The 144,179-nt window shown below is 36.4% G+C and overlaps 3 protein-coding genes and 1 pseudogene across 6 annotated transcripts; 1 reads left to right on the forward strand and 3 right to left on the reverse strand.

The window, feature by feature from the left end:
• Window positions 1–19,360: 19,360 nt before the first annotated feature.
• LOC101094100 (cysteine-rich secretory protein 2) lies at window positions 19,361–40,002 on the reverse strand. 3 transcript variants are annotated; one of them, XM_006931795.5, is made up of 10 exons: window positions 39,849–40,002; window positions 38,892–38,992; window positions 37,609–37,645; window positions 35,875–35,945; window positions 29,924–30,040; window positions 28,901–28,988; window positions 25,039–25,184; window positions 24,305–24,402; window positions 21,875–21,963; window positions 19,361–19,897 (listed from the first exon to the last, which is right to left on the reverse strand). In XM_006931795.5, the coding sequence occupies exons 4-10, from the start codon at window positions 35,941–35,943 to the stop codon at window positions 19,770–19,772; spliced, it is 735 nt and encodes a 244-aa protein (XP_006931857.1). In that variant the 5' UTR covers window positions 35,944–35,945; window positions 37,609–37,645; window positions 38,892–38,992; window positions 39,849–40,002; the 3' UTR covers window positions 19,361–19,769. The 3 variants fall into 3 exon arrangements, with proteins under 3 accessions (XP_006931857.1, XP_023109822.1, XP_023109823.2); XM_023254054.2 differs by lacking the exon at window positions 39,849–40,002 and adding an exon at window positions 39,135–39,278; XM_023254055.2 differs by lacking the exons at window positions 35,875–35,945; window positions 37,609–37,645; window positions 38,892–38,992; window positions 39,849–40,002 and adding an exon at window positions 26,008–26,188.
• A 7,253-nt stretch (window positions 40,003–47,255) lies between these two features.
• LOC101081299 (cysteine-rich secretory protein 2-like) lies at window positions 47,256–102,708 on the reverse strand. 2 transcript variants are annotated; one of them, XM_003986225.6, is made up of 9 exons: window positions 102,662–102,708; window positions 75,375–75,411; window positions 65,192–65,262; window positions 59,867–59,983; window positions 58,996–59,083; window positions 53,805–53,950; window positions 53,297–53,394; window positions 51,294–51,382; window positions 47,256–48,893 (listed from the first exon to the last, which is right to left on the reverse strand). In XM_003986225.6, the coding sequence occupies exons 2-9, from the start codon at window positions 75,400–75,402 to the stop codon at window positions 48,766–48,768; spliced, it is 765 nt and encodes a 254-aa protein (XP_003986274.3). In that variant the 5' UTR covers window positions 75,403–75,411; window positions 102,662–102,708; the 3' UTR covers window positions 47,256–48,765. The 2 variants fall into 2 exon arrangements, with proteins under 2 accessions (XP_003986274.3, XP_044913570.1); XM_045057635.1 differs by lacking the exons at window positions 75,375–75,411; window positions 102,662–102,708 and having other exon boundaries at window positions 65,192–65,439.
• Window positions 102,709–112,749: 10,041 nt separating this feature from the next.
• PGK2 (phosphoglycerate kinase 2) lies at window positions 112,750–114,401 on the reverse strand. Its single transcript, XM_003986226.5, has one exon. It carries the CDS (start codon window positions 114,279–114,281, stop codon window positions 113,028–113,030), a length of 1,254 nt encoding a protein of 417 aa, XP_003986275.3. The 5' UTR covers window positions 114,282–114,401; the 3' UTR covers window positions 112,750–113,027.
• Window positions 114,402–125,668: 11,267 nt separating this feature from the next.
• On the forward strand, window positions 125,669–127,854 carry LOC105259848 (annotated as a pseudogene).
• Window positions 127,855–144,179: the final 16,325 nt, after the last annotated feature.

Here is a 144,179-nt window from a genome sequence, read left to right on the forward strand (position 1 = left end):
ATGTTGATGGAATTTTATAAGTATTTTTCTCTCAGTGTCTCTTAATTTCTTGTTGGCTCAGATCTTCAGGTATGATCAGACTAGGGTGAAATAATAATAGCTTCCTGAATTGGGGTGACTTAATTATCAGATTGAAATGATCTTTCAGTTGTCAGATATTCTACTTGTCTTTCAAGTTACGGTTTCTATTCAATAACCTGGGGCATTTCTATCAAGGCATGTAAAAGAAGATACATCTAAGAAATTCCAGGAATATCATGTGTTAACCTGCATAAATGGCTCAGGTGAATTTGAGGATTTACCTGGTCTTTTACAAATGCTCTTGCAAATAATGCCATTTATAATTTTTCTTAGTTATAAGAGAAATCATTGCAGTTTATCCTAATATTTATTATTTTCTTACCAAGTTAGAGAAATGCTTTTGATAATCTATAGGTGTGAAATTATTGATTATTAATTCCCTCTGAGGGATTTGCTACCCCAGAACAAGAGGAAGTGAGATTCCAGTTTGCTTTGTGCAGCTGTGAAGTATGAGCAGTGCCAATCTGAATGTTTTTGTGGCAAGTTTCCCTACCTCCTCTTTCCCCCAGGCAAAGATGGTCTTCCACCTGTGAACTGGGAATCCCATGTCATTCTACATTGGCTTCAGATAATCTATGTGTGCAATTCCTTGTGGTATGAATTGCCCCCATCTCATTAAAAACAAGCACTCAAAGAAATAATCAAAGTGTCATTGTTGCTGTGTCCTCAGTTACTATCACTAATAAAATGGGGCAGAAATAATGGGATATCCTTTATTTCCTTTTGTGCCAGTATCGGTTGAAAAGAGCCTCCTTTGTTAAGGCACCATTTAAGTCATGGACACTGATGGTGCCCAGAGTCTCTTCACCAGCTGGTGCACACGTCTCCCAGCTGTCCTGAATGTTGGTTTATGTCTGCATGGTTAATGGCTCAGCAGCCCTCTTTTCAACACAGCCCTTGCCCTTGCCCTAGGATGTTATGCACTTTCTAACATTTAGGGGAACTTAAGAGCCAGATACCTCTATAAAAAGGCCAGTTCCCTTGTTTCAAGATGGGATTAATTTTGACATGCAATGTATGCCTAGAGTGTGCTTGTAGTACGGTCAGAATGAAGTTAGTCTCCAGTAAAAGCCGATTTCTTGCTTATCTCTCCCCTATCCTGTTTTCCTTACTCTCCTCCTGAGAGCATTCTCCAATAAATCACCTGAATCAGAATTCCTCCCTTTGGCTTCCCTTCTAGGAAACCTGACCCACGATACTTGTTTTCTCCCTCTAGGTTAACATTACCCATTTGATGGATTTTTTAAAAAGCTATAGTCTCATTGAATGTTAGAACTCATTCTAAAATTTAAAAGAGAGAGAGAAAGAGAAATTTGACAATTAAAAAAAATTCCCTTTGAGACCATGAAATTCAGATGTAAGCAATTTATGCAGTGAGTATCTGATTTATTAATATCACTATACATATGAATTTATCAGCTAAGAAAGTTAATACAAGCTGCTTTAGAGTTATCTCAGTTGCCTTTTTGGGCAAAGCAGTGTAAGGATTAGGAAACCAAATTAGATCAGATTGCATCAGTGTACAAAAGAAATTTGTAATAAGAAGAAAACTTTTGCTTTTAAAAATAAACACAAATCAGGCATTTTGCATTGTTTATTCTAGCTACGTCTTGTCATAATCAGACATGGAGTAGAGAAAAATATTGCCTGCCCTAATGGTTTCCTTCTCATTTGAGAAGCGTCTAATGGAAAAAAAAATAATTAAAGGAGTTGAAACAAAGACACTGGAATCAAATTCCAGTTCCAACTTAAAAGGTACACAAAGTCAGGCATGGTACTAAAAATGTCTAATTTCTACTTTTCTGATTACCAAAAGATGCTTGCTTCCCAATTTGATTGTGAGGCTAAAATAAGAAAATACATAAGAAAGTGTCCAATACAGAGTAGTTTTCCAGTGGTTTTGCTCCCCTTTTGAGAAGTCTGGTCAAGCATTTAGTGACTATTATGCACTGCCTTATTTATTCAGGTAAAAAAGGTAATAAATGCCCACTGTTTGTGTTTTTTAGCTAAGTTTAATAAAAATAGGTATTGCTGTGGTAGGATTTGCGGTGACAACATGGGAAAGGCATCTACTTATATAATGATTATACAAATTAATCTGGGCTGCTGCTTCTTGTCCTCTGCTTCCTCTTCTTCTTTTTCCTCCTCTTTTCTTTGCCTCCTCTGCTTCTATCTTTTTGTCTTCTTCCTTTTCATTCATAGTCCAGAATGTCCTGGATGACATGCATAGGAAAGATTAAGGCAAACAGATTTCATTTGTTCTGCAAAATAAACTAACAGCAATATTCATGTTTTCTTAGTGACTTGGGAAAATTTTGTGTTTATGCAGTAAAGAGACAGAAGAAAATAAGTTCAGAAAGTAGTTTGTATTCATGACTTTTTTAATTTAAAAATTAATGAAAGAGAACAAACTGAGGGCTGATGGAGGAAGGTGGGTGGGAGATGAGCTAGATGGGTGATGGGAATTGAGGAGGGCACTTGTGATGAGCACTGGGTGTTGTATGTAAATGATTAATCACTGAATTCTACTCCTGAAACCAATATCGCTCTGTATGTTAACTAAAATTTAAATAAATATAAAAGGTAGAGGGCTTGATATTCTAGAGACACATTACCAAGTGAAATCAATACACTTAATCAAATTACCTACTTACTAGGATTATAACTCAGTCTATTCATCAGGCATTTTAAAGAAAAATAATTCGTATAGAACATTTAATAAGATATGGGTAATGAAATAAAAGTATATTTTCATGTTCCAGGTTATGAATTTTTTAATGGGCAGTCTTTAGTTTTTAGTAGAAATGAGTGTTATAAGAGTTATTCTACAGGTGTAATATTTATATTCAGAAACAATTGAACAATTTTAGTTTGATAACCATCTGTATATACTTATGTCCAAAATATTTCGTGCTAAAAATTTAATTCTGTTCATATATTTTATTTGATTGAACTCAAGAAAACACATTTTCTTTGATGTGTGCTTAATGCAAGCATCAGCAAACACTTTGGTGTAGGTATCCCCATCCAGTTTTGTGTTATACTTGTATTGTTATGACTAAGATTTATGAAGGACATCAGTTTGGTGAACGATTTTTGATGACCTTCTAACATCATGTTTGCCTTCCTTCTTCCCATCAGTACTCATATGTACTGGCGGACTCTCGTGGTTCCAAGAAATATGACCCCACACCTGGTTCCTGACAAGGTAGGGGGCTACATAGAGCTTCAACTAAACTCATTCAGAACACTACTCAAGCCACTTTATTCCACAGTGATTGAAAAAAACATATGACTTAAGCTAGCTCAATTCATATGAACCTCAGGATAAATGTTTACATGCCAGTGTAAAGATATTACTTACTTTTCCCTCATTTGGATGTGTTATCTGGATATGTAGTTGGAATATCTATGATTATGGTTGCCACTGTTATAATCACACTCTTCAGTTCTTTGTTGAGCTGCCTCTAATCAAAATTTTTCCCCTAGGACTCCATGAAAACTTCCTTTTTAAAGGGCATCAATGACTCAATTGTTGGTCCTCTTCTCTTGTTTGATGTATTGGCAGTTTATCTCTCATCCTTCAACCATTATATTTTTCATGTGGCTTCTAGTGAGGTGCAATTAATTCATACCTCAGAGGCCACTCTTCATTTTTTTTTCTCTCAGAACTGTTAATGTTTTAGTATCCTAGGGCTATCTTCAGACATTTTCTCTTTCCTATTTACACTCCCTCCATGATCTCATCAAATCTAATGTCTTTAAATATATATTTTTATATGCTGAGGATTCCCACTTTTATACCCCACTCTGGAGCTCTTCCCTGAACTCCTTATTCAAATTCCCAACTACCTACTCAACATCTCTACTTGGTTACCTAAAGGCATGCACAACTTATCCAAAATTGGACTCCTGATCTTTCCACTGAAATATGATCATCCCGAATCTTCTCCCTCCCATGAAATAACAATTCCCTAATTCTTATTGTTCAGTTCCAAACCTCATACTCTTGATTTTTCTCTCTCTCTCTTACTCCCACATCAGATCCATCAGCAAATTTTGATAACCTTCCATTCAAAGTATATCCAGAATCATACACTTCCTCATCATTGCCCAGAACCCATCTTTATCTCTTGTCCTTAATATTTACTACAGCTTCCTAACTGTCCACATCTAGTCCAACCTCACAGCAGTAGAAAAATTTTGTTAAAACATTGATCGAACTATGCCATTCTTCTGTTGAAACCCTTTGGCAGCTTCTCCAGAATCTCTCTTCCAGCATCTCCCATCTCACTCTGAAAATAAGCAAAGAGGCTTACTAATAGGCCAGGAGGCCCTACATGATTTGCTTCCCACTATTTACTCCTCTGATCCCATTTTCCAGTAGTTTCCACCTTGCTCCCTCAACTCCGAGCCTATTACTATGAATCCTAATATATATTTTTCTAATTTATACTCATAATTACCTGTCTCCCTCTTCTAGAACATAAGGGTAAGGAGTTTTGAATGTTTTTATAAATTTTGAGCACAGGTAACATTGCCTGGCATATAGTAAATACTAAATAAGTATTTGTTGAGTGAATGAAATGATGAGGAGTCCAAAGCAAAGTAAAAAAAAACAGAAAATTTCTTATGACTCTTGGTTTGCTTATTATGTATAGCTTCAGTAGGAAACACCTTTCCTTTGATCAACCAATGCATCTCCCCCTGCCCCCCATTATTTGAAATTTCTAGGTTTTAAATGGAATAGAGGCTGACATACTCATTATAATTTGGCAATTGTAACTGATAATCAGATGTTGTTTAAAATGTGATGTGATTCTTAAAAATAATTTAGAAGAATGGATGGGCCATATGTTCATGGACAGCCTACTTTGCTAATGCCAAGCCATTCTTTATAAGAGCTGTGACTATATGTAATTAGTAATTAGTTGATATTGCCCCATTGCTCCTTGGTCCCCATGGCCTCGTGACTATCATTCCTGGGAAGTTTGAGGTAGCAGAGAGAACACCCAGTCCCATGCCTGCCACATGCTATTACATTCCACTAGTGAAATTTCTTTTTGTCCCTTGACTAGACAGAGAAGCCCCAGCTTCTCACTCACCAACCTACATGGTTGTCTGCCATCAGTCCTGTGCCCTGCCTGCAGTGGTAAGAAGCTGCATCTCATTACCCCTCTTTGAGTTACAGACATTCTTATTCCTTGAAATTTGGCTTAAGGAAACTGGGAGGTGACAATTAAATCTCACTTCTTTATTCATTCCCTGTTGCTGTGTAAAAAGCCATTCACTGAGGAGACAAGTATCTTGCTTTTAGTTCCATGTTTAAAACTACAGATTGATTTTTAATAGGATTGCAACATAACCTGCAGATAAAGCTAAAACAGGGAGGGGAACAGAATTGAGAGGACTGCAGAGAAATGAATCTGGTGACTTAAGGACATTGAAAACTTTGGCTCCAGCAGTGTGCCCACATTTGGTTTTTATTTTTAGTCATACAATTGAGAAAATGCCCTGTACAGTTTATGTCATTTTGGATTGAGTTTTCTTATTTTTCAATGAAAGAATACTAATACATCTATGCAGTTAATTAGGGATATGCATAAAAGTAAATATTTTGAAATCATACACTCTAATGAATAAGAATTGAAATTTATAGACTATCAGGTACATATATTGGATTTAGCAGGTATGCAGTAAATGCAAGTTATGTTCCATATATTGGTGATATTGGTGCCTTAAAGAGGAAAATCAAACATCACATCCTTCCTATCATAGGTGAGCTGGAATAGCCTTGGGATACTACAGCAAGAGGGAACTCTACTTATTCTTACCATGGAATCTTCTAGGGACTTGCAAATAGTTACATTATCCTACTATGGGAAATGAACATGGTTGGGAATAGAGTTTATAGCCAATTTAGAAGGTCATAACCTTTCAACCAAATGCTCTAATTTATAGGAAAGAGCATCTGTTGGAAGATTTTTAAGCAGAAGTTAAAACCATAAGTATGCTCTAGGAAGTATGGTTTGGTAGCAGTGTATATGGTGAATTGGATTTGATAAGTTAGCACACTAAAAATTAATAGCCCAGGGAATGGGGTTTAATGATATTTAAGGATAGTATCATATCCTCAGAACCTCAATTTTTTATCTTGTTGTTTCAAGAGTTTATAAGTCATCATTTTCAGGGACTTTTCCTCTAAGTCATCCTTTACTGAAGGCTCGTATTCAGAATTATACATTAGAAAATAATGCTCCTCATGTAGTCTGAGCAGAATGATAATGATACCCAATGTTTGTATAACGTTTTTTTTTTTACTGTCATGAAATGTTCAGAAATGTTATGTTGTGATATCACAAGACTGAGGTAATTGGGCAAAAAAATTATTGACACTTAGAAAAACTGCAGCTCAGAGAGTTAAGTAATTGTATGATGTGTGAGTTCAGACAATGGGAGCAGGTGTGGGTCATGATTCTCTAGAGATTCTTAGCTTCTCATTTCTCCACATGGCTTCATAGTAGGAAGAATGGGTTAACACCTTCAGTATTCCACCAAAGAAGATTTAAATTAATTTAGTTTCTCAGCTACCTCCTGCTTACCCTGATTCAGTGACCCAAGAGTATACCAGAATCAAAGTCTTTTTGCTTTCTATTATTTTCTTCTTTCCTTCTTTCCTTTCCCTTCCTTCCTTCTTTTTTCCCCTTCTTTTCCCTTCCTTCCTTTCTTTCTTTTTTCTCCATTCCCTTCCCTTCCTCTTTCTTTCTTTGTTGTACAGTGAGTTGGCTTCACCTCATTGCTCACTTTCTTCTTGACTTTCAGCTTATTCTTTATCCTTGCAAGCTGTAGTTCAACCTGAATTTGGCAAGTCAGCACCTTGACTCATAACTCCAAGTTGCCAACAAAAAAGTTGAATCAAATGACCTACAGTAACGGAGTTCTTTATATTTAGAAAATAATATAAAATCTACCTGCATTATTTTAAGGTGATGAAGGAGATCTATACTTTCCATGATGTCAGGATTTCCCAATGCAACTAATCAGCACATGTGAAATGGTAAATCCTCAATATAAATATAAATACAATTTATCTATCTATCTATCTATCTATCTATCTATCTATCTATCTATTTGAATGAAAGACTAGCACTTGCTTGCCAGACATATAACAATGGTGCTGGATACCCAGTAGGTACTATATTATAAGTATAACTTGATATATATCAATGCCTATGGTTGCTTTTTACTTTCAATGTTCTTATTCCATCAAATATACTGTAGTATATTTCTTTACACGAAACATTTAGATACTTTTACTTTTTCCTCCAATTTTACGTGCAGCAAACAACCAATATATCAACTTACAATTTTAAATAATAAACATGGTATTAAAGAGAGTGGAAGAACTTCAGAATCAACTAAACTTTCATGATTCCTTTAAATAAGTTTCTTCCTTGTATTTATTATGTCTCAAAGGGAAGTTGGCTCTTATTCCTTCCTCTTCACAGAAATAGAAGTGATGTTCCATGTTTACCAAAGAGGTGGAGATGTCAACTACTTTTTTCTTTATTTTTTATAAAGGTAGTGTTCTTTTGCATAGAACAGGAAATGCATTAAGGATTTCTTTGGCAATACCTCCTTCTTGAAATATCTATGTCAGTCTCACAAAATACAGTTCACAATTTCCGGGTGAAGTTGATGCTCCTGGTTGCGGGAATGACTAATTAAGGGCCACTGCCTTACAGTGACCTACCCTGTTTAATTATATAGTCTTTCCTTATTAAGTTGCAATTTAATAAATTATAATTACATTCCAATCTTATCTTAAGAGAGTAAATCTAGGTTACCCTCACTGGAGTTTTGGGACTTCCCAAACATTTCAACTGAAATTGTTTTATTTTGGTTTAACTAAGTTCACTTGGTTTAACTAAGAAATAAAATTATATTCATAAATTTCTCAGAGATTGGTCATTTCTGACCCAATGCACAGCCTAATTGCCTGATTGCACAGAAGTTACTGGAAACATTGATTAGTAGCACCCAGTCTAGGTCAGAATCTTGTGCTAAACAAGTAGAGAGAACTAGACTTTGATATTTTCCCTCTAATTAGCATTTTCAACCATTTCCAAATATCCATAATAGTATTTGCAAAGAGTCCCCATGCTTTAATAAGAATTTAATGAAATTCTACTGAACATTTAGATGAACAGTAAGCACACACACATAGTTTTATAAAATGAGATCAATCTTGATTTATATGCATAAACTATCAAAAAGAGAAACATTGAGTTTTGTAAAACATTTTTTAGAGGCAAGTTTGTTTATTACTCTACTTTATATGTGAAACCATGGTTCAAGATGCTAAAATATAAAAGAAAAAAATTTAAATAATAAGAATTTCCAGCAAGTTAGTCTCAAGCTTTCAAGTTTTTTTTGTCTGTCCCTTGCACTTGTCATGTCAGTCACCTTATATTGTTCTTCTTCAGCGTTTTTCAAGGCTAACTTATAGTGATACTATGATTACTTGGAAAAACTTTTCAATATCCCCCAAGCATTAGATGATTTGTTACTCTCTCCTCACAGATTAAATTGTTCTTTTCTTTCCTTCAGATAATTGCATACTGAGCTATTGAGTTTAAAGATTCATCCCTTGATAGAAGAAATAAAAATAAAATAGGAATTAGTAATCTGTCTTTGTGGCATTCATTTACACTATACTCTGTATTATGTTCTTTAATCCTTTCTAATTCTTCTGTTTTTGACAATTTTGGTGGACCTTTACATCTTATTTTCACAAGCTTCAGCATATTCTGGGATTTCGCATATTACTTCACTCACTCCCTAGGAATCTAACGTTGCATCATGACTTTATTTTTTTAATTCTATTAGTTTTAATTTGAAATATAAATATTTTCTAGTTTTTGAAACACATATTTTCTTTTTTAAACTTAAATTCAACTTAGTTAAAGTGGTGTTGTCTTGGCTTCAGGAGTAGAACTCAGTGATTCATCTCTTCATACAACACCCAGTGCTCATTCCAACAAGTGTCCTCCTTAATGCCCATCACCCATTGAGCCCATCCCCCCCCCAGCTCCATCTGTCAAACCTGTTTGTTCTCTGTATTTAAGAGTCTGTTATGGTTTGCCTCCGTCTCTGTTTTTATTTTATTTTTCCTTCCCTCCCCCTATGTTCATCTGTTGAGTTTCTCAAATTCCACATATGAAGTGAAATCATAGGGTATCTGTCTTCTCTGACTGACTTATTTTGCTTTGTATAATATCCTCTAGTTCCATCCATGGTGCTGCAAACAGCAATATTTCATTCTTTTTGATTGATGAATGGTATTCCGTTGTGTGTGTGTGTGTGTGTGTGTGTGTGTGTGTGTGTGTATAACACATTTTCTTTATCCATTCATCAGTTGATGGACTTTGCGTCATGACTTTAAGTATCATCTATGCTGTGATGATTCCCAAATTTTTATTTCCATTCTAGACTGAATCCCAGATTCATGTAATCGATTGTCACTTGACACCTCCACCTGTAATTTGCCGCAAACTCAACACCTGATTTTCTATCCAAACCTCCTGTGCCTCCTTGTCATATCACAACAATCTCTCCTTTCCTTTCCTTTCCTTTCCTTTCCTTTCCTTTCCTTTCCTTTCCTTTCCTCTCCTCTCCTCTCCTCCCCTCCCCTCCCCTCCCCTCTCCTTCTTTTCTGAAACTGTTTATTTTTTAAATTTTTTAAATATTTATTTATTTTTGAAAGAGAGAGAGAGAGAGTGGACACAAGCACATGTGAACTGGGGAGGGGCAGAGAGAGAGAGGGGGACAGAAGATCCTAAGCAGGCTCTGTGTTGACAGCAGAGCCTGATGCGGGGCTCAAATTCACAAATGGTGAGATCAGGACCTAAGCCAAAGTCTGGCGCTTAACTGACTAAGCCACTCAGGCACCCCATCTGTGTCTGTTTAAATTAAGGCACAACTTATATACAATATGGTGCACAGAATATTAAGGATATATAACCAATTTAACTTTTTCATGTGTATTTAGCTATGTAAGCAGCACTCCAGGGTACTCCTTCATGCCCTCATCTATCAGTATGCTTCCAGGTCTAGTCTATCTCTTGTCACCTTTTTCATAATTACAGAACAGGTACTTAAATGAATAGAAATGCAAGTCAGTAGGATTGAGTCACTATGTAATTTTATGAAGTTATAGAAGGTATTCTATGCCTGAATATTATGTAACTACAAGTCTTAAATGTCACATTGTCAAAAAAAACATGTTTATGCGTATAGAACAAGCAGTCTAAGAACTTTATATAAAGAAAAATTTTCTTTTCAAGTAAATACATTTTAACACCCAGTGTAAATTAATTTTAGTAGATCAGGAAACAGCATTGTGCAATACTTAAAAGCATTAGGCTTTCATCAGGCTATTATATTCAGGTGGAGTTCACGGTCTGACCTTGGCTGGCTGTTTATAATCTGGGAAAGGTACTTAACCATCCTATCCCTGTTTACTTTTCTGTGAAATGTAGACAAAGGACTTTTGTGAGGATAAAATGCAAAAATGCATATAAAAATTCAGCATAGCACTTGGAATGTAGTATATTTTCTAATTAACGTTGGTACTCTAAGGGGAAACAAAAGAAATATAGAACTTATTAAGCATTACTGCTCTCTCTCTCTCTCTTTTTTTTAAATGTTTATTTTTGGGTCGCCTGGGTGGCTCAGTCAGTTAAGCGTCCGACTTTGGCTCAGGTCATGATCTCACGGTCTGTGAGTTCGAGCCCCGCGTCGGGCTCTGTGCTGACAGCTCAGAGCCTGGAGCCCGTTTCAGATTCTGTGTCTCCCTCTCTCTCTGCCCCTCCTCTGTTCACGCTCTGTCTCTCTCTGTCTCAAAAATAAATAAACATTAAAAAAATTTTTTTAAATAAAAAAATAAATGTTTATTTTTGAGAGAGAGAGAGAGAGAGAGAGAGAGAGAACTAGTGGGGGAGGGGCAGAGAGAGAGAGGGAGAGAGAGAATCTTAAGCTGACAGCACACAGCCTAACACAGGGCTCAGTCCCATGAACCGTGAGATTATGATCTGACCTGAAATCAAGAGCCAGGTACTTAACCGACTGAGCCACCTGTATCACCAGTATGCCCCCATCACCAGTATGTTTTACGTGTGTGTGTGTGTGTGTGTGTTTTATTTACATCCAAGTTAGTTAGCATATAGTACAATAATGATTTCAGTGATTCATCCCCTATGTATAACACCCAGTGCTCATCCCAAGTATCTTCTTCAATGCCCCTTGCCCATTTTGCCCATCCTCCTGCCCACAACCCTTCCAGCAATCCTTAGTTTGTTCTCTATATTTAAGAGTCTCTTATATGTTGTCCTATTCTTGTCTTTATATTAATTTTGCTTCCCTTCCCTAATGTTCATCTGTTTTGTATCTTAAATTCCACATAGAAGTGAAGTCATATGATATTTGTCTTTCTCTAATTTTGCTTAGCATAATACTCTCTAGTTCCATCCACGTAGTTGAAAATGGCAAGATTTCCTTCTTTTTTATTGCCTAGTGATACTCCATTGTATATATATATACCATATCTTCTTTATCTATTCATCAGTTGATGGACATTTGGATTCTTTCCATACTTTGGTTATCGTCGACAGTGCGGCTATAAACATTGGGGTGCATGTGTCCTTTTGAAACAACACACCTGCATCATTTGGGTAAATACCTAGTAGTGCAATTACTGGGTCATAGGTAGTTCTATTTTTAATTTTTTGAGGAACCTCCATACTGTTTTCCAGACTGGCTGCACCATTTTTAATTCCCACCAACAGTGCATAAGAGTTTCCCTTTCTTCACATCCTCACCAACATCTGTTGTTGCCTGAGTTGTTAATGTTAGCCATTCTGACAGGTGTGAGGTGGTATCTCATTGTAGTTTTGATTTGTGTTTCCCTGATGATGAGTGACATTGAGCATCTTTTCATGTGTCGGTTGGCCATCTGGATGTCTTCTTTGGAGAAGTGTCTATTCATGTCTTTTGCCCATTTCTTCACTGGATTATTTGTTTTTTGGGTGTTGAGTTTGGTAAGTTCTTTAATAGATTTTGGATATTAACCCTTTATCTCATATGTCGTTTGCAAATATCTTCTCCCATTCTGTCAGTTGCCTTTTAGTTTTGCTGATTGTTTCCTTTGCTGTGCATAAACTTTTTTTTTTTAATGAGGTCCCAGTAGTTCATTTTTGCTTTTGTTTCCCTTGCCTCCAGAGACGTGTTGAGTAAGAAGTTGCCGCAGCCAAGATCAGAGGCCTGCTTTCTCCTCGAGGATTTTGATGGCTTCCTGTCTTACATTTAGGTCTTTCATACATTTTGAGTTTATTTTTGTGTATGGTGTAAGAAAGTGCTCCAGGTTCATTCTTCTGTACATCGCTGTCCAGTTTTCCCAACACCATTTGTTTTTATTCCATTGGATATTCTTTATTCCATTGGATATTCTTTCCTGCTTTGTCAAAGATTACTTGGCCATACATTTGTGGGTCCATTTCAGGGTTTTCTATTCTTGATGATTACAGCTTTATAATACATCTTGAAGTCTGAGATTGTGATGCCTCCAGCTTTGGTTTTCTTTTTCAGGTTTGCTTTGGCTATTTGGGGTCTTTCTAATTCCATACAAATTTTAGGATTCTTTGTTCTAACTCTGTGAAGAATGCTGGTGTTATCTCTATAGGGATTGTATTAAATATATGCATTGCTTTGATTAGTATCAACATTTTAACAATATTTCTTCTTCCAATCCATAAACATGGAATCTTTTTCCATTTTTTTGTGTCTTCTTCAATTTCTTTCATAAGCAGTCTATAGTTTTCAGTGTATAGATTTCTCAATTCTGTTAGGTTTATTCCTAGGTATTTTATGGTTTTTGGTGCAATTGTAACTGGGATCGATTCCTTGATTTTTCTTTCTGTTGCTTCACTGTTGGTGTATAGAAATGCAATCAATTTCTGTGCATTGATTTTATATTCTGCTAAGTTGCTGAATTCCTGGGTCAGTTCTAGCAGTTTTTTTTTTTTGGTGGAATATTTTGGGTTTTCCATATAGAGTATCATGTTGTATGCGAGGAGTGAAAGTTTGACTTCCTCCTTCCCAATTTGGATGTCTTTTATTCCTTTGTGTTGTCTGATTGCCGAGGCTAGGACTTCCAATATTATGTTGAATAACTTGGAGAGAGTGGACATCCCTGTCATGTTCCTGACCTTAGGCGGAAAGCTCTCAGTTTTTCCCCGTTGAGGATGATATTACCAGTGGGTCTTTCATATATGGCTTTTATGATCTTTTATGATCTTATTATTTTTATATCCCTACTTTCTTGAGTTTTTTTTTTTCACAAAGAAAAAAAAGTATTTTGTCAAATGCTTTCTCTGCATCTGTTGAGAGGATCATGTGGTTCTGGTCCTTTTATTAATGTGATGTATCACATTGATTGATTTACAGATATTAAACCAGACTTGCATCCCAGGTATAAATCCCATTTGATCATGGTGAATAATTCTTTTAATGTATTGCTGGATCCGGTTGGGAATTATCTTGTTGAGAATTTTTGTATCCATGTTCATCAGGGAAATTGGTCTGTAGTTCTCCTTTTTAGTGGGGTCTTTGTAGAGTTTTGGAATCAAAGTAATGTTGGTCTCATAGAATGAGTTTGGAAGTTTTCCTTCCATTTCTATTTTTTTGGAACAGCTTCAAAAGAAGAGGTATTAACTCCTCTTTAATGTTTGGTAGAATTCCCCTGGAAAGCCATCTGGCCCTAGACTCTTATATTTTTGAGAGGTTTTTGATTACTAGTTCAATTTCTTTACCGGTTATGGGTCTGTTCAAATTTTCTATTTCTTCCTGTTTTGGTTTTGGTAGTTTATATGTTTCTAAATATCTGTCCATTTTTTCCAGATTGTCCTTTTTTTTTCCTATAATTGCTCATAATGTTGTCTTATTATTGCTTGTATTTCTGCAGTGTTGGTTGTGATCTCTCCTCTTTCATTCTTGATTTTATTTATTTGGGTCCTTTTCTTTTTCCTTTTGATCGGACTGGCTAGGGGTTATCAATTTTGTTAATCTTTCAAAGAACCAGTTCCTGATTTCATTGATCTTTTCAAATGTTGCTTTTTTTTTTATAGCATTGATTTCTGCTTTAATATTTATTATTTCCTGCCTTCTTCTGTTTTTGGGTTTTATTTGCTGTTCTTTTTCCAGCTCTCTTAGGTGTAACATTAGGTTGTGTATCTGAGACCTTTCTTCCTTCTTTAGGAAGGCCTGGATTGCTATATACTTTCCTCTTATGACCACCTTTGCTGTATCCCAGAGGTTTTGGGTTGTAGTGTTATCACTTTCATTGGCTTCCATGTACTTTTTAATTTCCTCTTTAACTTCTTGGTTAACCCATTCGTTATTTTAGTAGGATGTTCTTTATTCTCCAAATATTTAATGTCTTTCCAAATTTTTTCTTGTGGTTGATTTCGAGTTTCATAGTGTCATGCTCTGAAAATATGCATGGTATGATCTTGATATTTTTCTGAATATATCTGTTAAGTCCATCCAGTCCAGTGTCATTTAAAGCCATTGGTTCCTTAAAACAGTTTAATTTTTTTTTATTATTTTTAAAAATTTTATGTTAATTCTAGTTAGTTAACAAAGAGTGTTATATTAGTTTCAGGTATGCAGTAGCATGATTCAACACTACCATGTAACACCTAGTGCTAATCACAAGTGCACTCCTTAATCACCATCACCTATTTCACCCATCCCCCCAGCCCCATCCCCAAACCATCAGTGTAATATTTTTGTTTTGTTTTTTAATTATACTCAGTGAGTTCAGTTTTATGCCTTTGGGAAATTTTTCATTTAAATAACTGTACTAAATCAGATAAAATATTTTATATATTTATATATTTTGCATATTTAACCCATTTTCGTACTTCCAATATTCTCATTATATGCCTACATAGTCCATTAATTTCCACAAAATTCATAAGTAAACTTAAAATTTAACACTCATCTTTCACCCTCATTCTCAATTATCTCAGTTTTAGTATCTGGTAGGATGACAATATAGGTAGCTAGAGTCTGCATGGAGTATATGCATCCTGCATAGGAAGTTATGAAGCCTAGTACTGCTTCTTAAGCGTCCAAAGACAAAATGCTATTTTTTATTATTTATTTATTTATTTATTTATTTATCTATTTATTTATTTTTAAGTTTATTTATTTTGAGAGAGAGAGAGAGAGAGAGAGAGAGAGAGAAGGAGAGAGACAGAAGGGGAAGGATAGAGACAGAGATACAGAGAGAGAATCCCAAGAGAATCCCAAGAGAGAGAATCCCACACAAGGCTTAAACACACGAACCAAATCACAAGATCATGACTTGAGCTGAAGTCGAGTCGACGCTTAACCAGCTGAGCCACCCAGGCTCCCCAGAATGATATTTAAATAGGTCTCCTCTTCTCTCTCTCTCTTTTTGTTACATGCTCCTGCTTGTATTCTTTATGACACTTGTAGTGTACAATATATGATTGACTTGTTGGCCTATTCACTGATATAATTTATTTATGGTACAAACAGTTGTTGAGGGCCTATGTGTGAAACACTCTGGTGAGTACTGGAAATACAACTGTGAAAAAACAAGAGAGGCAAGGTCCCACTAGAATGTCAACTTCCTGAAGACAAGGCCTGGAGCCTGGGTTGGCCAGGCTGACAGGGAACCTGGTACCAAGGGTGGTGCTCCAACCTCAGGAGAAGCTGCTGCTTGGATAAGCTGGGAGGCTAAATTCATGGGATCACCCTGGAAGTTTGGTGACATGAGAGCTGCTTAAGGTTGAAGGAGCCTGTCAGGATTCTGGGGCCACAGGAGCTGCCTGGAGCTGTGGAAGCCAACATAATCCAGGGTAGATCAGCAGACGAGGTTCATGAGGGCCTACTGGGATCTTGGACCTAAGTAAGCTGCCTGAAGCATTAGAGATCTACCTGGGGCCTCTAGAGCCAGTAGCACTGGGGTGAGCTGGGGGCTGGATTTGCAAGTCTGCAGGGAGCCTCTGAGGGCTGCAGGAAGTTGTCTGGTGCTGAGGTAGGCCAGCTCTGAGGTCTGTGGTGAAGTCAGGTGCTCACTGCACTCTACTTCCCCATAGTCCACACTGGGTTGCTTAGGTCTGGGGTAGGTGAAGGATCAGGTGAGTGTGAATCTTTTCTTGTTTCTGTGCTTCATCCAATTGCTGTATCCCTCACCTAGAATCCCTGGCTCTTGTGAAGGTATTTTTGTGAATGATGTTTTTGGGTGGGGGATAAGTGCTAGAAATTCCTATGCTGCCATTTGCTGACATCACCCTGCAACCAATTCTGACATTTTTTAAAAATTTTAATTAATTAATTAATTTTATTTATTTTGAGAGAGAGAGAGAGAGAAAAAAAAAACAGGGGAGTAGCATAGAGAGAGAGAGAGAGAGAATCCTAAGCAAGCTTCATGCTCTCAGCCCAGAGCCCAACATGGGGCTTGATCTCACAAACTCATGAGATCATGACCTGAGCCGAGACCAAGAGTCAGATGCTTAACTGACTGAGTCACCCAGGCACCCCAACACTATGACATTTTATTTAAAAAATGTTTTTTAATGTTTATTTATGAGAGAGAGAGAAAAAGAGAGAATGAGTGGGGGAGGGGCACAGAGAGAGGGAGACAGAATCTGAAAGCAAGTTCCAGGCTCTGAGCTGTCACCACAGATCCTGATCAGGGCTTGAACTCATGAGCTCATGACCTGAACCTAAGTCAGACACTTAGCCAACCGAGCCACCCGCGCTCCCCAACACTGTGACATTTTAAATGCTTACCTATATCATTTTAAATGCTTACCTATATCATTAAATTTTTACCAAATATCCTTATGAGAAACATAGAATTATTATAGTCATTTTATAAAAGAGGAACTTTAAGTCTGATCTGCTTTGTCACTATAGTTTGCATTTTCTAGTTTCATATAAATAGAATCACACAGTATGTACACTTCTATGTCTTCTTTCACTCAGACTACTTTGAGACTCATCCGAGTTGTTGGTTAATCCATTTACATGTTAGTGGGCATTTGGATTGTTTCTAACTTTTTGCTATTACAAGTAAACCTGCTATGGATGCTCAAGGACAGGTCTTGAAGAGATCTATGTTTTCTTTTCTCATGGGCACATAGAAATGGAAAGGCTAGAGTGTATGGTAGGTATATAGCTTTTTAAGAACCTGAATACATGTTTTCTAAAGTAATTGCACCATTTTATATCCCCAGGAGGAGTATATGAAGGATCCAGGTCCCCTACAACTTCACCAGCACTTTGTATAGTGAGTGTTTTTCATTTTATTCGGTCTGATACTTGGGTAGTGGTCTCTCATAGTGGTTTTAATTTGCATTTTTTAACGAGTGGTGATGTTGACCATCTTTTCATATTCTTATTTGCCATCTGTACATGTTTTTTGATGAAGTGTTTGTTCACATCTTTGGCCCATTTTTATTGGGTTGCCTGTGTTCATCAGTACTGAGTTTTGAGAGTCATCATATATTCCTGATACAAGTCCTTTCTCAGATGGATGATTTGTAAACAATTTCTCATGGCCTATGACTGGTCCTTTCATTCTCTTATGAGTGTTTTTGAAGAAAATAATTTTTTCATTTTGATGAAGCCCAATTTATCAGTTTTTACTTTTATAGATGACTTTGTATATAAGAAATATTTGCCTAACCAGAAGTCACAAATATTTTCTCTTACATCTTCTAAACATTTTATAATTTCTTTATTTGGGTCTATGATAAATTTTTGTATACAGTGCAAAGTATGGATCAAACTCATTTTTTTAAACATACGGATGTCAATTTTCCCACCACCACTTATTGATAAGACTCTTCTTTCTCCATTGAGTTTCCTCTCTACCACTGCCAAAAATCCACTGTCCCCATACAGCTGACCCTTGAACAACATAGGTTTGAACTGTATGAGTCCATTTATACATGGATTTTTTTGGATAAATACATTTAGGGTACTGCAGAGTAAAGTACTGTACAGAAATTATTTTAATATTTTTTCTAGCTTACTCTATTGTAAGAACACAGTGTACAATACATATAACATACCAAAAATGTGTTAATCAGCTATTTATGTTCTCAGTAAGGCTTCTGTTCAACAGTAAGCTATTAGTAGTTGAGTTTTTGGAGAATCAAGAGTTATACACAGATTTTCGACTGTGTAGAGTATCAGTCCCCCAACCCCTGTGTTTCAAAAGTCAACTGTATATGTAGGTATATTTCCCAGTTGGCGATTATGTGTGTCATTGCTTCTATCCATAAGACAGTTTTACTCCTTCATTTCTAATTAGATGTTTTTTTGGTCTTATCTGATTCACTGGCCAGAATTAGTATAATGCTTAGTGATGAGAGTGACATCTTTGCCTATTTTCTGAACTTAGGGGGAAAAATTCAGTCTTTCACCATTAAATACAGTGTTAGCTATACATTTGTTTATAGCTTTTCTTTATCAAGCTGAGAAACTTCCCTTCTTGTTTTGCTGAGAGTTTCATCAGGATTGGATACTAGGTTTCATAAAATGCTTATTCTTTCTTTTAAAGTTTACTTATTTATTTTGAGAAAGAGAGAGAGAGAGAGAGAGCAGGAGGGAGAGAGAGAATCCTAAGAAGCTCCACTCTAGCAGTGCAGAGCCTGATATGGGGCTGGAACCACAAACTGTGAGATCATGACCTGAGCCAAAACCAAGAGTCAGAGCCTTAACCAACTGAGCCACCCAGGCACCTCAGCCTCCTTAACCGTTTTTAGATTTCTTGTGTGTTTTCTCACCTATAAAATGGGTCTACCTCACCATGTTTTTGTCATCAATATTAAATGAGAATGTATGCAAACTTATAAATGATAAATCTCTCTGAAATATTTTTTTTCTTGGAAGGCTATCTTTGTATATGCTCTCAGATAATGTTTTCTTTTAACTTATCAACTAAACCTGTAGGGAGATCAAAATATCAAAGAATAAGTAAGAACAGAGCTGATTTCCACTTTTGTTAAAATTTTATAGGCAAATATTTTGGAAATTTTGCACTGTATAATCATTTATCTGGGCTGAGTCTAGCTGGGGTGAACTATGAATACTCAAAAATATTGTGCAAGAATCATTTTTTTATTCTAAAACGTGATTACTTTTGTTTAAAGAGGAGGCCATAAGACAAAGGTACATGTCAATCTTTGAATTTAAACTTTATTCAAGTAAAAATTCATGTAGTAGGAATGACAGTGATGTTATAGTTTTTTTTTTTTTTGCATGATGTTTCAAGAAACGTACTTCTCCATTCTGATCCCTTTCAGTGACCAAATGTCTATGATTATACAACTTTCAAAATTCTCAACTTGATTCAATTCATTAAGTTTAAAGTACCAAATTGCTATCAAAGTCCGAAGTTGTCATCATAGACTATGCTGCTTTTGTAAATCACTGTATGAAAGAGATTTCTATAAAGATCTAGGAGAAAAAAATGCATTACTGTGTGGAACCATATTTGTAACTAACATGCCTAAAATCTCCTGCGATATGTATTAACTAAATGATGCAGCCCTCTTCACTTAGTTTTGCAATGCACACTGGGCATCTCAGTAAATTTTGTTTTCACACAGGCAAGTAGCCTTGCACTTTTCCTGAAGCAATTCATGTCCACAGCCGGCTGTTGTCTTCAAGGAATCACAGTTACTAAGGAGATCTTCATACTCGCAACTATTGGCTGTGACAAAAACAAATTATTTACCTCATTATCATATTCCTTAGTAGCAGCAAAACAATCCACACATTCAAAGTGCATGAGATGGGTAGGAGACTGGACAAAACAAGTCAACATCACTTACACAATGATGGGCTTTTCCTTTCTTAAGGGACATATCAGGTGCCTTAGTCAAGCTCACTGATCAATCTAACACTTTTTTATTTTGAATTTGGTCATGTTTCTAAATGAATTGACCTACTTTTCTCCCTTAGCCAAAAGAGTAAAATGAATATAAATAAATCTCTCTACACCTGCAGTCTAATGTAGGGGCCACTAGTCACATGTAGCTATTGAAATTTAAATTATTCTAAACTAAAGTAAAAAATTTAGTCCCTTAATCTTACTAGCCACATTTCAAGTGTTCAAAGGTCACATGTGACTAATGGCTACTTGTAAGACATATGCTGATAGAGAATATTTCCTTCATTTCATACTCTTCAATAGCACTGTTTCAGACTCCAAAGCTTTCTTTCTGGAGAAACAGATATCTATGGGAAGATAAAGATGCAAAACAATGATAATATGCATTCTTTCCTTCTGGTATTTCTTGGATCCTCCCCAAACTCAACAAATTTCAAGCTACTCATCATACTGCTCACAAGGTTGACAATTCTTGGGTATGGTCTCCTTGTACCCCTCCCACAGTCTCAGAGAAATGGCTCTCTGACTACTCAGTAATTTAGGCCGAGACTGGATCAGTCAGAACTTCATCTTTCCTACTTCAGACCAGCATTCAACCAGGACAGGTAACAAACCCTGGCTATTCTATTCCTTGTTTTCCAACCCTGTCCAATTATCTCATTCATTTTGTCAGTAATGCAGTAAAGACATCTTTTTTTTTTTTAACCCATAGTTTTCAACAATTTTCTAGCTGGCTTCCATCCAATTGGCTTCCATCCAATTGTTTCTACATACTATTGTTAGGAAGCTCTTTATAAAACATGGTTCTGGCCCTGTCACTCTTCTGTTTAAAACCTTTCAGTTGAGTGCTTATTGATAACAGGATAAATTCCATGCTTCTTAGCAAATAGCATTCAGAAGAGTTGTTAATATGTAACCCTTTTTTCTTCATTAGTTGATTTATAGCTTTAATACAATCAATATTATGAATTATACCTATATAATTCAGTCATAAGAATGCTAACTAAAGGTGAATGTACTTGAAAGGTACGATGGTCTAAACCCAGCTCACGTTCCCTAAAAATCTCAACAAATGATATTTATTCAACTCTTATTCATAATAATTTTAATCCAAGCATCCCAACTATAAAGAGCTAACAGCTATTTTTGCTTCATTACAACTTTAGAAATCATATATATGATATTTTTTTAAATTCTCTCCTGTTGCAACAATATTTTTGTGGGTCTATGAGTCAGTGCTACATACAGATTTGATTTTGCCATTAAAAATATGCAGTGAACTACTATCAAAACACAGGGAGAGTAATTATTAAGTTAAACACTGTGATTTCAATTATACTACAGGAAAAAGAGGAAATCAGCATGACGAACTCATTAGCACACAAAAATATAATATTTCATTTGCCTGTCTAGATTGAGCTATAATGTGATCTTACACCCATAGATTTACATTTCAAAATAAGACTTTTGGTATAAAGATACTAACTTTGAGGAAATGAACTGTTTACCAGAAATATGTATAGCTAATATTAATGAGCTTTGCATAGTCACAAAAACACATTGATATTAGATCTTTCATTATCTTACATGTGGTAATATTTTCACTGCAAGTAATGTGTAGGTTACTAAATAAACTGTGTAAAATATTTACATAAACACAGTCTGTTAAGTAACATATTTGTCTTTTGCATAAGGATACTATTTAAATTGGTTCCTTTAGGAGATTTCTTAACCCATAAAAATAAAATAAAACATCAACTGTTTCTTATAATAGCAAAGTAATCACTTCAAACTTACTGCATAGTCCATCCTCACAGTTACCAGGGCAACTGGCACAAGGTGTTCCTTGCTGGTAAGGGGTATTCTTTTTACTCACATTGTTACCGCTGGAATTTAAAATACATAATGTCAAATAACTTCACTTTACAGTTTAGTTTATACTCCCCCAAAGCAGTATAAATTACCAAATATGCATGACTATTAAATGCTTTTAGGTATGTTAACAAAACTGAAAAAATATAATTCCCAGTGAGTAATTCAGGTAACATTCAAATTAAGAAAATACTTCACATATTGACCCATGTCCTTGACTATAATTTTTCAATCTGAGCAACTAAATCACACTAATGGGAGTGTAAAGTTTTTAGAGTATATTTCAATGTGGCAACACTTTTTATCTCCCACTAGACATGGTCAAATTTGTTAAGACAGTACACCCAATGTGAGTGCTAGGGAATAGAGCATATCCCCCAAGAGAGACAAAAGAGCCTCTGGGACATAGGGATTATAGTTTGGAAAAGAATATTTAATATTACAATATCATTTTTATTTGAAACATAATAAAATACCAAATTTCATATATATATACACACACACACACACACACAGACACACATATATATACGTTTTACTTTTAGAATGAGAGTAGTAATATTTAAGTAGTTAGTGGTGTGTGTGCTTGTCAGACAGGGAAGGAAAAGAAGGTTTGTGAATTTCTAGAGGAGGTATGTGAAAGATTTTTATGTTTACTAGAAAGGGAACGTTAATTAAAAAAAAGTTTTGAGAAGCATGAATATCCAGAGTGTAATCACATTATAGTGACTAATTCGCTTGTGATCATTACCTATTGGCCATTTAATTCATTTGAAATACAAGGGAGTCCAAATATCAATAGTGTCAAGTGGGACAAAGACACAAGGCCATGCATTTGAATCTCAGGCCCTACACAGGGTATATCTGAATGTGTATGAGCCCCTGGAAAAATGTGAACTAGACACAAACATGTACCGAAAGTGCTCTCACCCCTGCTTTCCCTCATTATTCACTCCAACTCTCACTTCAGATACCTGGCGTCAGACCCTCCTCTCTTATAGCCAGACAGTGAATTTGGATGCATTCTCCTAAGAACTTCTCAATTCTTTCTACTAAACCCTCATAGGTGCTTGCAGGAAGATGGCATTGGAAGTCATACTTCTCAAACGGGAGATCCATATACTTGGGTTATCGACAGTCTCAAAATAAAACCTGAAGGAAGCTTGGTTTTAGGGGTCTCCTGTCCCTGGTGGCAAGGAATTTCAAACATTTAAAGAAATTAAGGCTAACAGATATGCTGAGATTAGATCTTCAGTATATCCACAGAATTTATTCTGGGTAAGTTCAAACATAATCTTTGATGAAAGAACACATTTCCTGCTGCAAGTCAGGACCTTAAAGAATGATTCATTATGGAGATTTTGTGCAAACTTCTGAAAAACAAGGATTAAGGATGTTCTTCTCTCCTGGACTCTGAAATACATTAAAGATATCTTGAAAACACTTTGAGAGCCAATGAATGAGTCATCTGTGATGGTAATAACATAGGCAGCATTTTAGATAAGCAGGGGTGGGAACATTTTAGCAGAAGGAGCTGAAATCACAATCAGCCATTCCCAGTTTCCCAGTCCACTACCATACCTTGCTTAACCATCAGGCTGCCACCTTCCTAGAGTATGAAGTTAGTGAGAACTAATGACATCAAATCTACAGAAATGCGCACTGCCCACGCTTTCCCTCATTATAGCTGTGAGCCTAAGGGAAAGGTCACTGAGAGAAAAGATGTCACATTAAGGAAAGAGAGTTTCAGATTTTACACTTGGAATTTAGAATGTGGTCTCTTCTCTGATAATTGAATGTATCACGACTTAAAAGGCATTTCTAAAGATTTATCCCTTTTGGATAGGCCTAGAGGGTATTATGCTAAGTGAAATAAGTTAGACAGAGAAAGACAGATAGCACATGATTCACTTGTATGTGGATTCTAAAAAACAAATCAGGCAAATAAGCAAAAAGCAGAAACAGACCATAGGTATAAGGGGGTGGGGGATGGGTAAAATGGGTAAAGTGGAATGGGAGGTATGAACTTCCAGTTATGGAATAAATGATGGGGATAGAAGGTACAGCATAGGGACTATAGTCAATTGTATTGTAATAGCATGTAATAGCATGGTGACTGATGATAGCTACACTTGTGAGCATGGCATAAGGTATAGACTTGTCACTATGTTATATACCTAAAACTAATATGACATTGTGGATCAACTATGCATGAATTTTAAAAAATGAAAAAAGAATTCCTTCCTTCCCTTTACTGAAATGTGTTTTATATCCCAGTTTGTTTATTCCGTAAGAATTTCAAAATATTAAACTGCACATAGGATTGTTGTGTTAAACTCTAAAGTATATACTTACGCAGGACAGTATTGGCAAACATAGTAGTATTTTAAACTTTCTTGATTGGGACAATAGGCAATTCCACATCCAACTTGGAAAGAGGAGTACCAGACAAGCTACAAATCCAAAAAGGAATATGGGAGAGTACATTAAAGAAGATAGAAAATATTGAAAAAATAATAATAACAAATGTAAAACTAAAAACATGGTACTATTATAGTTTGTAGCCAAGTACCTTATGGAAATATTTAGTTCAATTATTGAAACAAAGTCACAAATTTTAAAATATTAAATTTTAACATGCATTCACTATTTTATCCAATCCTAATTTAGAAAAAGTATGGAGTATGCTTTCTTACCAAGAGTTTTGCAAACTATGGGGAAGAAAGACAGCTCTAGATGAAGTGCCAGCTGATGCTAGGACTATTCTATCTAGTCAGGCTCTTACCCAAATTAAATATTGGACTTGGTCATAATTTAAAATTTATTTAATTATTTTGAGAGAGAGAGAGAGAGAGAACACACACAAGTGGGGAAGGGGTAGACAGAGGGAAGAGAGAGAATCCCAAGCAGTCTCCACGCTGTCAGCTCAGAGCCCTACATGGGGCTCGATCTCATGAACCTGAACCGAAATCAAGAGTCAGACACTTAACTGACTGAGCCACCTGGCACCCCAGGGCTTGGTCATAATTTAAAGATGCTTTCTATATTAGAGCATTTGTGGCAAAAGTGTTTTCATTTGTTTCTCTTACCTGGGTGTAATGTCCAACAACTGAACTGGAACTCTTAGGTCCTACACCATAGACAAAGTTATTGCGTTCCTCATACCAGTTTTGGATTGCATTTGACCAGGAAGCAGGGTCACTTGACATATAGAGATTCTCACCACATTTTGTACCTAAAGAGAAACATCATTCATGAGGAAGCAATAAAGTATGCAATGGCAAAAGCAACCAACTATATGAACACAAGGATGTTGCCTTTCAAACATAGTGCCTATACTTGCTAACTGTTAATACATAATAAAAGGACTTCTGTCCTTATCAGCTATAAAGTTGAATAGAAGACAGATCTGTCTAGCATGCTAAGGCTGGCCTCAACATGTACAACTTTGAGTAGGTTGAGAAGACCGTATGCTTTAAAAATCCTCTGGATTGCCAAAAATGCATTCTTTTTCATGCTAAATTCACATGTGTAATATCTTCTATGCTCTCAGCTTTGTATTGTAAATTTCCAAAAAGCAGTGACCAACTTTTATTCTTTTCCTCTTCTTGTTCACCCTCACCAGAGATTTTTCATATACTGGACTCTGAGTAAATGATTATGATTATGATTATGATTTTGTGTAAACTTGGATAAAAAGATCTAGAAGTGATTTTAAGAGCACCAGTTAAGAGGCAACTGACATCAGGGGGGAATGGAAGTTTTGAAAGTTTTTGGATCCTCCCTTAATCAATGAATCAGAATGTCATAAGGCCAAATCTTCCTCAGAAGATTTGGTAAGAAAAACCTTGCAGGGTGACATCAGCAAGATGGCAGGATAGGAAGCCCGGATTCTCCTTCCCCTAACAAACACACTGATTCAGCAACAATTCCCAAACAAATTGCCCTTGTGAGAATTCCAAAACTAATGGAAAGTCTTCTATACTCTGGAAAAATATGAGCCCAGACTCACTGAAGCCTGTAGGGAAATTGGGGCACCCTCTTGCTAGAATACCTACCCTCAGCAAGTGCCTGCCATATGATCAGGAAGAAATCCCATGTCTCCCAGCTTCTCCCAGGGGAAGGAAAGAATTGGTTTATGTGTCCAGCCACCCAACCTTTCCCAAAGAAAACTTCCCAGATGGGTGGCTTCTGTTTTGTTAGTCTTGGAGCTCTGGTAGTCAGGCACAGGCTAGCCACCTGGAGGAGAATGGAGATAGTGTCTGGGGCTGGTAGCTATCATATCTCCTCTCCCTGGCTCAGCACAGAGCAAACATATGAAAAATTATAGTTCTCAGTTTCCTCCTTGGGAAACAAAGTCTTGACTGGTGTGTCTAATGCCTGAATTTCTCCAAGGCTGCCCAAAGAACTCACATATGGCTTGGTATTCTTGGAGCTCTGACAGGTTTGGCACAGTCACAGTCTTGCCCCCTGGGGACAATAGAGATGGTGGTTTGGATTGGTAGATGCCATGGCTCCTCCCCCTTTCTCAGAAACAGAGCCTGTTTCTCCCAAAGGTGGGAAAGAGTTGGTCTGGGCATCCAGGGCCACAAATTTTCCAGATGCTGCTCAAAGGACTGACTTCTGACTTGCCTCTCTGAGAATGTTAACAGACCTCACATAACAAGATGTGGGGCTCATGAGAATAAAGATTTGCCATAGCTTCCCTTCTTGTTCAGCATAGAGTGAGGAGATAAAAATCGCAAGCTTCTAGCCTCTTCCTGGATAGGGAAAGAGTTGGCTGGAATGCCCAAAGATCCTTTGTTTTCAGGGGCCTGCCTGAGGAATTGACTATGGATCTTTTCTGACCACAATTTGAATAGACATTCTCCAAAGATATACAAATGACCAACAGGTATATGAAAAGATGCTCAATGTTGCTAATCATCAGAGAAATGCAAATCAAAATAATGAGACATCACCTTATATTGGTAAGGATGTTTATGATGGGTGGAGAAAGGACAATGAGTGAAGAATGTGGAGAAATTGGAATGGTGTACACTTTTGGTGGAAATAAAAATGGTATAGGTGCTATGGAAAAAAGTACAGGGGTTCTTTAAAAAATTAAAACTAGAATTACCAAATGATCCAGTAATACCACTTCTGAGTACTTATCCAAAATAACTGGAATCAGGTTCTTAAAGAGATATTAGCATTCTCATGTTCATTGCAGCACCATTCACAATAGCTAGCCACCATGTGGAAACAACCTAAAATCCATGGACAGATGAATGGATGAACAAAAAGACACATATACATACAATGGATGTCACTCATCCTTACAAAGGAAGGAAATTCTACATTTGGGTGAGACTATATGGATGAATCTTGAAAATGTTAACTGAAATAAGCCAGTCATAGACAGACAACTACTACATGATTCCATTTACAAGAAGTACCTAAAATAGTCAAATTCATAGAATCAAAGAGTAGAATAGTGGTAGCCAGGGATGGGGGAAAGGAGAAATGAGAAGTCACCAATCAATGGGCATAAAGTTTCAAATAAATAAGATGAATAACTTTAGATGAATAAATTCTTCTATGCAACATTTTACCTAGACAACAATATTGTATAGTACATTTAACTATTTGCTAAAGGTGTAGGTCTCATGTTAAGTATTCTTACCATTATAAAATTAAGAGAGAAAGAAGTGTCTTGCTGCCCAGAAATTTTCTCTATCTTTTCTTTTTTTACATTTTTTTTTACATTTTTACTTATTTTTGAGAGACAGAGAGAGACAGAGCACAAGTGGGGGAGGGGCAGAGAGAGAATGAGACACAGAATCCGAAGCAGGCTCCAGGCTCTGAGGTGTCATCACAGAGCCTGACGCGGGGGTCGAACTCACTAACAGTGAGATTATGACCTGAGCCGAAGTCGGATGCTTAACCGACTGAGCCACCCAGGTGCCCCTTCTCTATCTTTTCAAGATCTCAAATAATATTTACATTTTGGTAGCTTGAAATATAAGGTCTACATACTGCTTAAAGCGAGTATAAGATATTCTTGGCTATCACCTTCAATATGGAAAAAATAAACTAAGACTCTAACCATGTAGATTTGCATCATTAAGACCATTTGTTTTCATCTTCTACTGAAAACCATCATTCTCTTCATAATTTTTAACAGATTAGCATCAACAATATAAGCAATAATTATAATGAAAATACAGGTAAAAATTCATTACTTTCAAACTGAGTTGCCTAAATGTATTATGTTTGATAATGTAAATAATTATTTTATGTAAGATTTATGCATAAAAGTATTTTTCTTTCATAGTTTTTATAACCCTTGATAAGATATTGTATAGTTTTTAAGTATAATATATTATCTATGCAAATAAGCCCACAGTCCATACAAAGTAGTTAGCAAAACTTGACAACTTAATCAATATATGCAAAGTATTCATCATGATTTTAAAAGCTTTAAGTATTTTCAGAGTAAAATTCAGGGAAAAAAATAATAATTTAGTATATTTTATAAATATAAAAGAAGAGATATCAAAATGCCAAACACACAATATCACAAAAAGGGCAGTGGATTAGAAATCAATAAGCCTGGCTATACAACTTCAGAATGTGCTCTTAGGTCATTTCTCCCATGTCCCTAATCTTTAAAGTTAGAGAAATGATGACTGTTGACTGTTGACTCATGAGCTGGTTGAGAGGAACAAATGAAGTGTTCCTTCAGAAATTATTTGCATAATGTAAAAAATCAAAAGCACAAAATGGTACTTATAAGGATGTCTCCCTATACAGATACTTTGATTTTAAGAAAAGCAGTATAAGCAACGTTTATTTACTAGATCTTCTTACAAGGTCCCAGAATGTTCCATTCTATTTGATGTTCCATAATATTTTGCAATATTATTTTATTTGTTCACTTATTTAACAGATATTTGCTCATTTACGTACTGGTTTTTCGGTCTTCTGCATTGCTGTGTTCTAAAGTGCACTTGTTTGCCCATTTTTGGGCATTTGCTGCTGTTTCTCTGTTCCATTCCTAAATGTCACAAGAAAAAAATATACTGAGAGATTCAACTCCAAAGATGCATATGCTTTATAACATACTTGGTCAGTTGATTTGCACTACTTTAAACTTCTCTAGGTATATTATCTAATTGTCAGTGGTATCAGAAGACCTGTTTGTTAGGTGTGTGTGTGTGTGTGTGTGTGTGTGTGTGTGTGTGTGTGTGTATCTGCTCCAGTGCCAATTTCTACATGAAAAGAAGTTCATAAATGAAGTGTCTACTGAGAGAAATATCTAATAAAATAATATCTGGCAATTTATGATTGTACAGGAACCACACATAGGATTTTCAGTAATGGGGCTACTCTAAATACCCAACATGTGAAGTCTTGAATTATATTTCCTTAGTAATGAATAGGCCTAGATTGTTCCCAATTTCAGTCATAGCCCATTACATTCAAATGGGAGATATCTAGCTTTTTTGGACTATTCCCTGGAAAGCGGTTGTTATCTACCCTAAATGGCACTGATTTTGAAGGAAAGGGGACTCCTAGGGGGTGCCTGGCTGGCTCAGTTGGTAGAGCATATGACTCTTGATCTTGGAGTCCTGAGTTTGAGCCCCACATGGGCATAGAGATTACTTACAAAAAATAAAATATATGAGGGAAAGGGGACTCCATTATCTTAGACTAAAGTGGATAGTGAACAAAATGGCTTCACATTTGATGTCTAAAGATTTGGCTTCTAATTTTTGCCCTTCCCAACTTAATAAGCCTTATAACGTTGACAAATCATTTAACCGTTACAAAGGAAAATTAATTTCTATTTTGCTCATAGTGCAGTTCAAATTAAATAGCAAAACAGACATAAAACTTTGTAAGTCACAAGGTTCTTAAGAAATGCCAGTACCAGCTCCCTGCTCTTACCACCACTGATTCATACCACTAGGCTTTCTCACTGCTTCTTACCATCTTCAGCATGTTGCTGGCAGGTGGAGAAACGGATTTCCTTAATTCATTATGTTTATTTACAATCTCTTTCTGGATTTGAGTTTGAGTGGTTAACAAAGCAGTAAAGGATGGATCCTAAAGAGAAATAAAATTAAGGTTATCTTTTTAACATTTGTTAAAATTGCGTATGGTGGGGGCTAAGTTAATTTGAAGGAACCAAGATCACTTTAAAGAGCATTCAGTTCAGGCTCATAGTAGTTGTTAAGAATTGCCAATGGACCTGAGCCAAAGCTATGACAAATAGAAAAGAAGTAACTTGAAGCTTCAAGAATGAGAATAAAATTCATGGCATGATAACTTAAAATCTCCTCTGAGGCCACAGACGCCAATTTCTAGTTTCAAGGAACTCTTAATGTGCTTTTTCTCCTTTAATGGTCCTTCCCAATCCTTTGTTATATCTCTGGTCATTTCCTGGTCTTCATTTACAAAATTATTTAAAAGAGAGATATATTTTGCTCTTTTGAATCACTAAATGTTTTCTAATAAGATTCTTTACATATCTTCTGCCCCATATGGTTTTCTTCACCTTCTCTATGCTTTTTATAGACATATAAGTGATAATATTTTATAACCACAAAGGCACACAATAGGAACATTAAGACACATTCATTCATATTCGATCAGGCTGCAGCAGATAGGATAAGGGTGGAGCTCAAGGTTCATCCTGGAGTTTAAAGAAATCTTAAAATCTGTATTACGGAACGCCAAATGAGTTTTGACCCAGTGTCAGGATTCTCTGGTCTGATGAGTTCTAGTCCTAGCATTCTGTGGTCCTTGGATGTCCTCTTATAAGAGAAGGGTTAAAGAAAGGTGGGGAAACAGCAACGACCAGAGCTTCTCACATTCAGAGATTTTCTGATCAAGAGATAGACACTTTATATGGACACATACCCTCTAATCATTGAAAAGGATGATGGATTTTGTTTTTGGGATTATTTAAGCAAAGTAGCTTATTATATCTTATTTTTTTAATTTACATCCAAGTTAGTTAGCATATAGTGCAACAATAATTTCAGGGGTAGATTCCTTAATTCCCCTTACCCATTTAGCCTATCCCCCCTCCCATAACCCCTCCAGTAACCCTCTGTTTGTTCTCCATATTTAAGTCTCTTATGTTTTGTCTCCCTCCCTGTTTTTATATTATTTTTGCTTCCCTTCCCTTGTGTTCATCTGTTCTGTGTCTTAAAGTCCTCATATGAGTGAGGTCATATGATATTTGTCTTTCTATGACCAATTTTGCTTAGCATAATACCTTCAAGTTCTATCCACATAGTTGCAAATGGCAAGATTTCATTCTTTTTGATTGCTGAGTAATACTCCATTGTATATATACACCACATCTTCAAAATAGCTTATTCTAATTGTAAGAGTTGAGTTCAAGAGTAGGGCTCTCACATACCAAGTCTATGAGCATGAATAACAAAGCAAAACAAACACTAAGACCTTTAGAGGTTGTACATTTTAAAACTTTTTTTTTTAATGTTTATTCATTTTTTGATAGAGACAGAGCGCGAGTGGGGAGGGGCAGAGAAAGAGGGAGACACAGAATCCAAAGCAGGCTCCAGGCTCTGAACTGACAGCACAGAGCCCAATGTGGGGCTTGAACTCACAGACCGTGAGATCATGACCTGAGCCGAAGTTGGACACTCAACCGACTGAGCCACCCAGGTGCCCCAAGAGGTTGTACATTTTTTAATGTAAAAAATTGGTATATTTTTACCATACAGTAATGATGAAAATTAAACATGGTGATACATGAAGTTGTGTTAATTTAGGGTTATGGTATTGTTAATTTCTTTTTGAGATCACACTGATATGAATTTTAAAAAGTAAATAAGAAAAGATCTTGTGGGGAGAAGACTATCATTTACTTTTTAAATCATAGACCATGGGTCCATTAGAAAAACAATTCAAGCATAATATGTAATTTTAACTTTTTGGTGGTCACATTTAAAAAAAGTAAAATAAGAAGCAGGTAATATTAATTTCTTTTATATATATTTTTATATCTTATTCACCAAGATAAATGTACTCTAAATATTTGTTTGTTTATTTATTTATTTATTTATTTATTTATTTAGAACATGCAAACAGGGGGAGGGGAGAGAGAGAGAGAGGGAGAGAGAGAATTTGAAGCAAGTTTTGCATTGTCAGCATTGAGCCCAAAGGGGAGCTTTATCTCACAAACTGGGATCATGACCTGAGCTGAAATCAAGCGTCAGATGCTTAACTGACTAAACCACCCAACTGCCCCAATAAGTGTACTCTTTAATCCCCATCACCTATTTTCCTCATTTCCTCACCCACCTCCCCTCTGGTAACCATCTGTTCTGTATAGTTAAGAGTCTGTGTCTTGGTTTCTCTCTCTCTCTCTCTTGCTTGCTCACTCTTTTTTCCTTTGTTCATTTGTTTTGTTTCTTAAATTCCACGTGAGTGCAATCATATGGTATTTGTCTTTCTCTGACTGACTTATTTCACTTAGCATTATACTCCCTAGATCTATCCCTGTTACTGCAAATGGTAAAATTTAATTCTTTTTTTATGGCTGAATATATATATATATATATATATATATATATATATATATATATATATATGCCGCATCTTCTTCCATTCATTTATCCATGGACACTTGGGCTGCTTTCACAGTTTGACTATTGTAAATAATGATATATGCAGGGGTGCATATATATTTTCTAATTAGTGTTTTCATATTCTATGGGTAAATATCCAGTAGTGAAATTACTGAGTCATATGGTAATTCTAATTTTTTGGAAACCTCCATACTGTTTTCCACAGTGTCTGCACCAGTTTGCATTCACACCAACAGTACACAAGGGTTCCTTTTTCTCAAAAACCTCTCCAACACTTGTTTCTTGTGTTTTTTTATTTTAGCCATTCTGACTGGTGTCAGGTGGTATCTCATTGCAGCCTTGATTTGCAAGGTTGATGTTGAACCTTGAGTGATGTTGAACATCTTCTCATGTGTCTGTCGACCATTGGTATGTCTTTTTTATAGACATGTCTGTTCATGTCTTCTGTCCATTTAAACAAATTTTTTTAATGTTTATTTATTTTTTGAGACAGAGAGAAACTGTGTATGAATGAGGGAGGGGCAGAGAGAGAAGGAGATGCAGGATCAGAAGCAGGCTCCAGGCTTTGAGCTGTCAGCACAGAGCCTGATGCAAGGCTTGAACCCACGAACTGAGAGATCATGCCCTGAGCCGAAGTTGGACACTTAACTGACTGCACCACCCAAGCACTCCTCTTCTGTCCATTTTCATTGGATTATTATTAAAAAAATTTTTTTAAACATTTATTCATTTTTGAGTGTGAGAGACACAGAGTGTGAATTGGGGAGGGGTAGTGAGGGAGACACAGAATCTGAAGCAGACTCCAGGCTCTGAGCTGTCAGCACAGAACCTGAGGCGGGACTCAAACTCAAAGACAGTGAGATCAGGACCTGAGCTGAAGTCAGATGCTTAACCAACTGAGTCACCCAGGCGCCCCTGGATTATTTGTTTTTGGCATGTTGAGTTGTATCAGTTCTTTATATATTTTGGATACTAACCCTTTATCAGATATGTCATTTGCAAATGTCTTCTCCCATTCTCTAGGCTGCCTTTTAGTTGTGTTGATTCCTTCACTGTTCAGAAGCTTTTTGTTTTGATGTAGTCCCAATAGTTTATTTTTGCTTTTACTTTCTTTGCCTCAGGAGACAGATCTAGAAAAGTGTCCCTACAGCTGATGTCAGAGGCATTACCTCCTGTGCTCTCTTGTAGTATTTTTATGGTTTCAAGTGTCACATTTGGGTCCCTAATCTATTTTGAGTTTATAATTTTGTGTATGGTGAAAGAAAGTGGTCCAGTTTCATACTTTTTCATGTGACTGTCCAGTTTTCCCAACAACAGTTGTTGAAGAGACTGTCTTTTTCCCATTGTATATTCCTTCCTCCTTTGTTGAAAATTAATTGACCATCAGTTGTGGGTTTATTGCTGGGTTTTCTGTTCTATTCTGTTGATCAATGTGTCTATTGTTATGCCAGTACCATACTGTTTTAATTACTACAGCTTTGTAATGTAACTTAAAGTCTGAAATTGTGATACCTCCAGTTTTACTTTTCTTTTTCAAGATTGCTTGGCTATTTGAGGTCTTTTGTGGTTCCATACAAATTTTAGGGGCATTGTTCTAGCTCTGTGAAAAATGCTGTTGGTATTTTGATAGGGCTTGCACGAAATCTGTGGATTGCTTTGGGTAATATAGACATTTTAATAATATTTGTTCTTCGAACCCATGAGCATGGAATGTCTTTCCATTTGTTAGTGTCCTCTTGAATTTCTTTCATCAGCATTTTATAGTTTTCAGAGTAGGGTCTTTCATGTCTTTGGCTAAGTTTATTCCTAAATATTTTATTGTTTTTGGTGCAACTGTAAATGAGATTGTTTTTTCAATTTCACGTTCTGATGCTTCATTATTAATGTATAGGAATGCAACAGATTTCTGTATATTGATTTTGTATCTTGTGACTTTCCTGAATTGACCTATCAGTTCTAGCAGTTTTTTGGTGGAGTCTTTCAGGTTTTCTATATATAGTATTCTGTCATGTGCAAATAGTGAGAGTTTTACTTCTTCCTTACCAATTTGGATGCCTTTCATTTCTTTACGTTGTCTAATTTCTGTGGTGAGGACTTGCACTACTACGTGGAATAAAAAGTGGTGATAGAGGGCATTCTTATCTTATTCCTGACCTAAGGGGAAAAGCTCTCATTTTTTCACCATTGAGTATGATGTTGCTGTGAGTTTTCACATAAGGCCTTTATTATCTTGTGTTCTCTCCAGACCTACTTTCCAAAGGTTTTTTATCATGAAAGGATGTTGTACTTCGTCAAATATTTTTTTAGAATTATTGAAATTATTGTATATTTTTTATCCTTTCTCTTAATCACATGATGATTCACATTGATTATTTTGCAAATATTGAACCACACTTGCATCCTGGAAATAAATGCTACTTTATTGTGGTGTATGGTTTTTTAATGTATTCACATTATTTTAAATAATAAATTTTATTTGTAATGAGTTGACTAGAAGTCTACAAAAATTGTATGTCTACGTCCTAATCCCCAGATTCTGTCCATGTGACCTTATCTAGATAAGAGTCTTTGTAGATATAATTAAGTTTAGGATCTCAATATTAAATCATCCTGGATTATTCAAGATTGTTATTATTATTCAAGTAGGGTCTAAATCGAACGACAAGTACCCTTATAAGAGACACAGAAAGGAGAAGGGAAGGTAGAGAGTAAGTGATATAGCCACAAGCCTAGTAATCCCAGTGACTGGTGGAAGCCACCTGAAGCTAAAAGAAAAACAGACAACAGATTTCCTTCTCGATCCTCCAGAGGGAGTGTGGCCCTGCCGACATCTAAATTTTAAGCTTCTTGTCTCCAGAACTGTGACAGAATAAATTTCTGTTGTTCTAAGCCACATAGGTTGCATTTATTTCTTACAACAGCCCTTAGACCTAATACATTATTTAATTATCTAAAATATAATTCCATCGAGTATTGAATATCTAAGTTAGTTATTGAATATATTTTCTCCCCCTCCTCCTCCTCCTCCTCCTCCTTCTTTTTCAGTACTACATCTTTAAAATCTAGTGTGTATTTTATACTTACAGTATATCTTGTTTTGGACAAGCCACATTGTGTTCATTAGCCACATATGACTAGTGGCTGCTGTATTGGAGAGCTCAGCCTTAGAATGTCATCTAGATAATTGTGTTAAGGGATCTGAGCTACCAATCAGTACTTTGTGATGTCCACTCTTGCCCCTTCTACTCTCAAAGGACCTAGCCATCCCGAAAGATACCTGGATAGCTTTAAAAAGATTTTACAATTTAACTTTACCTTTGCTTCTGTGGGTAAAGATGGAAGCAGCACAGCAGCCAGAAACAACACTATCGGAAATACAGCCATTGCTGGAAAGTAAATCAAAGAGAGCAAAGTTCTGCATTAAAATATGTAGTACATAGACCTCTGACTATGAGGAAAAAAACAATGTAATGATCTTGGCTATTTTAACGGAACTGTAATTCCCAAATTCATAAGAAATGTAACAAGATTTCATCTGGTGCAAGCAAAATCATAGTGGAATCAACTTTGTCACTGATAGGGACAATAAAAAATAAATTGAAACACTTGTCTGACACTCTTGAAGTATACCTATAAAGGTTAGGAATATATCACCATGTTTCTGCTCAGCTCTATTGCTCCATTAAAATCCATTAAAAATATGGAAAACCAGATTTCTTCAGAGTTAATTGATACTGTATTGATTAATAATCCCAATCTTTGGGGAAAGTTTATTTTCAATGTGCACCATCTCTTGGAGTTCTATAAAAACCAGAACTGTTTGTTCTTTTATTGACATATGACTTTAATCAAGATTCCAAGATTACTATTATACAGAAATAAATGTACACTTTATTAGTGGTTATTTCCCCAGCAGAGGGATTAGAAATTATTTTGATTTTATTCCTTATACTTGTTTATATCTCAAATTTCCCCGTATAAAAAAATAAAATACAAATAATATATTGAAAATCTAGCCTGTCCAAATTTGCTGAACTCATGATTTGGTATAAAAGTTGTTTAATATATTCACTAACTTTTTAAAAGGCATTCAACATTGGGTGGCCCATGTTGTCCTTTCTCAGTATGTCAAAAAAAATTCTTGGTCCTTTAGGCAAAGCAACAAACCCACTAAGCTTAAATAAGCACTCATCTTCTGGCAGTTAGTCATATAAATTACTAACTTTGTAAACTAAGGGAATGCTACATTGATTGGTGTTCTTCATGTGAGATTGGTACTCCCAAATTCTTGAAGAGAAAGAAAACTCTGAACAATTTATCTGTGGTACTTCTCAGGACTTATTGATGGGTAAATAGTAGACAACTGATACCTGTTCCCTGCATTCCCTTTATCCTCAATAATGTGCTCACAAAAAGGAGAGGAATGAACATTTATTGACAGTGCAATGCAAAACTTGATGTCTAATTTCACTATCATACCTTGGTGAGTATGACTATATTTTACAGATGAAGAAATTGAAGATTAGGCTAATTTATCTATGCCAATGGTAAGTTCTTAAGTAACTTCAGAAATTAGCCTTCAACCAAGTAAGGTCAAAGCCAATGCACATTGACAGGAACATTGTTTTCACCTGAGAAAAGCAATCATTTTGTAGCACACTGGAGGCACTCATCCCTATTTTAACAATACCTGTATTAATACATAACAATGCATGTTCATAGCAAAAATTATCAATATGGAAGTATAAAATATATGCAATTTGCCATATTTACATTTCTTCTAGTTAAGATGGTTCCAGAATAATTGTTTCGAAGTCAAACACGAAAATTCTATTATCTATTTTAAGCTGAAGTGTAAAGAATTAATTTGAGTTTCAACTTGATAAAATGAGTAAAGAGCAAAATTAACTTGATTCTCTTAATAAAAATTTATCCATAATGTCTTGAAAATCATAGATAAACGTATTAAATTTATTATTTTTACCACTGGAAAAACAAAGATGACTGACACATAAATGTTCACATTAAAATAAATGAGTTATCACTTACTGTTGGTTCTCAGAGCAGGATGAAGTATTTGCTTTATCTGTAGAAAGAAGGGAGGTGGAGAGGACCTTAGAGCACATACATGTTACATCTATTTACATTTTAGCAAATTCTGGTTGTGCAAGTAAACCTAAATGAACAGATTTCTGAAACAGAATTTTTCACACCCATATATTCAAATTTCATTGCTAGTTGTCTGGCATTGCTCTTGATATTATTTAGTTTCCATACAGCTTTTTTTTTTTTAATTTTTTTTCAACGTTTATTTATTTTTGGGACAGAGAGAGACAGAGCATGAACGGGGGAGGGGCAGAGAGAGAGGGAGACACAGAATCAGAAACAGGCTCCAGGCTCTGAGCCATGTCGGACGCTTAACCGACTGCGCCACCCAGGCGTCCCTCCCTACAGCTTTTAACACGTTAATACAGCATGCCTTCCCTCCCTAACCAGCCCCGCCCCCTCTTCTAGATGCTGCTTTTTTGACCTAGTAGTTTTATAATAACCACTGATGACTGGTTAATCATTGTGAAGATAACCAGGGTCCTACCTTACAGTTGAACTTCTGTGGCTCAGCTTTTAATTCCCAATTAGCAACTTTCTATGGCTTATTAAACATAGTCTTTAGAAACCATCAGTTCTCAGAAATCCTGAGCGTCAAGGTTCTCTGCTGTAAAATGGGGACTATCACATCAACAGCTTTGCTTTGCAAAGGGTGTGGCACAACATACATAAAGCACCTAACATAGTATCTGCAATATAATATTCAGTAAATGGAAATTATTAATATTTTTATGATGATCCTTTACAATGTGTGATAGTTTGCTGAGATTGTAAGATCTTTCCATAAATGCATGTTGTTTGACTCAATTTCTAATTTTAGAAGTGTCATAAGATCTGTTTTTACATCTGGGTATCATAGGAAAAAAAATCAGCATAATCTCATCGGAGATTCAAATGTTCAAGGCCCAGGTCTACTAGGAATCTTGTAATTTAAAAAAAATGTTCTAACATCTGGACTGTTGCATCCTCATCAGCTCATTGATAGATATACACATTAGCTGGGTAATTTTATATAGCTCAATCATTCAATGGGATTATATTAGATGATCCACAATTCCAAAATTCAACAGACTATGATGCCACATATTCCTCCCTACCACTCTCCTGTTCCCTCCCCATCACTTACCCAACCTATAATCATCTTTGTTGCATCAATGAAAGCAATGGCAAAATCCACATTCATACAGAGCTGAAAAGTTGGCTGCCATTTCCCCCTTGCTACTTACTAATGGAAAAGTACTGTCCCCTTTCTTGCAGGTGTTTTAAGACTGGGATGACATGGTTCTACAGTGTCTGTAGGAAGAGCATGATGTTCAGTTTCATAATCCTAGAATAGGGGAAAAAAAGACAATATTTAAAATAAAGATGGAAAGCATAAATAAGTAGTATTAATCATCTCTGTCACAAACCTAAAGCTTAACTGTGTTTAGTATTACTAATATTAGTAATTTTAATTTATTTGATCTTACCCATCAAGAATCCTTCTGAAATCAGATTATATTTTGATATCTTGGTATTTCCTTCAAACAGTAGCAAAGAAGTGGGCTTCTTAAACAAGTTCAATTAACTATTGACTGACTGACTTCCTTGGAATATAATGGTATATTTTCCAGATTCCCAAATCCTTATACACTCTTTGGAAGATAATTTCTATAGGTAGTCACCCGCAGAGTAACCTTTTACTACATGGATTTGGGGTCACACCTACATGTCTTCATGTCTTTTCCTGGAAGCCAGTAGATGACATGTAGTCCAGAAGAGTCAACAGCCATCATTCTAATTGCCTGCAATATATAGTTCCTAATAACAGTGCATTCAAAACAGAAATAAAAAACTGAAGTTCTTAATTTGACCTCATGAAAGGCCTGATTTACAAATGACTTCAGGCTTCAGCTATGAATCAGAGCATTTCATGTAAATGGAATGATTCATCTTTCAAGACAGGTAAAGAGTTCCAACTGGATAAACATCAAGAGGCATGTTGAAAGTGTTCGGTGGATCAGAGATATGCAACAAAACCGAAACTCTGCGTGCATCTGCACTGATCAGCCGATGTGCCCACCAGAGTCCAGAAGAGGCGCGGAGGGCCAGAAGACTTCTCACCCCTCAGATCTTTCTCTCTCGTCTTCACCCCACCTCCCGGGCCCTGATCATTGCCTTTCCCAGACTGCTGCGAGTCTTACCCTGGCTCCAGAGCCCAGATCTTCCTGCAGGGTGGACGGAGCCAGAGAGAGGCTGCTGCTCGCTGCTTGGACAGCGAGAGTAAGATACTCATCCAAGCAGGTGTGAGCGAGGAGCTACGTCACCGGCTTTGTGCCCTCAGCGCAGTCGTCAGCTTACTGAATTCCTACAACCGCCTCCCCTCCAATGGCGCGCGGAAAAAATCTTGCACACCTTCCCTTGAGGAAGGGAAATGTCTGCTCCCACAATTGAACCCTAGGAAGAAGATGGAAATAATACCAGGATTCAAAATGCAAGGGGTGACTGAAAAAGGAGGCGCTCCTTTTCATACAAGAGTTCCTGAATTAACACAGGTCAGCATTTAAAGAGCAGATTGGTAAAGGCCATAGATACCTTAAGTTTTCAGTGCAATACCAGTCTGATACAATAGTGTATTCAGGGTTACATAAAGAGGACCTTTTGCAGGTTTGCTTATAAACAAACCTAGTGTTCAAACTTAGTTTAGTTAAACAAACTTAGTGTTCCTTCCCTTCTTCCCTTCCAAAATGGTTTGTAGTGAAGAAATTCAACAAGAGTAACAGGAACAGGTCTTAGGAAAATGCCCAGAATTCCTGATCCAAGACCGGTGGCTTCAAGTGCAGCAGGCATATCTGGCCTTGGTTGAAGATGTATTTATTGTCTGTCTTCACAGATGGCAGATGAGTAATAGATGCATTTTCTTCAATGCTTAGTTGTTTTCAAAATTTAAAGGAATGAATGAATTCATCACACCAAGAATACATTTGGTCAAAAGATGATAAACCAAGGATCAATGTGCATCACACGTTAGTTCTCTGTACCCCCTGCGAAGAGGCTTGAAATTTCTCATTCCAACCTTTGAGACTATAGCAAACTGCCATGTCTCATAGTGCTGAGTGTCATTTTCCCCTGGCAGTGTTAAAATTCCAAGTGCCCAATGCACAGACGTTATTTTAACTCTCTTGTACTGCTCTTTTAGTTCAAGTACCACTAACTAAAAACTTCAGAATTTAGAAGTCATCCTAGCCTGATTTACTCTTATGGTTACGTTCAATCAAAGTTAACTCCTGACGGTTTGCCCTTCTGAATGTTTACAAAATCCAGCCCCGGATCTGTCTTTCTCACTGTTATATTCATGTTTTCATTGTGTCTTGCTTAGATTATTAATTTAACATTTCAATTACTTATATCCACATAGTTGCTACTCATTTATTTATAAATAGAATTGCTTAGTCCATTTGTTTTTTTATTAGTACAACACAATTCATTGTTATCCTATAACAGTCTATAATTTACTGTGAATATCCTATTTTTCATTCTGGGAGACAGCATACCTATAATTATTACCTGTTCCCATTGATGATGTCAAAATGAGAGCAACTTGAGTGTGGTAGTGATAGATATTGTGAGTAAATATGTATTTGAAAAATGGACTGTATCTCTATAGATTATTGCTATATGTCAAGACTAGCATGATACCAGTTACCTGAGTAATAATTTATAAATATTTGTTGAGAAAATAAATATATTGGCTTGGCCTAGATTCCTAGGGAATTCAGAGAAAAAGGCACACTTTCCTCTAAGACATATAGTACTGTGGGAAAAATACATACACATGGACATTACCAGGTAGTCCGGTTTAGTTCTAAGTAGCTGGAATAGGAAATATCTACAATAATTAGGAATTCTGAGCTGATACAATCTGGATAAAAATTAGATGGTGGAGTGACACTTGAACTTCTTTGAAAAATGTGCATGGCTGGATTAGAAAAAAAAAGTTTAGAACACTTGTTTGGAAGGGCAGAAACAGACAAATCAATGTATCATAAGGTGTATATAAGTCAGAATGATAGGCTGGTGAAAATGTTGGCATAACTTTGTGTAGAAGTCTAACAAGATTCACTTCTTTATATAACGTGGGATGCACTTTCATTGAGTGTTGGGAAATTTTATGATCAAATATTATTTTATAAAAGCTTCAGAATGGAATATTACTCAACCACAAAAAAGGAAAGAAATGTTGCCATTTGCAATGACATGAATCGAGCTAGAGAGTATTATGCTAAGCGAAATAAATCAGAGGAAAAAATACTATATGATTTCACTCATATGTTGAATTTAAGAAAAAAAACACAAATGAGCACCGGGGGAAAAAAAAAGAGAGGCAAACAAAGAAATGGACTCTCAACTACAGGGAATAGACTGATGGTTACCAGAGGGGAGGTAGGTGGGGGCTGGGTTAAAGAGGTGATGGGGATGAAGGAGTGCACTTCTTGTGATGAGCACTGTATAATGAATGTATGGGAGTGTTGAATCATTATATTATACACATGAAGCTAATATTACACTGTGTGTAAACTAAATAAATTTAGGAATTTAGGAATTTAGTGCATTTAGTAAATTAGGAATTTAAATAAAAACTTTTTTAAAAAGGTACCTAATAACGTTGTGCGGGGTGATTCACAGAGTGGAGAAATTGGTGACAGAAAAAATAAGAAGATGGTGACATTTTCCCATATTAATTTTAGAGCAGTAGAAATAGAACAAATGGTTGGGATGTGAAGAGATTAAAAGAGCAGTGTTGATGATGAATTTGGTATGGAGGGCAAATTCAGAACAGAAGAAACCTTGTAGGTTTTGAGGCACTTGAAAGTACAACTCCACTATTGAAAGGAATAGTACAAGTGCTTCTAAATATTCAAGTAAAATAAAAAGTTAACAGTGTGCTGAGCTCAAAGGAGCAGTGTTGAAAGTGCCTGAGAGCTGGGGGTAGCATCTTGCATGAACTTTGCAGAGAAATCCACTGTAATTCTTACCTTATTCCTTTACATGTAATATACTCTTCTCCCCCTCCACCCTGTAAACAAGTGACCTTGCTAAACTTGCTTATTAGTTCTTACAGCTATTTTATAGATTCCTTTGGTTTTCTACAAAAATCATTTTAATTTGCAAATAAGGACAGTTTCTACCTTTCCTTTCTCTTCGTTTTTTTAAAATTATTATTCACTTAATTTATTTTTTCATCTTGGTCAGTGAACTCTTTAATCCCCATCACCTATTTCACCCATTCTTCACACCCACCTTTCCTCAGCTAACCATCAGTTTGTTCTCCATACTTAAGAGTCTATTTCTTGGTCTGTCTCTCTTTTTTTCCCCTTTGCTCATTTGTTTCATTAAATTCCACATATAAATGAAACCATATGTTATTTGTCTCTCTCAGACTGACTTATTTTGCTTAGCATTAAGCTCTCTAGCTCTATCCTTGTTGCTGCAAATGGCAAGATTTCATTCTATTTATGGCTGAATAATATTCTGGTGTGTGTGTGTGTGTGTGTGTGTGTGTGTGTGTGTGTGTGTTTATCACTTCTTTATCCATTCATCTATTAGTGGAAACTTGGGCTGCTTCCATAGTTTGACTATTGTAAATAATGGTGCAAAAATATAGGGGTGCGTATATATTTTCTAATTAGTGTTTTCATATGCTATGGGTAAACACCCAGTAATGAAATTACTGGGTCATATGGTAATTCTAATTTTAATTTTTGGAAACCTCCATATTGTCTTCCACAATGGCTGCACGGGTTTGCATTCCCACAAACAGTGCACAAGGGTTCCTTTTCTTTTTTCCAAAAAAACCTCTTCAACACTTGTTGTTTCTTTTGTTTTCTATTTAAGCCATTCTGACAGTTGTGAAGTGATATCTCACTGTAGTTTTGATTTGCATTTCCTTAATGATGAGTGATGTTGAACATCTTTTCACGTGTCTGTTGACCATTGGTATGTCTTCTTTGGAGAAATGTCTGTTCATGTCTTCTGTCCATTTTTAATTGGATTATTTGTTTTTGGTGTGTTGAGTTATAATCAATTCTTTATACATTTTGGATACTAGCCCTTTATCAGATGTGTCATTTGCAAATGTCTTCTCCCATTCTGTTTGCTGCCTTTTAGTTGTTGTTTCCTTCATTGTTCAGAAGCTTTTTGTTTTGATGTAGTCCCAATACTTTATTTTTGCATTTACTTCCTTTGCCTCAGGAGACAGATCTAGAAAAGTGTCCCTATAGCTCATGTCAGAGCTCCTGTGCTCTCTTGTAGTATTTTTATGGTTTCAGGTGTCACATTTGGGTCTTTAATCCATTCTGACTTTATAATTTTGTGTATGGTGAAAGAAAGTGGTCCAGTTTCATTCTTTTCATGTGGCTGTCCAGTTTTCCCAATAACTGTTGTTGAAGAGACTTTTTCCCATTGTATATTCATTCCTCCTTTGTTGAAGATTAATTGACCATCAGTTGTGGGTTTATTGCTGGGTTTTCTGTTCTATTCTGCTGATCAATGTGTCTATTTTTATGCCAGTACCATACTGTTTTAATTACTACAGCTTTGTAATGTAACTTAAAGTCTGAAATTGTGATACCTCCAGTTTTGCTTTTCTTTTTCAAGATTGCTTCATTATTTGAGGTCTTTTGTGGTTCCATACAAATTTTAGGGGCCTTGTTCTAGCTCTGTGAAAAATGTTGGTATTTTGATAGGGCTTGCATGAAATCTGTGGATTGCTTTGGGTAACATAGACATTTTAATAATATTTGTTCTTCAAACCCATGAGCATGGAATGTCTTTCCATTTATTGGTGTCTTCTTGAATTCCTTTCATCAGTGTTTTATGGTTTTCAGAGTACAGATCTTTCATGTTTTTAGTTTAGGTTATTCCTAAATATTTTATTGTTTTTGGTGCAACTGTAAATGAGGTTGTTTTCTTAATTTCATTTTCTGGTGCTTCATTGTTAGTATATAGGAATGCAACAGATTTTTGTATATTGGTTTTGTATCCAGCGAATTTCTTGAATTGACCTATCAGTTCTAGTAGTTTTCTGGTGGAGTCTTTGTTTTTTTAAATATATTGTATTCTGTCATGTGCAAATAGTGAGAGTTTTACTTCTTCCTTACCAATTTGGATGCCTTTCATTTCTTTATGTTGTCTAATTTCTTTGGCTAGGACTTGCATTACTATGTTGAATAAAAGGATTGAGAATGGACATCCTTGTCTTGTTCCTGACCTAAGGGGAAAAGCTCTGAGTTTTTCCCGAAGGCCTTTATTATGTTGAGGTATATTCCCTCTAGACCTACTTAGGAGAGGCTTTTTATAATGAATGGATGTTGTACTTTGTCAAATGCCTTTTCTGCATCCATGGAAATGATACTTGCCCTCACTGCTGCAGGAACTGAGGTCCAACAAAACACAAGGGTTGGGAGATGTGGTGTTGACAGAGTTTGTGGTGGTCTTCTGGGAGGGGAAGGGGGCACACAATGCTAGGAATGAGACAAGCATGACTGGGAAGGGTGGATCCACTGATACAGGGGGTGGGCAAGCTTGGTGCAAGCAAGTTAGGTAAGAGTGTTGGTGCTTATTTCCCACAGGTGGCCATTGTTTTTGCTGGGGGGCAGGAGAAGGAAATGGCACTTGCCAGGTCCTTTGTTCCTAAAGGGGTCTTCCCATGATTTATCTCTCTCCAGACGGCACTCTGAGATGAACAAATCAGTCTCCCTCCCATCTGCCACCAGCGTTTTTTAAACTGCTGGTTCTGTGCTGTATCTGAATGGGCTGTTTGTTGTGCTCTTTCAGGGCAAGGATTCACCTTCCTCTTGTCCTCTGGGCTCTCCTAGAGACAGAGCCCACTGATTTTTAAAACTGTATGCTTTAAGTCTTGATCCTGGCTGTAAGAATTCACAAAATTCAGCCCCCTTTCAAAGGCAAATGTTACAGGGATTTGTCTTCACTGTTTGTGGGCTCCCCAGTATGAAAGTCCGTTTTTTGCCTTTCTTCATGCCACTGGTTCTCTCCCCACTGTGGATGGCCATGGTCCATTTCACTCCCAAACCGTGTCTTCACCCTTGTTAACTTTTTTGATGTGGCGTCCCCCCGACTTTTAGTTGTGAGGTTTGTTCTGCAGTCTCTGGATCATTTTCTGGGTTATTTACACTGATGTGAATGTTATCTAGTTGTATCTGTGGGACAAGGTGAGCTTAGGGTCCTTCTACTCTGCCATCTTCCCCCAAGGTTACATGTAGGTAGTCCAGGGAGAGCAAGATCGGAACCTAGGTCTCTGGACACCTACCCAGTGCCCTTTTCCACTCTGTATGCTTTTATTTTCTTCTTTATTTTACTGCATTGGCAGTTCACTTACAATGTGAACAAAGTGGTGCAAACTGACAGCTTTGCTTTATTACTGTAAGGGAATTCCAGATTAAAAAATACTTTAATATTGTTTTCACCTATAATATAAAGAAATAATTCAGTCGTTCACTACTACATATAAAGCTAGCTGGAGGATTTTGTAAAATATTTCTTATTAAGATGAGGAAGATACCTTCTATTCCCAGTTTTCTGAATATTGTTTTCATTAAATGTGTTGAATTTTGTCAAGTGTATTTTTTGCATCTTTTTATACATTTTTGCATATCTAAATATATGATACCTTTATTTTAAAATGGTATATGACATTAATTGATTTATGAATGTTTAAATAACAGTTTATTGCTTCAATAACTTCATTTTCTCATGGTGTATAATCCTTTTTAAATGTTGTATCTATGTTCATGAGAAATAATAGTATGTAGTTTTCTATTCTTTTGTGATATCTTTGTCTGCCTTTGGCATAAGGTAATGCTAGCCTGAGCTGGGGAATAGTTCTCCTGTTTTCTGTCATGACATAAACAAAAATAATCCTGAAATTGCACAATATGCACTGTATACATGGTATATCTATAATCTAGTGCAGTTTAAGTTAATCTCTCTTCTAGTCAATAGTATCTTAACTGGGTTTTTGCTCCCACTCTTATTCTCTTACAGTCTGTACCTCATCATCTCACTCTCTTCTTCAGTATACTCTCATGGCTTGCTATCTCGCTTACAACAATATCCTAATTCTTTATGTGCCCTAGGGCATACCATGGGACTAAGTTTCTGCCCAATTCTCTGACCTGCTTTCAAAATGACCTTTATCTTGCTCATTCCACTTCAGTCATTCTAGTCTTCTTGCCTTTCCTCAAATATGCTAACTTTATTCCTACCTTAACAACTTTATACTCACTATTCTGTTTTTGTTTCGATCAAATTATCTTATCCGTTGTTCTCTCACTTCTGTTATGATTCTAATCCATCCTCAGAAAGGATGTACCTGACTCTCCTATTAACATTTTCCTAGTCTGTCCTCTTTATTCTCTATTCTGTTGCCCATTTTAGTTCATAGCACTTACCACCTCCAATATCTTAAGTATTTATTTGCAAATAATTTCCTTCCTCTTTCCTGTATGAAAGTCTGAACTCCATGAAGTTTGGAACTTGGTCTCTCTTGTTAATCACCCTATTTCAAAGTACCTAAGTAAATACCAGAGACATTTTTCAATAAATATTTATTGAATACAGGAATGAATTATTATACATTGCAATGATTATTGTAAAAGAAATACAAGGAGCTATGAGAGAAAAATGGGAGGAGTTCTTCAGATTAAACTCTAAGGAATCTCTTGGGTAAGGTGGCATTTAATGTGAAGGAGTTATTCTAGCAAATACTAGAAGGATGACTCTTTCAGACAGAGCTATAGCAAATAAAAATGCCCTTAGGTATGGAAAATCCTGCGGAGCTTGAAAGAATTTGATAAGATCATTGTACTTAGAGCCTAAGAAATAAAGGAGAGAGGAATGAAGTGAGGTTAAAAGGGAAAGTATAAAAAAAATTCAACTTCTTGCAGATCAGTTTAAGAGTGTTATCCTAAGTACTCAAGAAGTCAATGGAAAGATTTTGAAAGTAGAATAAGAAGACTTTCACTGTAGATATTAAGGAATGTGCTGCAAATATAGCATTCAAGGGGCGCCTGAGTGGCTCAGTCAGTTGAGCATCAGACTTTGGCTCAGGTCACGATCTCATGGTTCTTGAGTTTGATCCCTGAGTTGGGCTTTGTGCTAACAGCTCAGAGCTTGCAGCCTGCTTTGGATTCTGTGTCTTCCTCTCTCCCTACCTCTTTCCTGCTCATTCTCTATTTCTCTCAAAAATAAATAAGTGTTAAAAAAATTTAAATAACATTCAGGAACTGCATTGATGATCTTGAACCTCTCCCTAATTTCCCTTTACCCCATGACTATTCCTGTCCTTGAAATAGTGAATCTTGACACTGGATAAGGATATGAGTCTAATTTGACAGTCCAATCATTGGTATTATCTGGAAGGTCCATGAAAAAAATAAAATCAAACATTTAGCAATGGAGTAGAGACACTGGGGGAGGGGTATCTGAGAAAGAATAACCGGATAATCAAGAGGAGAATTTTCCAAGCATTATGGAGCCACGAAAAGTGTTTTTTTTTTTAATGCACTTTTTATTTTGGAGTATTTTTAGATTTATAGACATTTTGCTAAGATAGTGCAGAGAATTCCTATATACTCTTCACCCAGTTTCAGTTTCCCCTCATGTTATCATCTTGTATAACCCTAGTACATTTGTCAAGAATAAGAGACATTACTATCAAAAACAATTCAGACCCTATTCAGATTTCACCACTTTTTCCATTAATGACCTTTTTGTGTTCCAGAATCTGATCTGAGAGACCACGTTCCATTTAGTTCTCATGTTTTCTTAGTCTCCTCTTGTCTGTAATGGTTTCTCAGAATTTCCTTATCGCTCATAATTTTTACATGAGCAACAGATAATATAATCATAGATTATGTAACTTTTTAATCCTTTGATGAAAGAAATTTCTGTAAAATAAAAAGTAGATCCAAGAGAAAAAGACTCCTTATTACTTGGAATCAAGTTTGTAGCCAACATGCTGACAATATCTTTGCTAATGTCACATCTAAGTAGATAGTGTGGCCCTTCTCTACTTAGCCCCCCTCAGTCTGTATTGGGTGTTTAATAAATTTTATCTTTACAATAGCAGGAAGCCTTGCAACTGTCCTTGGGAAGACTATGGGTACAGGATAGTGTTTTCTTCAAATCATTACAGTTTTGATATTTATCTTCATACTTGCAACCATTGGCTGAAATAAAAACAAAGAAATTAGTTCATTATAATTTTCCTCTATAGCAGCAACACAAACAATACATTCAATGCAAGTGGGGAGAACACAATTGAAAAAACAAGTTGGCATCATTACACTATGATGTCAAGGGACACATTAATCCACCACTCCTTTTAAAATTTGAGCTTTTTGAAATGTTTCTAAGATGAATTGACCTACTTTTCTTCCTCAGAAAACAAAATAAAATAAATGTAAATGAGTCTCTAAAATTGCACTGTCCAGAATTGTAGCCTTTAGCCATGAGGTTGTTTAAATTTAAACTTAAATTAATTAAAATTAAATAAAATTAAGAAAATACATTTTCAGGTTATCAGTGACACATGTTACATTCCCAGTGCTCCATGACCAATCTGACTAGTGGCTACTTTACAGGACAGTGCAAAGATTGAACATTTCCATCATTGCAAAAAGTTATATTAGACACTGTTGCTCCATTAGATGCTAGCGCCACTAGTTTTTCTTTCAAGAATAATAAACCATTATGAGAAGATGTGGATATAAAAATGGGAGGGAATTTTACACAATTATCTGACATTTCCACTTTGAAGTCCCTCAGTGGCCACAAACTCAATTAATTCTCAAACTAAATTCATCACTTTACCTGCAAACTTGGCATTCCTTTGGAGTCCCCTCCCCAACTCCCAACTAACTCCCCCAGTATCAGAGAAATGAAACTTAACTACTAAATAATTCAAACCAGATACTGGGAATCAATATGAACTCATGGCTCTCTACTTTTTATCAGCACTCAACAAATGCAAGTAACAAACAGTAGCCATTCTACTTCTTTCTTGTCATTCATTACTGTCCATTTCTCTTCATTCATTTTGTCCTAATGCAGTAAAAACATCCATTTGGCTTTTGAACCCATGTTTTCAACAGTCTCCAAGCTGGCTTGAATCCACTTGTTTTTCCATACTACTGCCAGATCTTGATAAAACACAATTCTGACTTCATCACTCTTCTGTTTAAAAATCTTTCAGGGGCGCCTGGGTGGCACAGTCGGTTAAGCGTCCAACTTCAGCCAGGTCATGATCTTGCAGTCTGGGAGTTCGAGCCCCACATCAGGCTCTGGGCTGATGGCTCAGAGCCTGGAGCCTGTTTCCGATTCTGTGTCTCCCTCTCTCTCTGCCCCTCCCCTGTTCATGCTCTGTCTCTCTCTGTCCCAAAAATAAATAAACATTGAAAAAAAAAATCTTTCAATTGGTTGCTCATTACTAACAGGATAAATTCCAAACCCATTAACAAATAGTATTCATCAGACGTGTAAGTATTTTATTTAATTGATGTATAGCTTTGATATCATCAATATTCTGAATTGGAGCTATACAATTGAGAATGTATACAGTTTAGTATACTGAGAATGCTACAGTTTAGTCTGATGAATGCATCTGAAAGGTAAAAATCTCAGGTAATGGGTCCATTATACTATTCATAATAATTTAATGACATATCCCAACCAAACAAAAATACCAACTCTTAGTATTTATATTCATAACAACACTGAAAATGAGATATATGACACTAAATGTAGTCCTTTTTGCTAAAATATTTTTTAGACTTCTGTGAGTTAATATTGCTATACAAGGATTTGATTGACATTTTAAAAGTATATAAAAATTACTAACAACACAAGTGCAAATGGTTATTAAATTAAACTTGATTATTCTAACTATACTATGGGAAAAATGAATTTAGTATAATGAACTCATTGGTGTATAAGAAATGTTTGGTGTCTGGACTGAACCATATCTGTGATCTCATACCTTTATGTTTGTACATATTTTCTCTTTTTAAAACGCAATAATGAAATTTTGCTACAATTGCATTAATTTTGACAGGAAAATATTCAATTACAATGAATATTTTCACAGAAACATTTTTATATATGCCAATAGGTAATGAGTCCAACATAAGCACAAATATACATGGATGGTAGATATTTCTTTAGGTTATATATGGTTACAGGGTTCTAGTTACAAATAAATATAGATACTGGCTTGTGTACATTTTTTGATTAAACACCCTCTGTTGAATATTTTTTGTATTTTGCATGAGGGAATTGCTTAAGTTGGTTTACAATCAGAAGATTTTCTAATTCTTTTTTTCATGTTTATTTATTTATTTTGATGGAGAGACAGAGAGAGAAAGAGAAAGAGAGAGAGAGAGAAACCTGAGCAGGATCCACGCTGTCAGCCTGGCATGGGGCTTGACCTGAGATCATGACCTGAGCCAAAATCAAGAGTCAGATGCTTAACTGACAGAGCCATTCAGATGCCTGAAATTTCCTAATTATTAAAAAACAAAAGTCAGTCCATATTATTAGATGTACTAACAAGTTAATGACTTCAAACTTACTGCATAGTCCATTGTCACAGTCATAAGGGCAGCTGGCACAAGGCTTTCCTTCTAGGTAGGGTGTATTTATCTTGTTAACATGATTACCACTGAAATTTGAAATACAGAGTGTCAAACATTTTTCATTTTTCAGTTTAGTTTATGCTACTAGGGTGGCACCTATCACCACAAACACCTGAGTATTTATTCAGTGTTTTTAATCATGTCAAATAACTGAAAAACTAAAATTCCCAAAATGTACTCAGATACCAATGTAAAGTAAGAAAAAAACTCACACATTCACTTACTTCCTTGACCATAATCTCCCAGCCTGAGACACTGAAATGGGATAAATGGGGTCTAAAATTTTTGGAGTATATTTCAACATGGCAACATTCTTTCTCACCCAGAAGATGTGGTCAATTGCTAAAGCAATGTACCCCAAGGTGCTGGCTGGTGATAAAACATATTTCTTAGAGAGACAGCAAGTTCCTGGGAAAGAAAGGGTTGCCATAGGCAAAATGCTTAAAGTTACATGTAATTTTACATTTAAAAAAGAAAATATGATAATTTTTAAATATGAACTAGAGAAGGTAAAGCCCAGGATGCTTTTGGCCTCTAGATGGGGGTGATGATTTTCAAGTGATTTTTGGTGTGTTGTATTTGGGAGTAGGGGTGACAGGAAGATTTTTGAATGTCTAGAGGTTTTGTGTGTAAGATTTTAATACTTAAAAAAGAGGGAATGTTAGAAAAATGGTTTTATTAACACTAATCGCTAAGGTATATTGGTCTTACAGTAACTAGTCTACCCCTCATTGGTGAATATTATTTGATTGGCCGTTATTATCTGAAAATACAAGACAGTCAAAATCTCGATTGCTCCAAGTAGGCCGACAACACAAGGCCATGCATCTAAATCTCAGCCCCTGCACAGAATATACCCGAATGTGTGTAAGCCCCTGGAAAAATGTGAAATAGACACAAATATGTTCTGGAAGTTCTCTCACCCCTGCTTTCCCTCATTATTCACTCCAACTCTCATTTCAGATACCTGGCATCAGATCCTCCTTTCTTAGAGCCAGACAGTGACTTTAGATGCATTCTCCTAGGAACTTTTCAATTCTTTCTACTAAACCCTCATAGGTCCTTGCAGGAAAATGACATTGGGAGTCATACTTCTCAAACAGGAGATCCATATACTTGGGTTATCGACAGTCTCAAAATAAAGCCTGAAGATAGCTTGGTTTTAGGGGTCCCCTGTCCCCGATGGCAAGGAATTTCAAACATTTAAAGAAATTAAGGTTAACAGATATGTTGAGATTAGATCTTCAGTATATCCACAGAATTTATTCTGGGTAAGTTCAAACATAATCTTTGATGAAAGAACACATTTCCTGCTGCAAGTCAGGACCTTAAAGGATGGTTCATTATGGAGATTTTGTGCAAACTTCTGAAAAACAAGGGTTAAGTATGTTCTTCTCTCCCGGACTCTGAAATACATTAAAGATCTCTTGAAAAAACCTTTGAGAGCCAATGAATGAATCATCTGTGATGGTAATAGCATAGGTAGCATTTTAGATAAGCAGGGGTGGGAACATTTTAGCTGAAAGAGCTGAAATCACAATCAGCCATTCCCAGTTTCCCAGTCCATCCCTTGCTTAACCATCAAGCTGCCACCTTCCTAGAGTATGAAGTTAGTGAGAACCAATGACATCAAATCCACAGAAATGCACACTACCCATGCTCATTGATTAGCTGTGAGCCCAAGGGAAAGGTCACTGAGAGAAAAGATGTCACTCTATAATTGGGGGAAATAGAGTTTCAGATTTTACACTTGGAACTGAAAACCTGGTGTCTTCTCTGATAAATTGAATGTATCTCAACTTAAAAGGCATTTCCAAAGACACAATTCCTTCTTTTTATTGAAATATTCTTTGTATTGTAGTTTGTTCAATATATGAAAATTTCAAAATATTAAATTGCAGATGGGATTATTGGCATTCAGCTCTAAAGCGTATACTTACGCAGGACAATATTGGCAAACATAGTAATATTTCAGAATATCTTGATTGGGACAATAGGCAACTCCACATCCAACGTGGTAAGAGGAGTACCAGACAACCTACAAATCCAGAAGGGAACATAGGAGAGAGTACATGAAAGAGGGAAAATATTGAAAAACAAATAGTACCAATTGTAAAACTGAAAAAAAAAGTTACCATTATGGTATTGCCTTGTGGAAATATTTAGTTCAATTATTGAAGCAAATCACACATTTTAAAATACTGAATTTTCATATACATTCCTCAATTTATGCATCTATAATGTTGGGAAAATACAGGGTGTGCTTCCCTATGAAGAGTTCTGCCAGCCAAGGAATAAATGACAGCTTTAGATGAAGTACTGGCCAACACCAAGGCTACTAGGTCTACTCACATTCTCACGCAAATTGAACACAGGTTGGTCATAATTTGGAGAAGCTTTCTATATTAGAACATTTGTGGCAGAAGTATTTTAATTTGTTTTCCTTACCTGGGTATAATGTCCAACAACTGCACCAGCAGTCTTTGCTCCCTTACCATAGATAAAATTGTCCTCCTCATCATACCAGTTTTGGATTGGGGCTGACCATGACTTAGGGTGAGATGACATATAGAGATTCTCACCACAGTTTGTACCTAAGGAGAACCAGATCACAATGAAGCAATAAAGCATGCCATGGCAAAAGAAATTAACTAAATGAACACAAAGATGTTGCCTTTCAAACAGTGCCTATGCTTGCCAACTCTTAACACGTAATAAAACAGCTTCTGTCCTTACCAACTATTAAGCTGAATAGAAGACAAATCTGTCTACCACATTGAGGCTGACCCGAACATGCAGAATTTTGAATAGGTTGAGAAGATCTTATGCTTTAAAAACCCTTCTCCTTTTGGGGTGTCAGAGATGCATTCTTTTCCATGCAAAATTCTTCACATGTGTAATGTTTCCTGTAGTCTCAGCTTTGTATTGTAAGCATGCAAAGGGTAATGACCAACTTTTATTCTTTTTTTTTCTTCTTCATGCCTACTTTTGCCAGATACTTTTCATATATTGGACCCTGAGTAAATGTTTATGGTATGATTTTTGTGTGAACTTGGAAAAAATGTTCTACAGGCAGTCTTTAAGAGTCCCAATTAAGAGGCAACTGACATCAGGGGAGATGGCAGTTTTCAAAGTTTTTGGATCCTCCCTTAATCAATAAATCAGAATGTCATCAGACCAAATCTTCCTCAGAGAAGTAGGTAAGAAGAGCCTTGCAGAGGGTCACATCAGCAAGATGGTGGAGTAGGAAGCCCTGGATTCTCCTTCCCCCGACAAACACACTGATTCAGCAACAATTCCCAAACAAATTGCCCTTGTGAGAAATCCAAAACTAATTGCAAGGCTTCTATACCCTGGGAGAATATGAACCCAGACAAACTGAAGCCTGTAGGGAAATTAGGACACCTTCTTGCTAGAATGCCTACCCTCAGCACAGTTTCTGCCATATGATCAGGAAGAGATCCCGTATCTCCCAGCTTCTCCCAGGGGAAGGAAAGAGTTGGTTCATTTGTCCAGCCCCCCAACCTTTCCTTAAGGAAAACTCCCAGATGGTTGGCTTCTGTCTTGCTAGTCTTGGAGCTCTGATTGTCAGACACAGGCTAGCCATCTGGGGGAAAATGGAGATGGTGGTTGGGACTGGTAGATATCACATCTCCTCCCCATGGCTTAGCACAGAGCAAGCAAATGAAAAATCTTAGCTCTTAGCTTCTTTTTCCTGAGGAAGCAAAGAGTTGATTGGTGTGTCCAATGCTATTTCCCCAGGGCTTCCCAAAAAGCTGACATCTCTCTTGCCAGTCTTGGAGCTCTGATGGCTTTGGCACAGTGTTGCCCCCCTGGAGGGAGAACACAGATGGTGTTTTGTATTGGTAGATGCCATGGCTCCTCTCTTCAGCTCAGAAAAGAGCAAGCGAACAAATATCACAGCTACCTGGTTCTCCTTGGGGGGTAGGGGTGGGGGAAGAGTTGGTCTGGGTATCCAATGCCACAAACTTTCCAGAGGCTGCCCCAAAGCCTGGCTTCTGACTTGTGTCTCTGAGAATGCGAACTAGACCTAGCATAATCTAGTTACCCGGGGCAAATGAGAACAGATAGAGGTTTGGGCTGGCAGTAGCCCTGGACTCTCTTGGTTCAGCACAGAGTGAGCAGATAAAAAACCCTAGCTCCTAGCCTTTCCATGAGAAAGCAAGAATTGGATGGGATGACTAAATCTCCATCTTTTATGGGGGCTGCCTGAGGAACTGACTAAAGATCTTTTGTGAACACAGTCAACTTGAGCAGACATTTCTCCAAGGAATATGTACAACCAGCCAACAGGTATATAAATGACTTTGGGTAACATAGATATTTTAACAACATTAATTCTTCTCAATGGGCAAAAAAACCCGCTCTCTTCAAGAAGTGATGATGAGAAAATTGGACAGCCACATGGAGAAGAGTAACTTTGGACACCTAAATTACACCACACACAAAAATTACCTCAAAATGGATTAAAGACTTAAACATATGACCTGAAATAGTAAAACTCCTAGAAGAAAATATAGGGAAAAAGCTCTTTGACATTGATCTTAGCAATGAATTCCTAAATGTGACACTAAAAATATAAGCAACAAAAGCTAAAATAAATAAGTAGAACTGCACAAAACGAAAAAGCTCTGCAAAATAAAAGAAACAATCAACAAAGTGAAAAAGCAACCTGTGGAAACAGTGAAAACATTTGCATAGCATATAACTGATAAGGAGTTAACTTTCAAAGTATATAAAGAATTCATATAACCCAATAGCAAAAATTAACCCAATTTAAAAATGGGCAGAAGATTTGTTTTTGTTTTGTTTTGTTTTCTGTATATTTTTTATCATTTTTCATTTAGCATTTTATTTATTTTATTTTATTTTATTTTAATTAATTAATTAATTTATTTTTCCAATATAGTTAACATATAGTGTCATATTAGTTTCAGGTGTATAATATACTGATTCAACAAGTCCATACATAACCCTGTGCTCATCAAGACAAGTGCCGTCCTTAATCCCTATCCCCTGTTTCACCCATTCCCCATCTCCACCCCACGGTAACCATTAGTTTTTTCTCTATAGTTAAGAATCATTTTCTTAGTTTGTCTCTCTCTCTCTCTTTTTTCCTTTTCTCTTTTTACTTGTTTGTTTTGTTTCTTAAATTCCACATATGAGTGAAATCCTATAGTATTTGTCTCTTTGGGACTGATTTTGCTTAGCATTATACTCTTTAGCCCCATCCATGTTGTTGCAAATGGCAAAACTTTTTTATGGCTGAATTTTATATATATATATATTTTTTTTTTCTTTTCTTTGCACATTCATCTATCAATGGACACTTGGGCTGCTTCCATAATTTGACTACTGTAAATAATGCTGCTATAAACATACGGATGTATGTATCCCTTTGAATTAGCGGTTTTGTAGTTTTTAGGTAAACAGCCAGTAGTGCAATTACTGGATTACAAAGTAGTTTTATTTTTAACTTTCAAGGAACTTTCATACTGTTTTCCACAGTGGCTGCACTACTTTGCATTCCCAACAGTGCACAGGGTTTACTTTTTCCCACATCCTCTCCAACACTTGTTGTTTCTTGTGTTTTTTATTTTAGCTATTCTGACGGGTGTGAGGTGATGTCTTGCATTTCTCTGATGATGAGTGATGTTGAGCATCTTTTCATGTGTCTGTTGGCCATCTGTATGTCTTCTTTGGAAAAGTGTCTCTTCATGTTTTCTGTCCATTTTTTGAGCAGAAGACATGAACAGACTTTTCTCCAAAGAAGGCATACAGATGACTAACATGTGTGTGAAAAGGTGTTCAACATTACTAATCATCACAAAAATGTAAATCAAAATCATGAGATATCACCTTACATCTCTGTCAGGATGTCTATTATCAAAAAAACAAAAGACAGCAAGTAATGGTAGGGATGTAGAGAAAGTGGAATCATAAACACTGCTGGTGAGAATGAAAAATAGTGTGGTTGCTGTGGAAAACAATATGAAGGTTCCTCAAAAAATTGAATGTAGAACTACAAAATGATCCAGCAACACCACTTCTTGAGTATTAAAGAATTGAAATCAGGATCTTGAAGAGATATTAGCACACTCATGTTCATTGCAACACTATTTACAATAGCCAATATTTGGAAACAATCTAAATGTCCATGGGCAAAGGAATGGATGACAAGATGAGATATATACATACAATGGAATATCATTCATCTTTAAAAAAGGAAGACGTTTTGCAACATGTGATAACATGGGTGAAACTTGAGGACATTATGCTAAGTGAAATATGCAGTCACAGATAGACAACTACAAGCATGAATACATTTATATGAAGTATCTAAAAGAGTCAAATTCATAGAATCAAAGAGTGCAATGGTAGTGGCTGGGGATGAGGGAAAAGAGAAATGGGAACTTACTAATCAATAAATTTCCGGTAAGCAAAGTGAATAAATTCTAGCTATCTGCTGTACAACATTGTACCTGAAGTCAACAGCATTGTATAGTACACTTAAAAATTTGTCAAGAATGTAGGTCTCATGTTAAGTGTTCTTAAGCACTGTTGCTGTAATAAAATTAATTTAGAAAAAGAATGAAATGCCTTGAAGCCCAGAAACATTTTCCTATCATTTCAGGCCTCACTTAATATTTACATTTTGGTGGATTAAAATATAATGTTTACATGCTGCTTAAAGAGAGTATAAAATATTCTTGGGAATTTTCTTTAATATGGAAGGAAAGAAACTAAGAATCTAACAGAACTTGATGTTAAGACCATTTGTTTTAAGCTTCTACTGAATGTAGTTACCTAATTTCATTATAATTTTGGCATCAGCAATATAAATAACAGTAGTTCTACTGAAGTTACAAGTAATTATTCACTACTTTCCAATTGGGTTTGCCTGTCATGCTTAATAATGTAAATAAATATTTTATGAACAGTTTATGCACAGAAGTTTTCTCCAATAGTTTTTCTAATTCTTGAAAGTTATATGTATTTTTGCATATAACATTATTCTATGCATTACAGGTACACAGTCTATATAAAGTTCTTGACTATCAAAAACTAAAAACTGAATCAACATACACAAAATATTAATCATGATTTTAAAAGTTTAGGTATGTTTACAGCAAAATTCAGGAAAAATTCAACATAATCCAGTATATTTTATGAATACAAAATGAGGAGATATCAAAACACCAAACAGCTACACAATATCACAACAAAGGGCAGTGGATCAGAGATCAATAAGCCTGCCCAAAGCATGAAACTCTCCAGTAAGGACACTTCAGATTGTGTCTTGGGGAAGTCATTCCTCCCCTGTCCTTATCTTATAATTTCTAAAATTGGAGAAATGATGATTCATGACCTGTTTATTCATGAGCTGGTTCAGAGTGATAAATGAAGTATTGCTTCAGAAATGCTTGGCATAATGCAATCAACAAGCCCAAAATAGTATCTATAATGATCCCTCCCTATACAGATACTTTGATTTTAAAAAGAGCAGCATTTATTCACTAAGTCTTCTTTCAGCATCCCTGAATGTCCCATTCTATTTGATTTTTCTAATATTATTTTATTATTCATTTATTCCACAGATATTTGCTCATTTACATACTGGTTTTTCGGTCTTCTGCATTGCTGTGTTCTAAAGTGCACTTGTTTGCCCATTTTTGGGCATTTGCTGCTGCTTCTTTGCTCCATTCCTAAATGTCACAAGAAAAAAAATGCACTTAAAGATTCAACTCCAATAGAGCATATGCTTTATAGTCTGATTGGTAGACTGATTTGCACTATTTTAAAAGCTTCTATAGATATATTATGTAATTGTCTTTGGTATGAAGGATCTTTTTGTTAGTTGTGTGTGTTTGTTTATGGGCCCCAGTGCCAATTTCCACGTGAAAAGAAGTTTATAAATGATGTGTCTAGTGAGAGAAATACTTAATACAATAACACTGACAATTTATGATAGGAGAGGAAACACACCTAAGATTTTTAGTAATAGTGCTACTCTAAATACTCATCAAATATATTGAAGTATTTAAATTATACTTCAATAGTAATAAACTGGCCTAGATTATTCCCAATTCCACTTACAGCCCATTGCATTCAAATGGGAGAGATCTAGCTTTTATGGATTATGCCTTGGAAACTGGACTGTTATTTACTCTTAATGGCACTGATTTTGAAGGAAAGGGGACTCCTTTATTTTAGACTAGGGAAGACAGTGAACAAAAAGTGTAATGGCTTCACATTTGATGTCTGAAGATTTGGCTTCTAATTTTGCCTTCCCAACCTAATAACCCTTGACAAATTATTTAACCATATAAAGGAAAATTAATTTCTGTCCTGTCCATAACACAGCTCAAATGAAATAGCAAAATAGAAGCAAAATTATGTAAGCACAAGGTACTTAAGAGATGTCAGTTACCAGCTCCCTGCTCTTATCGTGACTTTTCACATCACTAGCCTTTATCACTGCCTCTTACCATCTTTAGCATGTTGCTGGCAGGTGGAGAGACTGATCTCCTTAGTTCATTGTGTTTATCTACAATCTCTTTTTGGACTTGTGTTCGAGTAGTTGACAAAGCAGCAAAGGATGGATCCTAAAGAGAAATAAAATTATGGTTACCATTTTAACATTTGTTAAAATTGGTCCCTCAGCCCTTGGACAGCTTTAAGGTGCCCAGCTGCGGAAGGCTTTTCCTGGAGTTCACCTCCCTGTTTGACTGCCAGAAAGCCATGCAGGGCCTGAAGGGTCGCAAGTTTGCCAACAGAGTGGGTGTCACAAAATACTGTGACCCCGACTCCTACCACCTCCCCCCCTCCCCAGGACTTCTGGTAGAAGTGGAGGGGGAGTGTGGGGGCAGGGCTGTCTGGGGGCTGCTCCCCACCCTCCTCCCCTTTCCCCTTCTGAAGAAGTTGGGCAGAGGAGTGAAGCGAATGACAGCTAGCAGCAACTTAAGTGGCAGCAATTAGGGTGGGGGTGAGGTGTGGGTGGGGAGGGGAATAGGGAAGTCTGCACACAGGCCCACACAGACACATGCATTCACAGACTTAGAGGGAAGGGGTTAGGATGGGGAGGGGGTTCACAGCAGGGCGGTAGGACCCCCATAGCCCCTCCTCATAACAGCCTCTCCTCCCTTTTACTCTCTTTCTCCCTTTCCCCACTGTAGAAACATAGTGTGTTTATGATTTATGGCCAAACTATTTTGATAAACTTTTTTTTAATGTTTATTTATTTTTGAGAGAGAGAGAGAGAGAGAGAGAGAGAGAGAGCATGAGCAGGGGAGGGGCAGAGAGAGAGGGAGACACAGAATCTGATGCAGGATCCAGGCTCCAAGCTGTCAGCACAGAACCCTACGCTGGGCTTGAACCCACCAACTGTGAGATCATGACTTGAACCAAAGTTGGACACTCTAGGCACCCCACATAGCCAAACTATTTTGATTTTTTTTGTCCAACCCCCAGTGCCCTGCCTTCTCCCTAACTAGGTCCACAGCCCCCATTCTCTTGGCCTCTGGTTCTCTCCCCGGTGCCTACCCTCCTCCATTTCTTATGTAGTTGATTCTGTCCTTAGTCTCCCTGACCGGTGGCCCCAGCCCAGTGGCCTCCTCCCTTTCCTCTATGTGGCGATTTCATATTTCCTAAGATGAATTTGCTTGTTAAACATTTTGTTGTATTTTACTTTTAAAAAATTGCATTTAAGAGTAAATATTAATTCCAGGGAACAATGATCACTTTAGAAGCATTCAGTTCAGGCCAATAGTAGTTGCTAAGCATTGCCAATGAACCTGAGCCAAAACTGTGACAAATAAGAAAAAGCAGTTTAAAGCTTTGAGAATAGTAATGGAGTTCGGAGCATGACAAATTAGAATATTCTCTGAGGGCACAGATGTCAATTTCTAGTTTCAAGGGAACTCTTAATGTGCTGCTTCTATCCATATGAGTGATAATATTTTATAACCATAAAGGTACACAATGGAAATATTAAGACACCTTGATTCACATTTGATCAGGCTGCAGCAGGTGGGATGAGAGTGGAGCTCAAGATTCATCCTAGACTTTAAGGAAATTTTGACCTGACATGTCCTGTATTCAGAGAAATAATGTATTTAGAATGTATTTGGAGAAAGAATGTTCAGATTCAAAGTTTATTCAATATTCTAGTAAGGGGCGACTGGGTGGCTCAGTTGGTTAAGCCACCAACTGTTGATTTCAGCTCAGCTCATGATCTCATGGGTTGTGGTTTCAAGCCCTACATCTTTGGGCTCAGCAATGACAATGCAGAGCCTTCTTAAGATTTTCTTTCTCTCTCCCTTTCCACCCCTCCCCTGCTTAAGCTCTTGCACCTGGTCTCTCTCTCCCTCTCTCTCTCAAAATAAATGAACTTAAAAATTTTTTAAAGTTTAAAATTTTAAAGTTAAAAAAATTTTAAAGTACTTAAAATACTCTAGTAAAATCATTCTTCCTGTTATGATATGTATTATGATCTACTTTATTATGATCTGATTATGGGGTCACTCAAAAGATAATTTTGCAACATCAAAAAATTTCCAAGGCCATTTAGAGGGAGCAAAGTCATCTAATTAATGGGCCATTGCTGATTCTGTTCCTTTTTAGTAACAGAATAAAGTATTATATCAGCTGCTGAAATTTTTGGTATATTTTATCATTGTACGTGTGTATGTGTGTGTGGGGTTGTGTCTAGCTTAGGGTAGGTGAGTTGTTTCCACAGGCTAAGATAATTGATGACTTAAATTAATACATGAGTGTTTTGTTGTATGAATATGAGCAAGAGTTTGAAGTCAAAGTCTAAACAGACAGGGCCCTTTGTTGATTTTACCTGACACACTGGGGTAAGTTATTCTCTCCTACCCCAATAATGAGTTCCCTCAAAGCCCTCCAAATAATGTAAGTTTAGGTTTAGCCATGTTTATCGCCACTATTTATTTATGCATCCATTTCCCCTGCTTGCTTGTATGTTCCTAAGGCAGGAACCAATAGTGAATGCCATTGTACCCACAGATGTGGCACATTCGCAGCTACTAACTCCTAAGCTAGAAAGGATGTGCATGTGAAATATTAACAGTGACCAACCTCTGCTTTACACTAAAGCATAAAATAACATCCTTGGATATTTCCTATTGACCCTCAAAAACCTGCTTAAGAGAATTTCATTTCAAAATACCTTGGATATTTCCTATTGACCCTCAAAAACCTGCTTAAGAGAATTTCATTTCAAAATACATAAAAATTTGGCCCCTGTGAAAGAAGTCATTATTTCCTCCTTCATATCCTATATTGCTTTGTATAGATATAAATCCTACTGAAGACGTGTCTTTGTCGTTGTTGTTTTTAAATGAGTTTCAAGAGAGCTTTTATTAGGTAACAGGAAATATGAAGAGTGTTGAACATAAAATAGATCTAACATGGTATCTATCTATTGATCCTTAAAAAGTTTATTTTGATAGACTATATGACATAACTAATAAAATAATTACATATATTTCAGTTACATTGTAACTAAAATGATAGGTGGATTCTGCTAGATATACAAAAAAACAAAGGGTGAATTCGTGATTGAGGCTAGGAAAACTTTGTAAAAGATGGTCTGGATTGGGGTTATAAAGGATGATTAGTGTTTTCTAGCATTCTTGAGAAGGGGCAGAAAGTATGTAGAGAATCTGATTAGCTAACGGTTAGTGGTGCAAAAGAGCAAAATATCTCTCCTTTATATAATTTCAAAAATGAAGACCAGGAGATGGACCAGAGAGATAACGGAGGAGCAGTAAGGACCATGAAAAAATCTTTAAGAAAGAGACTGGGGAGAAAGCAAACTTTTTGACTGAAGACAGAGGTGATGAGCAAATTATCTTCAGACTGAAAATTAATTGTGGTAATATAATGACTGTATTTCTGAATGCCATGTGAGTTTTGACCTAGTGTCTGAACTCTTTGATCTGAGGATCCCTAGCTGTTCTCGTATGCTCAGAGTTAACAAAGAATGCACAAACAGACAGCAGTGACAGACTTTTTCTGATCAGAAGATATACACATTGTATAAGCACCTACTGCTAAGTACTTAAGAGAATGATTCATCCTGTTCTTAGGATTCTTAAAGGGCAGCAGTGTATTAGAAATAATTAGAGCAGCTTAGGGGTGCCTGGGTGGCTCAGTCAGTTGAGCATCTGACTTTGGCTCAGGTCATGATCTCGTGGTTTGTAGGCTCGAGCCTGCATTGGGCTCTGTGCTGACAGCTCAGAGCCTGGAGCCTTCTTCAGATTCTGTGTCTCCCTCTCTCTGCCTCTTGGCTGCTCATACTCTGTCTTTCTCTCTCTTAAATAAATAAACATTTGACAATAAATTATATTAAAAAAAAAGGAAGATGAAAAAAAATTTTAAAGGAATAATTAGAGCATCTTATTCTTTACGTACTAATTGTAAGACCATGAAAAAAAAATCCAAATACTTAATATCACTTGTAAAGTTTCTTTTTTTATTTTATTTTATTTTTTTTTTAAATTTTTTTTTCAACGTTTATTTATTTTTGGGACAGAGAGAGACAGAGCATGAACGGGGGAGGAGCAGAGAGAGAGGGAGACACAGAATCGGAAACAGGCTCCAGGCTCTGAGCCATCAGCCCAGAGCCTGACGCGGGGCTCGAACTCACGGACCGCGAGATCGTGACCTGGCTGAAGTCGGACGCTTAACCGACTGCGCCACCCAGGCGCCCCATAAAGTTTCTTTTTTTAAATTTAAAAATAGGTATAATTATTATCATACAGTAACTATGAAAATAAATGTGATGAAGTATGTGAAGAAGTTTTGCTAATCTGAGATTATATAATATATAAATATATTGTTAATTTTCTGTGAAAATCACATTGTAATGAATTAAATAAAAGGAAATCAAAAAAGATATTTGGACAGCTTTTAAACCTGTGGATCATTGCTGTCAATAGAAATATAATTACAGTATCAAACTTATACAAAAAAATTTTTTTTGTTTGTTTATGTTGAGAGAGAGAGTGAGCAGAGGAGGGGCAGAGAGAGAGGGAGAGAAAAAATCCCAAGCAGGCTCTGCTCTGTCAGCTCAGAGACCAACGCAGGGCTTGAACTCATGAACTGTGGTGAGATCATGACCTGAGCTGAAACCAAGAGTTGGATGCTTAACTGGTTGAGCCACCCAGGCACACCCAAAAAAATTTTTTAAGAGAGAGAGAGAAAGAGAGAGGGAGAGGGCCAGAGGGAGAGAGAAAGAGAGAAAGTCTTAAGTGGCTTCATGCCCATGATGGAGCCCGATGCAGGGCTTGATTTCATGACTATGAGATCATGACCTGAGCTGAAACGCAGTCAACCACTTAACTGACTGACCCACCCAGGTGCCCTGTATCAAACGTAATTTTAATTTCTGGGCGGCCACTTTGAAAAGGAAAAAAATAAACAGATCAAATAACATATTTATTTAACAGATTCAAAATATTATGCTTTCATCATGCAATCAATTTTAAAATTATTAATGAAATACTTTGACTTTTTTTTTTTACTAAGTATTGAATTCTCCATGTGTTTATGCAGATCTCAGTCCCGATCATCTGTATTTCTAGTGTTCAATACCCTCACGTGGCTAGAGGCTACAGCTCGTCATCACAGCCTTAAAATTAACTGTGTTAAGTACTCGAGCAACGGATGAGTACTTTGTGATGTACCAGACACTGTAGTACTTTTCAGTTTTGCAAACTGATCTAATAGCTTGCTATTCCTCAGAGCTGCTTCAATCGTTCTGAAAATATTTTTAACCTTGACCGTACCTGTCCATTTGCAGGAAAGAATGGAAGCAACACAAGAGCCAGGAACAGCAACTCCAGGAGTAAGGCCATGGCTGGGGGAGGAAAAAAAGAAAAAAAAAAAAACAAAAACACAAAGGGAACAAAGACCTGCATTAGAATGTTTAGTGCATGAACTTCAGAGGAATATAGGAAAACAAAACAAAACAAAACAATGTAATGATCCCAGTTATTCCACGTTCATTAATAATATAACAAGAGAAGATTTGTTACAAGATGCCAATAGAATGATAATGGATTCACCCAGAAGCAACCCTTCATAGGATGTAAAGAACAAAAGGAGGTACTCAGTTGAAGCCTTTGAAGTACACCTATAAATGTGAAGTGCATCTACATACTACCCTATTTTACCCTAGTTCCACAGTCTTGTCTATGTAGCTCTTCCCTTCGGATTCTAGGAATGGCTTTTTCACATTGCCTACTGAGGAGAAGTATTAGCTCCCAACTGTTAGCAATACTGGGATGCCACTGGAATAGTCCTTGCTGGTTTCCTTAAATCCTTCTTAATCCTTCATAAATATACCCTCATTAAGATCTCTTCAAATTACTAGTTATCATGTGCCATTTCTTTCCTGCCATGAATCTGGCTCATGTATTTGACATTACTAGAACCCTAGGTAAATCCACTGAGAAGGAAGTGCTTATTCTTTAATACTTTAAACTACACCAATGTAGCCAGTGTCCTCATTCATTCCCATTCAAACCTTTCAGTATTACAATGCCTCAAATTCTAAAAAAGGCAACATTCTCCTTCCGTATCTAAAAACAGAAGGTAGGGGCGCCTGGGTGGCGCAGTCGGTTAAGCGTCCAACTTCAGCCAGGTCACGATCTCGCGGTCCGTGAGTTTGAGCCCCGCGTCGGGCTCTGGGCTGATGGCTCAGAGCCTGGAGCCTGTTTCCGATTCTGTGTCTCCCTCTCTCTCTGCTCCTCCCCCGTTCATGCTCTGTCTCTCTCTCTGTCCCAAAAATAAATAAATGTTGAAAAAAATTTTTTTAAAAATAAATAAATAAATAAAAACAGAAGGTAGATTTCTCACTTTTAAGATTAAATTACAATCTGTACTGATGCCCTTAATAGGTTCACATCCTTTGCCTCACTAATTTAACTTCTTGGAATCCTGAAGAAATAATAATGTATACTGGAAAAACTTTAGGCATACATTTTTATTACATTAATATTTATAAGGATAAAAACCTTACAATACACTAGATGCTCAATAGCAGGGAGATAAAATGCCCAAATAAATTAGAATACATTCTCTTGTTGGAGTATATTAGACATAACAGTTATGTCTCTGATGGTGTTATAACAAAAACAATGCTTATGCTTCAAAGTTAAAAAAATGGTATATGGGAAATTCTTAGCTTCTGTTATGGATGAATGTTTGTGCCCTCCCAAAATTCATATGTAGAAGCCATTGTGGCTATATTTGTATTTGGGTTTCTAAGAAAGTAGTTAAGATTAAATGAGGTGATAAGAATGAACCCTGATCCAATGAGGTTAGCGTACATATAGGGAGAGATACTAGAGTCCTCTCCCCACCCCCCCTTCCTCTCTCTCATCTTCACACATACAAGAAGATTCTATGTGAGAACATAGTGAGAAGGTGGCTGTCTGCAAGTCAAGAAGAGAAGTCTCACCAGAAATTGACTATACTGTCACCTTGGTCTCAGACTTTGAACCTCCATAACTGTGAGAAAACAAATTTCTGAAGCCACCCAGTCTGTGGTATTTTGTTATGGCAGCCCAAGAAGTCTCACACACATTCCCATATTTGGTATTTGAGGGTTAGGTTATTTCTGAGTGAGTTTGAAGGTCTATAAAATATGGTAATTTGAAATCTTCTGGAGCTACAGATTTGCATTCAGGTGCCCATGTGTGAGCAAGACACTGAGAGATCTGGTTACCTCTGACTCCCATCCAGCATCCATATCTCAATGAGCCTTGCTTTGCTCATGAACCTATGACAAAAAGCATGTCACAGGTATTTTGGAGTAGTTTTAAGGTAAGAGAAGTAATTTTATTGCATGGTCATATTGACAATCTTGATATTAGGGAGATTTGGGAATGCTTACATTATTACTCTCCTGAAGTAACAGAAATAGGATCTCATCCCCTTCTCCCACAAAATAATTATCAAAGAACAAATGAGATTAAACAGAAATACAAGAGAATTAGTTTATCTTCACGTGGTGAGACATTCTTTTTTGCATTTTCTATAATAAGTCTGTGTTACTGTAATTACTGTAATTAGAAAAAGAAGATTATTAACTCTTTGGAAAGTGTGTCTGACTTTGTCAAGCCTATTAGTTGTTTTTCTTTTGCAACCTGGTGTAGCTAACAGTTTAGGCATTATGACAATCATGTAAGAGAACAGAGGCGCAGAAGTGTAAGTGAACTCCCAACAGCACCATTGCCAGTTGGAGTGTAGCTGGGACAGAACCCAAGATTTCTTTTAGCCTCAATATCTATTTCCCACTAAACTGTATTATACTTTTTGGAGGCCTGGGGTTCCTGGTAAGAATGAAAGCATTTAATGAATCTTCTGCCTTGACAAAAAATATTCATGCATTACTATAAAGCTTTTCCTAGCTGTTAAATAGCTGGTAGATTACTAAACACATTTGAAAAGATTAGAAAAAAAATACACAATATTAACAAGTTAATCCTCTACTATTGTCCCTCAAATATGAAATAAAACTCCTAAAACTTAAAGAGCTCAAGTAATTTTCTTAGGATATGCATCTATCAATTTTCTTAGGATATGCATCTCGTGTTGAAAATACGCCTCATTATGATAAGCTTTAGGTAACTTTGTTAAAATAATGGAGAAGTTTGTTGGCATTTTAATGAAGTATTTTTTTATTTAATGAAGTATTTATTTAATAATATTTTTTAAATAATTAGAACAGGAAGGGAGAGAATTAGAATGAAAATCACAAAATTAGCAGCATATTCCTACAAGAGAGTTCTAGGAGGGATACAAATTATGCAGGTGTTCCTACAGATTTTTGGAAATGTAAACTCTTCTATCCCATTAAAATATCACTTACAGAAGTAAGAAAAAGTTGATTTTGTTTATACTGTAATTATTAGGTGGAACAGAGGAAGAGGTAGGAGAATAAAATGAAAATTTGAAGACAGAAAAGAAAGATTATGGAAAGAAAAATTAACTTAAATTCTGTATAAAGCAAATACATAAACTTAGTGTCCAAAAAAACATTGTTCATTTCTCGGAGATACCTGGTCCTTATTGAACAAACCTGAACACCTAAAGTTGGCACCTGGTATTGCGATAATGGAAAGGGTGCACTATAGATGTTAAGAAGTCTGGGGTTTATTGTCATTAATCCTGTTGTAACTAGTTATATGAAATTGAAAATCTTTTTCAAGTTGGACTATAGTGACATAGGATCACTTCATATGGTTCTTGTTAATAGGGAGATAAGTAATGTTAGAGTAAAGGATGCTTGTGCCCTCAGGTGGAGGTGTACCCCGCAGAAATCTCTCAGCTTGTTGGCACTTCAGTTGATTGGCTGAAGCCTCCGATTAGACTACACCACAGTTTGACCTCTATCTTGAAGCAATCTTGCTTCCCTTCCCTCCCTTCATAGGGAATTGATCCCAAATGTATTTTTTGACCTCCTGTGTCTCAGATTTTGTTACCATTACCTGGGGAACCCAACCTGGTAGGCATATTATTCATTAGATAATATTTTTCTCATAACTCTCCTTATGAGGGGTTCCTTGTTTATACCTCATTATCCTTTGATCATATGCCCTTTATGTCTTTGGTCATGTTAATTCTTAACCTGAATTTTAACCATATCCTTCAAGAATGTGAACATTTCTAAGTTCTTCTTTCCAAAGAAACTCACAGGCTAACTCCAAAAACACCGATCTTGTCTCTGGATGGGAACATTTAAAGCCCACCCAGTCAGTCGGGGCGCCTGGGTGGCACAGTCGGTTAAGCGTCCAACTTCAGCCAGGTCACGATCTCGCGGTCCGTGAGTTCGAGCCCCGCGTTGGGCTCTGGGCTGATGGCTCAGAGCCTGGAGCCTGTTTCCGATTCTGTGTCTCCCTCTCTCTCTGCCCCTCCCCCGTTCATGCTCTGTCTCTCTCTGTCCCAAAAATAAATAAACGTTGAAAAAAAAATTTAAAAAAAAGCCCACCCAGTCAATTTGTATTTTATTCAGTTTTTCTGATTTATATTAATATTCTATTTTCTCTCAATGTCTTTACATTTGACTCCCCCTCCCCCCCCATATCTACATTGTGAGTAGCTATGGCAAAAGATGGTTCACTCTGTATTTGGTCAGAGAGGGAGCTGCAGAAGCTTACAAAGTCTCCAGGGGACTCACTCTTACACTAGTGTCCTTGGGCCATGCACATCCCTTTGTCATGGCCTCAGGTGGGCCTCCTAGAAAATTTGAAAGCAAAAGAGGAAAATAGACCCTCCCTTTTTTTTCAAGTCAATGGCAATCAGTTATTCCACATTCTATCCATGATAGCATGCTAGATATTGTTGAGCATGGTCAAGGAAAAAGGACAGGATTCTTGCCAGCCCTGTCTTAGCATGTTGTTAGGGGAGCCCATAATTCTAATGCCCGCAGTGTGAGCTGGTTGGACTTTCCCATGTGTGCAAAAGTGAAAGGTAAAGTTTTATTGTCTTTTGCCTAGACCCATTTTGGGACTTTTGGAGAAGGAAAGGGAAGAATCTAGCATAGAGCAAGGCTCTGGAAATAAATATTTCAGATGTTTTGTATTCAGATATTCAGATATATTGTAAGACCAATGCATTTAGCTCCACCTCACCTCTTGCCCCCAGGGGCCTCCCTAAATAGCAGGTGCAGATAGGATACGTTTTATTTGCATTTCCATTTGGTAGAGTCATACAGAAAACATTAGAAAGAATTAGGAGGGGTGCCTAGGTGGCTCAGTCAGTTAAGCCTCTGACTTTGGCTCAGGTCATGATTTCACTATCTGTGAGTTTCAGCCATGCTTTGGGCTCTATGCTATCAGTTTAAAGCCTGGAACCTGCTTCAAGAATCTGTGTCTCCCTCTCTCCCTGCCCCTCCCCTGCTCACACTCTGTCTCTCTCTTTCTCTCAAAAGTAAGCAAAGATTTTTAAAAAATTTAGGGAAGTAATAGAGTCTTCTTGTTATTCACTTGCATACAGACAATTTTTAAATGTGCGTCATGATATATCTCCTTGACTATTTCCTTGGGAACAAACTTTAGATTCTTTCTAAATTGTTGCCCTCAAAAGAGTTATTTTGCTACATGCAAGTCACCAAGTCTCTCTTCTTATACAGTTTTCTGCTCTGCCATTCATAATTTTCCGTTTCAAGAGATCAGTAATTTCTCAAGAGTGTGACTAGGGAAAAGTCAAAGGGATTCAAAGATTTACAAATCCAAGTGTTGATGATTTACTGCTAACTATATGCAGTGGAGCAAATTGTGTTTCTAAAGCATAAATTTATATACACAATTAAATTATAGCATATAGCTTCTTCTTTACATTGGTGTTAGGAGCACCCCTAAGTTTGAAATACTCACTTGAAAAAAATAAGTTGTTTTCTCTAATGACATGATATCACTGCTTACTAATTAATGAAAAACATAAACTTACAAAAATTATATAGCCATACCTTGCCTTAAAAGTCCATTTTATGGAAATAAGGATTTTCAAATTAGACACTAGGGAGAATTTGTTTAGTTCCTAAGAGAAGAATTCATAAAAGGGTTGATTTAACAAGCAAGCTTTTCAGGGTGCCTGCGTGGCTCAGTAGATTGAGCGTCTGACTCTTGATTTTGGCTCAGGTCATGTGGGATTGAGCCCTGTATCAGGCTTCTTGCTGAGCATGGAGCCTGGAGCCTGCTTAGGATTCTCTCTCTCTCTCTCTCTCTCTCTCTTTCTCTCTCTCTCTCTCTAGCCCTCTCTTTCTATGCACCTCTCCCCCACTGGCATTCTATTTCTCCCTAAAATTATGTATAGGGTCAATTGGGTGGCTCAGTAGATTAAGTGTCTGACTTCAACTCAGGTCACAGTCTCACGGTTTGTGAGTTGGAGCCCTGCATTGGGCTCTGAGCTGACAGTGCGGAGCCTGCTTGGGATTCTGTCTCCTTCTTTCTCTGTCCCTCCCCCATTTACACATGCACTCTCTCTCTCTCTCAAGACAATTAAAAAAATTTTTTAAAATAAAATAAAATTATGTATGTATGTATGAATGAATGAATGAATGAATGAATAAAGTAAGCATTTAGGCTTCTATTCTAGTTAGGCTGTAAAAATAGGCAGGCTTCGTATTATCACCCTGACATGAACTCTGGAGGAATGATGGAAGAAACTATATAGTGAGAAAATCTGGTGCCATTTGAGACAACATGGATGCATCTAGACAGTACTATACTAAGTGAAATAAGTCAGACTGAGGGAGACAGTCTACTCATAAATGGAATTTAAAAGAAGAAGATGAAGAAGAAGAAACAAACAGCAAAATGAGAACTATAAATGTAGAGAACAAACTGATGGTTGCCAAAGGGAAGGGATGCAGAGGGGGCAAAATGGGTGAAGGGGAGAGGGAAATACAGGTCTCTTGTTACAAAATGAGTAAGTCATGGGAATAAAAAGCAAAGCATAAGGAATATAGTCAGTGATACTGTAAGAGTGATGTAATGGGACACATGGTAGCTTATACTTGAGGTAAACATAATATAATATATAATCTTGTCAAATCATTAAGTTGTACATCTGAGACTAATATAACATTGTGTATCAACTATACTCAAATAAAAACAAATTTCAAAGAAATCCATGATCAAGTAAGTTTTATATCAGGACTGTAAGAATAATTCAAAATTATAAAAAGAATAATTCAAAATTAGAAAATATATTGGTCAAATTCATCACATTCATGGACTAAATAAAAATCATGTGGCAAAATATGTTATTAAATTCAACCCCTAGTTATAGTTAAAAATAAGAACAAATAAGACGAGAGATTATTAATTTGGTGATGGAAATATTGCTAAATATCTCTAGCAAATATTGTAGTTATTGGAGAAACTCTAGGTGCATTCATTTAATATTGAGAACAACAACAACAAAAAAAGAATGACTAATGTCATTGGTATTGTTCAACATCATATTAGAGAGGTCCTTATCAAAGTCATAAGAAAAAAAGTACATATTTGTAAGTCTTGAAAGGAAGAGGTAATATTAGTATTATGTTTAAATGATATGGCCAATTATCTGGAGAATGCACCATAATGAAAAGTTTGTAAGATGTAATAGTCAACCTATAAAAAATACCATTGCCACGGAGGGGAAGGAAAAAACAAAACAAAACAAAACAAAACAAAACAAAACAAAAAACAAAAAAACAGGTTAGAGTGGGAGAGAGCCAAAGCATAAGAGACTCTTAAAAACTGAGAACAAACTGAGGGTTGATGGGGGGTGGGAGGGAGGAGAGGGTGGGTGATGGGTATTGAGGAGGGCACCTTTTGGGATGAGCACTGGGTGTTGTATGGAAACCAATTTGTCAATAAATTTCATATAAAAAAAAATACCATTGCCATAAACTAGCAACACTCAACTAGAAAATAAGATTAAAAAGAAACATACAACTCATAGCACGAAAAATAGGGGCTCCTGGGTGGCTCAGTCTGTTAAGTGTCCAGCTTTGATTTAGGTCATGGTCTCACAGTTCAATGAGATAGAGTCCCACATGGGGCTCTTCACTGACAGTGTGGAGCTGGCTTGGAATTCTCTCTCTCACTCTCTATCTGCCCCTCCCCTGCTCGTGTTCTCTCTCACCTCAAAATAAATAAATAAACTTAAAAAAAATAGTACAAAAAATATAAAGCTTATTTACCATATAACCAAGAATTAGAAAAAAAAAATGTTTGGAGACTACTTTTAAACTCTAGTAAAGGACACAAAAGAAGATATGCATAAGTTAAGAGATTTTCATTCTATTATGGTATGTGTTAATATAATAAAGTTAATATCCTAATTAAATTAATATGAAAATTCTTTGTAATCCTAGTAAAAATTCTAATTGGCCTATGAATAACTGAATATACTTTTTAATAAGAAGAATTAATTTGGTAATCTTTTCATATTGGTTATTAAAATAGGCTCCAAACTTGTTTTGACAAAATTTGGATGTTGTATTAGGAAGAGAAAAATGGGCCAATGAAAGTGAATAGAAAATTTAAGAGACAGACAAAACAAAGTAGCATAGAAAAGCATTAGAGGAAGAACAGATTATCTAGCATGTGACTTTGGGGAAATTACCTTGCTATATGGGGAAAATTTTAAAGAAGCAAAAAACCCCAGATCCTTATTAATCATTACCTATGAAAGAAATACAGAGGGATTAAATTTATAAATGGATGAAATGTTTTACATGCATGTTTTCAAGACCATATCCCTTTGCCTTAAGTGAACTATATGATCATGCCATTATATGGTAATCTGTGTTTTGTGTGAAGCACTGTGTCGCTCTTTATGGGCCCGTTAAAACTCCTAACACTCTAGATAGTAGATTACATGACTCAGTACCCTAGTTTACAGATCTTCGGTCCCAGGATCAGAGATTTAATAATGAAATGCCATATGCTTGCATGCAAAAGAAGCGGAGGGTAAGTGCAGACAGTTTGGCCTCAAAGCCCCAGCTCCTGAAAGGAGGGGATGAAAACGTTTCAAACATTTAGACCAGAAAAAATGCCATTAAAAGCATCAACACACATATGTATAATGTGTGCTTTGTGGGTACAGACACATCTGCATTCACAGCACAGGAAAGTATTTGATGCAATCTTTTTGAACTTTAGATGTCACATTTAATCTTCATTCTGGTCACTTTCTTTATCTCAGCCACTTGTCTGCACTACAGAAAGCAGCCTATGATACTGTACAAAGTTTGCCAAACTTCTAGACATCATCATCTAGGAAATCTGCAAAGATACCTAAATAACAGTAGCCGCCTTGACAGTTCCCAAAAGCAAGTTTTTTTTTTTCCTTTCCACATTTTTTCCTTTCCCTTACTTGAATTTACTAAACAGCATCACTGGAATTATTAGCACTATCTGATTTAGACATTACTTTAGAGGTCTGACACCCTTCCTCCTAATTTGCCTCTTCCTCTTACAAGTCTGAGGTCTATTCAGGGGTTCCAAATGACCTCACGATGCATCATTATAGAGTAGTTCCTGCATTTGCAACTTGTCATCAGTTTAATTTCCTTTGATGCTCCTCCAGAAGGTGAGTCACACAGAAGCAGGTGTAGATTTTGGTTTTAATTGACAAAAGACGCAACACCGGATCTTCTCTGGCAACAGTATAAATCCTTCCTAAACTCCCTGGATGGCAGTTTAGCCATAGAGGAGAACATTAATAAAATATTTTTGCAAATAAAATCTTAGCTCTGCAGGGTAAATAACTCCTTGAATGTTGTGATTAGGTACCATTTCTTATTTGCCAGAAAAAGTTCTTTGTTGAAACTGCTTTCTTATATAAAATATACACAGCAGATACTATATTTGCTTATGTAGATTAACTTTTGACCAGAAAACTTATAAGTCTTTTGTTTTCTTTTTGATTTGAGGGAATTTCATGAGGGAAATTGTATGTTATGCTGATAATCATTCAGGATATTTTTTTTATCTCTATGTCAGTGCTATAATTTTGTTTTGATAGATTTAAAATTATTAGCAATAGCTTCTGATCCTTACTTTAATATAGTCTGTATCAATGACATAGCTATATATGTGAATATGAGTGAAATTATTAATATGGAAGTATGTGACACATATCTCTTCATTCATTTTTCCTTGAAAGGAAGTTCTGGTATAATTGTTTCCAAAAGTCATAAACGTGGAAATTATATTACCTATTTTAGAATGAAAAGTAAAATTTAATTTAAATATTAAATTTGCTAAAAGTGCTTTTGGAATAATAGAGCTACATAGTATTTTCTCAGCTTAAGAAAGAGTATAAAAATTAAGCCCATTACTCTCAATAAAAGTGATTAAGTTTTGAAAAATCATAGATTCTTTTACAATATATGATTTGCCACTGAAAAAGCATCAATGTATTTGCATCATAAAATGTTCACCTTAAAATAAATACATTACTTACTGCTGATTCTCAGAGCTGGCTGAAACATCTGCTTTATCTGTAGGAAGAAGGAAGGTGGAGAAAAAGAGGTTAGAGCAGTATATATACATTACACTTATTTCCTGTTTTGGGCCAATTACGGTTGCGCAAGTGAATCTAAGTCAACAGTTCTGAAACAGGATTTGTCATACCAATAGTTTCAAATTTCACTGCTGATTGTTTAACAGAAGTTTTGGCAATATCTTGTCATTCTCCACATGGCTTTTTTTTTTTTTTTTTGAATGGCTTTTCTTCAGCTCAGGTGATGTCCTTAGATGTCTCCTTTGGTGAGCATTTATTCTCAGTGCCTGTTTAGTTCCTAGAAGTGAATTCTCTGTAGACCTTGGGTGGAGGTTATTTAATGTTTCCATACGTCCAGAGGTAGGCAGGTTGAAGAGCTTATGCACAGCTTTTTCTTCTATGGAGCTGGGAAATGCAAAAACATTTGCAAAAGCAAATGCCTTTCTTCCAGATATTTCCCAGGATGCTGGATGAGTCCATAAGCTGACACATTTGCTTACTGGGAGCTGTGATGTGTCCAGTACTGTGGGAAATGCTTACACAAACTGAATGTAGATACATGTTCTTATGCATGCATTTCTGCAAGTAAACCTAACATTGCTCAGTGGAAGGGCCAGGAGGTCATTCTTTAGTTTATTGGCAGGACTTGATTTGTACAGGATATCTAAAGTTAATATTGGATTTACTGTAATTATTTTTAGAGTGTTTAATTTGTTTATTGGATATATATCAGAACTTGGTCTATTCTCTAATGGAAAGAATGACCTAGAAAACTTGATTTAGGGAATGCAGGAAGGGATGGAGGGGGTGCCTCACACAGCTTCATTTTACTGTCTTCTAAAGCGAATTTATGCCCGTCAGGCCTGGCCCTGGAACATGAAGCTAGGTCAACATTAAACCAATTTGTCACATGTATTGTAGTTTTCTGACTTGAAAAATTTTAAGGCAGAAAGATTTTATCTCCTTTGTCTGAAAAGTTTTAGTCCTTTAACATGGATAATGAAATGCATTCTAATTCTAATTGGATAAACTTGCTGCTTTTAAAAAATGAGTTTAGTTGTAACTGTGTGTTGTATGTAGATGTTGTGCGGGTGTCCCCATTTCTCTGCATGTCCTCAGGAGGGTTTGGCTCCAAAACATTTTTTAAACCTCGTTCTCGATTTCCTGATTTTCCAGTTCTGCATTTCTTCTTAGCAAATAATATTAGAAGTCCTGACAAAGTACGTGGTGATGTGAGGGGCCCACTCAGAAGGAATATCAGACAGTGTATCTTTTTTATTTTAATTTTTTTAAGCTTATTTATTTTGATCAAGCGGGGGATAGGGAGACGGAGAATCCCAAGCAGGCTCCAGGCTGTCAGCAGTGAGCCCGACGTGGGGCTCGAACTTACAAATCGTGAGTTCATGACCTGAGCTGAAAACCAAGAGTCAGAAGCTTAGCTGACTGAGCCACCCACGCACCCCAGCCAATGTATCTCAAGCAATGGCTCAGATCCTGTACTCTGGCTCAGATGGCCAAAGCTAAGGCAGGGCTTCAGGACCAGGTGTGTATACCAGTGTTCCTCAGTGTCCAGGCCATACCTGCCCAGTGGTGCAGCCCCATCCAGGCATATGGTTTTGAGAAAATTCTCCTTTTCTGCTACATTCCTGATGGGGAGGTGGTGGTTTCAGGTATTATGTGCAGCTCACTGGACAAATGGAGACGTTTGCTATGTGGGTCCAGTCTTGTTCACTGTCAAGACTGACAAAGTAATTTGAGATAAACTGTCAGCTCTGATGTTTGCTACACTTTGTTGCTTGTTATAACCTCAATGCTAGAGTAAGTTGTAGGTCTTTAAATTCAGGGAAAACAAGGTCAAGAGTTACTGGAATGTTAAAACAAGAGATTGGTGCAGGGTGACACATGGTAAAAGCATGTCATTGACCATGTTTCCTTCTCTTCCAGGCTTGGTACATTGTGACCTGTGCCTTGGGAATCTATCATCTAAATCTTTTCACAATCTCCCTTTCTCCAAAAGTGGATCCTTTCTTAATGGAAGATTCAAGTAGAGAATCTGTCCACTTGGCTCTGTTAGTTTGGGGAGGGTTATACTTTTGTATAATTCACAGGATTGCCCTTTTCTTCTCTAGAAACATTTAAAATCCAAACTTTTGAAACTGTCCTCTTCATGTTTAAAATGTAGCTAGAATTTTGGCGATAGTCATAAATTTGTGTGTGGAATGACTCATTAAGCCCTCTTCACAACCACATAAGGTGAGCGCTCCTGTTACCCCATTTTGCAGATGAGAAACAAGGCACACAGAGTTATGGGACTTATCCAAGGTCACATGGCAGGGCATGTGGGCCCAGGGATGGCTTTCTTTTGTAACAGCCACCTGTCTCTGAGTTCTGTCTACACTTCTCTGTTAGGTCCCCTTCCCACAGTGGTTTCAATGGGCAACTCCCTGTGACTAATGGACTCCAATGGGATCCTGACTGCTGACAGGAGGGCCCTGTAGAGGGTGGCATTCTCTCATTTCCCTGGATGATGGATTGAAAAATTCTTTGCTCACATTGTTCCTGGCCATAGTTGGGCCAGGTAAGAGGGCCCAGGTTCACACCTGACTGACCAGCCTGGAGGGGGAAGGGGAAAGGCACACAAAAAATGGGGAGTCAATCATCCCAGCCAGCACATCTGTTCCCACTGTTAAACCCAGAGTAAATCCTGGTGGTGACAGAAAAGACACACTTCCTGTGTACAAGATGTCTTCTCAAGATTGTTCAAATTGTGCATGTGGATATCAAAATAAAATTGCTATTTCAGATTTAGCAATTGTATATTTATTCTTTGGAGCTATTTTGCTGTTATAATTTATCCACATGTTTGACAGTCAATACTTTCACAATTCATTTTTTTAAATGGTTATTTATTTTTGAGAGAGAGAGTGGGCAGCAAGAGAGGGAGAGAGAGAATCCCAGGCTGGATCCTTGCTGTCAGCACAGAGTCTGACACGGGGCTCGATCCATCCCATGAAACAAGAGATCATGACCTGAGCCAAAACAAGAGTCAGACGCTTAACTGACTGAGCCACCCAGGTGCCCAATACTTGGATAAATCTTAACCAAATTATTCTGTTTGCAACTTGAGGCTTTTCAAGATTACTTATGTAATAGTAAAGCTAAGCTTAGTTTTGTGAACTATAGAGAGTTAGAATATTCAATAGTGATATTTATAAATGGAAGTAAATAGCATATAACATAATGACAAAAGACCCCATAACTCATTAGTATTTTTAAGTTCCAAGTTCTTATGGTATTAACTTTTATTTTCTGGTTGTATAAAATTCATTATAACAGTGATCTACATTACATACTAAATTATCATCATTTGATTCTGTTCATCTGTGGAAGGCTTTATTTAATTGTCCCAGGCTTATTTCCATATCTCAAAAATGAAGAGAGTTAGACTAATAATTTCAGGTTCTCTCTACCTCCAAAATGTAATGATTCCAAATGCTGAATTTTTATAAATGAGGGAGTATAAACTAATAAATCACATACATAGCACTGGCAGGAATTTCTGGGTGCTCATGTTAGCATGTAGATTGCACAATGTGGTAATTCAGTATTTTCTGTTCACTTTCATGTCTGTACTGGCTTTATGAGTTATGTGGTAAACATATACTAGAACTGAATAGTGCCTGCTCAACAGATATAATATTTAATTGCAATTAATTAATAAGTCAAATAATTAGATATTACTCTAAACTTTTTTTTTTATAAAAAAAGAGCTTAGAAATCAAGGTAGATTGTACTGTAAATTTAAAAAAAAAAACCCTGTTAAACACTCATCTGCCGTGTGTCCAGTTAATCCCTTAAATGTATTTTACTTTATGTGTATGTGAGGTGAGAGTTCTCAATAAGCTGAATCAGCCACTTGGACAAAGTCACCTTGGAATGGTCCTCTGTGCAACCATTTTCTATGGGAGAATGTGTTTCATGGGCAAGACCATATCCAGAAGCACCCAGAGCCCATTCTCGTCTCTACTTAATGGTATAGAATATTGTTAAGAGCTTGAGATTTATGATCTGATGGACAGAGGTTACATTTCTATGCCAATGTATATTGAGACATTGTTTTTCTGCCTGTAAGTTTTCACTATCAATAAGTTTTCCCATTGCAAAATGGGAATAGTATTATTATTTTATTTGGTTGTGATAAAATGAGATTACATGTGTAAGAATTTCTAAAGTGTTAGTTTCCTCCCATTTTATGTGTTTTTTTTTTCCCTCTGTGTCTGGAGAAACCTGTCCCTAATACTTTAAGCTGTGGGATTGTATTTGAATTTTTTGAAAGGTGGTTTGATTTACCAAGGTACAGGTAGTTATGTGAGAAATTACCATAGTAATTGTATAGAAAATGGCATAAAAAGGAAAATATTTTTGACTCATAATTAACACTTAATAGATGTCCTCCAACTTTATATTCATTGTTATGACTATATAATCATAAATGCCCCATGATATATAAGGTTTTTTCTTGTCAAATATTAGCATCCCTATTATTAAGTTAAACAAATGTAAAAACATATTGTGACTTTGGGTCACAAAATACCATAAACATATTGGATTGACAAATTGACCGTAATCTTCTAAAATGGTTGTTTGCAACCACGCTTGTTCCCTCACCTGCCGTGATTAGTTTGTCTTTTTCTGTATTTACATCCACCATTGTCATTGTTGGCCCTTTAGGATGCATCCCTCCCAACTTTATCAGTGAGTATCTTTCATCTTTTTCTCATTTGCATATCCAAACTTTATGTTAAAAGGGCAAGTCATTTGCTCCTATGTCTATATTTTAACTCCATTCCAACTGTTTTTTTTTTTCTTTGAGTTTTTAAATAAAATAACTCATGCGGCAAGAAAAGGAGAGGGTCAGGGGTTGGGACCACCATATTTTTGGTTTGTGCATTCCAACACTTTTAGTGGAACTTGTAATTGAGTATCTCAGTGACCATTGCTATTAAACACTGCATCTTGTTTAGAGAATGTTGCATTTATTACTTCTCTTTTTTATTAAAAATTTTTAAGATTTATGTATTTATTTTGAGAAAGAGAGCCCAAGAAAGGGAGGGGCAGAGAGAGAGAGCGAGAATCCCAAGCAGGCTGCACATAGTCAGTACAGAACCAGACATGGGCCTTGATCTCACAGATCATGAGATTATCACCTGAGCCAAAATCAGGAGTCAGATGCTCAACCCACTGAGTAACCGGGTACCCCACATTTATTCTTAAAATTAGTGTTCTCTTCTTGGGTTTACCTAGTATACTCTAACCAGATTGGCTACAACATAAAATAAATAAAACAGCAATGTCAAATAAGTCCCTCCTTCCCTGACCAGCTCTCCTCTTATCTTAGACATAGTAACAACTGTATGCTTGCTGCCTGTTGTCATTTCTGTGCTGATCACTCAAAACTAACTAGTTACTGCAAAGATGAATAGGATCTCTGCCTTGAAGCTGATCTCTCATGGCCCAGCTTTCTATGACTTTCACTTCCCAGTTACCAACTGCCTATAGCTTACTGGCTGAAAGCATAATCTTTGCAAACTGTCAGGTTTAGGAAATCCTCTCCAAGCCTCAGCTTTTCTCTTCTGTAAAATGTATATCTTCATCTAATAGGTTTGCTTTGATGACTAAAAATTGTATAGTAAACATAAAACTTTTAAGATGATATCTGATATGTGATAACAAATACAATAAAGTTTTTTTAAATTTTATTTTTTATTTTTTAAAATTTACATCCAAATTAGTTGGCATATAGTGAAACAATGATTTCAAGAGTATATTCCTTAATGCCCCTTACCAATTTAGTCCATCCCCCCTACCACAACCCCTCCCATAACCCTCAGTTTGTTCTCCATATTTATGAGTCTCTTCTGTTTTGTCCCCCTCCCTGTTTTTATATTATTTTTGTTTCCCTTCCCTTATGTTCATCTGTTTTATCTCTTAAATTCTTCATATGAATGAAGTCATATGATTTTTGTCTTTCTGACTGACTAATTTCACTTAGCATCTTACCCTCCAGTTCCATCCACGTAGTTGCAAATGGCAAGATTTCATTCTTTTTGATTGATGAGTAATACTCCATTGTATATATATACTACATCTTCTTTATCCATTCATCCATCGATGGACATTTGGGTTCTTTCCATACTTTGGCTATTGTTGATAGTGCTGCTATAAACATGGGGGTGCATGTGTCCCTTCAAAACAGCACACCTGTATCCCTTGGATAAATACCTAGTAGTGCAATTTGTGGGTTATAGGGTAATTCTATTTTTAGTCTTTTGAGTAACCTCCATACTGTTTTCCAGAGTGGCTGCACCAGCTTGCATCCCCAAAATATTATAAACTTTTTTATTGTCTTTTCCCAAGCCTGCTATTTGTTGAACACATAAAATATTTCCATAAGTGCATTTTTGTTTGGTTGAATGCAGTGGTTTTCATAAGATCAGTTTCTTGTTTTAGATGTCATGGGAAAGGATCAGTATAATTTAAACAGAAGTTCAAGTGTTAAAGGCCCAATTCTATTAAAGAATATCAGGGTGACCTTAGGAAAATGAATGACCATCTCTGTGTCCTTGCCAAGAAATTGAGGGTCATAGACTTAGGTGCATTTTAAAATTAACATTATCTCATAAATAAAGACATGTTGCAAATAGCAGCTAATCGTCTATAGTGACTCTTTCCTTTGTCTTAGAAGATGTTGAGGAAGACAAATAAACAAACTGAATACCAAAAAAAAGGTCTTACTGGTGTACAGAATGAGTAAGAGAGTGAGGAAGGAAAGGAAAACAGCTTGTTCATCTTCTACCCTCTTCACTAGCATATATGGGCTTCCCATTGCTGAGGCATACTTCTTTTAATAAATATTCATAGGTCATAGTAATCAAATAATTTATAAAGACTTTTGTGATTGTCCTAATTTCATAGTAAACTTTTTGGATAGTGAGATTTCAGAAGTGCTCAGAAAAACTTAATGGGCCTCTGTGTATCTAATATATTAACTTATTGATGCTTGACATTCCTTTTGTTTGAAATTCCCTTAAGAAAGAGTACAACTGTCCGTCATCCTATTGGGGACAGACTAGTGGAGCATGGATGTCAAAGATGTATTGAGGGATGACTGAATCAAATTTTTGGATTTAAATCCATGCTTATTTTTTGATTTTGACTGGTTAAGTCACTTACCCATGAATAGTATTCCTCATTTCACAGGTTATCACACTAAGAAAAAAGATGTGTGAAAGTAGGTATTTGATAAAATTATGATTTCAAATCAGAAAAGATAGGTGCCACTGAGCAGTGTTACCTAGTAAGAAACGATTCCATAGGAATAAAAATTACAGATAATTAATTTTTTCTCTAAAAGTAGAATGGCAAACCCTATGGGGAGAGTGATCTTTTGTCTGCAGGTGAGTCTTTTTATTTATATTAAAATGGGTGGAATCCTAACATGACAGTGTTTGACCTTTCAGCTACTTCTGCCTGAAAGGCTCCACATTTATCCTCTACTTAGCCTTATCAGATGCAGTTAAATCCAAGTCATTCTAAGTGGAATGCTAAGTTAGGATAGAGAGCTTTAGACTGCAATAAGTAATAGCTCTCAGGAGCCTCTTGAACTTTATTTAAAACTCTGAGACTGCCTCAGTGCCAATAGAGGCTCTTCTGTGATTTCAGTCGCTGACAGTCTATGTTCTGCTTTTTCCCTGTCTGGGTCCTTTGACTCTGATGCATATCACTTCATTACATCTCCTGAGGAAGAGTGGTCATATTCAGAATGTTCTCAGGTGACCAGACACCTTGTGTTATTTCCACTGGTCCCAGTCCATTTAGTCAGCACAGGTAGTGCTTATTCATGCAGAATAATGAACAATCATAGCCATGTGGATTTCTATAACAATTACATGAAAATAACTTCAAATATTTCCCCAAGGAGAATTTTGTTTTCTAGCCAATTTCTGTAAGTCAAAAAAAAAAAATGCATGTAGAATTGCCTACAGTTCCCAAGTTCTCCATTAAATCTCTTCATCTCTTAGAGCTTTCCCCACCCCATCTTGTCATTCTTTCTAGTGTCCTTATTTATCTTCTCAAGCTATAAGAAGAGAATGATTACAATGTTCTTGAGGTTTTCTATGTGGCATTATATGGTTGGTAAGTTCATAGTAGTTTTCACTAGGGACACTCAGGGCTATTTATTCAATTCTAGGTTATTTTGCTCAATATACACACATATACTTGAGCAATAAAAGCAATATATGAGGGACACCTGGGTGGCTTAGTTGGGAAAGTGTCCGACTCTTGATTTGGGCCAAGGTCATGATCTCACAGTTTGTGAGGTGGAGCTCTGGTTCATGGGGTCAAGCCCCATGTTGGCTCTGGGCTGACAGCCTGGAACCTGCTTAGGATTCTCTCTCTCTCACTCTCTCTTTCTACCCCTACCCCACGTGTGCATGCTCTCTCTTTCTCTCTTTCAAAGTAAATAAATAAACTTTAAGAAAGAAGCAATATATGATTTAGTGAGCACCTATTGTATGTATAATTTGTTCTGTCTTCTGTGGAGAGAAAGAGAAGAGATAGTAGACAATTCATTTGGACATGTTCATATAGTATTCCTAATGATATAATCAAAATTAACAAAGGTACTTGATTAAAAAGAAAGCTTATAGATTTCTGTATTGTTTTATGTTTTGTCTTGCTTTATTTCATCCTGAACATACAGAATCAGAATTACTGAAAGTGGAGCTCAGATTTCAGCATTTTGATAGGCTTCCTAGGTGATTCTTACATTTGGGAAACTCTTCTAATAGCCATACATGTGTGGGGTCACTTGAAAAGTTTTCTAAAGCTGGCTAAAATGACCACCTAATTTATGATCCTCTGAAGCTGAAAGAGGACACTATTTAAAATTATTGTTAAGGCTAGTCTATGTATATCAGGGACTTCCTAGACCAAGAAGTATTATTGTTCTAGGAAGAGCTGAATACTAAGGCACATGTTTTGAATATAAAATCCAGGACAGACTAAAAGTCTTGAAATGTATCCTAGACTGTCGTCTCCATATTATCCCTACTCATATCCAATTAGAACAGCAGAGTATCAGTTCAAGTTATTGCTTCTACCAGCTCATCTGTTACATTTGCAGCACCATTGTTCTAGATGGAGCCCTCATCATTTATCGTCTAGATTTTAACTGCTCTTGTTCTCCATGTTTTTGTTATTCCATTATTTCTCCCCAGCTGATGCCAGAGTAATGATGCATAAATTATCATTGTATTATCATGCTTGAAGTTTGTTAATGTTTCTATATGATTTAAACTATAATAATAAATAGAATAAGCAATAAAATACATACCATAATAATATTGATTTGAACAAGGAAATACACAGTGGTAAAAAGAATATTTAGCCAGAGCAAACCAGTGCCTAAAAATACCAGGTAGCAGCAGCACCTGGGTGGCTCAGTCAGTTGAGCATCCAACTTTGGCTCAGGTGGTAATCTCACCTATCCCCAGTTCGAGCCCCACTTTGGACTCTGTGCTGAGAGCTCAGAGCCTGGAGCCTGCTTCGGATTCTGTGTCTCCCTCGCTCTCTCTGCTCCTTTCTCACTCATGCTCTTTCTCTCGCAAAAATAAATAAACATTTAAAAAATTTAAAAAAACACCAGGTATCAAACTGCCACTGCTCTTACCCTCTCAAGTGCTTCTTGCCTTGATGCAGAACCACCTCAGCCTCTGCCTTCACAGCCCACAGGGACATTCCCGCAATCTGGTGACAAACAAGGCTAGGGCTAGCATGGCAGTGTCCTCCAGGACCCAGCTCCCCTGCTATGTCTTGAAAGAGCTCTAATAGGTAAGCATTTGTGTGTTCCACTTAGAATAGTTTCCTTTCCATGGTGTGCACTTCTTCACGATTTGGCTCCTCCATACCATGTGCTCCATGGTCTCTCCTTCTGCTTTACTGATCTGAAAAACCACATCTCCTCCCATGTCTTCACACTTGTGCACCTGCTTTCCTTACTTTCCTTCGTCCTGAAATCTCACTTATTGTTTGTATTTCAACTTAATATATATTATTAGGGTGCCTGGGTGGCTCAGACTGTTATGCATCTGACTTTGGCTCAGGTCATGGTCTCATGGTTCATGAGTTTGAGCCCCACATTGGGTGAGCTCATGGATCCCTGTTTGGGATTCTCTCTCTCTCTCTCTCTCTCTCTCTCTCTCTCTCTCTGTCCCTCATGGGATTCTCTCTCTCCCTTTCTCTCTGACCGTCACTCACTCATGTACTCCTTCTAAAAAAATAATAAATAAAATAAGATTAATATATATATACACATATATATTTAAATATAATTTATTGTCAAGTTAACTAACACACAGTGTAAACAGTGTGCTCTTGGTTTTGGGGGTAGATTCCCATGATTCATCATATTTTTTTCATGATGGTTTTCCTTAGGTCCTGAAGGTATATTTGAATATGTTTCTTATGCTCATATTTTATTTTGTACATACCTCTTGTACAATAACTCAGTAATTTTTAAATGTGGCCTTTTATGTACATGTTCATTTCACTTCTAAACAGTAATATTCTTGACCCTTGGATTTTTGTATATATTTATCACCAGTTCTTAGCACTTTTCCTGCATGGAGTATATGTCAACATATATTGACATGTAACAAATAAAGAATAAGGATAAAGTGCTCATTTGAAGGGATACATACATTTTTTAAAGTTAAGATTAGTCGGTCAGGTGTTCATGAACGCGATACATTTGGAGCTCAACTTTGAAGGAGTAAGGGACACGGTGGCTTGGAGATAGATGAGGGTGATTCACATTCCCAATAAGGCAAAAAAAAAAAAAAGCAAAGGCACAGGAAGAGAAATGAGGGCATAGGTGAGTGGAGAATGGTAACACTTGGTTAGTAAATGAATAATAGAGAAGGAAGAGAATTCTCCCAACACATTGAAACACAGTTTGAGGAGTTAAGAGCCACACTACTGGAACCAGTAAATCTAAAGCTTTCTCTCCTCACAATAGACTTGGCGTTTGTAACAATTGGAAGTTTGTTCTTCTCTGCGGCTTGTTTCCAACTGCATACAATGTCATCATCTGTGTTCCAGAAGGATGCAAATCCGTGTTAGGCATTAACTAATCTTTCTGTGCATGTACTTTCCCTGAGCTCATTATATTCTCTCAAAGGTCAACTAGTGGCTGCTTGGGCCTGCTGGTTCATTGTTCCCTAAGCAAGTGGCTCTTTGTCCAACGTTAATCACCCCCTAAATTAAGGTCCAAGGAATAAAGAAATCCATTTAGTGATTTATGTGGGTTTGCTACACCTGGCACCAGTTCCTTGCTCTTTGGCATGCGACCTTTTTATTTTACTTTCAATAATGCAATGGTGTTCAAAGATCATCTATGACTCCATAGACTCCAATTCTTATGACTGCATGTGAAACCGTATTTCTTGCCTCTCATTCAGGAAAACACCTTATCTGCCTTTTTTTTTAACTTTTTAAAATTTTATTTTATTTTATTTTTTGAGAGAGAGCGAGTGCAAGGGGGAAAGAACAGAGGAAGAGGGAGAGAGAGAATCTCAAGCAGGCTCCACCCCTAGTGTAGAGCCCTATCTGGGGTGGGAGGAGGAGCTCCATCTCATAACTGTAAGATCATGACCAGAGTCAGACACTTTACCGACTGAGCCACCCAGGTGCCCCTGCCTCATCTGCCTTTAATATGAGGCTTATAGATTAATTGCAGCTGCCTGTATTATTATTTCTACTTTTTTCAGGTTGTTGGTTATCTCCCGAATACTCACAGAGTGAAAGCAATCCAGCCTTGATTAGGCTAAATTCTAGCTAAAATTTTATTATTTCTATCAAGTTACACAAGATTATAATGACCAAGTTCATTTCATTTTAATCCTAAGCACAAACAAAAGTTTTTATGACCTTGGGATCCCTGTCTTGGAATAGGAAACAATTTATAATTACAGGTTTATTCATATGAATAATTAGTGCTACTCCCTTTGTGTGGTGTCAGATTACACTATTTATTCAAGTGATACTGTCCTAGGCAAATTCCCATTTTACAAGGGGTAGGGGAAATTCTCTTCTGCCTACTGGACAAGATTTTAGATATAATTACCACATGCTGTTCTCCAGTTTTCTAAATTTCCCTTTGTCTTGAGTTGGGTTTCCATCACTTCGTGATTCTTTATCCATGTGATTTTACTGCTTCAGGGATAACTGCCTCCATCTCCACCCTCAGCCTAGGAAAACATTTGAGTAGGATACTACTTTCATATGCATGGTTCTCAAGATTAGTTCTGAGCCAACTTTTAATTCACCCAATGCTCCTTTTCATTTCATTGCCTAATCTGTTTTGCTTTGTTTTGCTTTTAGACTTTTCCTCCATTAACCCCAAACTCAGAAGTGTTCTCTTCTACTAATACATTGTGCTTCCCATGGAAATCACATTCCCTCTCCCTGATGATGCTCCAGCCACATGGCCCTGCCAACACTTCTGGATGAAAGCTCATTTCCACTCTAGAAACCTTATGCCTTCTGGAATCTTTGCCTGGGTGGCTCTAGCCTGAACCTATCCCCTCATAGATTCATGACTAGCTTTCTCATCTTTCAGATGTTAGCCCAAATATTAGTTTTTTAAAAAGGCCTTTCCTGATTCCCCTAGAGTGTTCTGCACATACAGGCTCAATACAAATTAGTTAGATAAGTGACTGGACAAATCTGATATTATAAATGACATATCTGAGAAAATGAAAAGACGCTCAAAGTACCAGAAATGTATGAATGAGATGAGAAGGCCAGAAATAGATATTGATTTTCCACATTTGTGTAGCACTTTGAAGCTCACAAAGCACCTCACATACATCATTTGAATTTCTGAACAGCTGTGATGGAGAAGTGTTGTTCTCTCCATTTCGAAAGAATGGTACTTGGAAAAGTTAAATAAAATCTCAAGATCATAGAGTAATCAGTAGGAAAAGTTGGAAATGAAACTATATTCTCATCTCCAAATTTAATGATCTGTCTTCCATGACATGTTGGAGTCCCCTGACTTAAACTGTGAGATTTGTAGGTGAAATATCAGCAACATTAGGTGAATGGCAATTACCACAAGTTGAACACTTCCACAGATATTCAAATACCTTCCTACAGCAGAAAACCCTGTGTTCAGCCCTTTGTGCAGCTCTGGCATTGCCTCTACTTGGTTGAATCACCAAGTGCTAACTCTATGCTTTAGTTTTCTTTGTAAAACCGGGGTTAATTATGTATACATTTCATGAATGGTGGTGAGAATTCAATTAGTTTATATATGTAAAGCTTTATCAGAACATTGCTTAAGGCATGAAAGCTGCCGATGTGGTTACTGTCATCTTTGTTATTAGCATAATTTTACATGTTTAGTAAACACTTTTTTTCCTCTGGAGAAAACACTAAAAGCACAAAATATGTGACTATTTTATCTGTAGTTAATTTTTCAGGACTTCCATCATTGATTGCATGAAAGGAGGGTTCTTCTTTAATTATGTGTATATATATATATGTATATATATATATATATATATTTTTTTTTTCTGAGACAGAGAGAGACAGACCATGAGTGGGTGAGGGGCAGAGAGAGAGGGGGGACATAGAATCCAAAGCAGGCTCCAGGCTCTGAGCTGTCAGCACAGAGCCTGACGTGGGGCTCGAACCCACAGACCGTGAGATCATGACCTGAGCTGAAGCCGGACGCTCAACCGACTGAGCCACCCAGGCACCCCATAATTATTTTTAATATTCAATTATTTTTCATCTTTAGACCTTTGGGTGAATGTGACTTGATCTTTGGCACTTTTTTTTTAAGTTTATTTATTTATTTTGAGAGAGAGAGAGAGAGACTGAGCAGGGGCAGAGAGAGAGGGAGAGAGAGAATCCCACACAGACTCCACATCTTTAGTGCAGAGCCCAATGTGGGGCTCCAACTCACGAAAGGCAAGATCATGACCTGAGCCAAAATCAAGAGTCAGACGCCCCCCAGGTGCCTCTATCCTTGGCACCTTTCTTCTGAGTTTCCAGTCAGTCCTAAACAGGAATTACTGGAATGGATTTATCTAACTGATTCTGGGTTTGTTTTGCAACTCTAAGTTACAAAAGAATAAGGTTCTTACTGAAATATATCAGAACTTAAGTAAAACCATAATATTTCAGTGAAAGGACATTAACCATCATGTGAGTTATAACCCAGTCCCCTTAGCATGAATAAACACACAGTTCTTCCTGTCCTTTTACAGTGAACACAGTCAAGAAGTTTTCTGCACTTGGAACTATTTGATGCAGTGTGGGTTTTGTAACTCTTCCTAATTTGTTTTACTACAATTATGTTTGATTTTCTCTCTTCACATTGCTTCAAAGTATATCTCCCTCATGGATTTCACTAATTTGCAATTACATTTGGAATAAAAAGGTTCCCAACCAGGAGAATAGAGTGTACTGGAAGACATCAGTGCTGTACCCAGTAGAGAGAACTCTTGGCCCATTTCTATGACTTGGCTCTATTTGCAAGGTAATTGCTAGAATTCCCAGTATGAAGCAAAAAGCAGTGATTATATTTTCCTTAGAGACTTTACACTCAGAAACCTCTTCCTCATGCTCTGGCCTTCCCTGTTGCAGAAATAAGAAGGAAAGCCTTCCTATGGAAATTTCAGTAACGTATAGTATGATACATTGGTTCTTAGCCCTATTGGACTCAATGCTCTCTTTTTGTTTGTTTGTTTCTTTGTTGTACATTACATCTCCATTACTTATTTATAACTAGAAATGTATACCCTGTGTTCCCAGAGCTTCCCTTTTATCACAATGTTTTTTTTTTTAAACAATTTTTTTTAAATATTTATTTTTGAGAGAGATAGAGACAGAATGCAGGTGGGTTAGGGGCAGAGAGAGGGAGACACAGAATCTGAAGTAGGCTCCAGGCTCTGCACTGTCAGCACAGAACCCGACATGGGGCATGAATATCACAATGTTTTTTAACATCTATTTTACTGTTCTAAAAAAACTTAGGGAATAATATATCCAGAGCTTCCTCTAGTGTATGTGAAGCCCTGAGAAAATTCTTTTTGTGGGACCCTTTTCTTCATTAACCATTTATCATACCTAAAGTTAGCATGTAAATACCATTCTATTGGCCCAATACCATTTGATCCTGTAAAAAAAAATACTCCACTAACCAAAGAGAGCAATCTACTTACCAGACAGCCCACCTGGAACTAAAGACTTGCCAGGGAGCCTGAGGCACCCTATAGGTTCAATTGTGTTGCTTTTGGGGGCATCTAGATCCCATGTATGGGGATTAGGGTCGGGGATCAGTCTACATGGAGTAACAGGGACTGGGGCCCATACTTCTGGGATACTTAGATATTTTCAAGGATGTTACTCCAAAGCACATGAGCACCTTTGAGGCCCAGTTTGACACATCCATGGGGCAGGAACCCTGCCAGCCCATGTCTAAGAATAGGATCAAACATAAATTATGCCTACACACAATTTTTTGAAAGGTTGTTATTAATAATGCCCATGCATAATGTAATAAGAAAATAAAATTAAAGTCATTCATAATAAATTACATACATTTCAATACAAAAATTTTGGTGCCAGACTATGCCAGAACTCTTCTAGTTCATGAAATTGTCAGATGATCTCAGCCTCTTTTAATGAATACATTTGTAGTTCAAAGAATAAGAACGTCATAAGCCATTCTGTACAAGAAGCACAGGAAATGAAAGAACAGATGTATAGATGGAAACCAGAAAAAATAGGGTTAGGATAATTAGGAACCAGATATATCTGTACTGATCAAAGAAAGAGGTAAATAACCTTGATGAATTTGGAATTACATGGCAAGACAAAAAGCTGGGAAACTGAAGAAATTAAAAAAGTAAGAATTTCTTTTATAAGTGAATTCAGCATTATTTATTAATATGCTGTTAAAATAACTCTGTGCTATGATATGAATGTCAGGGGGCTACTGGGCTTTGAAGCAAAAGTTCTAAGGCTCCTTCCAGGGTCTAGAATGGAATAGAGTCTGCAGTGTCATTTAGGAAGAGTACTCAAGACAGACTAGTACCTGTGTGGGCCCCAGTACCCATTCTCTGCTTTAGGGTGCAGTCCAACCCAAGTCCAGTGGAATTGATAAAGAATCACAGTATTTTTTTCTCTTATCTTGAAATCCCAGCACATACCCAGGCACACTCTGTCTCTAGTGTTTATGTGGTGCTTGGGTGGCTCATTTGGTTAAGTATCCAACTCTTGATATTGGCTCAGGTGGTGATCTCAGGGTCCTGAGATTGAGCCCTGCCTGAGCTCTGCACTAAGCGTGGAGCCTACTTGGGATACACTCTCTCCCTCTCTCTCTTCTTCCTCTGCTCATGCGCTCTCTCTTTCTCTCAAAATAAATAAATAAAATAAATAAACTTTAAAAAATAATCTTGGACACCGTATTCTTGAAGAGATGTTGGGGACTACAGGACACTTTAAAAAAATAGTAATTCAGGAGGCTACAGAGAATTTGCGTGACACATTGCTCGAGATGGTATCCAAATAAGATGGAGTATGACCTCTGACTCTAGCAAGACTGCCTGTGTTGTATTAAAAAGTTGACAGGAGCTAATCATTTTAAAATAGAAGTAGTGTGGGGCAAAGATAGAAATATCTCCCAGTTTTCTTGTTCCGTTTGGCCCTGTGTTGATAGTAGAATCAGACATTTAGTCGAGGAATGCTTAATTCACAGTCTACTAAATCATTTCATATTTTGCTTGTAAACCCTAAGCTTTCCTTAAAACTGTTTAATTAATGGGGCACCTGGGTGGCTCAATAGGTTAAATGTCCGACTTCAGCTCAGGTCATGATCTCATGGCTCATGAGTTCGAGCCTTGTGTCGAGCTTTGCGCTGACAGCTCAGAAACTAGAACCTGCTTTGGATTCTAAGTCTCCCTCTCTCTGCCCCTCCCCTCCCTCAGTCTCTCTCTTTCTCAAAAATAAATAAACATTAAAAAAAGTTAAAAAAAACTGTTTAATTAGTAGCATGTCATTAGTATACAGTATTCATTGCACATTTAAAAAAATATTCATTATTTTTGAAATCAGAAAAAAAGGTGTTATTTGCATGATTTACTTTTATCCAAATGAAAATATCTTAAGAACCAGTGGTAGAACACAAAAGAAAAATTAAGATATTTTTGCCTTCAGGATGTGATTTTCTTCATGATATTAATTATTCTGCTTTTAGGTAAGTGTAATTTCTAATTATTGAAAATTCTGTGAGGAAATAAATGAAATAAAGGCTCTTTATAAAGATCTAGACAAATAATTGCCTGATTTGATTCTCTATATAAGGAAAATATTTCCTAGTCTCATTTTTTTTTTTTGTTGAGAATGTCCTTCAGCCTGGAAGCATTGTGAGTCTTTGAATCATAATCATTAATTATTGACAACATATGATATTCTTGCAAAAAATACACTTTTATATCTTCTTCTGGCATTTCTCATGTGTTTAGTGACTCTGGATGAATTTTTCAGGTATTTTGGGACTTTCCAAGTTTGATATGTCCTGTAAATAACTACTGGCATTTATTTTCTAGATTATCTTGTTTCTGTCTCAATAGAAACAAGAAAGGTACAAACACCTATAAATTTAAGTAAGCTACATTTCTACAGACAGAAATATTGGTTCAAATTATGGAATTAACATTAAACTATCTAGTGCATTGCAGCGTTGGTTATATAATGCAAATAATACAGAAAGAAGGAAAGGAGGTATAAACGGTATTTTCAGTTTCACATAAACCTTGTTTTCAGATGCAATACTGTGGTCCTATAAAAGAATCATTCATTGTACCAGTATTTACACAGTGTGGTTGATGCAGAAAGGAACACAGTGTTTTTTCAGTTAGTTCCACTAAGATCATGCTGCTGAAAAACAGGCTATCTCTATACCTAAGAGATGAAATGAAATAAAACCAACATTAATGACTTTAAACATATGTCATTATACATACCGTCATTATAGCATAATGAATACTGACTTTATACATACTGTCAATGTAGTATAATGAATATGCATGTATCAAGAGTTTAGAATATAAACTAAGAAGCAATTGCTTATATTATTATAAGCTACTGCAAGAATAGCTTCGGAACACCACCTGGTGCCTCCAGGATGTTCACAACTCAAATATTGACACAATAGAAGTAAATGCTCTATTTTCCTTGTTAGTCATATCATTCAGGTTTCCCAGGTATTTGTTATGTTGTTCCCACTGACATCTTTGTTCTTTCTGTAGTATCTCATTATATTTAATGAAGTTCGATTCACCTTCTCAGTTTGACCTCTCTCCCTGAGTGGGATAATGTGTAAGCATGGATTTTTGTTCGTAATATCTTCTTCAAAATAAAACCTCTAGATCACATCCTTTCTTTTTTTTTTTTTTTTCTGTCTTGTTGGCAAGATTTTCTGCTAAGTCTCACCTTCAGCTTTGAAATTCTTAGTCCTCTTAACCCTGTAATCAAGCCTGTATTAGTTCTAGTGTTCTAGTGAGTCCTAGTGAGATTTCTAGGAAATCTCAATCATCATAAAGTTCTCAAAACCACAGGACACATTCCGAGGGAACAGCTAGTTATTTACTTTGGGTATTTTAGCACTCCAAAAAAATTAAGAAGCAACAGTTTATGTCAGTTTTTAGGGAATAATTCTAATTTGTCAGGAGACCTTTGCCTTTTCCTCTAAGAAGGCTTATGCTTTTTCTCTGATTTAGGCTTTTAGGCTAGTTCTACTCACAGTAGTTCTACTCACAGCACTTTCTCCCATCCTTTGCTTTATTATAAGCATAATTTGAGGAGCACAATGTTCTCTTTAGTTAGTTCCACTTGGAACCGTTCTATGGATTGTCAGTCTCCTCACTAAACACTAAGTCTAAGACTACTCTGTTTGCTAAATAGTTTTTTCTCTGCTGTTCCATAATCATTTATGCATCTAAATCCTTAAAGCTCAGCAAGTGGTTTGTTAACATTCATTGATACCTATGTGGATATAATCACATGTGAGAAATAGACATAGATCAGTTTGGACCATTTACAATGGTGTTTTCCCAACTGCAGTAAATGTAACAGGGCTACAAGAACAGTTTAGAGAGAAATGTAGGCCCAGGTGGTTTTATGAGAATCCTTCAAAGCCATGTGTGGGCTCTTTCATAAAAACAATTTTACTGAGAAATGTGTCTATAGTTTCTTGCTAATTTTGTGCTGACTGAACCTTTGTGCTGATTTTCTATTTACCATTGTGTGCTTCCCCTTACAAAAGCAAAGCATCCCTTGCACATCTTGAATGGTGAGTTGCCTCAAGATGTAGAACCTCTAAGGACTCAGTAAAAGGGCAATCTGAATTCTAGGTATCAGGGAAATCCTTCTTTAATTAAGGCACCAAAATCCTGGGTTACTGTTTACATCTGTCCTTGCAATATGCATATTCAGTTAACAGTGAGCCATGGGATTAGAAGCAGATATTTAGGCTGAGTTGCAGTGTCCTGAATTCTGAGATATTGTGGAATGGAGGCAATGATAAAGATAGCAATTTTGAAACCAACTTTGGTGACTTCTATCCTTCTTCTATCCTCTTTGCTATTGCCAATGCTGTTTCAGGTGAGTCCTCTAAGAACGATGAACATTTTGGTAAAAAATATTGAAGTCTAGATGAAAACAATACAGCAAGCCTCCTACTTTTATCTACTCATCTACATAGTAATCTTAGAATTAGATACAGAACACTTATTTTAAAAAGCCTGCTGTGAATTATTGATTTGCAATGAATTTGTCCCTTGTCCATTTTTACCACTTTTCGGTGGAAGAGCTTTGTGGGCTCTCATTCATTGGTGCCTCGATTGAATGTTTGACATGATTTCAACACAGAGAAAGTGGAAAGTTCTATATTTATATCTTTGATTAAAAGAACAATGTGGAGATAAAGTTTTATAATTTCTTGAATGTTTACACTCAAGTGTTAATACTATCAAATTGTAAAAAAAAATATATATATATATATACACTTTTCTGAAGTATAATTGATACTCAATGTTACATTAGTTTCAGGTAATTCTATATTAAAAACCCTGCACACAGGTTCCTTGCTCACACTTATGTTAGGCCATGTTAAAAATATTGTTAACCTAAAGGAGCCTGGTCTGTGAAATTTTTTTAACAAAAACACATTTTTCACAGACAGTGGAAGCCTCCATTCTCAAAAAATTGTAAATGTAACAGCAATCTCAAAAAGTAACTTTTTTTCCTGGGACAAAAAACCAAAACTGTTCTTTCAATGGAACCGTACAAAAAAAAGATCAATTATTATCAAAACTAATAGCAACATATTGGAAAAACCAAGATATATATATATATGAATATGGCTTTTTTTATGTTGTATTTTTTACTTAAGTATAGTCGACATACAATGTAACATTAGTTTCAAGAATATAGCTTCTTAATTTTTTTCTCTCAATGTTTCTGAAATGCTTCCTGAATCATTGTTTTAGCCTGCCTGAATTAAAAAAAAGATCCCATGGGATGGTGATCCCTAATGGCTTATGCTTAGAGTATAAAGAGTCTCCAATACTCAACCCTGAACAAGATGTTCATTCTTTCTCTGCTTAAAGTTTTTTTTTTTTAATTCATAAAATGGGATAACTTTACCTTGTAGTACAGTTCTAAGGATTAAATGACTTACCATTGGCAAAGTGCTTAGTCCAGGGTTAAAGTAAGCTCTCAATAAGTTAAATTTATTACTAACCCAGGTGAAAAGGAAGAGCAGTTACAATGTCATTTAATTAGCTTATTCACTTAATAAGAACTTGCTGAGCTTCTACAGCGTGTCAGATAAGGTTTTATGTGTTGCAGATGCCCAAACGAATAAGGTGTAGTCCCTTCTTCAAAAATTTATATGGAATCCATGCAAACCCAGGTAAGAATAGAGAATGTACTGCAAGATACAACATAAGCAGCTCTCCACTAGACAAGAGTAGTCCTTGCTCTTCCCTTCGCTATAAAATAATGGAAGGTGTACTATACTTTCAGGTATCATATAAAAGACAAAAACAAAACAAAAGACTGCATGTCAAAACTTCAGTGTGATATATTGGCCCATTTCATCACTAGGGAACAGGATGTGTTAAACCCTTTACATTCCGAGCAGGTGTTAAATACTTCAGATACCAAGGAGAGTATACTTCAGTGTATATCAGAACACAGCCAACCCAAACTTTGACAAGGATATTCCAAGACTACAGGTGAGCAAAGGGCTTGGCACATTTTATGGGACTGGACTGAATTTATTTAATATATACAGTTTCCTTGAAATACTTCTTTCCAATGGAACTTGATCTTATGAAAATGTTCTTAATCTTAGAAGTGGTAGTGTAGGTAAAGCATCCTCCTACTGTTAATAATATAAGTGTTTACATAATTAGAACTTTTGTCAAACACTGGCAAGCACTTTAGAAAGACTGTCTCATGTAGTCTTCACACACACACACACACACACACACACACACACACCTGATATATCCTAATATAATTTCCATTTTATAGACAAGTAATTAAGGATGCATGTGTCTTCCCTCTGTTAAAGTTTGCAGAACATTTATTATCAACTTCCAGCGACTTTCAATAATAACTTCCCACTAGTTGTATAGAAATTCAATTTTCTATTGAATTTTCTATCGAAAATTTTCAATTTCAAACAAGAGGTTTGCACAAAGAAGAAAACACCCCAAAGGTGAGTCATTCATCAGATTATGTGGATTGGGGTGGTTGGGGTAAGACTTCTTGCAGGGGTAATATCTAGGTCTATCCAGTTAAGTCCACTTTCTTCTCAATTGTAGATAAATTTTCTATTTTTTTAATATTTATTTTTGAGAGACAGAGCAAGGCAGAGCATGAGTGGGGAAGCAGCAGGGGCGGGGATGGGGGGCGGGACACAGAATCAGAAGGAGGCTCTAGGCTCTGAGCTATCAGCACAATGCCCGACATGGGGCTCAAACTCACAGACTGCAAGATCATGTCCTGAGCCAAAGTCGGCCTCCCAACCGACTGAGCCACCCAGGCACCCCTGTAGATAAATTTTCTTAATTGAAAAAGCTATCAATGCACCAATTAAAAGTTCTCGGACACTGTAGTTCGGGGGAAATTTGCTTTCATATATAGGGAGAAAGAGTCAAATTGCAAAAGGAATCTATAGTGAGATGGCCAAAGTTATGGTCTTCTTGTTTTTTTATTTTTCTTTTTTCTTTTTTTTTTATTTGTATTCCTCTCAATTTAGACCCCTATGTCATTTGTCTATTAGCTCCTGGCCATTTCCCCCTATTTGGCAAGAGATTTAGATTAAAATGGTAGCCAATAGTCTCAAGTGTACTTGTTTCAGAGTGTTTCAGAGACATAGAATTTGGGAAGTGGAAATAACTTCAGATTATATATAGTTTACATATCAATTTTCAAATTAAAAAGCCTACAAAAGTGAAATTCTCTGCCTCACTTAAAGCCACATAGTGACATGGTTATCATTAGAACATAGAACAATTCCTGTTTCCTTAAAAAGTGATCTTTGTTCTATACCAGTGGCTTTCAAATTTTAACTGAAATAGAAACATTGAAGAACTTATTAAAACACATACTGCTGGATTCCAACCCCAGCATTTGTGATTCAGTAGGTCTTTGGATGCCCAGTAATCTTCATTTCTAACAAGTTTCTGGGTGGTGCTGCTGCTGGGCTGGGAAGCACACATTGAGAACCTCGTTCTAACAGCATGCATCTTGAGGCCTCTAGTCAGTTTCATGTAAGTAATGTTAATCCTAAACTTCTGAGAACTTACTACTAGGTATTTCTTACTACAAATCTATATTGCCTTTTTTTCTCCCAATGAGACATATCATCTTTCTATAGTGTACCTAAAGGCTTTATTTGATAATGGCTCAGTCTAAGAACTGAAGATTTTCTGATCAATTGATTATCTAATTATAGACCAGTTAATGTCTGCATGCTTCTTAAAATATAGAATATTTTTTTTATCACACTACCCTCATTTTCTTTATTGATCAAAATTATTCTCCATCATCTCATGCTTACTTCCCCATAACTATCTAACTGGTTGATAGTGTCTGCAAATTATTTTGTCACAGTTCCTCAACCACTGCTAGGTCTTGCTGTCTCCAGCTTCCTTTCCCCACTCTCTTTTACTACCTTAGTTCAGGCGGCCATACCAAAAGTATTCCATCAAACCTGCGGTGGTTACACTTTTGCTTTTCTCTTGCTTCAGGTACAAACTGACAAAAATAATCCTTCTAAAGAAATCAGTGTCTAAATAATTTCAGAGTTTTAGGAATATAGTAAGAAAAAGTTAAATACCTTGAGCAAATATAACTTCCATTTTTAAAAAAATGGTTTAGCATCATTAGGTAATATTTGCTTTTCTAAAAATGCAATTTCATAATCAACAGCTGTAAATAACACATTAAACTTATACCAATTGCTTTCTATTAAAGGAATTATGTATGTTTTTAGAGAGAAAAAAAAACACACCTAACATTTAGACAAAATTTAACCAGGATTTTTGACAGAAATGTTCTGTTACCTTTCCAAATTTTTTCTTGTGGTTGATTTTGAGTTTCATAGCATTGTGGTCTGAAAATATACACGGTATGATCTCGATTGTTTTGTACTTGTTGAGGCCTGATTTGTGTCCCAGTATGTGGTCTATTCTGGAGAATGTTCCATGTGCACTGGAGAAGAATGTATATTCCACTGCTTTAGGATGAAATGTTCTGAATATATCTGTTAAGTCCATCTGGTCCAGTGTGCCATTCAAAGCCATTGTTTCCTTGTTGATTTTTTTATTAGATGATCTGTCCATTGTTGTGAGTGGGGTGTTGAAGTCCCCTTACTATTATGGTATTACTATCAATGAGTTTCTTTATATTTGTGATTAATTGATTTACATATTTGGGTGATCTTACATTTGGCACATAAATGTTTACGATTGTTAGGTCATCTTGGTGGATAGACCCCTTAACTATGATGTAAAGCCCTTCTTCATCTCTTGATACAGTCTTTATTTTAAAGTCTAGATTATCTGATATAAGTATGGCTACTCTGGCTTCTTTTTGTTGACCAATAGCATAATAGATGGTTCTCCATCCCCTTACTTCCAATCTGAAGGTGTCTTTAGGTCTAAAGTGGGTCTCTTGTAAACAGCATATAGATGGATCTTGTTTTCTTTTTTTTTTCAACTTTTTTTTTTTATTTTATTTTTTTGGGACAGAGAGAGACAGAGCATGAACGGGGGAGGGGCAGACAGAGAGGGAGACACAGAATCGGAAACAGGCTCCAGGCTCCGAGCCATCAGCCCAGAGCCTGATGTGGGGTTCGAACTCACAGACCGCGAGATCGTGACCTGGCTGAAGTCGGACGCTTAACCGACTGCGCCACCCAGGCGCCCCAGGGATCTTGTTTTCTTACCCATTCCATTACCCTATGTCTTTTGATTGGAGCATTGAGTCCATTGATGTTTAGAGTGAGTACTGAAAGATATGAATTTATTGCCATTATGTTGCTTGTAGAGTTGGAGTTTCTGGTGGTGTTCTCTGGTCCTTTCTAATCTTTGTTGCTTTTGGTCTTTTTTTCTTTGTGTGTGTGTGTGTGTGTGTGTGTGTGTGTGTGTATGTGTGTGTGTGTGTTTTCATCTTTTCCCCTCAGAGAGTCCCCCTTAAATTTCTTGCAAAATTTCTTTGTCTGGGAAACTGTTTATCTCTCCTTCTATGACAGCCTTGCTGGATAAAGAATTCTTGGCTGCATATTTTTCTGATTCAGCACACTGAATATATCCTGCCACTCCTTTCTGGCCTGCCAAGTTTCTGTGGATAGGTCTGCTGCAAACCTGATCTGTCTTCCCTGGTAGGTTACGGACTGTTTTCCCCTTGCTGCTTTCATGATTCTCTCCCTGTCTGAGTATTTGGTGAATTTGACTATGATATGCTTTGTTGATGGTTGGTTTTTGTTGAATCTAATGGGAGTCCTCTGTGCTTCCTGGATTTTGATGTTTGTGTCTTTCCCCAGTTTAGGAAAGCTTTCCCCTGTGATTTGCTCACATAACCCTTCTACCCCTATTTCTCTCTCTTCCTCTTCTGAGACCCCTAAGATTCTGATGTTCCTTTTTAATGAGTCACTGATTTCTCTAATTCGTAAATTGTGCTCTTTTGCCTTAATCTCCCTCTTTTTTTCTGCTTCATTATTCTCCAGAAGTTTGTCCTATACATCGTTGATTCTCTACTCTGCCTCATTCATCCATGCTGCTATGGCAGCCATTCGAAGTTGCAGCTCAGTTACAGCACTTTTTATTTCATCCTGACTAGCTTTTATTTCTTTTATCTTTGCAGAAAGGGATTTTAATCTATTTTTGACTCTAGCTAATATTCTTATTATAGTGATTCTAAATTCTGGTTCAGACATCTTGTTTGTATCTCTGTTTTTTAAGTCCCTGGCTGTCATTTCTTCCTGCTCTTTCTTTTGGGGTGAATTACTTCGTTTCATCATTTTTAAGGGAGAAAAGGAATTAATGAGGTAAAAATTAAACTTAAAAATATATTAAAATTAAAAAATTAAAAACAAACACATACACACACACAAAATCGAATAAATGATGCTAGATCCTACCTGTGTTTTGGTCTGGGTGTTGAAAGGGGCTTGATACATTAGATAAAAAAGGGGCAGGAAAAAAAAAGGAAATCATTTGAAAATTTGAAAAAATAAATACACTGAAGTTGACTAAAATGAAATGATAGAAGTAAAATAGATTTTGAAAAAATTTACACAAAAGTAAAAAAATATAGTAGAAAAAGTTAAATAAAAATATTTTTAATAAAAATTGAAAATAAAAATGAATTTTTTCTCTTTTTGTATTTAAGAAAAGGAACAGAAATGAAAAAGAGAAAAAAGAAAAAAGAAGAAAGAAGAAAGAAAGAAAATTGAATAGATGTACTGGCAAATAAACTGAAATATGACTGAAATTACTTCATTTTCCCCTATAGGTCAAACTATGAAGCATTTTATAGTTCATAAACTAAGCAGGCAGAGAGACTTCTGTTCCTGAAGAGCAAGGTTGGCCCAGTTGGGTGGGGCTTAGTGTAATGGCTCCGTTCTCCACTAGATGGCTCTGCTTAGCTTTCTGGAGTGGATTGTTGTGGCACTTGTAAGTGTGTATGCGCATGCGTGGGAATGGTGATAATGGTGTTACCCAGCTACCCAGTCTCTAGTATCAGAACTCTGTTCTCCCTGATCAGCAATGGCGCACCCGTCCTGTGTCTTCAGCTTCCGTCCACTTCCCGCTTTTGCACAGTCTGTGACCAAGCCCCAGGCAGCACCTCCCTCCTGAGTTTTGTCTCAGATGTGGCTGTTTTTCCTGACCCCTTACTTCTGAGGGACCGTGGCTTTGACCCATTCTGCCCCTCTGCAGGAGGGTCTCACGGAACAATGGCCGGGTGCCGGCCGCACTCAGGAATGTTTGCAGGACCGTGCTGCTACCGGTGCCCAGAAACTGCAACCGGGTGCCAGCTGGTTCCAGAAAAAGTTTGTGGGGATAGTGTAGCAGCAACGTTTCAGGGATTATGAAAAAAATCACAACACACGTCTGGCACCAGGCTTCACCCTTAACAACCTTGTTCCAGCACCAGCAAATGTGGTTGTTGTCCGGGTCTACTGGGGCCTTGCCTTTAGGAGACCCACACAGCCTCTACCAGGTGTCCTCCCAGCAGGGGAACCGCGTCTCCCCATTTGGCCTGAAGACCCCCAGACTGCACTCTGCTGCTGGGATTTGCCCTTCTCACCAGAGCACCACCAGGAATTGTGCTGCATAGTTTCAGACTCTGCAGTCCCCCTGTTTACAGTCTTAATGGAATCTAAACCTTCTCCTTTCTCCTTTCTCCCTTTTTATTTCAGTCCCTGAGGCTGTTTCCACTTTTCAACTTTCTCTCCAGCTGCTTTTTGGGGGTGTTTTTCCCATACTCTCCCCTCCACCCCATCTCTGTCCTCTCTCCGCATGCAAAAGTGGCTTCCTGCCCCCCCCCCACGGTTTCTCTCTCCCCCCAGTTCACCTCTCCATGCTGCGTACCTGCTGAGTTCTGTGGTTCAGGTTGTGCAGATTGTTGTGTTAATCCTCAGATCAGTTTTCTAGGCAGGATGATTCAGTGTTGGTCTGGCTGTATTTCATGGACACGAGACACACAAAAAAACTTCCATGCTGTTCCTCCACCTTGGCTCCTCCCCTGACAGAAATATTCTAAATCAACCACCTGTTCTGCTGACCTCTGGACAGATCGGTAAAATACATGAAAAATAAAGAATTGTCATGAGATTTTATAGTAACCCATCTTGGGAACATTGAAGGGCATCATGTTCTTTTTAATTGCTTTTTTCTTCTTTTATTGGTAAAGATAGCTAAGAACAACATGAGCACATTTTAGAGCAGGGTTGGAGCCAATATGGAAGCCAAAACTGATCTTTTTTTTTTCTTCAGCATTTAAACACACACATAATCAGAGGTCATATTAGGGTAGAGATTTGTTTTGAAATAAGATTTGTTTTGGCGGGGTGGGAGATTGTGTCTTCTGAAGCATTCTGTGAGGTTTGAATCTACAATCCATCTTCAGGAAGGTCTCTGTATGATTCTGAAGAATTAGAGAAACCTGCAAGCATCCAGAGAGAGACATTGAAGACTCAGCTTCTTAATCTCCTTAACTCTGGGCTCAGAGCCGTCTTCAGCATGCTTGGCTACCTGATTTTTGAGGGACAGTGGGTTCAGTACAAAATTGAAATGTTAGGCAACATGTCCAAAAGTATTAGGAATTACAGATGGTCAGGGTCCCTGGGTGGCTCAGTAGGTTAAGTGTCCAGTGCTTGATTTTGGCTCAGGTTTGTGACTTTGAGCCCGAAGTCATTCTCTGTGCTGCCAGTGCAGAGCCTAATGGGATTCTCTCTCTCTCTCTCTCTCTCTCTCTCTCTCTCTCTCAACATAAGTAAATAAGGTTTAAAAAAATTACAAAATGGTAGAACATTAAAGCAAAAATGGAGTTCTTCTGAGACTGGAGCCCTGTGTGGCTGACTGCACGGGTCATACATCTGTGACATTGAGCCCGGCTTCAGGTTTCCTTCTGGGTTGAAAGCTCAGTTTATCTGCATTGAAAAAAAATCTGGAGATTCAGAGCAGAAACTGAAAGAGTAAAGGGTTTGTGTGGAGCATGCACCTATAACTTTTGGCAAACCAAATATGTTAAATGATGTGTATAGTGTATATAGTATGAAAGGTATGAGAAGTACCTCAGTGATAGAAGTTTTTCTTTATTAGAAAATTCACATGGAGAACAATGAAGTAGCAAAGTGTGATTCTATTAAAATTGAATAAGGTCTTTTGGAAACCTCTTGCCCACATTATCCGATAAAGAATAGGGTCACAAGTCATCAGCACATTATTTGTCAACTCAAATAATACACTTCATCTATGTTATGTAGTACTTATCATAATGAAATAAAAGCATTTGCTTATTTTTTTCTTTCATTCATAGGTCTGTGAAATATTAGAGGAATTGACTATCTTATTATAACATTAAGAACTGGTACTGAATACTTGAATGTGTGAGTAAATTAACCTACCTTCAGAACAAGATTATTATTTATAGGACACATTTAATGTGCACAGTTTCAATCTTTAGGAGAAAAACTGTCTTTCTTTTAATTTGTTATTCCACATGTAATGTATTCATATAAATAATGAGACCAGTGACGTCTACTCCTAATAGACAATGTGTTTGTTTTTGTCCCTTGAATTCAGGCTTGGTTTCCTCTTGCATGACAGACGGCTTCCATAATGTGGCTCAGCCTCTCATTCCATCTGAGTCACAGGTGCGATTATCTAAGCACTCCTGAAGCTGCCCATGGCCCCACACAACTCATCAGAACTTCATGTATGACCCTTGAAGGAAACAGTGGAAATTAAAATTAAAAAAAATTTTTTTTCCAAGTGTATCCATGTAGGGGTGCCTGGGTGGCTCAGTCAGTAGAGTGTCGGACTTTAGCTCAAGTCATGATCTCAGGGTTCCTGGGTTCAAGCCCCACGTCAGGCTCTGTGCCTGGAGCCTGCTTTGGATTCTGTATCTGCCTCTCTCTCTGCTCCTTCTCCACTCAGGCTCTCTCTGTCTCTCAAAAATAAACATTAAAAAAAAGTGTGTCCATGTAGGGATTTAAATTTTTTAAATGTTTATTTACATTTGAGAGACAGGGACAGAGCATGAGTGGGGGAGGGGCAGAGAAAGAGGGAGACACAGGATCTGAAGCAGGCTGCAGGCTCTGAGCTGTCAGCACTGAGCCAGACATGGGGGGGGAGGGGCAGGGAGGGGAGCGTGTGTGTGGGGGGGTGCTTCGATCTCATGAAGCACGAGATCATGACCTGAGCCAAAGTTGGACATTTAACTGACTGAGCCACTCAGGCACCCCTCCATGTAGTGATTTAAAATTACACTATAGCCTTTGGGAAATCTTATTGCCTATAATACAAGAAGCCAATGAAAGGGTTTAGATTGCTGTTCTATTTGGCTTTGCAAACATACCTGTGACGCTAGGCTTTTATGTAATTGATTTTGTAAGCAATGGCTAAATCCACTGTTTCTCACGCTATGCCCAAATCTGCTTTTGTAAAAACCCAGAAGAACACTTGAAAACTATTGTCATAAATTCAAACTTCTTGCGAAAAATTGGTGAAAGTCTATCACAGTTGTTTGCCAATACTCTGTTAACCCTGGTGTACCCATACCTTTTTCAGGTTCATTTTAAGCATATTTTTGTTATTCTAAGACAAAATAATGAATTAATTTATCAAAACTAAAAACAAACAAAACAAACAAACCAAGAACAACAGCAACCAAGAAGCAAAACGAAAATGAAAACAAACTGAGTGGTTTAGATTCCTACTAAAAAAAAAAAAATGGCCTATGGTTTTAATTACAGATTCAGTATGAACATTTGGACATATAGTGATTTATTTCCACATGAGAAAACTCATATAGCCCTTGCCATTAAGGAAAATACCTGTGATATATCAAATTTAATATGCAAAGCCAGCCTTGCATTGTAGAAATAAAAAAGGTTCCAAAGCTAAGTTATATGTTGGACTGAGGGATAGCTATCTGCTGACTAAAACAATCCCATACACAAAATTTTTAGTGGATGAGTTTTGCTTGAAGAATGGATAATTTCAGCCAACTTAAAACCTATTATTTCATTGCCCTAATTATGATGGATTCCATAACATAATATCTATAAAATATGTTAAGAAATCAAGAACATGTTTGAGTCTGAAACAAAAATAAAAACAAAACCAAATCTTCAGTTTGCTGTCCAACACGGAAGAACCTTACAAAGTCGTCAGTGTGTGCTAATATAAGTAAGGCTGAATGATCTGAAAAATAAGCTCTTCTTAGATCTGTCAGAGCTGTTAAGCCACAGGACCAACTGCTGACTCCAAAACTGCAGAGAAGACAGACACATAGATACAGATAATCACAATTTACCAGAGAGGAAATCCATTAGCAAAGAACTCCACAGAAACCAGCACCATGATAGGAAAATTAGGACTGTAACTGAGGAATTGACAGAGGCTCAGTGTAGATAAGCCTGAGAGATGAAGACTTCATCTCAGCCCCAAGCTTCTTGGTCCCCCACACTCACTTTTGTGTTTTAACTGCAGAAAGTCTGTCAAGTCCTCGCAGTAAAGATCAGAGAAAAATCCCCTCAGGCTTCTGAGGTGGGAAGAAACTAGCCATTTCAAAATATGACAGAGCATTCTGATCTACTTAACAAAACCTGCCTTCAAGAGAAACTGTTTTACCAGAGTGTAATTTGCTGGGGACTTTTCAGAGCCTAGCAGACTTGGGGAAAGGAAAATACCCAACTTATCTTGTTCTAGCCTTCCACATAGGGTAAGTTGCATACCAACTCCAGCCCCCTCTAGCTTCCCTGTACCACCAAAGGGGGTGAAAACAAAACAACAGTTGCTAAAAGACTGACGCTGAATCATAGGACTATAAAATAATTCCTCTATGCCCACACCTTACCAGTGTATTATTGAAGGTCTATTTACCACAGTTCCTTTTACTTAGTACATCCTGTCTGTCTTTCCACACAAAAATCTGCACATAGATGCTTATAACAGTTTTGTTCATAATTACCAAAACTGAGATGCAATTAGGATGTGCTTCAGCAGGTAATGGAGAAATAAACTGTGATACATCCTAAAGAGAAAGGAGCTATCAAGCCATGAAAAGATATGGAGGAAACTTAAATGCATACCATAAGTGAAAGAAGCCAACACATCATGATTCTACCTGTATGACCTTCTGGAAAAGGCAAAACTATGGAGATAGAGGGGGCATCTGGGTGGCTCATTAAGTTGAGTATTGGACTCTTGATTTCAGCTCAGGTCATGATCCCCAGGTCGTGGGATTGAACCCTGTGTTGGGCTCCACACTGAGTGTGGAGACTTCTTGGGATTCTCTCTCTCTCTCTCTCTCTCTCTCTCTCTCTCTCTCTCTCTCCCTCTACCCCTCTCCCCTGCTCGTGCCCATGCTCTCTCTCAAATAAAAAAAAATTAAAAATTAAAAAAAAACCCTGTGGAGATAGTAAAAAGGTCAACTGTTCCAGAAGTTAAGGTCACAGAGGGATGAATAGTCAGAGCACAGAGAATTTTTAGGGCAGTGAAACTATTCAGTATGATATACTATAATGATGGATACATATCATAACACATTTTTCAAAAACCTTGGAATGTACAACACCAACAATGAACCCTAATGTAAAATATAAAGTTTGGAAATGATAATGTGCCAATATAGGTTCACTGATTGCAACAAATGTACCAGGCAGTTGCTAAACATTGATAATGGGGGTTGTATATGTGTATGGAGACAGGGGAACATGGACACTCTGTACTTCCTGTTCCAATTTCCTATGAACCTAAAACTGCTCTAAAAAATATGCCCTCCCAAGAAAGCAAGTGACTCTGACCAAGAAAAAAAAAATCTTACCAAAATTAGAAAAGAAAGGATGACAAATTTAAAAGCTGGATCTTTAAAAGATTATTAGTGTAAAACTCTGAAAATAAATGATTCAGCTTTCACTTCTGATTAAGGTGGAATAGCAGGGAGTATATACACCATCTCATCTGAATGAGTGAAAAACAGGCAAAATCTATGAAACAACACTCAAGGGAGAAGAAACAAAGAAGGTAAGCCCACAGTTGCACTGTTTACTGTCAGGCCACGAAGTAAGGAAAGGAATCTTGGAGTCTCTAAGGGAAGGATAAACCAATTAAAATATTTTCTTTTATATATAAACTCAAATGCTTTTCTAATTTGTCATTTTCCAAATATTTCACTCTTAATTTTTATCAGACATCCCCACCTTTCTTGGTTTATTATTAACATTCATTGAATTAGGAAACCCAAGCTTTGCTACGATCACTAGGAATGTCTAATAACTAACTAAAATATGAAACACTTAAAAACGAAGTTAATGGAGGCATAAAGCCATGAAATATAGCACCTAATTTTTAAAACAAAGTTTCTTCACAGCTTTATTAACTAACATTGCTTGAAATAAGCTATTTAAAATACAGTATTTTTAAATAAAAAATGCACAGAAAATGGGGCACGTGGGTGGCTCAGTCAGTTGAGTGTCTGACTCTTGATTTTGGCTCAGGTCATGATGTCACAGTCGTGGGATCAAGCCCTGCATTGGGCTCCTGACTGAGTGTGGAGCCTGCTTAAGATTTTTTTTCTCTCTCTCTCTGCCTCTCTCTCTCTCTGTCTCTCTCTCTCTCCCCCTTTCTCTTTTCTGCTTGCATTTTTTTCTGTCAAAAAAAAAATGCACAGAAAATAAGTAAATGGTAACCTCCAAGTGCATGTGTTAAATAATTCAAATTGCAACCTTGGAGGAAACAAGTAAGTCCCACACTTTTGGTTTGAACCCAAAACCCAGGGCAGTCCCACCATCCTGTGGTTAATACCTTAATTTTCAGTTTCTTTTTAAAATTGGTTTTGGGCACTTGGGTGGCTCAGTCGGTTGAGCATCTGGCTTCAGCTCAGGTCATGATCTCCCGGTTCCTGAGTTTGAGCCCTGCATTGGGATCTGTGCTGACAGCTCAGAGCCTGGAGCCTGTTTCAGATTCTGTGTCTCCCTCTCTCTCTCTGCCTCTCCTGACTCACACTCTGTCTCTAAAAAATAAATAAACATTAAAAATAATTTTTAAAAATTGGTTTTAAAAAGTAAAAAACTATTTTTAATGTATATAATTATTAAATGTAAGTATAAAATTGAGTTAAAGAAGTGATGGGGATTAAGGAGTGCACTTTTTGTGATAAGCAACAGTGACGTACAGAAATGTTGAATCACTATATTGTACACCTGAAACTAATATTACACTGTAGGTTAACTATCTGGAATTTGAATAAAAGCTTAAAAAAATAAAGATAAAAATAAAATGAAATAAATAAAATTTCAATTACAACTGTATACTATATATTATTCATAAATATACATGTCATACATGTATGTATGTGATGTGTAAGTATGTGTATATATATTCACACACACACACACAAATATTTCTTACTTTCTAGGTCTGCTTGAATTCTGTTTTATTCCCCCCAATCTTCTAATTCAAGGCACTGATTCTTTCCCTTGCAGTTTTAATTCTTTTATGTAATGGTTCTAACACCATTTAATATTTTGTATTAGCAATACTTAAATTTGTCACCTCCTTTACTTTTTGCCAGCTTATTTTCAGTCTCATAGTGCCTTCTTAACTCATTTTACTTCCCTCATAATTTTTTTCCATTAAGTATGCTTATTCTCTAAATGTACAGAAACATGATCTTTAAGATCTTTCAGTGTCTTCTAAAGTTTTAATAAGTCTTTCCATTTGATGTTGTTTTAAATTCACCTTTAATTCTTTTTTTTTTTAGTAATAGTTTCAACTGAGCCCATGATCACTCAGTCAAAGAATGCACTGCCCTTATTCCCTGTGAGCCAGATATGATCACATTGCTAAGTTCAGGCCAAAAGAACTTCTTGTTCTCTTTCTCAAAGACATGGTGCTTACTCTGGATTCCTCTTTCTCTATCCTGTTGGCTGGAAAATGTCAACAATTGAATTGATCTTTCTGCTCCTAGAGATGAAAGCCAGGTGCAGGGGTTAACAGAGCCATTTTCCTAGCCTGAATCTTTGGATCAGCTCAAGAGGTGCCTACTTACCCATAATCACCCTGGGGAATGTCACATGAGAAAGAAAGAAATCTCTGTGTTGACATTTTGGGCTAGATTGTTCTTTTTTGTGAAGGCTGTGTTTGTTTGTAGGTTGTTTAGTAGCATCCTTGGCCACAGCAACAAGATGCCTATAGTTCCTCTTCTCATCCCAGTTGTGACTAACAAAAATGTTTCCATTCTTTGGCTAATATCCTCTACAAGGAAAAATTGTCTCTGGGTGAGAATCACTAGTGCAGAGACTAATGTAGAAATTGTTACCTGTAGGTGGGGTGCTGCCTTAAAAAAAAAAAAACCTCATACAACATAATATTCACGTAGAGGTCAGGTGGAAGGAAGAGAGTAAAATGGCATGGAAGGCTGGGAGGTGCTGATCATGTTTCTGCTGTGGCATTTGGTAAAACTGTAGTAGGCACAACATGTTCCTGTAGAGCTTAAAGCTACAGAGAAAGTGTTTAGAAGAAGGCAGAATATCAGTACATTTGGTTATTACATGCTGTCTTAAGCAAAATACTGCAACCCCCAAAATGAGCATATCCAGGAAGTATTGGACAATCTCTTTGTTGCCTGCAACCCAAATTGGCTAATACACCAGGAAAGTAAGTTCTCTCAGAGTTGGAAAAGCTAACAGTCTCACTCCCACAAACAACACAAGAAAGACTGTCAGTTTTACTCAAAGGTCTCCCATTTGGAGTTTTCAGCCAAAAATAATGAGGAGGCCACAGGCAAATATCAGGTGATAGGTGTTGCCTTCCCACTGCCTACTTTTTTGGAGGGCCACAAGTTAACTAATCTTAAAATGAAGAAAAAGGAAGTGAGCCCAGCAAAGCAACCAATTAATTAAAAGCAAGAGTCAGGAGAATAAGAAACATAACTAGAAGATATTTTTGGGTGAGCTTCTTTCACACAGAGATCTTGATTCTTAAGTTGAAAAGTCACTAACCTGGCCTTCAAAGGTTTTCAACTGTGTGATATGAAGAAATCCTTGATTTCTTAAAACCACAGCATCAAACAGGAAGCTACGAGAACCATGTGGTGGCCTATGTGGCCCAACTCTCCAACATCAGCTTTAGAAGATGGCATGGAAGATTAGGAAACAAGGAAAATTTCCCAGGTGATCAAACTTGGGGCCAAAAAAGGGACAATGGATAAGAAACTTCCTCCCAGAGAAGAAAACCAGTCTGACCACGGAAGTTCTTTTACTGCCAGGCCGTGGGAGCTTTTGAAATTCTGAGCCAGCACTATTTATTTCCCAATCGTAATGAACCAATGAGTTTTTTAGGTGAGGGTTTTTAATTGCACTTTCTTATTTCTTCACCACCATTGTATATTGAGTGTGTATGAGTGCTGGAGGTGAGAGAGAAATAAATGACTGCACTTTTCTGTTCATCAGACTGTTGGGCTCCCCACAGGATATCAAAAAGATTGTGTATCACCCAGAGATACTCAGTTTTGAGTGGGATGCAGTAACTGGACATTTTATTATATTTCTTGGAGAAAGGATATTTTCTTTATGTAGGAAGAAGGATACATGGATACTCATACATGGATACTGGGGTGGCCAGAGTGAAAGTCTATCAGGAGCCTTTACTTTTCCCTTGGTATTTATTGCCTCTCCACTTCCTTTTAGTAATAGAATCTGTTGATCTTTAGTTGAGTACAAGCTATACAGCTACAGAGAATTCATTCCCAGGCCTCTCTTGTAAAACAGACCCCATCATGCAACTAATAACCAGCAGAACACAAAATGGCCAATAAAAGAAAAATTCTTGAATTTTGGGGGACATGTGTCTAAAAGAAACACATTGCCTTTCACTAACTTCTCCTTTGGACTGGATATCAAGCAGTAAAAATGCAGACTGACACCTCACACAGAAATGTAACTTACTTATTGAGATAAGAGATTTGTTTCACTAGATTGGTTCCCTAGATGACCTCATGGAGAAGAGTCCACCTTTTTGCCCTGGACTTTTATGAGAGAAAATAATATGGTATAACCTTATTTCAACTGCTATAATTTTGGGTTTTTGTTTTACTTGTTTTTAAATCTATATCTTAACTCCTGTATTTTCTCTGGGATTATCATGGCATTATGAATATTGTCCTCAGGAATATGCTGAAGTTTTGGGCATATTAACATTAAAAGTTTAATTATTTAATTAATTTTAGTTTATTTTAATTAAGTTAATTTATAGAATTGACCTGGTGCTATGGGCCGTAGGCTATTACAACTGGGATAAGTTACTCTGCATTTTTACTCTAAACTTAACAGTATTGCCTTGTGACAGCTCTTTGTATATAGAGTTAGGCAAAATATTTTCCAATAAGTATTTTAATTTCTTTTACATTTCTGAGTATTTTCTTGTTCTATTTTCTAACAGGGAAGACTTTTTATATCCTTATTTTTCTCATGACTATAAATATATTTATCTCAAAAATCTAGTTTTAAGATTTAGCAATTCTATATATTATGCATTTATTAAAACAATTCTGCTTTACATATTAAGCAATTATTTAAAATGTGGATTGAATTTGTAGATCCCATATGAGAGTACACAGACATATATATGTACTATAGTGAATCCACACATACAGACATAATTCCTTTCTTGGGTTTCATTTCTTTCCCTTTTTTAACTTCTTGAATTCAATAAATATCTTTTATTTCTCTTCTTTCTTATTTAGTAAAAAATTTCCTTTTAGCTGAGCTTTGTTACCCATGAATTCTTAAACACAATTATTTTTCTTGATTTATTTTTCTTTTATTGTTTAAAAGTTTGTTAGCTTCTACCCCATCCTTCAACAGTTTGGGTTTTCTCTTGTTTTCCATGTTTCAAGTAGTGAAACAGTAACAAAGCTGTAGTAAAATTAAAAAAGAGAGAGAGAGAGATTAAGTTTATTCAACTCACTTTAATATGCAATGCAAGATTATGTCCTTCCTGTGTATCACAATGGTAAAGTTCAAATGAGATCTTGAAGAGAGCAGGCAAATGCATGGCCAAACTGGGTTGCATTGCTGTACTAATGTTAAGAGTTCCTGATAGCCAATATCTTAGTCATTGCATAGGTCTTGATCTGGGGCTAACTAACAAAAGTCAAGTTGAAATGTAAAGCACTAAGTTGAATTAAAGCCTATGGACAGGAAATAGTAGACAGGAATATCGTCAACTATAGGTTGCTGAGGGCTTCCACGCCAGGAAGGACTTTACCTTCCAGAAGTTCCAGACTAGCACCTCCTCCAGTGCTCACGTGGCTCATTTTATCTTCAGTGTTCCATTTGGCACAGCAAGTAGCAGTGTCTCCACCTCCTATAATGGTGATACAGCCCCTGGAAGTGGCCTTCACAATTTCATCCATGAGGGCTTTTGTTCCATTAGCAAAGGCATCCCATTCAAATACCCCTACAGGTCCATTCCACACAATTACCTTAGCGTGGGCCACAACTTGAGCATACTTCTTGTTGGTCTCAGGACCACAGTCCAAACCCATCCAGCCAGCAGGTATGCCTGATTTTACAGTGGCTTGGCCAACCTTAGCATTCTCCTCAAACTTGTCAGCAGTGACAAAGTCAGTAGGAAAGGTAATGTTCACACCATTCTTACTAGCTTTAGCCATGATATCTTTGACAATCTTGGCCCCCTCTTCATCAAAGAGGGACGCACCAATCTCCATGTTGTTGAGTACCTTAAGGAAGGTATAAGCCATTCCACCACCTATTATCATCTCATTGACCTTGTCCAGCATATTTTTGATCAGTTGGATTTTGTCTGCCACTTTGGCTCCACCAAGTATAGCCAGAAAGGGTCTCTCTGGGTTTTCTAAGGCTCTGGCAAAGTACTCTAGCTCCTTTTTCATCAGGAATCCAGATGCCTTCTGGGGAAGATTCACTCCCACCATCGAACTGTGGGCCCGGTGAGCAGTGCCAAAAGCATCATTGACATATACATCCCCTAGTTTGGAGAGTGATGCTCGAAAGGCTTCTATTTTACCTGGTTCAGCTATAAGCTTATTTCCAGAAGGATCTTGGCCTTTTCCTTCTTCCTCCACATGAAAGCGCAGGTTCTCTAGTAGGATGACTGAACCAGCAGCCGGGTTGGCACAGGCTTTCTCCACTTCTGGGCCCACACAGTCCTTTAGAAACAGAACATCCTTGCCCAGCAAGGATTTGAGCTCAGCAGCAACTGGCTCTAAGGAGTATTTATCAGGCATGGGAACACCATCAGGTCGACCTAAATGACTCATAAGAACTACTGACCTCGCTCCATTATCTAGGCAGTACTTGATGCTTGGGATGGAAGCTTTGATTCTCTGGTTGTTTGTAATCTCATTCTTCTTCATGGGAACATTGAAGTCTACTCTCATGATGACTCGCTTCCCTTTAACATCCAGTTTGTCCAAAGTTAACTTCTTAGAAAGAGACATCTTGATAATACAAAGACAGAAGCTGACACCTGGATCCCAACGCTGAAAAACCACTTTACTGCTCTCGGGAGGCTGGATGGGTGATGCTTTCCAACGGCTTTCCTCTTGGCCCGCCCCTTCCTTTTCATCACTAAGTCCCCCACAGGACAGGCGTGATTGAACTAGGGAAAGGGAAACTTGGCTCTGCAATTGGTTAACGGTCCTGTCAATCTTGATTTGGAATGTGTTGCCGTAAAGCGTCAAACTGCCGGTGCTGAACACGAACCCCGAGTAGTGACTGGTACCCGGTTTGCAGTGAGAGCTGGGGAAGTGAAGACACCTTGGAATAAGAGTAGTCCTGCTAAGGCTCTTGCAGGTTCTTTTTCCACATCTCTTTTGAGTCTTGCTCTTACTTTTAGAAACAAAACAACAACGAAAAAACCCTCGACCATGTCAAATCTTAATTATATTGAGATATAAAAACTGCAGTACCAAATAAAGAGATGGGTTGAAATGATGGGTCTATAAATCCTTATTTATTCGAGACAACATATTATGCTTCTGTTTTTCCTTGATACATATTTCCGTTAACAGTCTAGCTTGTTGTTAGCCATTGGCTTTAGGTATATTCTAGGGTAAGCGGGAATGATTTGTTTTTATTACTTTGCTTATTCTGTTCTCAAACAACTGTGAGAGAATGCTTGGTGGCTTCTTTAGGATAATCCCATGAGACAAAGAAGGTAACAGTTAAACACTGCAGTTGATAGTGACTTTTCTTTCAGACGACAAAGTTATGATAAGCCCTCTTTTTTTTGGCTTTTTGATTAATTACCTGTATGAATCAGAAATTGAGCTGAAAAGAGGAATGATTTTCATGAGGATGAAAATGTCTATATGAGTTGAAAATGAGTAAGAGATTTAATTTGGGGGGAAAGAATATATGGCTGATTGGCTTAATAATAAAAACTGGCTTTGTAATTAGTTGATATGGCAGTTTCCATAAGTTGAATGTAGCATATATTATTGACAAAAATATGTTTGAGGCATAATCCAGTAGGATGACTATAATTTAAAATAAGGCAGACAAAAACAAGTGTTGACAGGGATTTGGAGATATTGGAATCCTCACATATTGCTGGTAAGAATACAAAATGCTGCAGCCACTTTAGGAAAAAGGTCTGACACTTCCTCAAAATGTTAAACATGGAGTTACCATAAAACCCAGCAATTACACTCCTAGGTATATACTACAATGATAAAATTATACTCTTACAATGGCTAAAATTCCAAACTATGACAATAATACATGCTGTCAAAGATGCATAGCAATAGAAACTCATTTATTGCCAAGAAGAATGAGGTATGCTACAGCATTGTTTTGGAAAACAATTTGGCAGTTTCTTATAAACATATACTTACAATGTAAGCCATCAATTCTTCTCCTAGGTATTTGTTCAAGTACACAGAAAACCTATACTGTTTCAAACTTGTGTATGCAAATGTTTAGATCAACTTCATTCATAATTGCCAAAAACTGAGTGCTTTTCAATTGGTGACATCTATAAAACTGTAGATATATCCATGCAATGTAATATTCTCAAATAAAAGGAATATGCTATTTACTTACACAAAATCCTGAATACAAGTTGAATGTATTTTACTAACTAAAGAAGCCAGACATAAAAGTATGTAGACATCATAAAATTCCACTCACATGACATTTGAAAAAAGATGAAACAAAGGGGTAGAAAGCATATCAGTAGTTGTCAGTCCTTAAAGGAAGATGGAGGAGGTTAACTATTATTAGTTGAGATTTTTAGTAAGATAAAACTTTTCTATATAGCACTACAGTATTGAGTACAAGTCAAAATCCATAGAATTATATATTATAGAGACTGAACTTTAGTGAATGTAAATAAAATAAAATGGACCAGGATGTTGAGAAATCTCAGGTTGGAATGCAGACTGACAAATAAGCCAAACTATTACAAAATATGACAAATACCATTAAAAATGTTGGGGATAAAAAAGATCATTTAAGTAACTTTGGAAGAAAGGTTTCTAACTGATAAAGCTGAAGACAAAAAGAACCATACACAAATGTAATCTTCCACTGATAAATTTGTTTATCTTTTTTACTCTTGGAATCTCTGATTTTCACTTCTGTTGCATGTCTCTTCTACTTTTAGCCAGAAAAAAATTCAGTGGGCTAGAACTCATTGATTAAGTTGGGCTTGCATGGATAATCCAAGACAAATGCCTTATATTAAATTCCATAACTAAACTCATAGCTACTGTTACTGTAACTATGGTTTATAACTCTATACACTTTGTTTTCTACATCATATAAGATACTAGTGCACTTTAAAAAGTTAATAGTTTATGTCTTGTGATAACTGAAAGTAGTAGAGACAGAGCTATAAAATGGCAATGTTTTTGTATGTTATTGATGTTACGCTGGTACAAATTTAAATTAGACTGTTATAACTTCAGTTGCTAACTACCAACAAAAATAGTTATAGAATATACACAAAAGTAAATGAAAACCAAATTTCACTACAAAAGTTAAATAAAGACAAAAGAAAAAAAAACAATCAGTAATGCAGGAAATAAGGGGCAAACAAGTTATAAGGCATATAGAAAGCAGCCAAATGACAGAAGTAGTCCCTCTTTATCAGTACTTACTTAACTTGAAATGGGTTTAACTCTCTAATTAAAAGACAGAGATTGGCAGAATGAATTTAAAAATATGATCCAAGGGCACCTGGGTAGCTCAGTTGATTAAGTGACTGACCGACTTTGGCTCAGATCATGATCCCGCAGTTTATGAATTTGAGCCCCACTTTGGTCCCTGTGCTGACAGCTTGGAACCTGGAGCCTACTTTGGTTTCTGTGTCTCCCTCTCTCTCTGTCCCTCATTGCTCACACTTTTGTCTGTCCTCTTTCAAAAATGGATAAACATTAAAAAATTTTAAATATGATCCAACTGTATGCAGTCTACAAAAGACTCAGCTTAGATCCAAAGGCAAAATTGTTCGAAAGTGGAAGGATGGAAAAAGATATTCCATGCAAATAGTAACCAAAAAAGAACAGGAGTAGCTACACTAAAATTAGGGGAAAAATGACTTTAAATGCAAAAGGATTAAAACAACAAAGAAAGACAATATATATTAATAAAAGGGTCTTAATACAGGGGCACCTGGGTGGCTCAGTCAGTTAAGCTCCAACTCTTAGTTTTGGCTCAGGTCATGATCTCATGGTTCATGAGTTCAAGCCCTGCATGCATTGGGCTCCAAACTGACAGCACAGAGCCTGCTTGGGATTTTCACTCTCTCTCTTTGCCCCTCTCCCATTCACATGCATGTGCATACATGTGCCCTCTCTTTCTCTGTCAAAATAAATAAAAAAAACTTTTTAAAAAGGCTTAATACAGCAAGAAGATCTAAAAATCATCAGCATTTGCACATTGAACAGACCATCAAAATATAGGAAGCTAAAACTGGTATCATTAAAGGGAGACATAGACAGTTCCCCAGCAACAGCTAGAGATTTCAATAACCCATTCTCAATAATGAATAGAACAACCAGATAGAAGATAAGTAAGGAAAGAGAAAACAATCCAATAAACCAATTATATCTAAAAGACATACATAGAACATCCTACTCAACAAGAATGTACACATTCTTCTCAAGTGCAGTAGGACATTTTCCAGGATAGACCACATATTAAGCCACAAATTAAGTCTGAATAGATTTAAAAAGTATATATAAAGTTCTTCTGTGGTCATAACTAGATGAAGTTAGAAATCAATAACAAAAGAAAAACTGGGAAACTCATAAATTTGTGGACATTAACACACTTTTGAACAACCAATTAAAAAAAATCACAGAGAAATTAGAAATTGCTTAGAGAAGAATGAAAATAAAAACAATATAATTAAATGTATGGAACACACAAAAAATGCAATTCTAAAGTGGAATTTTCTTGCTATAATGCTTAAGTTAAATAATAAGATTTCAAATTAACAACCTAAGATTACAACTTAAGAAACTAGAAAAAAAAACAAACTGATATGTTGCAGAAGAAAAGAAATAATAAAGATTAGGACAGAGGTAAATGAAGTTGAGAATAGAAAAACAATAGAAAAAAATCGATAAAATAAAAACTGGGGGAGCATTTGGGTGGCTAGTCAGTTAAGTGTCTGACTTGATTTGGGCTCAGGTCATGATCTCACGGTTCATGGGCTAAAGCCCTATGTCAGGCATTGTGCTGACAGTGTGCTGCCTGCTTGGGACTCTCTCTCTCTCCCTCTCTCTCTTCCCTTTCCCCCCAAAATAAATGAATAAACTTAAAAAAAATGGACTAAGAAAAAAAATCCAAATTACTAAAATCCGAAATGAAAGTAGAGACATTACTATTGATTTTACAGAAAGAACAATGATTATAAGGAAGTACTATAAACAATTTCCTATCAACAAATCAGATATGCTATGTTAAATGGACAAATTCCTAGAAACACATATGCTGCCAAGACAGAATCATGAAGAAATAAAAGATCTGAATAGATTTATAACTAGTAAGTTGCTAGAATCAATAATCAAAAATTTCTTTACAAAGAAAAGCCCTAGACCTGATGGCTTCACAGATGAATTCTATCAAACATTTACAAGCAACTAAACACCAATTCTTCTTTAAGTTTTTAAGAAAAATGAAGAGGAGGAAGAACATCCTAGCTCATTCTGTGGTATCAGAATTACTCTGATATCAAAACCAGACATAGGCAACTTAAGAAAAAAACAACAACAAAAAAACCCCTGATGATCAACATCTCTTATGAACATTGAAGCAAGACTCCTCAACCAACTACTGGCAAACAGAATTAAGCAGCATATTAAAAGAACTATACAGCATGGCCAAGTGGGATTTATTCCTGGAATGCAAGAATGGTTCAATATATGAATATTAATCAATGTAATACACCACATTAGCAGAATCAAGGAAAAGAAAACACATCATCTCAGTTAATGCAGAAAAAACATTTGACAAAATCCATAACCTTTTTATGATAAAAACAGTCAACAAACTAGGAACAGAAGGAAAACTACCTGACATAATAAAAGCAATATGTGAAAAATCCATGGCAAACCTCATACTCCATAATGAAAGACTGATTGCTTTTTCTCTATTATCAGGAACATCTCTCTATTATCAAGAACATCTCTTCATTATCAGGAATATTTTCTCTTTTCTCAGGAACATCTCTCTATTATCAGTAATAAGGCAAAGATTATTATAGCACTGGAAGTTCCAGCTAGAGAATTTAGGCAATAAAAAGAAATAAAAGTTATCTAAATAGGAAAGGACAAAGAATAATGCTCTCTGTTTACAGATGGTGTCATTTTTTTTAAATGTTTATATTTTGATGGGGGGGGGGAGTTGGGGGAGGGCAGAGAGAGAGAGTGAGACACAGAATCTGAAGCAGGTTCCAGGCTCTGAGCTGTCAGCACAGAGCCCAACGTGGGGCTTGAACTCACGAGCCATGAGATCATGATCTGAGGCAAAGCCAGGATGCTCAACTGACTGAGCCACCCAGGTGCCCCCAGATGGTGTCATTTTGTATGTAGAAAACACTACTCCACCAAAAAATCTATTAGAACGAACAAATGAATTCAGAAAAAGTAGCAGGATACAGAGTCAACACTTAAAAATCTGTTGCACTTTTATACATTAATAATAAACAATCTGAAAAAGAAATTGCAAAACAACTGCATTTATAATAACAAGAATAAAATACTTGAGAATTAACCAAGGAGGTAAAAGATTTGTACAATAAAAACTATCAGGGGCACCTAGGTGGCTCAGTCAGTTGAGCGTCTGACTTTGGCTCAGGTCATGATCTCATGGTTCTTGAGTTCAAGTCCTGAATCAGGCTTGCTGCTGTCAGCACAGAGCCCACTTCAGATCTCCTGTCCCCCCCTCTCTCTGCCCTTCCCCACTTTCACACACTCTCTCTCTCAAAAATAGATAAACCTTTAAAAAACATCGCTGAAAGAAATTTAAAAAGACATAAATAGGGGCACCTGGGTGGCTTAGTCAGTTGGGCATCTGACTTCGGCTCAGGTCATGATCTCCGGTTCATGGGTTTGAGCCCCGCGTTGGGCTCTGTGCTGACAGCTTGGAGCTTGGAGCCTGCTTTGGATTCTGTGTCTCCCTCTCTCTCTGTCCCTCCCCTGCTAACTCTCTCTCTCTCTCTCAAAAATGAATAAACATTAAAAAAAATTTTAAGAAACATAAATAATGTAAATGGAAACATATCATGTGTTCTTAGATTACAAATCTTAGTATCATTAAAATGTCAATGCTACCCAAAGTTATCTACATATTCAAAGCCATCCCTATCACGTTCTCAATGATGTTTTTGTAAAAATAGAAAAAAAAACTATCCTTAAATTCATATGGGATTGAAAGAGACTCCAGACAACCAGAACAATTTTGGAAAAGAATGATGCTGCAGGAATTGGACTTCCTTTCAAATTTACCACAAAGCTATCGTTGCCTAAACACTGTGGAATTGGCATAAAAACACACATACTGGTCAATGGACTAGAATAAAGAGCCCAGAAATAAATCCTCACATATATGGTCAAATCATTTTTAACAAGAGTATCAAGACCATTAAATGTGGAAAATACAGTCTTTTCAACAAATGGTACTGGGAAAATTGAATATTCACCAGTAGGAGAATCAAGTTATACACTTATCTAATACCATAAACAAAAAAAATACCTCAAAACAAGTCAAAGATCTAAATGTAAAATTTTAAACCATAAAACAGGAAAAAATAGGGCAAAAGCATCATGATATTACATTGGCAATAATTCCTTGGATAGGACACTGAAGTCATAGGCAACAAAAGAAAAAAAATAAAGTAGACTTCATGAAAATTAAAGGAGTTTTGCATCAAAAAACACTATCACACAGTAACATAGTAAAGAGGCAACCCACCAAATAGATAGTATTCGCAAATTGTGTATCCAATAAGAGGTAAGTATCCAGAATATACATAGAACTCCTAAAACTCAACAACAGAAAAACAACTTTATAAAAATAGTCAAACGACTTAAATAGCCACTTTGTTAATAAGCACCTAAAAAGGTGCTTAGTCAAACGACTTAAATAGCCACTTTGTTAATAAGCACCTAAAAAGGTGCTCAATATCATTAATCATTAGGAAAATGTAAGTCAAAACTAAAGTGAGATAGCACCTGAGCCCATGAAGAGGGCTACTCCTTAGGGAGAGAAGAAAAAATAAAAGAAAAGAGAAAAGAAAGAAAAGAAAGAAAGAGAGGGAGTGAGGGAGGAAGGAAAGAAGGAAGGAAGGAAGGGAGAAAAGAAGAGAAGGGGATGGAGGGAGAAAGGAAGGGACAGAGGTAGGAAAGAAAGAGAGAGAGGCTGGGAAGGGGAAGTGTTGGCAACAATGTAGAGTCAGTGGAAGTTTTACACACTGTTGGTGGGAATATAAAAGACACACCTGCTGTGGAAAATAGTATGATGGTTCCTCTAAACATTAAACATATAATTACTATATGATCTAGTAATTCCTCTTCTGGGTACTTATCCAAGATAATTGAAAATGGCATCTCAAAGAGATATTTGTACATCTATTTTCATAGTAGCATTATTCACAATAGCTAAAATATAGGGGCGCCTGGGTGGCTCAGTCGGTTAAGCGTCTGTCTTCGACTCAGGTCACGATCTTGTGGTCCCTGAGTTCAAGCCCCGCGTCTGGGCTCTGGGCTGATGGCTCGGAACCTGGAGCCTGCTTCTGATTCTGTGTCTCCCTCTCTCTCTGCCCCTCCCCCGTTCATGCTCTGTCTCTCTCTGTCTCAAAAATGAATAAACGTTAAAAAAAATTAAAAAAATAAAATATAGAAGCAACCTAAATGTCCATTGACAGATAAGTGGATTAATAAAATGTGTTATATACATATAATGGAATAAAAAGGAAGGAAATTCTTGCACAAGCTACAACATAGATGAAACTTGAGGACTTTCTGCCAAGTGAAAAAGTGAGTCATAGAAAGACAAATATTTTATAGTTTCACTCATATGAGGTGCTTACTGTAGTCAGAATCAGAAAGACAGAGGGTAGAATGGTGGTTGCCAAAGACTGAAAGAAGGGAGGAATGGAGAGTTATTGTTTACTGAGTACAGAGTTTCAGTTTTACAAGACAAAAGAGTTCTGGAGATGGATGGTGGTGGAGGTCATACAACAATGATGGATGTATTTTAATATCATTTGAACTGTACACTTAAAAATTATTCAGATGGTAAATTTTACATTATATGTATTTTGCCATAAAATTTTGGAAAAAATAGAAACATTCTAAATCAAACTCACCATCAAGAAAGTGAATAGGCAAGCATATACTGGGAGAAACACACTCATAAAACATGAATGTAATGACAGTGGTATCCAAGATACATAAAATACATTTAAAATTTAAAAATAAAAGACAAACATCCCAACTTTAAAAACAGGCAAAAATTTGAAAAGACATTTCCCAAACAAGATGTGTGTGTGTGTGTGTGTGTATGTGTGTGTGTGTGTGCGCGTGCGTGTATGTGTGTGTGTAATATATGTATCTGGTCAGGACATGAGAAAGTGCTTAATTTCAATAACCATCAAGAAAATGAAAATTAAAACCACAATAAGAAACTATTACATACAATAATGGTAAAATCAAAAAAATTATTAGCATCAAACATTGGTGAGATTGTGGAGAAACTGATTCTCACATTCTTAGTGGAATACAACCATTTTGAATGAAGATCTGGCAGTTATTTATAAAAATCCTACATCAATCCTGTGACCCATCAGTTATAATTTTAGATATTTATCCAAGATAACTGAAAATATATGATGACAAAAAGGGGTGTATGGGAATGTTCATAGCAGCTTTGTTCATAGTAGCCAAAAAATGTGAAATATTCCAGGTATAGTAATAAGTTGGAATGATGCTTACAGAAATAATATTTATAAACTCCGTTAATACAATAATATGACTTTAACTCAAAAAGCATTGTGGTGTTAAAAGAATTCTTCTGTAAATGAATGCATATTGCATGATTTCACTTATATGAAATAAAAGAGAAAAATTATAATGAACAAAAAATTAGAAGAGTGACTACTTCTGGGGTAGAAGTAGGGGGACTTAGTGGAGACATTAGGAAATTTCTGGAATGATAATACATTTCTATATGTTAATAATTGTTTGAGTTACACATATATGTTTGTAAAAATCCTCAAAAATCTGCAAAATACTTTGAAATTCATCAAAAGTAACTTGAAGTAATGCATGGGTAGAAGGATGGCTAAGTGGATGGATACATGATAAAACATGTAGTAAAATGTCAATGATAAAATCTAGGTGGTGTGTATACAGGCATTTTCTGTGAAATTCTTCAATTTTATTGTTTATTTGAAAAATTACAAAATTCAAAAAACAAAACAACTTCTTAATGTTGTTTATTTTGGTTACTAGTAATTCTCCTGAAGTCATTAAATATTTATATTTGCATGGTGAAGAACAAGACCATAAAAAGAGTATTGTCAAAAAAAAATTAAGTTGAAATTGCTTGGAATACATTTTAGAATTTACAGTAGTATTTGTATGTGCAGCTATGTAATTTTCTATAACTACACTTAAATCCCAAGGACAAATATGGAAGACTTGCATAGTTGAATATAGTTGTTTGTATTTTTATGAGAAAGACATATAGTTTGTGCTCTTTAAATGTAAGTTTCAGAAGCAAGAAGCGGATCCAGTCTATTTACTTAGGCCTAATGAATTTACAACTGGAACTCAAAGAAAAATTGCACTGGAAAAGTATGGAACAGAAAGCTTGACTCCTATTTCTGGAGTGGTTGAAAGAGAGGGAAGCAGTGCAGGGTGAAGACTGAACTATCATTGTCTTAGGTCGATTTGCTTTTAAGGAAAATAAAATATTGTAAATATAAATAGCTGCTATAAATAAATGGAAATTTTGAGTCAGAAAGTACAGAGTTCATTGTATTTAATATTTAGACACATTTTATTTTTTTAGCATTTAACTATTTCTAAACCAGTATGGTTCTGGCATTGATAGCATTTCATGGTTGTTTTCTTTTTGTTTTGTTTTCTTTTTAGTGACTTGTAAAACAGTCCATCTTAGATGAGGTTTAGCGAGCCATTGATATCCATTCCAAGATTATCATGCTTCACTAACCTACACTTTGAAACACTTGAATTTTCCATGTTTATTTGTGGAAGATGTTAACAGTGCGTAGCAAGGAGTTTGTATTTTTAGAGACAAAGTTAATAGTTGTTTTTACAGGAGAAAAGTCTAGCCAGAGTGTGTAGGAGGCTCACAGGGGATGCCTTCACTTTTGTTCCTTCATTCTCACACAGTTTTTCTTTTTCCCATTCCCAAATTAACTTTCTAAACTTCCCTCCATAATGAAACATGACCTTCTCTGTCAAAACCACTTCACCAGTGCAGGATTTATTTTTGGGAATTTTTTATAATTATGCGACCTGCATTTGTTGGTATGCATTCATTTGGAAAATTACATGAAAGTGTCAATTTTCGCATGAGTCATCTGTGTAACAGGAATAACTCCTACTGTGAAAGGCTGCCTGGATCAATAAAATAACTGATAAACGTCAGTCATTAAAGTGATAAATAGGTTCTGATTGTTCAGAGTAGTAATAGATATTAGTTGTAACTCTTAGATATTGAAGACCAAAAGATGAAATATGCTGTCCTGTATTGGCATCTTTCTGTAAGGACAACTTGCGGTGTATGTTGCATTGAGCTAAATCACAAGGGCTTTTTGTCTCTCCTGTTTTCTTTCATGTAATGAGATCAAGCCCTGAGGATATTTTCTCCCAAAATTAAAAATCCTGATGGCATATATCACCCCACTTATAGGTCAATCTGAAATGTCTTCTAAACAAAATCCAGTTTTCATGTGTGTTTACAAACCTTTACATCTTCCTGCTTTTCTTGGGCAGGTTTTCTCTATTTCTCTATTTTCTCTATTTCTCTTGGGCAAATATCCTCTATTTTTCTAGCAAGTCCTTAAATTGCTGCTAGCATGACTGCTTTTCCCCATAGTGCTGATTGAACTCTAGGGCGAAGAGATCTCATTACCGATTATTAACTTTTGGAGATATTAAAAAATCCTATAAAAATTGATGCATATTATGGGTGTAATCCATTAATATCTCTAGTAGAAACTTTTGAAAAATGTGGAGGAGTTTAGCTTAACTTTACCTTTCTGTTGACCTTAGAATATACATTCCAGATTTGGAATTCTTGTGGTGGCGGGCAAAGAATGGCCTGCATGGTCCACCATGAAGTAATGGAAGTGCCCTTTGTGGAAGACTGGGGCTTGGTGCAGACTTGGGAGAAGGTGTCTATGGAGAAGTTCAACTTGCTGTGAAGAGAAGAATTAAAGGAGTAGTTGCAGTCAGGATTGTAGACATGAAGCATGTCATAGACTGTCTAGAAAATGTTAAGAAAACGATCTGTATCAATAGCGTGTTAAATTATGAGAGTGTAGTGAAATTCTATTGTCACAGGAGAGAAGGCAACGTTCAGTATCTATTATTGGAGTACTGTAGTGGTGGAGAACTTTTTGACAGCATAGAGCCAAACATCGGCATGCCTGAAGAAGATGCTCAGAAGTTCATCCATGAAATCATGGCAGGGTGGTTTATTTGCATGGTATTGGGATAACTCACAGGGATATTAAGCCAGAAAATATCCTTTTGGATGAAAGGGATTACCTTAAAATCTCTGACTTTGGCTTGGCAACAGTGTTTTGGCACAATGATCATGAGTGTTTATTGAACAAGATGTGTTTACCTTACATTGCTCCAGAACTTCTAAAGAGAAAAGGATTTCATGCAGAACTCATTGATGTTTGGTCCTATGGAATAGTACTTATGGCAATGTTGCCATGGGACCAGGCCAGTGATGATTGTCAGGAATAGTCTGATTGGAAAGAAAGAAAAATACATACCTCAACTCTTGGAAAAAAATTGATTCTGTTTATCCAGCTTGGCTGCATAAAGTCCTAGTTGAGAATCCATCAGTAAGAATTACTACCCCAGATATCAAAAAAGATAGATGGTACAACAAACCACTCAAGAAATGGGTAAAAAGGCCTTGAGTCACTTCAGATGGTGTACATAAGTCTCCTAGTGAATTTTCTAAACACATTCAATCCAGTTTGGACTCTCTGTGGTAAGCAGTGCTTCTAGTGAAGAAAATATGAAGTACTCTAGCTCCCAGCAAGAATCATGGACGGGTCTTTTCTTATGGAACACTGACCCTTCATAATATTGATAAACTGGTACAAGAGATCAGTTTTTCCCCATCCCCATGTTCTGATCGTATGCTTCTAAATAGTTACTTGGCACCCCAGGATCCCCCCAGACCCCTTGGAATCACTTGGTTAAAAGAATGACATGATTTTTTACCAAACTGGATGTAGCCAAACCTTATCAATACCTGAAAGAAACTTGTGAGAAGTTAGACTATCAGTAGAAAAAGAGTTGTATGAGTCAGGTTACTGTATCAACTGATAGGAGAAACAATAAACTGATTTTCAAAGTGAATTTGGTACAAATGGTTGAGAAGTTCTTGGTTGACTTTCAGCTTTCTAAGGGTGATGGATTAGCATTTAAGAGACACTTCCTGAAGAGTAAAGGGAAGCTGAATGATGTTGTGAGCAGCCAGAAGGCCTGGTTTCCTGCCACATGAGAGATCCATTGGATTCCTGGTGAATATAGTGCTGCTGTATTGACATTATTCTTCCTAGAGAAAATTATCTTGTTCTGAAAACTGCAAACAGTAGTCTCTGAAGAGTTGTCTTCCTTCTAGCCAAACATTTTCCAATTCGTTTTGTATGTTCTTCATATAAACAATACCTATATCTTCATTGTAAGTAAAGCTTTTGGGGAGCGATGGATAGAATTCATTAGATGTTTCTTCATTTTGTGTTTGGTATCTGAAGACCCATGTGATGGAAACCAAGCTCTGGGGAATACATGAGCTTACCAGCTTTTATACCGATGTAATGAAAAAAATATCAACCATAATTTTGGTTTCATACAGAAAATGCATGTTTCCTCCATGTTGATTTAATTATATGGGTAGATTAGTAAGAAAAGCAATTTTTATTTTGGAAAGTAGATATATCAGTCTATTATGTGAAGCCAACTTCAAAAAATTTGTATCTTCAAGATTTTTACTTGTTTTTGCAAGGGCCTGACACAGTATATAAATAAACCTGTTTTGAATTATAACTGCTAATTAAAATTGCAAGTAAGTACATTTTTTCCATTATAGTTAATAATATATAAAATACCGATTGATCTTTCAAGTAGAAGTTGAGCATAAAACTCTAGTGCTTAACTGTACTTAACTACCTTTACTCTAAAATTACTATTGCACATTTTAAATTTTATTCTATATTATTTTCTACGTTCACAGCCATATTTTAATTCTTTATTACACAAATAAATTCTATTTCAAAAATGAATAGCTAACTCTGTGGACTTACTGGTGACCAAGCTTCTAGGTGGTAGGGAATAAAAGAGGGAGAAGTAAGAAACCATGATAGAAAAGGATCTGATTCCTAGTTCGTTTGCTATCAGATTTACTAAGACTTTGTTCTTCTGATAAAATTTATTTTTTTAATGTATTAGGTTGAGGCCTGTATTCCTTTTTCTTTGTAATTTATAAAATTAATCATCTTGGTCTGAAGCTAAGAACATACGAAATTTTATGGTTAGAGTTTATCACTTAGTGTATACTGGTAAATTGTATTACTGCAGTATACCCATAGGAGAAATAAATTTGTACCAATACAGGCTCCTAAGAATTGAGTCAATAAATTCTCAAAAACTAACTTTTGGTCCCTGTCCTCCAACCTGTTCCTCCCTAGTTTCTTCCATCCCAGTAAACTTTACATTCAGTTCTCCAGTTCCTTGAGCCAAAACCCCAAGAATCCTCTTTGACATTCCCACCTCAAGGTCTTTTTTTTTTTTTCTGTTCCGTCCCCTAGAGTCCTTTACTCCCAAAATTTGTGTGGCTTGTGCTTCACTTGGAGTCTTTGCTTAAGTGTCACATGCTATGTAAAGTCTTTCCTTGATTTATCTAAAATGTTACCCCACTTCTATCACTCTTGCCTTTATTTTTCATAACACTTATTAGCTGACATTATAAGATATTTTTATTTACCTAGTAAAGTCTGTTTCCCCCATTGCAATATGTAATAGATAAGCTCCTTGAGTTCAGGGATCCTACCTGTCCTGTTCAGTTCTATGTCCCCAGCACTTAGAATGGGGCCTGATGTATTACAGCATGCAATGAAGAGTTGTTTAATGAAGAAATATACACTCAGTTGATCTTATCCATCCGCAGAAAATACCAGGAAGCTGAACACTTCTCTCCATTTTGATTGTTACCACTCTAGTTTAAGCTTCTTCATCTCCTCCCTAGATTTCTTACTAAAAACTAATGTCTTCCCACCTCTACTTTTGCTGTTTCTCAACTCAACCCTCTCTCCCTCAAAGTTGTTTCTTGACATAGGTCCTAAGTTTTTTGTTTGTTTGTTTGTTTTTAAGATAAATTGTACTGTGACATTCCCTTGCTTAAAAACCTCCAGTAGCTTCCCATTGTATCAAAAATGAACTCTAAATTCTTTTCTTGGACTGACCTGGCTCTGCAAGATGTACCTTCTGTCCTCTTTGCTCACGGTACTACAGATAGAGTAGCCTTCTACTTCTACTTCTATTCATTGAATGTACGAAGGCTCATTCCCCTTTCAGGGCTTTGATGTTTATAACTGCCACTGTCTGGAACCCCTTCCATTAGTTTGCATGGCTTATTTAGCATTCAAAACTCAGCCCCAATGTTTCTACTATCCCCAATCACTGTCCAGTTGTTTCTTTTCCTTCATGGAACTGATTAGAATCTGAAATTATTTGTCTGTCTCCCCCACTAAAACGTAAGCTTAGACTTTGCCATTTCTATTCATTTTTGTGTATATTTTAAATTTTTTTATTTTCATTCATTTTTTAATATTTTATTTATTTTTGAGAGCAAGAGAGACAGAGCACGAGCGGGGGAGGGGCAGAGAGAGAGGGAGACACAGAATCTGAAACAAGCTCCAGGCTCTGAGCTGTCATCACAGAGCCCAATGGGAAGCTTGCACTCACAGACCAGAAGATCATGACCTGAGCCTAAATCGGATGCTTCACTGACTGAGCCACCCAGGTGCCCTTGTGTATCTTTTAAAAACAAAATTCCCTGCTCCTTCCCCCTCCCTGCCCCTTCATATATCTTGTACTGGAATGTAATAGGTACTAAATAAATATTTGTTGAATAAATGAATGAATTAAATATCAGATGAAGAAAATTTTACAAAATATCATAAGGGGAAGGTGAATAGATGGATAGTTAACAAACTTTCTCCGTTATTGGAATTTGTATAGAATGGTGGGGAAAGTTCCAGTCAGACTTGGGCAGATTAGCTCTCACATTAATAATTATGTGCACATTGACACCTGCCTCTGTAAAGAGACTGTTAATAACTACATTGTAGGGTTGTTTTTAATCTTAAATGAGTTAAGGTGTGTGAAGAGTATAGTATACTGTGTTGCACAAAAGAAATTCACTAAACATAAGCTGCCAGAATTTTTCTGCAGGGTTCATTATGTTATTGGGAGAAGATATTTACTCCCATTATTAAAAGTAATATTTGCTTTTAAATGAAATTTTGTAAAGTGTAAAAATGGGGGAAAGGAATTATTATTCAAAGATAACAGCTAAAATTTTTATGGCAAGATCAACATATGCTGTGTGTGTGTGTGTGTGTGTGTGTGTGTGTGTGTGTAGTGTGGAATGTGGTTGGTGTGATTATTGAGATAAATATAAATATATAAAACATGCACAGTTTAACAAGCAGATGTAAAGTTAACAACTGTTCAACCAAACTCAATTGAAGAAAGTTCATTTCTGGACCCTCACAAGCCTTCCCTTGTACCCCTTCCCAGTCATAACCTATCCCCTTCACTCAGAAGTAACCATAAAATTTACTTTCATAACAATCCTCTCCTTGGTTTTCTTTAGTTTTCTCAGCTATTTATGGGTATTTAAATGATACAGTTTAGTTTTGCCTGTTTTGGAAATTCATATAAATTAAGTTATGCTGTATATAATTTTTATGTGTTGCTTTTCTTTATATTCATGCAATTACAGTATAGGATGCTATTTTGTGAACATACCACTAATTATGTATTCACTCTACTGCTAATGGATGTTTGGATTATTTACAATTTGATGCTATTATTAATACTCTTGCTAAGAACATTATGTATATGTCCATGAATTTCTCTAGGTCCTTTAGTCTAAGGTACATACCTATGAATGAAATGGCTGGGTTTTAAGGTATGCCAATCTTCAACTTTAGTAGAATAATGGTAAACTGTTTTCTAAAATGATTGTACCAGTTTATGCTGCTATATGAAAAGAGAATGAAATTGCTGTAAAAAAAACAGTTTTGAATGATCTGTTAAAGTATAAAAATTTTCATAGCAGCAAAATATGTGTTTCTAGCATTTCAGACTTTCACCTACATTTGATACTATGTCTAATTTTGCCAGGTTATTGATGTGTAATATCTGTTTGGTGTTAATTTGCTTGTTCCTAAGTTTAAATGAGGGTGAGAATCTTAAGATATATATATAGATATATATATGATATATGATATATGTAATATTTATATATTATACAAATATATAAATATGATTTATATAAATATATAAATATATATAATATGTGTGTTATATTCATATAACATATAACATATAACATATAACATATAACATATAACATATAACATATAATATATAATATATAATATATAGGGGTACCTGGGTGATTCGGTTGGTTAAGCATTCGACTCATGATTTCGGCTCAGGTCATGATCACATGGTTCTTGCTTGAGAGGGAGCCCCGTGTCAGGCTCTGTGCTGGCAGCATTGAGCCTCCTTGGGATTCTTTCTCCCTCTCATTCTGTCCCTCCCCCTCCATCTCTCTATCTCTCAAAATAAATAAATAAACATTAAAAAATATATCTATATATCTACCTCTATCTATCTATCTATCTATCTATCTATCTATCTATCTATATATCTATCTATTCCACTATGTTATGCAGAGTTTTTGGTGCTGACCTGACCAATAACCTAGTCATGCAAATTACTTTAGTCACTAATTTTTATGAATTAAAAATAAAGCAATCCCCCTTTAAATAATATTTTAAAAACATTTATGAATTAGTAAATTTCCTTTTGATACTAGCAGCAAACTATTATTTTTGCACTCTAAAAAAGGTCCAAGAGCACTTAGGATCACTCTAAAAGGTTAAGTAGGGGCTGTGCAATACAATGTAGCTTTGTATAGAGTGCAGAATTAGTTTGAAGTAATTCACATGATTACATCATGCACAGATTAGCCAATACATAGATTTTAAAGGATATTCTTACTGTTTTGTATATTATCCTATTGTTCCTCCATCTATTCATCTATCTTCTAACATAATTCTATTACATAAATATTAGGTAAAGTTTACTATTTCGCATTTTGTTTTTATAATCTAATTTTTAATAGAACATACAAAGGACATACACAAATATGCCCCAAATTAAATGGCCAAGTTGTCCAAATATAAAACAGATAATTTTTTTAGAACTCACACACACTGAATTCCTACAGATCTCTGTTTTTGCTTTTGTTTTAATCATCAATAGAGGAAAGCACTTAATAAGACAAATTCTTGATGTGAGGGCTAAGATAGCAACTTTAATTACAATGAGATTAATAAGACATTATAAATAAAGATATTGTAAATACTAAATAAATAAGATAAATCATCACCAGGTTAAAATAATTCTAAAAAAGGATTGATGTGTTACTTAGATTTTGTTTCATTTTCCCTGAACAGTCCAAACTGTAGATGCTGTTATCCTATGTAACAAAAAAATTGTATTCTGAAACTTATATTTTTAAAAAATGTTGCAAAAAGGAACACATCAATTAAAATTTTAATAAAATACATTAAAAGCTAGAGAGTTTAAATTCACAATAACAAGTTATTTTTAACTTATTAATAACATAGGGGTTGTTTTTCTAAAGCTATTTCAAAAACTTAAAATAATTAGCTTTAAGCATATTTTTTATTCTAAAATAAAATAATAAGTTATTTCATCATAACCAAAAAAAAATTTCAAACTACCTGCTTCTTTGCCTTAAAATACACACATTCAGAAGATTCAACTTACTAGATAAATTTTATTAGTGCAAAGCTCGAAATTTTAAAATTTATTTTTATTTTTTTAATTTACAACCAAATTAGTTAGCATATAGTGCAACAGTGATTTCAGGAGTATATTCCTTAATGCCCCTTACCCATTTAGCCCATCCGCCCTCCCACAACCCCTCCAGTAACCCTCTGTTTGTTCTCCATATTTAACAGTGTCTTCTGTTTTGTCCCCCTCCCTGTTTTGATATTATTTTTGCTTCCTTTCCCTTATGTTCATCTGTTCTGTGTCTTAAAGTCCTCATATGAGTGAAGTCATATAATGTTTGTCTTTCTGAGTGACTAATTTTGCTTAGCATCCATGTAGTTGCAAATGGAAAGATTTCATTTTTTTGATTGCCAAGTAATACTTCATTGTATATATATACACCACATCTTCTTTATCCATTCATCCATCGATGGATATTTGGGCTCTTTACATACTTTGGTTACTGTTGATAGTGCTGCTATAAATATTGGGATGCACATGTCCCTTCAAAACAGCATACCTGTATCCCTTGGATAAATACCTAGTAGTGCAATTGCTGGGTCGTAAGGTAGTTTTATTTTTAATGTTTTGAGGAACCTCCAGACTGTTTTCGAGAGTGGCTGCACCAGCTTGCATTCCCACCAACAATGCAAAAGAGATCCTCTTTCTCCGCATCCTCACCAACATCTGTTGTTGCCTGAGTTTTGATGTTGAGCATTTTTTCATGTGTCCATTGGCTATCTGGATGTCTTCTTTGGAGAAATGTCTACTCATGTCTTTTGCCCATTTCATTGGATTATTTGTTTTTTGGGTGTTGAGTTTGATAAGTTCTTTATAGATTTTGGATATCTGATATGTTGTTTGAAAATATCTTCTCCCATTCTATCCACTGCCTTTTAGTTTTGTTGATTGTTTCTTTCACTGTGCAGAAGCTTTTAATTTTGATGAGGTCCCAATAGTTCATTTTTGCTTTTGTTTCCCTTGCTTCCAGAAATGTGTTGAGTAAGAAGTTGCTGCGGCCAAGATCAAAAAGGTTTTTTCCTGCTTTTCCTCGAGGATTTTGATGGCTTCTTGTCTTACATTTAGGTCCTTCATCCATTTTGAGTTTATTTTTGTGTGTGGTGTAAGAAAGTGGTTGAGGTTCATTCTTCTGCATGTCACTGTCCAGTTTCCCAGCAGCACTTGCTGAAGAGACTGTCTTTATTCCAATTGGATATTCTTTCCTGCTTTGTCAAAGATTAGTTGGCCATACATTTGTGGGTCCATTTCTGGGTTCTCTATTCTGTTCCATTGATCTGAGTGTCTGTTTTTGTGCCAGTACATTACTGTCTTGATGATTACAGCTTTATAAAATAGCTTGAAGTCTGGGATTGTGATGCCTCCTGCTTTGTTTTTCTTTTTCAAGATTGCTTTGGCTATTTGGGGTCTTTTCGGGTTCCATGCAAATTTTAGGATTATTTGTCCTAGTTCTGTGAAGAATGCTGGTGTCATTTTGATAGGGATTGAATTAAATATGTAGATTGCTTTGGGTAGTATTGACATTGAAATGATATTTGTTCTTCCTACCCAGGAGTATGGAATCTTTTTCCATTTCTTTGTGTCTTCTTCAATTTCTTTCATAAGCTTTCTATAATTTTCAGTGTAGTTTTTTCACCTCTTTGGTTAGATTTATTCCTAGGTATTTTATGGTTTTGGTGCAATTGTAAATGGGATTGATTCCTTGATTTCTCCTGTTGCTTCATTGTTGGTGTATAAGAATGCAACCGATTTCTGTGCATTGATATTATATCCTGCAACTTTGCTGACTTCATGAATCAGTTCTAGCAGTTTTTTGGTGGAATATTTTGGGTTTTCCATATAGAGTATCATGTCATCTGCAAAGAGTCAAAGTCTGACCTCCTCCTGGCTGATTTGGATGCCTTTTATTTCTTTGTGTTGTCTGATTGCAGAGGCTAAGACTTCCAATACTATGTTGAATAACAGTGGTGAGAGTGGACATCCCTGTCTTGTTCCTGACCTTAAGGGGAAAGCTCTCAGTTTTTCCCCATTGAGGATGACATTAGCATTTGGTCTTTCATATATGGCTTTTATGATCTCGAGGTATGGTCCTTCCATCCCTACTTTCTTGAGGGCTTTTATCAAGAAGGGATGCTGTATTTTGTCAAATGCTTTCTCTGCATCTACTGAGAGGATCATATGGTTCTTGTCCTTTCTTTCATTGATGTGATGAATCACATTGATTGTTTTGCAGATATTGAACCAGCCCTGCATCCCAGGTATAAATCCAACTTGGTTGTGGTGAATAATTTTTTAAGGTATTGTTGGATCTGGTTGGCTAATATCTTGTTGAGGATTTTTGCATCCATGTTCATCAAGAAAATTGGTCTATAGTTCTCCTTTTTAGTGGGGTCTCTGTCTGGTTTTGGAATCAAGTTAATGATGGCTTCATAGAAAGAGTATGGAAGTTTTCCTTCCATTTCTATTTTTGGGAAACCTTCAAGAGAATAGGTGTTAACTCTTCATTGAGTGTTTGGTAGAATTCCTCAGGAAAGTCATCTGGCCTTGGACTCCTGTTTTGTTTTGTTTTGTTTTTTTTGTTTTGTTTTGTGGGGGGGGGGAGATTTTTGATTACAAATTCGATTTCTTTACTGGTTATGGGTCTGTTCAAATTTTCTATTTCTTTCTGTTTCAGTTTTGGTAGTGTGTATGTTTCTAGGAATTTGTCCATTTCTTCCAGATTTCCCATTTTATTGGTGTATAATTGTTCATAATATTCTTCTTCTTATTATTGTTATTTCTGCTGTGTTGGTTGTGATCTCTCTTTCATTCTTGATTTTATTTGGGTCCTTTCCTTTTCTTTTTGATCAAACTGGCTACTGGTTTATCAATTTTGTTAATTATTTCAAAGAACCAGCATCTGGTTTCATTAGTCTGTTCTCCTGTTTTTTGTTTTGTTTTGTTTTGTTTTGTTTTGTTTTGTTTTTTTGGTTTTAATAGCATTAATTTCTGCTCTAATCTTTATTATTTCCTGTCTCCTACTGGTTTTGGGTGTTATTTGCTGTTCTTTTTCCAGTTTTTTAAGGCATAAGGTTAGGTTGTGTATTTGAGGTCTTTCTTCCTTCTTTAGGAAGGCCTGGATTGCTATATACTTTCCTCTTATGACCACATTTCATGAATTCCAGAGGTTTTGGGCTGTGGTGTTATCATTTTAATTGGCTTCCATGAACTTTTTAATTTCCTCTTTAACTTCTTGGTTAGCTCATTCATTCTTTAGTGCGATGTTCTTTAGTCTCCAAGTATGTGTTACCTTTCCAAATTTTTTCTTGTGGTTGATTTCGAGTTTCATAGTGTTGTGGTCTGAAAATATGCACAGTATGATCTCGATCTTTTTGTACTTGCTGAGGGCTGATTTGTGTTCCAGTATGTGGTGTTCTGGAGAACGTTCCATGTGCACTGGAGAAGAATTTATATTCTGCTCTTCAGGATGAAATGTTCTGAATATATCTGTTAAGTCCATCTGGTTCAGTGTGCCATTCAAAGCCATTGTTTCCTTGTTGATTTTTTTTATTAGATGATCTGTCCATTGCTGTGAGTGGGGTGTTGCAGTCCCCTACTATTATGGTATTACTATCAATGAGTTTCTTTATATTCGTGATTAATTGATTTACATATTTGGGTGATCTCACATTTGGCACATAAATGGTTACAATTTTTAGGTCTTCTTGGTGGATAGACCCCTTAATTATGGTTTAAGGCCCTTCTTCATCTCTTGATACAGTCTTTATTTTAAAGTCTAGATTATCTGATATAAGTATGGCTACTCTGGCTTTCTTTTGTTGATCATTAGCATGATAGCTGGTTCTCCATCCCCTTACTTCCAATCTGAAGGTGTCTTTAGGTCTAAAGTGGGTCTCTTGTAAACAGCATATAGGTGGTTCTTGTTTTCTTATCCATTCCATTACCCTATGTCTTTTGATTGGAGCATTGTGTCCATTGATGTTTAGAGTGAGTATTGAAAGATATGAATTTATTGCCATTATGTTGCTTGTAGAGTTGGAGTTTCTGGTGGTTTTTCTCTGGTCCTTTCTAGCCTTTGTTGCTTTTGGTCTTTTTTTATTTGTGTGTGTGTGTGTGTGTGTGTGTATGTGTGCGTGCATTTTCATTTTTTCTCCCCTCAGAGAGTCCCCCTTAAAATTTCTTGCAGGTCTGGTTTAGTGGTCACAAACTCCTTTAGTTTTTATTTGTCTGGGAAACTTTTTATCTCTCCTTCTATTTTGAAGGACAGCTTTGCTGGATAAAGAATTCTTGGCTGCATATTTTTCTGATTCAGTACAGTGAATGTATCCTGCCATTCCTTTCTGGCCTGCCAAGTTTCCATGGATAGATCTGCTGCAAACCTGATCTGTCTTCCCTGGTAGGTTAGGGACTGTTTTTCCCTTGCTGCTTTCATTATTCTCTCCTTGCCTGAGTATTTTGTGAATTTGACTATGATATGCTTTGTTGATGGCTGGTTTTTGTTAAATCAAATGGGAGTCCTCTGTGCTTCATAGATTTTGATGTCTGTGTCTTTCCCTGGGTTAGAAAAGTTTTCCACTATGATTTGCTCACACAACACTTCTACCCCAATTTCTCTCTCTTCCTCTTCTGGGACCCCTAAGATTCTGATGTTGTTCCTTTTAAATGAGTTACTGATTTCTCTAATTCTTAAATCGTGCTCTTTGCCTTCATCTCCCTCTTTTTTTCTGCTTCATTTTTCTGCATAAATTTGTCCTTTATATCACTGATTCTGTGTTCTGCCTCATCCATCCTTGCCTCTGTGACCTTCATTTGAAATTGCAGTTCAGTCACAGCATTTTTTATTTCATCCTGACTAGATTTTACTTCTTTTATCTCCACAGAAAGGGATTCTAATCTATTTTTGACTTCAGCTATTATTCTTATTATTGTCATTCTAAATTCTGGTTCAGAATTCTTGCTAGTATCTGTGTTGGTTAAGTCCCTGGCTGTCTTTTCTTCCTGCTCTTCTATTTGGGGTGAATCCTTCATTTCATCATTTTGAAGGGAGAAAAAAATTAATGTGGTAAAAAAATGAAAATTAAAAAATATTAAAATTAAAAAAATTATAAATTAAAAAATTAGAAACAAACACATATGCAAAAAATAGAATAAATGATGCTAGATCCTGTGTGTTTTGATCTGGGTGTTGAAAATTGCTTAATAGATTAGAGAAAAAAGGGAAATTAAAAACAAGGAAATCGATTGAAAATTTGAAAAAAATGAATACACTGAAGTAGACTAAAATGAAATGATGGAAGTAAAATAGAATTTGAAAAAATTTACACAACAGTAAAAATAGAAAAAAATTAGAAAAAATTTTACAACAGTAAAAATAGAAAAAAATAGAAAAAAGGTAGAAAAAAATTAAACAAAAATATTTTTAATAATAATTAAAAATAAAAATGAATTTTTTCTCTTTTTGTATTCAGAAAAAGAAAAGGAGAGACAAGAAAAATGGGGAAAAAACAGAAAGAAAATTGAATAGATGGACTGGTGAACAGACTGAAATATGACTGAAATTACTTCATTTTCCCCCAGAAGTCAAACTATGAAGAATTTTATAGTCCGTAAACTAAGCAGGCGGAAAGACTTGTGTTCCTGAAGTGCGAGGTTGGCCCAGTTCGGCATGGCTTAGTGTAATAACTCCATTATCCACTAGGTGGCGCTGCTTAGCTTACTGGGGTGGACGATTGTGGTGCTTGTAGGTGTGTATGCGCATGCGCGGGAGCTGTGACAATGGAGTCGCCCAGCTCTCCATTGGAGCGCTCCATGGAGTCGCCCAGCTCTCGCCCAGTTCTCCATTTTTGGAACTCTGTTCTCCCCAGTCAGCAATTGCACATCCATCCTTTGTCTTCGGCTTCCATCCACTTCCCGTTTTTGCACAGTCCGTGACCAAGCCCCAGGCAGCACCTCCCTCCTGAGTTTTGTCTCAGATGCAGCTGTTTTTCCTGACCCCTTACTTCTGAGGGACCGTGGCTTCGACCCATTCTGCCCCTCTGCAGGAGGGTCTCACGGAACAATGGCCGGGTGCCCGCAGCACTCAGGAATGTTTGCAGGACCTTGCTGCTACCGGTACCCAGAGACTACAGCCGGGTGCCAGCCCGCTCCAGAAAAAGTTCGCGAGATAGTGTAGCAGCAGCATTTCAGGGATTATGAAAAAATCACAACACACGTCTAGCACCAGGCTTCACCCTTAATGACCTTGTTCCAGCACCAGCAAATGTGGTTGTTCTCTCGGGTCCACTGGAGCCTTGCCTTTGGGGGACCCATAAAGCCTCTACCAGGTGTCCTCCCAGCAGGGGACCGCCTCTCCCCGTGTGGCCTGAAGAACCCTGGACTCCACTCTGCTCCTGGGGATTCGCCCTTCCCACCAGAGCACCACCAGGTATTGTGTTGTGGAGTTTCAGACTCTGCACTCCCCTGTTTACAGTCTTAATGGAATTTAAACTCTCTCCTTTCTCCTTTCTCCTTTTTAGTTCAGTCCCTGCAGCTGTTTCCACTTTTCCACTTTCTCTCTAGCTGCTTTCCGGCAGAAGCTTTTCCCATATTCTCCCCCCGCCCCCTTCCACGTTTCCGTCCTAACTCCACACACAAAAGCGGCTCCCTGCCCTCCGTGGCTTCTGTCTCCCCCAGCTCACTTCTCAGCAATGTGTACCTGCTGAATTCTGTGGTTCAGGTTGTGCAGACTGTTGTGTTAATCCTCAGATCAGCTTTCTAAGTGTGCAGGAAGGTTTAGTGTTGGTCTGGCTGTCTCAAAATTTTTAATAGAAAATGAAAACATGTGGTATTTCTTGAGCAATCATCTACTGAATTTTCATCAAAGCTTTTTATCTCTTAAGACCACTGATTTATCATAGTTGTGATGAATCTGTAGTGATTTGCATAATATAAAACATATTTAGCAATTAAAAAAATTACATCTAGTTGATTGATTTTTAATGTAATAAAAATGTTTGCCTTGTAATATTTCTTGGGGCTTCATCCATTATAACATGTTGAAGATACTGACATAGAGAAGAGATACAGGTGAGGAACGAGACTACGGTAGTCTGCATAAGCTCTAGCCAAAGGAGAGACAAATAATGAGAATGTATTTTTGTATCTCCAGCACGAATTAGAGAAATTGGGAGTTATTAGAATACTGCAGGGGACAAGGAGAACTGATTTTGAAATCCTATCATAATAGAAATAGTTTTGAAGAATATATACATTCAAAATGTGACCACACATCACTAATCTCTGTACAAGATGGAAATGTGTGCAGTTGATTTTCATTCTGTGTCCCTTCCTGGTCTTGGGATGCCAGTAGTGATTAGATAGATTTCCTTTAGCATCTATAAAACCTACAGGAGTCCTATAAGAGTTGAAGATTTTTGAATTCCTGCTTTTCTTGGGGAGAGGTGGTGAAGAATTAGCCTTCTGGAATTCCAAAGCCCAGAGAGAGAGAGAGAGACTAGGCTTCTGTAGAGGATTTTTGTTGCACTATTCACCTTTCCCTTGTGTCCTGTTGACATCAAACCAGTGAGTACAATCAGGATGGACTTAATTGGAATAGTAGTTGGAAGGAGTACATCTTGTGAATTCTATCTAATAGGATAAGTGCTGGACAGTCTTGAAATTTTGGTTTCACAGCTCAGCAAAATAAAGGTTCAAGGAAAAAAGAAAAAAAGAAAGAAAGAAAGAAAGAAAGAAAGAAAGAAAGAAAGAAAGAGACAAAAAAGAAAAAAAAATAAATGTGCACAAGAAGCATGAAACCAGTACCTTAAAGGTTACTTTTAAATATCTCTCCTCCCCCCACATTTTTAAGTGTGTCAGTTGTAGAGTAATGTAAGGCCAATGTTTGTCAAGGTGAAGTGTGGAGCCAAGGACAATTATGTTTAGGTGTGGCAGTTTCTCTCAACTGATAATCTGGGAAAGAAGAATGTATTGAAGTATATGAACTATAATATTTCCTAGAGTATAGATAACATCCATGGTATAAATAGGAACAAGGAACAGGGAATCATCCACTGCAGTATAGGAGACTCTCTTAATTGATATTTTCTTCCAGTTTCAACACACACACATACACACACACACACACACACACACACACACAAGTGAACTTAGTGCCTGAGATTTGGCTCACCCACAGACATTAGTAACCAAGGCAGCAAAAGCATTTATAAGGGGAAAATTTCAATATATCTGAGGAGTTTCCACATTATGAGAGAAAGGCAACAAATAGTACAATGTATCTACGGAGGCAAATGAATGGGAATTCAACACAAGATTAAAATAAATGAGAAACTAACCTTAGGGAAATAAAAAGAGTGGAAATATGAAGGATGATGAAGCAGGTAGGAAGCATTACCACTGGAACATATTAGACAAAAAAAATTGAAATACAAAACTCAAGGGGATGGGCTGTTTAATAAAATAGAAATACATATAACTAAAGAATGAATTAGTGATCAGATCATTTGTAGAAGAATACTGACATAATGCACTAGAAAAGAAGAAGAAGAAGAAGAGGAGTGAGGACAAAGCCAAGGGGTGTGGAAAATTAACAGTGGTGACAGTATCCATCACAGAGAAGTCACAAAGGGAGAGAAAATGTATGAAGGTGATAAAACATTTGAAAAAAAAATCCTATGATAGAATAAGGACATAAGATCTCAGGTTAAAAGAAGACATAACATGATATGCAGAATAGCCAACACTGGAAACAAACATCCTAGAAATAATATACTGAATTTTAATATTTAAAATTTAATTAAAATTTAATTTTAATATGCTGAATTCACACCAAGAAAATATTTTTTTTAAGTTTCTAGAATGGTAAAAGATGATGAAATACAAGGGAAAAGATTCTTATTGAGATCCCATTTATCAAAATAAACAAAAAAAATGATTTTTTACAAAAACTTTTATTTCTAGCTAACATATAATGTAAATAGAAGAGTTAAAGGTATTTCAAGTCATTAAAAAATATCAGAATGTTAATCTCAGTGTGGCTATTTTTTTTAAAAAAGAAAAAAAAACAGCTCTGGGAAAGTTTATTCTGCCAGGGAGCAATTTAAGTCTAAAACAAAGCAATGAATCTGGGAAGCTAAGTATGACTTAAAATCTTAGTAAAACTCATTTTCTAAATAAGTAATGATCACAGTGTTATATCTTTCTAATTGAAAAAAATTGTGTTTGTTCCTTACCAGTAATCTTATGGAAGCTGTAGGCTAGGTATTGGGCAAGGGAGCTTTTATAACAGTTTGTTTGTAGTTTATTTTTTAATTTATTTCTTATTGAAAAAAATTTTATTGAAAGATAGAAGATACACAATATTATATTAGTTTTAGGTATATAACATAGTGATTTGACAACTGTATACATTATGCTATGCTGACCACAGGTGTAGCTACCCTCTGTCTACAATACCAGTCACTATATATATTCTCTATGCTGTACTTTTCAATCCCATGACTTATTCATTCCATAACTGGAAGCCTGTGCCTCCCAGGTCTCTTCATCTATTTTACTCATTCCCCATCCCAACCCATCTGGCAACCATCAGTTTGTTCACTGTATTTATGGCTCTATTTCTGCTTTTCATCTGTTTGTTTATTTGTTTTGTTTTTTAAATTCTACATATAGGTGAAATCATGTGATATTTATCTATCTCTGTCTTTCTTCACTTAACAAAACACATTCTAGGTCCATCCATATTGTCATAAATGGCAAGATCTCATCTTTTTTATGGCTGAGTAATACTTCGTTGTATGTATGTACCACATCTTCTTTAAACATTCATCTATCCACACTTAGGTTGCTTCTGAATCTTGGCTATTGTAAATAATGCTGCAATAAACATAGAGGTACATATATGTTTTCAAATTAGTGTTTTTGTTTCCCTTGGGTAAATATGCAGTAGTGGAATTACTAGATTGTATGGTATTTCTATTTTCAATTTTTTGAGGAAACTTCACACTGTTTTCCACAGTGGTTGCACCAATTTATATTCCCACTGACACTGCAGCAAGGGTTCCTTTTTTCTATATACTTTCCAACACTTGTTGTTTCTTGTCTTTCGGATTTTAGCCATTCTTACAGGTGTAAGGTGATATCTCATTGTCGTTTCAATTTGTAATCCCATGATGATTAATGATAATGGTCACAGTTTTTAGAGTTTTTATTGCTATAAATGATAAATTGATTTCTATATTATTTGTATTTATTGCCTATATAAAAAGACACTGTTTATGGGAATAGGTTGATATTACATTGGGCTTCCTTGCTAAACTTCTTTAGTTTAAATAGAAACTCAAAGGAAAAAAAAATATACACGTGACTTAGGGGATCATTTAATCTCAGCATAATAAAATCAGGTTTTTTTACTTTTATCTTTTTACTTACACGTATCTTAATTATATTGTTTTGACATGGTCTTCCAGAAATATTTTGAACACTTGAAGTGATATCAGGCATATTAAATACATTATGCTTTTCTTACAATTTAATTTCTCTGAAACCAGGATGCTCCTGGAATTGAAGACATTCAGCAGTATTGTTTTTCCTTTTGTTGACCTATATAATAAATATGTATTATAAAATTGATGACATCTTCTATTAGATTAGACATATGACAACACTACCATTCACTCCTAAGTGACCAATCTTGATCACCCAATACATTGAAAAACTTGATCTCTCATTATAATATTAGTGGTAGAAGAGGTTGACAGTGCATACCAGGAAGTATGCATTTTTTAGGGGCAAGGGTCATGCTTAATAGTTGTTGGTATGGGAGAAAAGTCTAGCCAGCATGTGAAGAAGACCTATATGGGGAAACCCCCCTGATGCTTTCACCATGCTTATCCATATCACCCCACATGTAGGTCAACCTGAAATTTCTGTTTTATTGAAATTAATTTTCACCTATGTTTACATATGTGCACACAATTCTATATTTTGCTATTTCTCTTGCCCAGGTGTTTTAGATTTTATTTGTGCAGATAGCCCTTAACTGCCTCTCCAGCAAGTCTTTTTTTTATAGTTTTTTTTCTTTTTTAAAAAACCACTTAATGGAGGTATGATTGACATACAAATAGCTGTACATATTTGACGTATACAACCTGCTGAATTTAGAGATAAGTATATATCTGTGTAACCGTCACCATAATCTATGCCATAAGCATATCCATCAGCTCCAAAGTTTCTTACTGCTCTCTGTATTTATTATTTCATGTGTGAGAGATAAGAACATTTAACATAAGATCTATCCTCTTAGCACACTTTTAAGTATACAACACAATATTAACTATAAACTCTATGGTGTATAGTAGATCCTAGGACTCATTCATTTTGTATACTGAAATTTTGTACCCCTTGACTAATACCACCTCATTACCCTCCCACCCAGACCCTGGAAAACACCCTTTACTCAGAAATCCAGGAAGTCTATGAAAGACTGCCTGACTG

This window comes from Felis catus, chromosome B2 (genome assembly GCF_018350175.1).
Source record: "Felis catus isolate Fca126 chromosome B2, F.catus_Fca126_mat1.0, whole genome shotgun sequence".
Classification (NCBI taxonomy): Eukaryota; Metazoa; Chordata; class Mammalia; order Carnivora; family Felidae; genus Felis; species Felis catus.

Bases quoted from the DNA above. Each gene is read 5' to 3' on its own strand.
- LOC101094100 (XM_006931795.5), bottom strand. From the start codon at position 35,943: ATGGCTGTATTTCCGATAGTGTTGTTTCTGGCTGCTGTGCTGCTTCCA. The intron at 25,185-28,900 runs GTACGTAAATGA...GTTTCTCTTTAG, and splicing joins TGCAGAAGACCGAAAAACCA to GTACAAAATGTGGTGAGAAT. The intron at 21,964-24,304 runs GTAAGTATATAC...TTTAAATTCCAG, and splicing joins GTTTGCCAATACTGTCCTGC to CGGTAACAATGTGAGTAAAA.
- LOC101081299 (XM_045057635.1), bottom strand. From the start codon at position 65,323: ATGCAGGTCTTTGTTCCCTTTGTGTTTTTGTTTTTTTTTTTTTCTTTT. The intron at 53,395-53,804 runs GTAAGGAAAACA...CTGGATTTGTAG, and splicing joins TTGTTGGACATTATACCCAG to GTTGTCTGGTACTCCTCTTA. The intron at 51,383-53,296 runs GTAAGTATACGC...TTCAAATTTCAG, and splicing joins GTTTGCCAATATTGTCCTGC to TGGTAATCATGTTAACAAGA.
- PGK2 (XM_003986226.5), bottom strand. From the start codon at position 114,281: ATGTCTCTTTCTAAGAAGTTAACTTTGGACAAACTGGATGTTAAAGGG.